Source organism: Camelus ferus, chromosome 29 (assembly GCF_009834535.1).
Source record: "Camelus ferus isolate YT-003-E chromosome 29, BCGSAC_Cfer_1.0, whole genome shotgun sequence".
NCBI lineage: Eukaryota > Metazoa > Chordata > Mammalia > Artiodactyla > Camelidae > Camelus > Camelus ferus.
In genome coordinates, this window is record NC_045724.1 from 14,221,053 (window position 1) to 14,364,775 (window position 143,723).

General features: G+C 50.0%; 1 protein-coding gene across 1 annotated transcript; it reads right to left on the reverse strand.

The window, feature by feature from the left end:
• Window positions 1–1,159: 1,159 nt before the first annotated feature.
• On the reverse strand, window positions 1,160–85,274 carry UNC5B (unc-5 netrin receptor B). The gene is given in 18 exon segments (XM_032470170.1): window positions 1,160–4,825; window positions 5,705–5,886; window positions 6,720–6,884; window positions 7,435–7,584; window positions 9,507–9,740; window positions 9,897–10,065; window positions 10,949–11,036; window positions 11,653–11,719; window positions 11,721–12,043; window positions 12,382–12,576; window positions 14,554–14,586; window positions 14,792–14,956; window positions 15,704–15,871; window positions 16,608–16,788; window positions 18,594–18,697; window positions 19,148–19,291; window positions 23,225–23,449; window positions 84,725–85,274. Coding segments are annotated over 18 exon segments (2,838 nt in total). The 5' UTR covers window positions 84,804–85,274; the 3' UTR covers window positions 1,160–4,659.
• Between the last annotated feature and the right edge of the window lie 58,449 nt (window positions 85,275–143,723).

Genomic DNA, 143,723 nt, shown 5'->3' on the forward strand with positions numbered 1-143,723 from the left:
TGCCAATTCCACCTCCCCCTAGACCATAAGCTCCCAGGGGACCCAGCCGGCAGGTGCTCCCTACTCCCAGTGGACAGCCAGGCCATACGTGGCACACACCCTAGAGCCACGGATCCCTGAAAGTCAGAGCTGGCAGAGCCCTTCAGGGCAAGATTACAAAAGGGTTCCCTGGCCAAAAACATCTGGGACACCCTGTATTATTAGGAGGAAACCAGCTTCTTCACACAGGCCTTCTCAGAGCCTTTAATGTGCTGTGACTCTCTGCTATGGAGCCAGAGGGTGCCCTCACCCCAAACTTCAGAGATCACAGAATCCACCCATGGAGCAGGTAATGCATGCTGGAAAATGCTGGGACCAGACTCCTCTCACACAGGGAGCCTGAAGTCCGCTGGGCAGAGATCAGATCTGCTGCCAGTTATCTGACACCTTTGTGCAAATTAGAAGAAGAAAAAAAAAAAAAAAAGACTCCCTCAAGGGACTTCCATCTATAGGAAAATTAACACTAATATGTTGATGTTATTAGAGTAAATTCCTTTACTGCCATCTGCTGGAAACATGTCATAGTAAATACAGAAATCTACAATCTATGTGGGAACAGCACCACCTTTCCTGTTAGAGATGATATTCTTGTCCAGTGTGTACCCTGCCCAACAGTGCAGGGAAGCCTAGGTCCAAAGCCACACAATTTCAGCCCACCCATCATTCCCTTTCTAGCTGCATGATTTCCTTATGTCTCAGGCGAGTGCTCTCAACTGATGTCTCAGCCTCACCCCAGCTGGGCAACACCCTTCTGAACTTCTCACAGGCAGACAGGGATGCCTGGGGGCTTCATCTCTGTCGTCTGTCCCGCCCATCTCCTAGCCCATGGCAGGTTCAAATGACTGACCCCTGAACACATTCCGCAAATGCTCACACACTGAGATGCTGGCTGGGAACAGGGACTGGGATCCAGAGCCAACTTGCTGTGTGACCACGAGGAAGTTCTTATTCCTCTCTGGGCCAGTTTCCACCCTCTGTACAATCAGGCAGTTGAATGTGATCATTTTCAGGAGCTGAGAGCTCTGGTAATGACTCTCTGCCCCAAACTCGTGGATCTTTGAGAAAAGCAGGAAGGTCATTCCCAATTGCTGATAGAGAGACAGTCATGAAGACAGCAGAATACAACCTGGATTTCTTTTATTAGACTAGGAAATATAATTTATTTCATAAAAATTAATTTTGTTACAATAGGAATGCTAAACGTTATTTACAGGTTGTAGTTTACAGAATAAACAGAGGTGGGATTAGGGCCATCCCTGCAGCCCTGCAGCCCTGGGCATATTACCATGTCGATGGCCCAGGCAGGTGGTCCAGCCCTTTGCCCCCAGGAGAGCTGCTCCTTGCACTCAGGCTCCTGGTCACCTCTCCTCAGAGGACCTGCTAAGGGACCTGGCTCAGCTGTCTGGTTGCTGGGGGATGGGGACCAGAGGGCCCTGGATCATCCAGGAGATGGGGAGGGTCCCTCTGGAGCCCCTCCGGAGCCTGGGGCACTGCGAGAGAAGGCAGAGGGAGAGGCACGTAGAAGATACACCGACTGACCCTGTGGACTCAGAGAGGGCAAAAACAGGCATGCCAACCTCCAGATGTCCCAGCATGGACGCGAGGAGGACACACACACACACACACACACACACACACACGTGGGGACATATTCCTGGAGGGGCATGCTGATGTGCCCGATCAAAGCACACACACACACGCATGCGCGTGCAAGCACACGGAGAGGAGAGAGACTTAAACACTGTGCACTTAATCTGCTGCTCTCAGGGTACTGGGCCGCATGGGGCTGCTTCTCAGGTCTGAATAAGCAGAGAAATCACCATCCTACCCCAAGGCAGGCAGTGTGCAGATGTAGTCACAGCAGCCTCAGTAGATTGATGGGGCCAGCAAATCCGTTCTAGGCTTTTCTTATAAAGCTGGACAGTTTGAACCCTCCCAGGAGGCTGCAGCCAACTGGTTCTGTGCTCCAGGCCCTGGTACACAATTTCGGGAAATCAGATTAGAAATGGCACCTGGGTGGCTGGCCTGGCCTCATCCACCAAGGACTTCCGTCCTGGGATCTGAGGAAGCTGGCTTCTGAGGGTGGGGCGGGGAGGAAGGGCATAGCACACCGCAGTCAACCTTCTACCCACTAGGGTTCCCATCAAAAGCCTACAATGATGACGTGTCAAGGCTCAAAGGGTCTCTGACAGCAGCTGTGGGGACTTCTAGGTATAAAAAGGAAAAGAGGCCCCGAGAAGGCCATCATGTGCCCGAGGTCACACAGCAGTTTAATGGCAAAGCGGAGCTTGAGCACAGGTCTTTGGACTGCAGGCTGCCTGTGGGCATCGTACAGCTGGGGAACAGCACCAGTAAAGCCCTTCGCAGCACTGGTGAGGCTGCCCTCAAGCTAGCACATGGGCTCCCACAGCTCAGACTTGGAGCAAGCAGGGAGGCTGAGCCCACTGAGGCCAGGCACCTTGGCAGAGAAGGCTCACTGCCTTTGTCTGAGGCAACGTCCACATGGGCGCTGGGGTAAAGAGCCGTGGTCTCAGCCTCAGGGGCCCAAGTCCGATGCAGGCCTGGCCCCTTTGGCAGCCCTGATAAAAAGGAACCCTGTCTCAAACCCAGAGCCTGTGAATGCCCACAGCCAACCCATTCCCTAGCAGGGCTGATGGCTGGTGAGAACCCCCATCCAATAAATCCCCGAGTGCACGGCAGGCCAGGGTGGGAACACTGGCTGGGACTACAGCCCCGAAACCTGCTTTCCTCCCAGGAGACCAGACTTGCAAAGGCAAGATACGCCCAAGCTGGTCCCAGCAGCTGCTCACAGACCTGTGTGGCAAGCCCAGGGGTCAGTGCCCAGCACTAGCATTTGCTTTGCCCTGGGTACCAAGGAGGAGAGGCTTTTGATGAGGTCTCTGCACCTGCTCAAGATTCTGGTCCCAGCCACTGCCAGATGGCCAAAAGGGACCCTGATGGCCTCTCAGAACATTCTGGAACCCTCCACTCTGGCAACCCTGCCGGTCAAAGCTTATTCAAGCTCTCCCAGACTGCCCCGGGAGGGCGAGGAGAGGGTGGAAGGGAGGTGCCTGCAGAGATGGGAGCTGGAAAAAAAGCCTCCCACCCTTCCTCCTCCACTCTGGGCGGCGTGTAAAGCAGAGCCAGGCCACCCACCTCCCAGCCTTCCAGGCCACAGGGCTGATGCTCACATGCTCCTCAAAACCACCCTGAAGCCCAGAAGTTCATGCAGCTAGAGAGGCCCTCTCATCCATCCCTTCTGTTTTACAGAAGGAGAAACCAAGGCTGGGAAGGGCAGCTCCTGGACTCCCTGGCATTAAGAGAACGCCACCCTGCTCCAGCCACCTGGTCTAGAGGCTGAGGGTCGGGGTGCCCCGGCTGGCCCCATCCTGGGGTCAGGGGAGAGGTGTTCATAGGGGATTATCCCCAACTTCTTTCTCTGCTAGGGCCCCACTTCTGGGCTGCACCCCCTCTCCATGAGCCACCTAAGACAACAGTACTGGAAATTCTCCCTGGCTCACAGCTGGGCTGGCCCATCCACATTGTCCAACCCAGGGCCTCTTAATCTAGATTCCTAGGAGCCCAGAGGAGCCTTGGGGCATCCGCCCGGGCTGTGAGAGGGAGTGGGGACCTCACTCCACACCAGACCTCAGGCTTCTGGCTTTATGGATTAAGTGTCTGCTTAGAATTTTAGAGGAAAACATGGGACCATGGCTCAAACCTCATCTGATCCCGTAGAACTGGGGAAGCTGAGGCTTTGTAAGAATGTAGTCTAAGGTAGAATCATTAGCAGGAAAATGTTTCCTGTTCAGTCTCTCTCCCTGAGTCTCTCTCTCACACGCTCACACACACACACACACACACACACACACACGCTCCTGGCCAGAGCCAATGAGCATGCCCACACTCATCCACTCAAGAAAAGTGTTTTCTATTTTTTTGTGTGTTGTTTTTTCATTTTCTTTTCTTTTTTTTTTTCTTAAAAAGGACTTATCCAAATATCTGGATAATAAATTATTTGCGTTTCCTAAGAAACTGGGTTTTTCTTTTCCCTTGTGGTTCTGGTGTTTTTCTTCTATTTTGAGCCTTACTAGCAGTCTGAAGCTTGCTTTCTTTCCTTCTTTCTTTCCTCTTCCTTTTCACTTGTGGACAGGAGAAAGTAGTTTGTCTGAATTGTACTTGACTCTTCAAAGACGAAAATGGTGTGAAAGGAGGAAGGGGCTTCAGGAGGAGGGAGAAATCAGTAACTGAGGAAGAAAATGAAGAACACAACTAAAACAGATGTCCCCGGGGCCCCGGGGCTGAGGGTGGGAGGGCCACCTCCTTGCTCCCCTCCAGAGGCCCCAGCCTCATCCTGGTTCCTGCACAAAGGTCTGAGGTCAGGAGAGTCAGCAGGGGATGGGGAAGGAATGCTGGGTCCTCCCAGCCACAAAGTCCATGGATTTCCTAAGGCTGGTCGTGGTCTGTGGGGGCAGGCAAGGGGAGGAGGAGGAGGAGGAGGGGCGATTCTGGCTGTGAGCTCGGGGGCAGAGGAGGCCCAAATGCCCCACAGGAGGCTGCCCCGGGCCCGCCTGTGCCGGCCTCCTGCTGGTCCCTCCCAGCCTGCGGGTCTGGGGCGGCTCAGCAATCCCCGTCAGTGGCCATGGCCACCAGCATCTCGCTCTTGCCCATCTCCTCCAAGGCACTCGCCAGACTGTTGAGGTCCCCGTCGTCCTGCTGCAGGGCTTCCCAGAGGTCCAGGATCACACCTGTGGGGCTTGCTTTGGTGGCAAAGTAGTTCAGGTACCTGATAGAGGGAAGGAGAAGGTCCCTGGGCTCCCAAAATGCTCAGCCCCTCCCAGGAGCCTGGGGTGGAGGGAGCACTGGGAGTACCTCCCAGGAGTATTGGGACCATGGGTTCTGGGCTCCCATAATCCTGAGTCTGATTCCCAGCCCCTCTGCTTGCAGGCTGTGTGGCCCTGGGCAAGTCACTGCTCCTCTCTGAGCCTCAGTTTCCTCATCTCTAAAATGGAAACTGTCTTGTTCATCATCAGCACCAGCATCATTATTATTATCACTGAAAGATAGTGACCCCAGGGGAGACTGTCCAAACCTAGTGCTCTGTTCTCTCGCTCCCTCCCACATCTGCTCCCTGCCTGGTCTCCCCTGCCACACGCACTCCCCTGAAAGCAGGAGCAAAGCCTTAGACATCTTTGTAAATCCCTCCCATTTCTAGTAAGATGTCTTCTACATGGCATCTGCTCAGTGCAGTTTTATTAAACGTCTTCTCATCAAGTATACCGTAATAGTAATGATGACTATCACCAGTATATCTATCCAGCATTTTAAGTTCTCCAGAAGAGTCCTGACATCAAGATGTACTGTGTCACACTCAGCAAGCATTTCCAGAATGTCTGTTCTGTCCTGGGCACAGGGCTGCTGACGGTGATCACACCTGGCTGGTATCCTGGTTTAACCTGGCTCTCGTGGGCCAGTGCTCTGAACACGACACTGCTCAAGGAACTGGCTTCTCAGGCTTAGCACACCCAGACTCGAGCCCCCGATGTACTGCCAAAGGTAGATCCAAGCCTGGACTGTCAGACTGCCTGCCCGGCCTGCCCCCTGAGGACGAAGGGAGGGAGAGGGTGGCTGTGGTCCAGGTGGGACAGGCCGTCCCGACACTTACCGGTCCATGGAGAACTTCTGTGCCAACAGCCGCCAGTCGTTGCCACGCGAGCTGGGGGCGTCCAGGCTGTTGCATATCTTCTGACGGATGGACAGTGGGATCTTGAAGGCATAGGGTCCCAGCTGGGTGGTGACCGCACTGCTGGGGGCGGAGCAGAGGGCATCCAGGGAGCCAGCAGGCGTCTGGAAGGGCAGGGGGCAAAGGTTAGAGGGGCAGAGAATTCCCTGTGTGCAATGCCACTGGGCACCTGCCCATCCAGGCTCCCTGCCTGGGGACTGTGAGCTCATGGAGGCTCCAGCCACTCCGCACCCTCTGGGCAGGCGCCAGCTGCTGGGTCAAAGGCCTCCTCCCCTGGAAGGTCAGCTCTCCAGGGCCAGGGCTGCCTGCCCCACCCCTGGCCTTTAGGGTGCACAAACTAACGCACTCCCCAGGCTAGTGCTGATGCCGTCTGGTGATTACAGAGTCACGAGGGGCCTCAGCCACAGTCTAATGCACTTGGATCCATTTTTACATAAATGAAAATGAAGTCTGGAAAGGGGAAGTGACTTATCCACAGTCACATGCCAAGTTAGTGGCAGAGCTGGGTCTAGACCTACATTCAGTGCTCTTTATTCTGCACTGCAAGAGGGCTTAGCATTGTCCCCCCGGGTGGCTGAGGTTTTGGAAACTCACTTGATTGTAGTGGTAGAAAGCCACAGACTTGGGCCAAGCATTGGTCTAATGTAAGGTCCGTAATACCTGCCCTCCCTAAAAACCGACTTTCTCATCTCCCAGGTGGGGATCCTCGTATCTGTCTCCCTGGTGGTTGTGAAGATTTGGTGAGATATTTTATGACACCTGGGACAGGCCAGGCACAGGCTCAGCACTCACTAAGTCACAGCTGTGAGCAGAGAGTGACCACATCCTAGCTCACACACATCTTGATGGGAGATGGCATTTCCCCCAGATGAGGGGGAGCATGGGATCTGCAGGCTGCGCCCCCAGCCCCCTGGGGTGTCCATGCTCTGGCCCTCACCTCTGCCAGTGTGGTGTGCAGCTGGAATATCTGGCCCTCCCCTTCCACCTGCCGCACGCAGATCTTGCAGGTGAGCTCCGTGGAGGCCAGGCTGTGCCTCTCCAGGGTGAAGGTGCAGTGCAGGGCCTTCTGGCTGCCACTCCAAATATGACAGAAGGGGATCTCCTGGGGGAGGGGGTGCAGGGTCAAGGAGGCGAAGCCAGCCTGCCCTGCCTTTGGGGAATGGAGGAGGAGGAAGGTAATGGGACCAGCCTCAGGGAGGGGGGAACCTCTCCATCCAGATGGGCAGAGGGAGAAGAGCTGGGCAGGGGCCCTTCAGCCGAGAAAGGGAGTGTATGGGGGAAAAGGCACAAGTGTGAGTATATGACTGTGTGCATGTATGTGGCTGGGGCTGGGAAGCCCTGTGGGATCAATGGCGTCACACAGATGGGCACGGGCAGAGGGATGTGACCATCAGAGATTAGTCTGGACAATCTGCTAGGCGTGAATGGTTTTAAAGATGGTAAGGCCTCTTTGAAGATGATGTGTACAGACATTCGTATTGGGAGTGTGTGATGGGGTAGGGGTGGGAGGGGGACAGAGAGAGACATGGGGGTGGGGGTGGGGACCAAGGCTGCAGGACCCAGGGAGGAGGAAGGGAGGGGGAATTGGTCTTCTCTCTGCAATCCCCCAAGGTGTGCCCCTCCCCAGTCCGGTCCTTTGGCCCAGTCCTCACCTGGTACTTGGCCAGCAGCTTGCTCCTCCAGTGAGCATGGGGGATGTCATGAAGGGAGAGGCGCAGGTTATGGTAACTGTCCTTAAACAGCAGGGGTTTTGGCTCCTCTACTAGGTAGCCTCCCAAGGTCCGCTCCAGCTCCAGCACCTCCTGTGGGCCGGGCAGCAATGAGAAGGGGAAGCCCATCATATTTGGCTTATGGGCCCTTTCCTGCTGTAAATTTGGGGGCTGGGGACACATGTGGGCAGGCTGTAGCCACAGGGCTGGGCATCTGGTAAGTGCTCATAGAAGATTTATAGTGTGGATGGATGGATGGATGGATGGGGAAATGAACAGATGAATGGACAGACAGTGGGACAGAGAGATGGAAGAATAGATTTGTAGATGACTGAATAGATAGATGAACTAATAGACGGATGGGTAAACAGATGGACTGATAGATGGATAGATAAAGACAGACAGACAAAGTGGTGTGCAGGTGAATATACAAATGACTGGCTATATAAATAGAAGGACAGATGGAAAGAAAGATAAATGGATGGATGAGTGATGGCCGCGTGGACAGATGGACTGAATGAGTATATAGACAGATGCAGAAAGTTGGATGGATGAATGAATGGATGGATGGACAGATGGACAGGTGGACAGATGGGGAATGAATAAACAGAATGCCAACCAGCCGAATGTGCCAGTTTCCCTCTTGATCTCCATTTCATTCTCTGACCATAGCTGGACACTAGCCATGCCCTAGTACCAAGAGATCCAGGCTGCAGGAGCATTTCCGAGGCACCTCCAAGCCATTATGGGCCTCCTGGAATTTCAGGTCAGCCTGGTCCCAGCAGGAGACACTCACACTCCCATGAGGCCTTTTCACCTGTGTTGCATCAGTCAGCAAGCTGGAGTTTGAGACAAGTCTCATGAGACTAGGAGGCAAAGGAGTACAGACCACAGTCCACGGGTAGGAAGGGGCCTGGAGCTACAGGAAAAGAGGACTTCACAGAGGGATGGACGGAAGGCTGGAGAAGGGAAAGGGGTTTACACAGGGCCAAGGGGCTGTGTTCTTCCAGTGTTTGTCAGGATGAGACTGAGGTCCTGGGAATCCGTGGGAGGGCTGGGCAGAGAATGGACGGGGACTTAGAGGCTGGTGGGGACAGGGTGGTACTAACACCTGCCGTCATCAGGTTCTGGGTGCTAAAATCCGACCCGTTCACCTTCTCTCTCCCTGCTCCAAGCCCCTCCTCATCTACCATGGCCCCCTCACTGTCCGTTCTGTCCACACACTAGGAACTTAGCTGTCAGCCCTGACTGCTCCCCTCTCCCCCTGCTCCTCCCATCAGTCACTGCTTCTGTCCGTTCTACTGACTGACACAGGGGCCAGCTCCCTCTCCTCATTGCCTGTCGCCACAGTCCAGCTGCAGCCTCCCAGTTGGCTTCCCTGCCTCTTGCCTACCCGTCCCCATAGTGTAGCTTTCAAAAGAGCGCCTGTGAACCAATGTCTACCAGCTCTCTGCCCCCACCCACTGGATAGGTTCCAAATTCCTTGGCATGGCCCCAAGACTGTTGGGAGGCTGAGCCCTGCCTGTCTCTCCAGCCCCATCTCTCCGCCCACCACACTCACACCCACTGCATGCTTTGGCACACAGAACAACACCACACCTGCCTTTGCGTAAGCTGCTCTGTCTCCTGGATTGCCCTTCTCCCTTCTCTGCCTGGGACTCCTACCTGTCCTTTGGGGCTTAGGTCTAAGGTCAGCTCTGTTGTGATGCCTTCTCTGATCGTCTCCCCAACAACCCAAGGCCTCCCAGCCTGGTGCTCCTGCAGCCCTCTGTCAGAGATCTCTCGCCTGCAGCTCAGTGAGGGCAGAACTGTACCTGACTCATCTCTATATCTTGAGGGTCTGATGCCATTTCAATGTTTCAGGAATGAATGAATGAATGAGGCTGATGGTGGCAGAAGGGTGCCTGGAAGGTACCATGATCCCAGGGAGGGGGATACTGGAAGGTACTGGCTGGCTCGGGGTGAGGCACCTGCAGTGCACCAGGCCTCTGTAGGTGCCCCTGTCCTGGCCTTACCTTCAGTGCTACAGGCGTGTCCTCCAGGCAGTAGACCCTGAGGCTGTACTCCAGGGAGGTGCAGAGGGCGGGGGCGAAGATAGCCAGCTGGAGCCGCTTGACAGCCGAGCGGGAATAGGACTCACCAGTGAACACGTAGGTGCCCAGCTGGTCTAACAGGATGTGGCAGGACCTGGCCTCCAGCTGGCAGTAGCAGGGGGTATTCAGGGTCTCCTCATCCAGGGTCACCACCTCCTGCAGGAAGACAGTGGGGGTGAGGTGGATGGGTCAGCCAAGGGCCTGAAGGGGGTCCGTCAGGTTGGGCCAGGAGGAAAGGGGCTTTCTCTTAGCTCCAGAGGCCTCCTGGGGCAGATTGGGATAGCGGCTCTGGCCCCAGCCTTGGCTCCTCACCTCCCAGTGGCCCTGGTGGGCCTGGGTCTTGAGCTGGAAGATCCAGTCGCCGGCACTGACTTCGGCACAGTGGGGCACTGTGAGGATGACGGGGCGGCACAGCAGGAGGCCCGTGGGCCCGCAGGTCACCGAGGGGCTCAATACTGTCTGGGTCCCTTCCAAAAGCGGGCTGGGGGTGGGGTGGAGGGCAGGAGGGAGACAGTGAGGGAGCGGTGCCGGACTTCCTGCTCTGCACCCCTGGGGCTCCCAGAAGTCAGGGGTTAAGGAAAAATGGCACAGGTCTTGAGATTGTTTCTAGATTTTTGCTGTTATTACACCACGACATCCTCATGGCCAACCCTGCTCCCATCTTCAAAGGCTCTGCACTCTTAAGATGTTTCTGATAGGTGTTGCTAACATGCCCTCCCTAAAGCTGGTGGTACCCATCTGTGTTCCGATTAACACGCCAGGGGAAGGCCGTGTTCCCTTACTCTCGACAGGATAAAGGTATTATGACATCTTTGCAAGTTCATGAAGCAAAGAAACTTCCAGTATCTCATGGCTGTTTGAATTACTATTTCTTTGACTACAGTTAGGTTGAACGTTTTCTCATAACCTATTGGGCCACTGTGTATGTGTATGTGTGTGTAAGAGAGAGACTGTATGTGAATTATTGGTTCATATCCTTTGTCCATTTTTGTACTGAGATGTTCAGTTTTTCTTACTCGTCTCTAAAACCTCTTTATGTAGTAAGGATATTAGCCCTTTGTCATATTACAGCCAGCTGGTCAACTGGCCTTCAGTTTTATGACTTGTGCTGGTTTTGCACGGTTTAAATGTGGACATAAAAAGATCTATCAATGTCTTCCTTGGATACACCTGAAACATTGTAAATCAACTATACTTCAATTTTTAAAAAATGAAAAAGACTCCATGTCTTCCTTGGAGAACTCCCTCTGGCCTTAGGATCAGGCTTAGAAGGGAAGATGGTGATATTTGAGCCCCATGTGGGCAAGCAGCAGGGAGAGAGAGGCAGATGAGGGGGCAGCCGGGGCTGGGGTCTCGCTACTCACAGGGTGTTTTCTGCCTTGTTGATGAGGAGGTACATCTCGTAGAACTTGCCCTGGGGGATGGCTCCATTAGGCACCAGCAGGCTGACCCCTAGGGGGAGAGGGAGGAATCAGCCGGGAGGGGCTGGAGGGAGTCCAGGAGCTTAGAAAAGGGGATGAGGGGGTTGGCTCCAGCTTGGAGCAGGGAGAGAAAGACATCTGAGTTCCCGGTGGTCACCAGCAGTGGTGGGGAGAGGGGACTGGGTGCAAGGAAAGGCCAGGTCACCAACAGCAGAGGGGTCGTCCAGTAACACGGGGGCCTCTGGCATTGCAATGGGGTGTAGGGATGAGGCAAAGACCTTGAGTCTGAAAGCACCAGTGCTAGCTCCAGCCCTAGCTCAGTGGGACACTGGGAAACTGTCAACGGCTGCCTTTGCAACCTGAGATGGGCAGCCCTGTCTTTTCAACAGTACTCTGTAGGTTTGTTGAACTACATACATTCTTTCCCACTTAACAGATGGTGAAACTGAGGTTCAGAGAGTTCCCCTGCCCTAGTAAGGTAAAAGCAGGTCTGGACCCCAGGTCTTCTATTTTATAATCACTTGTCCTCGCTGGGTCTCACTCTTCCCATCTGTGAAGTGAGATCAGAGAAGCCCTGTCTTCAGCTGGGGCTGTCTAGAGGGGACATGCTGAGGCCAGGCTGATGGGCAAGCAGAGCAGAGACCCACCTGTGCCTGGGATGCTGAGCCTCCCGCCCAGGCAGCCAAAGGTGCCGCTGACACTGCTGCCCGGGTCACAGGGGCAGGCCCAGGAGCTGCTGGGAGCCGAGGCTGGCACTGCGCAGGTGCAGGAAGTGGGCGTCCCGGGCAAAATCACCAGGGTATGTGCCTGGTGGCAGGACTCCCAGCAGGTCAGCCCCATCCGCCAGGACAGGCCCAGAGCCAGTGGTGCTGGAGTTGTAGACCTTGATCTTGAGGCTGGGCAGGGGGTCCAGCAGGGGTGAGTTGGTCATGGGGATCTTGTCGGCTGAGTCCTGCAGGGCATACATGGGCCCTCGGTAGATGCCAGCACTGGCTGTGAGGTCCGGAGGCACAGAAGGGTGTAGCAGCTGTGGGTTGTCTGCAGGGGTGGGAGCTATAGTCAGACCCAGCCATGCCTCACTGGCCCGGGCCCACCCTCTGCTCCTGCTGGGGGCCCTTCTCTTGCAAAATCCCACCCAAATAATCAGCTATGTAAGGTTCCATTGCCACCCACAGCAGGAAGCCTGGGGACTTGCCACCTGGGTTACTTCTTTCCTTCCTGCATCTCTCGAAACCATACTCCTTCAGTGATTATTAGAGCAAATTCTAGAAAAACCTCAGGAGGGAGTCAGGAGCCCCTGCTCTGGTCTGGCTGGCTGCCACGCCCCCTGGGTACTCTGCCTGCATCCACCACCCTAGGTGTTCCCAGGTCCTTACTGGGCCTTGCCGTCTTGAAGTTGACTGGGTGGAAGCCGCCAGTGAGGGCGGCAGATGAGTCAGTGATGTCGGTTTCAAAATCTCGGCAGTTGCGACGGTACACCACCACCCCCACCACCATGAGGACAGCCACGACCACGAAGATGGACACCACGAGGCCCACGTACAGCGCCACATCCCCCGAGGACTCCAGGACTGTGGGGACAGGAGGGCTGTGTGAGGAGCAGAGACCCAGGCCCTGGGGGAGCCAGAGAGGCCCATGGTCCCTGGGGAGAGGCAGGGCCTGGGACAGACTGGTGCTGTGCTAGGTTCTAGTCTGAGCCCTGCCAGACAGGCTGGTGACCTCAGGCAAGCCTTGAACTTCTCTGAGCATCCGTCTCTATAAGTAAAATGGTCTAAGCCCCCCTGCCTCGCTGCCCTGCTTCCCTCTTGGTGTGGCAAGGAGAGGCAAAGGGACTCCTGGTCACTCCCAAGAGTTAACCCATTGCTCTCTACCCAGGAGGTGACAGGATCTGTGGCTCAGAGTCACTGGGGCCACAAAGTGTCCTGTCCGAGCTGGCATTTAAACCTAGGGCCTCACGTAGAGCCTGCAGCAACCTCCACAGGACCCAAGGTCCCGGCAAGTAGCTGCTCTGAGCTCACCTTTCATTCTGTGCTGAGGGTGGGAGGCAGAGGTGGAGGTGGAGAATAAGATGCATGGCAATGGGATGGAGAGGAGGGGAGCAGGTGGAGGGGAAGGAAGGGGCTCAGGGAGGCAACCCATGGCTGCTTGCCCCACCACCCCCCTCAACAGGCTGCTGGGCTGGAGGACACCCCTTTCTGCGTGGGGGGCAGGCCAGGCCCCTGCAGGGCCAGAAATAACTCTATACAGCCAGGCAGGAAGGTGTCCGGGTCAAGAGGCAGGGCCTAAAGTAGGGCTGTCTAACAGGACTTTCGATGGTGATGGCGTCTCCCATGCCTGTGCTGTTCCCCCGTGACAGCCACTAGCCATGCCAGGTTAGTAAATAACTAAAACTGCAGCTGGTGTCACTAAGGAAATGAGTTTTTAAGTATGTTTCTTTTTAGCTAAGGTAAATGCGTTTGAAGCCACATGTGGCTTAGTGGCTACCACACTGGACAGCATAGGCAGAGCCAAGATGGCTGCCCTTCCCCCTCGTTTCTTTTAGGAGCTCCAGGAAGCACCTGTCCACTCTCTCCCCTCCCTGGGGGCCCTCGGAGAGGTTTCCCTGCCTGGATTCCCCCAAGCCCCACTCCCCTGGTAGAGGCCTAAGCCTTCAGCAAGGTAGGGCATGGCTCTCAGCCCTGATGTCTGCTTGCTTCCACCTCCTGGCCCCATAGCTTCTCAGCAGCCCTCATTCTTGGGCTGCCCAGGAGAGTTGCCAGAGGAGGTCCCTGGGGCTGGGCTCCCACCTCCCTGGGGGCTCTGGCTCCCCAGGTTTGACTCTGGTCTCCTGACGGCCTTGCTAATCCTGGGGCGGGGGGGGGGGTGTCACTTGCCTGGGGACTTATATCTAATCAGTCACCAGCCTGGCCTCCCTGTGAGACGCACTGAGGGCTTCACTGATGATTTTATAATTCTGGAATGATTTGGAAATTGTGGTCTCATTACCACAGGCCAATCTGCCCAAGTGACTTCCCTGCTCTGGTGCTACTGCAGGGCGGAGCAGCCCCCAGGGGCTGGGCAACAACCCTTCGGGGCTGAGCAGGCCAGTGGTCATCCCAGGGAACCTAGGAGGCCTCAGTTGGCTGCTTGGGGTACAGTAAGGGCATCGGAGGGGACAGGTGTGAGCCTGCCCGCTGGCCCCACCCCAGAGAGGAAAATTGAGGGGGTGAGGCCAAGAGCATCAGCTATGGCCAAATATTTAGGTTCGAATCCTGGCTGGATCCTTGGGTAAGTCCCTTCTCTCTGAGTTCAGTTTCTTCTATAATGAGAGGGTCAGGACAGTGTCTTAGGGCCTTTCTCTCAGCTGAGGGTCTGCCTCTCTGACTGTGATGGAGATCATGCCACGTGCAACTTAAGGTGCTGGGGACCCCATTAAAGGTTGGTGGGGGGCACTTTCAACTCTCTCTGCCCCTTGCCCAGCCCTGCATCCCACCCCCTGGAAAAGCCAGCCAAGGAGAACCAGGGATCCACCCCCAGAGGAAAGAGGACAGCCATGAAATGGGACTTACGGTGGCTTTTGGGGTCACTTAGAGTTTTCTTATCTGTCGAGGGAAATAAAGGGAAAGACAATGACACAGGTGGCAGGGAAAGGGGATAGAGAGGGCGACAGGGAGATGCGCGGATGAGATGACCGTGTGGATGTGGTGGGTGAGCAGGGGCCCTGAGGGGCTACTCCACTGTAGGCTGGGCAGTGGGGGCTGTGGGGGGCCCTTATCCAGCTCCCGGCCCTGCCTTCAGAGGACTCACTCTGCACACACAGCCCGTCAGTGCAGTTCTTGGAGTCGAGCAGGGTCCCGCTGCAGTCTCGGCCCCCGTTCTGGGGCGGGGGCGCCATGCACTCGCGGCTGCGCCAGTGGGCACACTCAGTGCTACAGGCTGACCACTTGCTCCACTCTGTCCAGGCACCATCGACTGTGGGGGCACAGCACAGTTACGCGTGCACAGCAGCGCGCACACACGTGCACGCACACACACACAGCATGGCAGGGAAAGAGGAACCCAAGACACACATGGGCTATCCAAAGAAATCCAGATCGAGTGCCAGTGCAGTCAGGTGCACCAGGTGGGCCAAGAGAGCACGAATAGAAACCTAAGGTCACTCACACAGATACAACCCAGTGCACAAGTGTACACACACAGACCCAAACCCAGGGTGAAAAACACCACATTGTTCACACAGACATGCCTCCAAAGAGGGATAACACAGCCAGACTTGCAAGGACAGACCAACCAATGGGGACACAGAGAGTAAGACATAAGGAGAAAGGACTGTGGCAGGATGGGGGTCCCCAGCCAGGGTGTATCTAGTGGTCAAGGGCAGAGACAAAGGCTCTCTGATCCTGAGTGGCTCTGAGACCCTGGCCTGGGGGCTGACGCTGAGAATGCTCGGCTTGGAGGGCTGAGAGTCCACCCCTCAGACCACAGCTCGGAGCCTCTGCTTCCATCTCTCCCAAAGCCCAGTGCAGAACAAAAAGTCAGAGGTTGGAGCATTCAGACCAGCCTGGTCAGCCAGCTGTGGGCCCCAGGACAAGCACCTTCAGCTTCCCCGATGGGGAGACTGGCTGTCCTGACTCTGGCAGACACCACAGCACAGAAGGTGGGGCTGGGGCTGGCACGGGGCTGGGCATGGGCAGGGTGCCACCCGGCCAGTGGCCCTACCTGGGCACACGGTGGTGCAGGCAGTCTTCTGGAAGGCCTGGCCCTCGCAGAAGGCGCCTCCATTGAGTGGGGCGGGGTTGGTGCAGGTCCGTGTGCGCTTCTGCCAGCCACGGCCACAGCGGTTGGAGCAGGGTGACCACTCTGCCCAGCTGGACCAGCCACCGTTCACTGCAGGGATAATAAGTGTCACCTAGTGGCCTGGATCTTCGCCCCTTGGGACCTCCAAGCCCTATCCCCCAGCCCTGATGAGGCCCCTCTGCTGAGGCTCGGCCCTTCCTAGCTGGGCCCCTCCTACCTGCAGGGCTAGAGACTCACATACCAGTGGGCAGGGCTAGGCTGCATCTATCAGCACCAGAGGGAATTCAGGGGGTTACTGTCTATTCCCCGCCCCATTGTACATGGCAAACGGAGGTCCAGAGAGGGTTGATACTTACCTAGGGTCTCCCGTGAGTGATGGGGGACCCGGAACTGGAACCCAGCACAGGAATCTTTCTAAACCCTCATCCCAGCCATGGCCCTGGCCTGCCCACCCAAGGAGACAGCAGAGAACAGCTCACAGGCCTGGGCAGTGGTTTCTAACTCTGCTAGAACAATAGGTTTGGCCATGGAGATATCGACTAGGCCCTGGCCCAGCCCCGACTCCCAGAGAACTGGGTCTTCCCCTTCAGGGTTAAGCAAGGGCCCTGAGAAGGGGAAGTGCTCCTGGCTGGGGACCCAGGAGTACCTGACTTCACCACGAGCTTTGCTGTGTGACTTTGGTGAAGTCATCTCCCCTCTCTGGGCCTTCTCCTCCTGGTCTGTTCACCAGGGTCCTGCTGTCCTCCCAGGTAGGGCAGGGTCAGGTGGGCTGTATAGCCCCTGGCTCTCCTCCCTCAGCCATGTCCCCCCCAACTCTGGGCCGCACCATAGACGATGATGGTGGCAGTGGTGCTGCGACGTTTGGCCACGATGTTCTTGGCCACGCAGGTGTAGTTGGCTGTATCTGACAGGCGGGCCTGGCGGATGATGAGGTTGTGGTCGATGGTGAGCAGGAAGTTGGTGTCCTGGCTGGGGTCGATGACATCCTCGTTCTTAAGCCATTCCACCTGCAGGAGTGGAGTTGGGAGTTTGAGGGCCCAATGCCTGCTCACCTACACCCCGGGGAGTGGACCCTCTCTGGAGGGGAAGGGAGGCCTGACCATTAACAGGACAGCAGTTCTAGCCATGTCCACCCATGGTGGTGACACGGAGGCAGACATGTGCTGGACACTACAGAACACAGTGGTTAAGGGGACCACCCACCAGCTGGGGGGCCTTGGGAAGGGACTTACACACGGCATTAATTTCATCAACTGTAAGATGGAACCTAATAGCACTGTCCATAAGGCTGTTGTGAGGATGAAGTGAGTTAGTACACGGAAAGTGCGGAGGACGTGCCTGGCTCACCTAAGTACTAACTATGCACATGCCTTCATCATTAACTCTGCAAACCGACTCTCAGCCAGAGTGAGAGGACTGGCAGGTAATTAAGAACATGATCTTAGTTGTGGTATTTATATATATACTACTCAGCCATAAAAAAGAGTAAAATAATGCCATTTGCTGCAACTTGGATGGACCTGGAGATTGTCATTCTAAGTGAAATAAGCCAAAAAAGAAAGAAAAATACCATATGATATCATTTATATGTGGAATCTAAAAAAAAAAAAAGCACAAATGAACTTATTTACAAAACAGAAGCAGACTACAGACATAGAAAACAAACTTATGGTTACTTGGGGGAAGGAGGTGGGAAGGGATAAATTGGGAGTTGGAGATTTGCAGATACTAACTACTATACATAAAATAGATAAACAACAAATTTCTACTGTATAGCACAGGGAACTATATTCAATATCTTGTAGTAACCTATAATAAAAAAATATGAAAAGGAATATATGTATGTATACATATGACTGAAACATTATGCTGTATGCCAGAAACTGACACAACACTTGTAAACTGACTACAAAAAAGAAAAAAAGAACATGCTCCCTAGTCTGGCAGACCTGGGGATACAAATCTCAGCTCCACCACTCACTAGCTGGGTCACCCTGGTGACCGCTTTACCCATCCCAGTGCTGTGTTCCCAGCCGTAGGATGGGATGACAACATCCACCTTGCAGGGTCGCTATGAGGACCAGCACATTGAGTGCTGGGCACACATGGGAGACCCACGAGTGGTAGATAGTACAGAGGGTGTCTGTCAGAACCCATTTCCAGATGGGGGCCTGGGCTGGGGTGGGGGCTAAGTGATTAGAGCAAGGTTCTGAGGTCTGATCCTGAGCTGGAAGCACAGCATCCCATCTTCCCCAATCCCTGATCTACTGGGGTCCTTGGCAGCAAAGCTGAGATGTCTCCCCAGTGCCCTGCCCTGACTCCTGGACCACCAGTGCCAGGAGTCGGAGAGAGGGAGCAGGTCTGGAACACAAGCAGGGCAGTGAGGGGACAGGCGGGCATTGCTCAAGGATGCACAGGCCATGTGGTATGGGAAGGCGTGATCAGCTCATATACACACATTATGAGACATTTTGGTGTCCATAAAACCGGGGCCTTGGGTTCTAGGGTGGGGGAGATAGTGTGTACAGCCACTTCCCTTGCAGGAGACTGAGCCTGGGGCCAGCCCAAGAAACCCAGGGGGTTCCTGCCCCAGCTCTGCCCCATCCCATGGGGTTATGCCTATGGAGGGCACAGCTGGCATCTGGCGTGCACTGAGTTCTATAGAGGTGGTAGTTCCTATCTCTGTCTCTAGCCTCGATATCCCCATCTGTGAAATGGGGAGGGCTCTGGGAGGCTGAGATATCATGGCTGGTGGTATATTCGATGCCTGGCTGGTCTCTGCCATTCCAGCATTCTCCATGTCCTCACTCACCTCAGCCACAGGCACCCCCTCTGGTGGGCGACATTGCAGGAGAACCTCATGGTCCAGGGGCACTTCCTTGCCCAGAGGCTCCTGATCGAAGTTCTTGCGCAGGTCTGGGAAGAAAGAGGGGGGTCCCAAGGCACAGTCAGGGAGGAGGCCAAGTCAGGCAGAGCTGCAGCCTGAAGTGCCCCATTCTAGCCACTGGGTGGCAGTGCACACCGAGGAACAGTTCACAGGGACACCTGGCCTTTACCTGGGGAATTTCTTCTCCAAAGTGGGGTCCTCACCAGGTGGACTTGGGGGACCTGGGTTCCCTCCCTGACTCTGGGATCCTAAACATGTGGCCTGGGATGTGAGGAAGCTAGTACTTCTTTATACAAAGGCAACTGGAAAAGGGCTGTTAGAAATCCTAGGGCCAAAGGTGGCACACGTTCTGGGTCTCCGAGCCTTCTGAGCTGGCATCCCATACTTTGATGTCTGTGTGTGTGCAGTTCTCTCTCCAGGATCCACAGGGAAGGGGAGAGGGCACAGGGGAATGGGGTGGGAGTGTCAGGGTGGCATACATGCAATGCGGACATAGGCCCGGCGACTCTTGGTGGTGCCCGCAGAGCTCCAGGCCACGCACTGGCACCAGTAATCCTCCAGGCCGAACAGTTCTTCCACCTGCTGCCGTGACACCTCGATCTGCACCTCTCGCACCTGCAGGCCTGAGAGGAGAGAGATGCCGTCAGGGGCAGGTCTGAGGATAGGAGACACAGGACACAGCACCATGATCTCTCTCTCCTTTCCAACCACCAAGTCCTGTTGGCTCTTCTCCTAAGTGCCTCTCATTTCCATCTCTTCTGCCTCGAGCCTGGCCCGGGCCACAACTGCAGTTCACCTGGAAATTGCAATGGGAAAAGCTAACCCAAGACCTCTCCTCCATCCAATCCACTTTCCACCCTGCAGCCAGTGTGCTCTTCAAAATGCACAAATAGTATGTCTCCAGTCATCTCAGGGTAGACTGAGATCCTCCACATGGCCTCCAGGTCCTGGACGATCTACCCACTGCATGCTCACTGGGCATCTTCTAGTCCCTCAAGTTCCCCTGGCCTCTTTAGCCACAAGGCCTTTGCACATCCAGCCCCCTGCCTGGAACTCCCTTCTGTCCTTTCTGTGTACAGTGAACTCCCAGTCACCATCAGCTTTGGGCTGGGCCTCACTTCCGGAGGGAAGCCCCCTGATGCTGGCCTACCCCTACCTGCTCTCAAAGTACTGCTCAGCACTCCCACCGCAGCACTGGACACTGATCTGTGCAGTTATCATTCCCTGCCTGGCCTGATTTCCTCATGGCACTGACCATTACCTGGAAATGTATTATTTATTGATGTGTTCATGTGTTAACTGATAGATCTCTTGTAGGAGAATGAGGTGGGGCTTTGCCTGGCACAGACAATGGGCTCAACAAATATGAGGTGAGCATGTGTCCTCTCTCTGCTCTTGGCTCAGGAGCCTGTGGAGCTGGAGCTGGGGGGAGGCACCTCTTCCTGGGAACTCTCAACTCTCAATGGCTCCCTGTCAGGGCCTGAGGGCCTCCCTGGATGACAGGATCCACCAGCCCACAGAGAGGGAATCACTCACTCATCTGCCAATCTTCCCCTGACAAAGTCCTCTATGCAGGAAAGGGACGAACCCTCCTAGATGAGGATGCCCGTCTGAAATTCTTCCCCAAAGCTTGTGGGAGGACTGTGAGGGCTCTTCCTCCGGGAAGCCCTCCCTGACTGCTCCTCAGTCTCAGAATTCCTAAGGCCACTCCCCGTTGCCATTATGTGTCTCAGATCATCCTCTCATGGATGTAGGTGGGTTCTGATAAGCCCCTCGAGGGTGGCATTGTTGTTGAGTGTACAGACTGGGGTACTGTGGCATGGTGACTAAGTGGAGCGCTGGACAGCTAGACAGGTTTGAATCCTTGCCCCACCCTCCCTCCCCAGCTGTGTGATCTTGGCTAAGTTGTTTAGCCTCTCTGAATCTTGGTTCCCTCATTAGAGTAAAACACTCAGGGTAAACTCTCAGTGAGTCATGGCAATTACAGTGCTCAGCCAGGCTGGACACAGAACTACTCTGGTAGCTCCTCTGGATCTCACTCAGCCCCTTCCTTTTACATTTGGAGAAACTGAGGCTCAGAGAGGGTAGGTGGCAGACCCAAAGTCCCACAGCAAGTTGCCAACAGAACCGAGATCAGCTGTCTGGAGTCTTGCGCCAGTTAGAGCTCTGTCCCATAATGTGTGACACCTCTCTGGACCTCTCCCAATGAAGTCATTGCCTTAACTTTCTTGCATCCTGGGGGATGCACTCCCTTATACTAGGAGTCCAGACAGTGAGGAAACCCCTCCTGATGGCCAGGGATCTAAACGGGAAGGGGCAGGGTTTTGCCTTGGGGGAGTACCAGGAGGGAAAAGGCTTCCTGGGAAAGGGGGTGGTGGGCAAGCTCTGCCCACCAGCAGTGGCTGCCTGGAGAGCTTGCTCCACAAGCAATGCTGCACAACCTGGGCAGGAGAGCAGGGACCATCTCAGGGGGTCATCCATTCAGAAGGTTTCAGGAATACCCACAGTTGGACAGATAAACCACCCAGCAGAGAGGAGGACATGGGCCTTTGGTCTCCCAGACTTGAGCCCCAGACTAGGTGTCCCCTCAGCATGACGGCCAAGTGGCAGGCCATGCCTGGACCAGGACACCCAGGGCTGGGCTGCCTGCTTCGACCTGGCATGAGCTAGTGGATAGGCTCGTCCTGCCTCTCCTGGCTCACAGCTGTCATCCTGTGTTTTCTGGGCTTCAGAGAGTGCCAGGAAGGTCTGGGGATGGGGAGCAGGAGGAACCAATCACACTGGTGCCAAGGGTGTGGCCCACTGGACCACTGTCCATTCTTTGTAGCCAATGGGGACAACAGTGCCTGATTTCTAGGGCTGGCAGGGCTTGTGTGACTGGTGGCAGAGAAGTAAGAGCCATGTTGTTACTAATAATTGTAGGGTCTGTGAGGGGCCCAAGCAAGATATACTATCCCCTTTCTCCACAGGGTCAGAGGGGTGCAGGGGGACAGAGAAGTAAGAACAGGTTTCGAGAAAAAAGAGGCCAACAAAAACCCAGAAAGAAGATGGAGAAAATGGGAGTTTACTGAGCATCTGCTGGGTCCTGGCTGTGTTCAATGCTGTGCAGGCACCACATTGTTCCATCTTTACCAAGACCTTTGGTTAACATTCCAGTTTTCAAAGAGAGGAAATGGGGCTCAGAGAAGTTGAGTGACTTCCTCAGGGTCACACAGCCAGAGTTAATGGGGATTTTTTTTTTTCCTTTTAAAAATTCTTTAAAAAAATTTTTTTTTTTAGATTTTGGTTGAGAATGAGACTCCAGATCTAACCTTTTAAATTCTTTAAAAATTTTAGTAAAATATATATAACCTAGAACTTACCATTTTAACCAATTTTTAAGTATACAGCTGAGTGGCATTAAGTATATTCTGGAGTATGGTTCTAAGCCTGAGTGGTTCTGAAATCTGTCAGGTTTCACAGGAAAATAGGAGTTGAAGGTGGAAGAAAGGAGAGTGAGAGAGAGTATGTCAGAGGAGAGACACAGAGAGATAAAGACAGAAGGAAAAAAAGAGACACAAAAAGAGACAGGGATGAGAAGAGAGAGGCAGGAGAGACAAGGAAAGAAGAGAGGGCTGAAAAAAGAGAAAGAAAAGATCAGGGAAGAGAGGGCAAATATGAAGGCAAAGCCAAGGCAGGCTCTGGTGCAAGGGAGCCACCCGGAGCCTGGGGTTGGCTGGGGCTGCCCAACACCGGCCACCCCCGGGCAACCAGCAGTGGGCGGCCCCCTCCCTAGCCTTGGTCTGGGAAAGGCTTTCCACCCTTGCAGGTCCTGTACTGTAAACAGGAGCCGAGCTCTGGGACATGTGAGGAGCCCAGGGCTCTGCCTCCTGCCTAAGGTAGGGGGTGGGGTGGGCCAGGGCCCTGCATTCGTTTCAGAAGGAAGGGGCCTAAAGCTTCCCCCTAGTTTCCCACCTTTCTGCCACTCTCCTCTGTCCCGTGGGACGCGGGCTGCATCCTAGCACCACCTCTATGATTATTTACTGAATATCATTAACCTTTTTTTTAAACCTAAAATGATTGATTACGATGAAGGGAGCATTGCGTCATGATTGTGAACAGAAACAGTATCACTTCCCACAGAGAGGACCTGTGAAACTTAGGATGGTCTAGAATTCTGGTTGGGTGCTGGGGGCAGGGCTGCAAACCGGAGCCAAGACAGAGCCGGCTCCTCTTCCTTAAACAGGGAACACAGCAGGTGCTCGGGGAGTTGGGGTGGAAGAACCCTAGTCCCTGCCTGGACTTGCTCCCTGTTACAATCAAAGGACGGAAGGAAACTGGAAAAGGGAGCGAGTGCTCAGCAAGGAATTCAGCGCTGTTTCACCTGGTCACCCAAAGTCAGGGCACATGGCCAACCCAAGGGGGAATACTGACCCAGGGTCAACTGCAGAGGGGAAACTGAGTCCCAGGGGTCTCGTGGCTATGTGAGGTCTCACACAGAGCCAGGGTGGAGCCAGGCCCAGGATCCTCTGGGCCCAGAGTGACCCGGGGATGCCAGGCGAGTGGGGCGGGCTCACCGGTGGCCTCGTCCAGGCCCTCCTGCATGACATGGTCATTCTGGCTGACCCACTCGCCGTTGCACTTGAAGTAGATCTGGGTGGCGGGGAAGGCACGGCAGCGCAGCTCCACTGGCTTATTCTTCACGATGTAGGCGTCCTGTGGCTCCTGCAGGAAGTGGGGCAGCGGCTCTGCTGGCGCTGACGGGAAGGAGTCCGGGAGCACCTCGCTGCCAGAATCAGAGCCTGCGGAGGGTGGAGGGGTGGGAAGGCTCTGTGAGGCCACAGGCTGGGAGGCCCTGGGTCCCCCTTGGTCCCCTAGAGGCCATGGCAGAGACAGGAGGTGGGGGAGGAGGGAGAACTGCTGGGACACTCGCTGCGACCCAAGCAAGGTCTGGTACTCCCAGGACCTCAGTTTCCTTACTCCACTCTGCTTTTAAAAGGCCGTGTTTTGGAGCCAGTCCCAGCTCTATGATGTTGTGTGATTCTACTTCTTTACAGATGGAGGAGTCAGGGTGGTCCAGGGAGGTGAGGCCATCCATCAGGGCAAAGACACCCCTCCCCAGTGTCCCCTGCACTGGCCCTCTGGGCCTCCCTCCAGTTTCTCATGGTGATGCCACGGTATGTGAAGAGCTGGAAATGGGTCTGAGGCTGGAGCTCAAACCAGGCCAACTCTGCCCCAAAGCCATAGCTGCCCTTTGCAGCCCCAGCTAGCCAGGCTGATGGAAGTGGGGAGACGAGCCAGGACCCACAGGGGCGAGGGGTGGGCTGACGCGGGGTGGCAGCACCAGGCTTGGGCTCCCTGGTGCTCGGTCTCAGTGTGCCTCGTCCTCCGGGAAGCAAGCCCAAGGCAGGTGGCAGCGTGCAAGGCGAGACCACCTTCTCTGCAGACTCCACGCACAGCCTCCCTGCCTCTGGTCTGTGGCTCTGATCCATCTCTTAGCCTTTCTTTTTTCAGCCAAATCCACACCCTCAGCCCTAACGATGAGGACACTTGGGAGGCTGGGAACCCAGGGAGCACTGTGCCCATGGCAATCTCCTCCCTCTAAGGGGCCAAATGGAAACCCTGGCCCCACCCGCCTCCCTGGAAAGAACAGCACCTCAGGAGGTGAGACAAACAGGAAGGGAGAGGGGCCTGGCCACCGCCAGCGCGAGGAGGGAGGGAAACCAGGCCGGGCCAGGATAGTGGTTTACAATCCACTTAGGAAAATTGACTTTCCAATGCCAAGCGCCAAACAATCAGGTGGCTGGGAACAAGCGGTGGGGGGCTTGTCCTCCTCTGCTAACAGCTCTGGGGGAAACAATGAATTAAGCCACAGGGGTGCGCATGTCTGCCCAACCCCTTGCCAGCCTGCCATAGCCCTGTCACTTTCTCAGCGCTCCAGTCCCTCAAGCACAGCTGGGGTCCCCGCAGAGGCCAAGGGTGCAATGTGCTCAGCCCCAGGGAGACCCCTGTGGGCAGAGGGGCCAAGGGGACACCCAGCTCTTCAAGAGCAGAATGAACAAAACGTGCCTGACATGATCAGGCTGCGTCGTCTCCTTGTAAACCAGGAGCTCCTGCTAAGGCTTGGGAGCTCTGAGAAAATGCATGGGTTGTCACTGGCTCCAGGCTCTGGGCCCTGGGTGGGGTGTATATGTGTGACCTGGGGGGAGCTAAGGGGAAGCCAGCAAGAATGGGGAGGGGGTGAATCCAGCTCCATCCAGCATGTTCTGTGTGACCCACGGAGAGCGCTTAACTCTGACCTTGTTACTTCATCTCCGAAGAGGGCAGGGAAGTGAACATTTGTCTCTCTGGGATCTTTTGAGGACAGTATGAGATAAACATGCCTTAGTACCTAGGAGAGGCCTAGGGGGCAGTAGAACAAGTTGCTGCAACAAAATAGCAACTAATGCTTCCCTTGAATTGGCTGCTATGTTTCAGTTACCTAGTTAACTTCCCTAATGCTTGCAACAACTTTGTAAGGTATATTATATTAGTCCCCAGTTTACTGATGGGGAAACAGGCTCAGAGAGGTTAAGCAACTTGCCCAAGGTCACACAGCTAGCAAGAGGCAGGGCCAAGATTTGAACTCAAAAAACCAGACTTATTTGTTTGGGATGTTACCCAGGGCTCCACACTGCCTATCACTGGAGTAGCTTCATAACATTGGGCGTCTCCAGACCTGAGAACCCTAATAAACCCTGACACTGCCTGGATCTCTACAATTGTGGGGGCTCTCTCATCAAAGGGCCAGCAAGGCCGGGACCGTTTTTCTTGTTTCAAAGGTGGGGAAATTGAAGTCCATCCAAATAGGGCAAGTGACTGATGCAAGGTCACCTGGTTAGTGGGCATCTAAACTGAGAACAGCACTGAGGATTCCTGAGGCCAGGCCAGGGCTCCTCCGCACCCACTTCCCTCTGCCAGGCAGGCAGATGCCTTCTCCGTAGGAAAGTTGGCAGCCCCTAGGGTCTGGGAGCGTGGCAGCTGATGGCAAGATGACACAGTGCCCAGAGAGCTGGACATTGGTCTCCCAGTGGCCTGAGAGCTGCTGACTGTGGCCTTCCAACCAGGCAGTTCTAGGGAGAGAAAATTGAGCCCACCTCCCACCACAGCATCCTGTTTCAGTCTCAGGCTTGAGGGATGTAAGGCTTCAGACTCAGACATGCCTGGGTCTGAACCAGCCCTTACTGGCCTCAGACACCTCATCTGTGAAATGGGGGAACTGGGCCTCCTTCTGGGGATGGCGGCCACAAGAGAAGGTGTGCAGGAGCCCGCGGTGCAGCTGCCTGCTTGCTTTACCTTCTAACCACGGCCCCCAGCCTCCAGGTGACGGCCGCCCTGGCTCTCTGTGGCACTGCCGGCTGTATTTATGACTTTGTTTTATAACCCTAATGTGGTGCATTTATAAAGCAGGCGCAGACTCAACTGAGGAAAGTAAACATGGGACATCCATTAGTGCAGGAGGCCCGAGTCTGGAGGGCCCTGGGGCCCCGCCGTCCCTGCCCCACCCCTCCTCTCAGCCCCTGCACCAAGGCTCCCCACCATTCACAGCAGTGCTGGGTGGCTCTCCATAAGATACTGCCCACTTGCCAACATCCCTACCCCTTGGCATCTGAAGGCAGATGGTGACAGGAGACGAGGAAGAAGAATGGAGGGCTGTCCCGAGATTCCTTCCCAGAGGGACCATCGGCAGACTATGTGCTGGTCGGCACAGAGTAGGTGCTCAGGGAGCATAAGTTAAAGGTGTGTGTGCTGGCGGGGGGGAGGGGTCCTACCAGGACCCAGGTAGCAGCTGAGTTGGGCCCCTGCCCTGACCAGGAGACACATCCCCTCCTCCTTGGCTCTGGCTCAGACTTTGGTGGCTGACAAGGCTCTACAGGTGTCCTGGTGAAGGACCACCTGAGTCTGCCTGCCCCTGTGGGGGCCAGCTTGCAGGGAGAAGAATATGAAGTCTTGGGGTTCCTCTGTGCTTTCTCTGCTGGATGCTTTCAGAGGACATTTTATATTAACTCACTGAGCCCTGCAACAATCCTAGACAGAGGTTCCCAAACTTTTTTGGTCTTTAGTGTCTCGGGATTTTTACCAGGTAATTTTTTCTTGGTAATTTTACCCCAGGGCCAAAAGAAATTCCTGGTGATTCTGTTTATTAAGGATTTAGATCTAACCAGCTTACGTACGTGTGTGTGTGTGTGTGTGTGTGTGTGTGTGTGTATCCTAACAACTTGGTAGCCATTTGAAACAATAATACACATAAATTAAAGGAAAAAATAATATTTGTATTCCATTCCTAAATGGCCACAATGAGTTACAATGGGGATGGATGTGCCTGTTGGGCACTGCACAAATTCTCAAATCTTGGAATCACAGTGGACACTGCCACTCCCATTGTTTTGTCTCAAGGTACTCCCAAATGCCAAAATCCCAGCTTTGCTAAGGCATGGTGCCATCTAAAGGAAAGAAGTGTGATCTAATGCTGAAATTGTAAGCTATCTTGAGCTAGTAGTGGTCTCGGTATCTGGTAGCTACCCACTATTGCTGTGTTTCCTTGAAGACTGAAAATATCCCACAGCAGCCCTCTGAAGTTCCTGCAGCACCTGGGGGTGCCTTGGCACACAGTTTGGGAACCACATCCTTGAGTCAGGTACCACTATTATCCTCATACTATTGATGAGGCAACTGAGACCAAGAGAGTTTAAGTAGCGGCCACAGGGCTGTAAAGCGAATACGGAGCAGACCTGGGGGGCACATACAGGCAGCTGGATACTGAGTCTGCCTTCTGAACTGGGAATTGGTGTTTATGTCCACTATTTGCGAGGCGCTTCAAGTATTTCGCCTAATTTACTCCTCGCAAGCCCCAAGGTGGGGGTTATCTTCCCATGGTACAGATGACAACACGGGATATGAAGGGCCCTGCCTGAGGGCACAGGGTCAGTGGGAGGAAGCCAGGCTTGGAGCCATACCTCATGGTCACCTGTCCCCCTGGCTTCACTCCCACTCTCCCCTCTGCTCCATCCTCACAGAGGAGAATAAAACACCTAAGAAGAGGTCCCCTAGGAGGAGAATGCCTCTGCCAGGCAAGATCCGGGTTTCCTGCTGGTGGGAAATGGCCCACATAAAGTGTATTTTTCCAACAGCAGAATTTATTGGAACCTATAGTTGCACAAAAGCAACCTGCCTTTACAGCCACATCCACGAGTGGCCCAGCTGTCCCACGAGGAAGGTCTGAAAGAGGACACATCCCTGCACAGGCCAAACACAGGAAGAGAACCACCGTGGAAGTCCGGAGCCCTGGGCCCACACCCCAGCCGGGGACAGGCATTTCTGTGTGGCCTTGCTCTCTGGCCTCGGGGGTGGGGAAGCCATCTGCAAAATCAGGAAGTTGATGGAGTCAGTCTCGAGCCCTACTCTGATTCTCGCACTTTGAGATTTGAAGATGCCTGATGGGGAATCTGTTCATGTAGGACAGGGCCCTGTTGGGGAGTTTTTGTTTTTTTTTTTTAAACCAAGTGAATTTGCTTAAAGTGGAGTCACATTTCTTGCCATTGTTAGTCCTGGCTCAAAGACCCAGCACCTACTGGTGTCCTGAGGCAAAGTGTGGGGGGAAGCCAGGGAGGGAGGAGGTGGAACTATTTGCTGTTGGGCTCTCCTAACCATGCTCACTCCAGCCTCAGATCAAAAGGACAATCAGTGTCTCTGGTGGGCCCCATTCAAACCCTCACTTTAACTATACCTGCCTATATGAGGTCCCTTGTTAGCCAGTCTCACTTGGATACACTGATATACAGGGATAGAGGTTATTTACTCAAGGGCCATCTCCTACAACATCCCCCATCAACTCCTTATCCAATCTTGACTCACATACCTCCAGGGACAGGGAGCTCACCACTGCCTTCCTCAGCCAGGTTTTCCCTTAGAGCTAACAGAAAAGTCTTCCTTATTTTCAGCTGAAATTTGCTGTCTGAGGTTCCAGCCATCGCTATAATTTTAACCTCTGAGGTTATGCAAAACAGCATGCTTCCTCTTCCCCAAGACAGCGTCCCAGCCTCTGGAGGTTGTGGCCCGTCCTCCCTGGCCTTCTTCTGCATAGCTTTCTCTCAAATATTCTTTCTTTTCAATTTCGAATTTCTACTCTGTCTTTCTTTGAATATTCACGAGACACAGTTTCACACCCCTTTAATACCAAGCTGGCTTCCTCATGGGCAAGTTCCATTTTGCTCCCAGCCCCCTTAAAATGTGGGGAGGGGAGGTGACCAGGGTGGGGTTTGGGGGGTACCTCCCTGCTTCTGGCAGGTCAGAAGCTTCTTGGCAGTTGTGGGCAGCTGCTTCTGGAAAGCAGGGCGTACCCCACAGTGTTCTTGGTGCCCCTCACGGTATCCAGGACAGGGTACTTGTCCCCTGGGAGGGGAATAGAGCTTGCAGGACAGAGCAGGGAGCCTGAGCCCCATTTTTACCCGACAGCGGTACCTGCGCTAGGCCGCATGCTCCTTCCTGGGGCTGGGCCTGGGCAGTGGGGAGGTTCTGAAGGGGAGGATGTCAAGGCCATGGGCTTGTTTAAGAGGTACCAGAATCTAAGCCACTAGAATAAGCAGAAGCCAGGGGCCTTGGAGGTGAAGGAAGTGGCTTCAGGACAAAGGTAAAGAAACTTTATTTCTCAGAGTTACCCTGGGGGTTGGGGAGGGTAGCTAAAACTACAGCATTCAGACATCCCTGAATGGGATACTGTCACAGTTGCTAGGGGAGGCCACCGGGGCTCTGCTTCCCTTGCGGTGACCCTGGGCATGGGGTCCAGACTGGACAGGCACACGGTGGAAAGGGCTGGTCTGAGAGCCAGCAGACCCCGTTCAATCGTCACTCTGCCACTTGGGAAGGTCGTTTTACCTCTCAGGGCCTCAGTTTCCCCATCTATGAAAAAGGGGCTAACAGGTACCGTATTGCCCTGTCAATTTTGAGGCACTGTTGTGAAGGTCAGCTGAGAAGACAGATTCAAAAGTACTCTGTTAACTGGGTAGAGTCCGTGCACCAGGGAGAGGCACCAGGCAGGAAATGTTCTCTGGCTGGACTGTGTGGGGAGTCCTGAAACCCCACACTGGCAGATTCCTGGCCTGTTGACACCTGTACCCCTGCAGGCCAGAAGCACAGCACATCGATCTGCAGAGGGGCCTGGAGCCCTGCAATCTATCAGCTCAGAGAGGGGAAGTGACCAATGCAACATCACACAGCAAGTTCACAGCCAACCTGGATTGGAGCCCCGTTTCTGATTTGGGGCTGAGGAGGGAGACAGCACAGCATGGCAGGGCTCTGGATAACAGTCTGGGCTCTGTATTTCCGTGCCTGGGATGGAAACTCACTACCAATCAACCTCAGCCAGGTCCACTTCTGGCCAGCCCTGCTGCCCAGGGCAGAGACCTCAGAGGCTACAGGGGTTTAGTAGGAGGGCCTTGATACCCTTGCCCCCTGGTTTTTGTCCCCTGCTTGGAGACAAGGCCAGGCCTGGGACCCCCAGGCTCAACAGCAGGGGGTGGGCCTCTGTAGCTGAGCAGGGCTGGCTGGTCTGTGGCGGGCAGGATGGGGAGGGGAGAAGCGGGGCAGGCGGGAGGCGAGGGAGAGAGAGACGCCCCACGCTGGGCACATTTATCATCAGCAATCACAGTCTTTCTCTAGCTCCTGGACACCGGCTAATTCTCACCATACTTGACCTCCCACTGCATGGAAAATCTCTTCCATTCACTTTGAGGTAGATGTGCTCAGTGGGGAGTGGGGAGAGTTGGGGGGAGATGAGCCCGCTTATTATTATGTTTTAAAAATACACTAACTCCACATGGAAGGACCCTTCCCTGGACACAAAGCCCTACTTCCATCTGGCCCTGGCTTCTGGCGGCTGTGGGGTTCAGGCTGGGGCCCCCCTCAGAGGTGGTTACAATGGCTGTTATTGATGACAAATGGGAGCTGACGGGCTTACGGGGCGCCAAGTTCTTCCTAACAAAGGAGGTCCCTTGCATAGCTCTTTTCTCAAACCCTCTGCAGACCTGTCTGTGCCCATGACATCACTTCCTGTGTTGGCCACAGGATGTGGCCTCACCAAGATGGCCAGCTGTGGCAGGAGCTGAAGAGGCATCTGGCTGATCCTGAGAAATCTTTCCCCTGGAAGGACTTAGGAGGAAGCTAATGATCTGACAGGAGATTGGGGATGAGGCCCCAGGTTAGGCACAGAGCCCTGGCATGAAGCCTGGGTTCCATTTTGTCGGGGCTGCATTGTTTACAAAGCAGAGAGGGGACACTATGGTTTCTGGGTCACTGGTCTACTCCCAGACCCTCAGGGGTACCTGGGAGGCTATATTCCACACCCACAGGCCCAGACCCTCCCTTTGGTCACTGGGCTCTCTTGGCCTGGGACTGGGTCTCTCTAGGGCTAACTTTTAGTTTCCCTTCTAAGTTTCAGTCACTGTGCCTGGAGGCTTGGGCCCTGAGCAGGGGGCATTCTGCTTCCCCTTCCTCTTCCAGACAAGGAGCACAAAGCCCTCTCATCCATCACCCTCCAGATGATCACCATTGATACAGCACGCAATGTGACAATCGACATCACCATCAATACAATAATCCTGTGAAGTAGGTGTTGCATTTTACAGATGAGGAAACTGAGGTTCAAAGAAATGAAAAGACATGCTCTGGTTGTCAGCTACCAAGAAACCCAAAGCTCTTCCTGTTAAACCACAAGGTCTCCTTTAGTCCATTATGGCCCTCGGGGGTCAGCAGGGGCAGCTATTTTCCTGCCTACTTTGCAGATGAGCAAATTAAGTCTCTAGAGTTCACTAACTTGCTGGAGGGGAAGAGGGACTCAGCTTTCTAAGCCCAGCACTTGGCCCCCCTTCCTCTGTGGGTCTGACAAGTGCCAGACCACCCCCCAGCCAATTAGAGATCCATCCTAGCCTGGGAGGGGCCTGCTGGTAGCCTGGTGCACCCCCAAGACATCAGACACCCAGGCTCACATCATGAGACCCACCCATGCCCTGCCCCAGGTCACAATCCACAATCATCTCCCCTGGACACCAAGAGAGCCCCAACCAGGATGGGACAGTGGATCCTTTCTTAGAGCTGCTGATGTCAACTCTAAGGCAATGGCAGTGACTTAGGCCTGTGCAGGACCTGCTATTTTATTTGGTCATCTCTCCCCTATCCAGAGTTGGGATGGGATAAGTTTGAGTTGCAGTATCAGACTCCACCAAACACCCAACAGCTTGGGCCTTACCTGTGGAAGCCCCCCTTTCCCTCGCCCCAATCCAACCCATGATGCTGATGAGCCTGGATGCTGCCAGGTAAACCTTCAAGACGTGCCTCAAACCACAAGACCACCCACCATCACCTCCTACCATCTACAAGCCGTGTCCTCCAGCCCAGACCCCTCCTATGCTCCCTTTCTTCCGCTCTTGCCCCCTCAAATTCACTCTCCTTACAGCAGCTGGGGCGATCTTGCAAAATACAAATAAGTCACTCCCCTGCTGACACTGTCCAAGGGCTTCCATTTGCATCTGGAATGAAGTCTGAACCCCCACCAAACCTCCAGACTTCAGAGGTTCACCCATCACTGTGCTCCAGGCCACCCAGGCATGTTTCTTGCCCTTGAACATGACTTGCTTATTTCCACCTCAGGGCCTTTGCTGTTCTCTCCTGCCGGAACGCACCCGTCCCCACCATCTCCTGGTATTCTTGTAGCTGACTCTCTGTCACAGATCTCAGCTCAAGTGCCACCTGCCACCTGCCCAGTGAGGCCTTCCCTGACCACGCAATGTCAATTCATCATCCTCTACCCTCTCCAATTCTATCTCCACGTTGTCCTGTTTTTTTTTGTTGTTGTTGTTGTTGTTGTTGTCCTTTTTCCTTACAGTGCTCATCTCTCCCTGGAATTACCTTCTCCATGTATTCATTCGATTATCTGATGTCTGTCTGGACAGGTCTACTCTCTGGAAGGCAAGTTCCTTAAGAGCAAGGAAAGCCCATTTGTTTGTTTAGTTGGGCCCAGTGAAGACACAAGACTTTCTCCAGCTGTGCTGCCCAGCCTCTCCAGAAACACTTGGGGTGGCAAATGAGGGTGGCAGGGAGCAGCCAGAAGAGGTGGGCACAGGTTGGGTCATGGGAGCCAGTCCCTTTGGAAACCCCATCCTGTATGATGCTGCCAACATGAAACTTCAGAGACCATCTAATTACTGTCTTTTAGAATGGAGACCAGAGAGGGTGTGGTCTGCCTTAGATCACACAGCACCTGAGCAGCAGGACCAATAAAAGAAACTGGGCTCTAGACTTTCAGGGGAGTGGGGACTTTATTTTTAAAATATTCCTTTCCTTCTAATGAAAATACATTTTTTCTTGGGATTTTCTGATTATAATTTAGAAAAAAATAAGGATGAAGATAAAAATCACCCATTCCTACCCCCAGCTGACCAGAATTAACACTGGACATTGGTCTTGACTTTTTTAGATGCACCCACATTTTGTTACTTAACAAGGTCTTGCCATGTACAGTGTGTATATCCTACATTTTCTTTCAAGGTTGTTAAAAGAGGACTTTTAAACCACAAGCAAAATGCACCAGGCATCTCCCTCTCTCTCTCTCACAGTCACACACGTTAGACGGCTGCATGCCAGTTGGGCTGAGAGCCCCTGCATGGCATTCCGGGTCACTGGAGGAGCTGCAGGATGCAGAGCTGATGAGGAAGCCACAGGCAATGAATCAGGATCTCTGCACTTTTGGGTGCTTGGGAGAAAGACACCAGTGTCCTGTCCCTGTCTCCCAGAAAAGTAAAAATGCCCATGGGGACAGCTTTTGGCCCAGGGGCTGCCTGACGGGTTATGTCTCTGCTGCCCTTCCAGGCGAGGTGTCCCCATGCAGCCCTGAGGCACGAACTTCCCCTGCCTTCCCAGCGTCATGCTGTACCACCCCTTGTTGCAAAGGCAGCAGACTGCCAACACATTGCAAAGTGGAAAAACCATGCAATCCTTGCCCGCTGCCATCAGCACCATCAACATGCCTGGCCACACCCCACCCCAGCGCTGGCTGTGGGCTCCCTGGCAGGCACCAGGTGGGGGCTCAGATCCTGGGCTGCGGGGCACTTAGAACTAAGTCCAAGTCCTTCACTTCCAGAGGGGGCCCCTGAGGCCAGAGAGGAGCAATGGCTTGTCCAGGTGCAAACAGCTGGTCAGTGGCTGCAGCACCCCTGGTATCTCGGAATCACGCTGGCATATAGAGAATCAGAGCAGGGAGAGAGGAAAAGGGGTGCCTGGACTCTAGCCTTTGCCAGTCTGTGAGATGGGGCATGACAGACCGGGAGAGGTGAATAGAAGGGGTGGAGATGGAGTTGCAGGAGGACAGAGAAAGAGAAATCTGAGTGTGTCTGGCAGTCGGTGGGTGACTGGGGCTGTGTGGGACTTCTTGTAGTTTTCTCAATCTGGAATCGGCCTGGGTTCCTGCTCAGGCCCTAGGGGTAAGGGAAGAAAGTGGCCATCCATCTCTGGCCTTCCCCCACACTTCTGCTGTCTCTTCCACAAGGCCAGCACCAGGCTAAGGCTCCATAGGCCCCGGGGAAGGCAGACCTTGTAGACTCGGCTCCCAGGAATACCCTGTGGGCCAGAAATGAGGAGCAACTGGTCTCAGGTCACACAGCAGGTTAGAAGCAAAGCCAGGACTGGAATGTGTGCATCCAGGCACTTAAGCCCAGTGCTCTCACCCTTGCCTCTCTCTGGGTCCAGCAGTGGGGAAGACCCTAGCCCTGAGCCTGGGTGAGCAGCTGAGCTGTCAGGGATGGAGATATGGGGAGACAGGTGGCATTGGCCAAAGGTAGTCCTAGATGGCCGTGCAGGTGCACCTCAAGGGAGGCAGGGTGGTGGGCAGGGACTCATCTTCATTCTTTCATTCATTCATCAAACATTTCCTGAGTGATCCCCCTCGATCATGCCTATGGTAGGGCCTGGAGAGCAACAACCAAGCTTCAGTTCCATCCACGGGAAGCTACAACAAAGGTTATGGTTAAGGATCCAGATATTCTGACCCTCAGACTTGTGCTCAGTCTACCTCCAGCCTAGTCCCACAGTCATGTGATGATCCCTCTGCCTGCTGACCCACCGTCAGTACAGAAATAAATCTACAGCATTGTCAGTAGCTCCCTCCTTCTCAGTCAAGGAGTCAGCCCACCTCCTCCAGGAAGTAGGCTTTGACTGCTTCTGCCTTGATGACTGTAGGGATTTCTCATTCTCCAGGCTCTTAAAAATCTCTCATATTTCTTGGGCTGAAGCACACTAGTGCTGTCATTGGCTTATGAGGTGACCCTGAGTAAGCCACTTCCTTCTGAACCTTAATCTTCCCTTGCGGGAAATGGGGCTGCTTTGACTTGCTTCCTCTTCCACCCACCGCCCCAAGGTTGTTGGGAACATCAAGGTCAGAAGTGTGAAACTGTTTTGCCAGCTGGGCCGCCCTGTGCACTTACTAATTTTCAGTATTACTTTTTGCAGTAAGAATAGTGGGCGTGCCTTCCCGGGCTGCCAGGGGTACTGGCTGACACCTCAACCAACAGCTCCAGGGTCTTTCTCCGGGTTTGAGGTGTTGGCCAGGTGCTCTACTCCCCACCCTCTGTCCAGCCCTGGCCTCCAAGCTGCCGCCCAGCCCACCCCATGATGACATGGAGATGCAAAAGGCTGATGCAAGCTGGAAGGAGGGAATGAAACAGACATGAGTGGGGCGGATAGAGCTCCACCCTCAGCCCCGTGGGGCGCCCAGCTCGGCCCCTGCCTGCTTGTTTGCACCTGCTGATGTAATCACCAGGCCTCCTTGGCTCACAGCTCGGCCTGCTCACCTTGGCTTTTGAGCTAGAGCCAGAGGAAGGGTGTGAGGTCGTGGCTGCATCCATCATGAAAGGGCTCTTCTCCAGGGAGGGGTGGTTGGGCCCCAGCGAGGGAAGAGGGGAGGAAAGAGCTTGAAAAACGGTATGAGGAAGAGCACGGGCTCTGAGGTACGCAAGACCTGAGTCAACTCCAGCTTTGCCACTGTGTCACTTCAGGGGAGCGGTCCCATGTCTCTGAGCCTGGACATAACAGGTAATCAACTTGTCACTCTCTTCCAGGGCTGTCTCAAGGGGGATAAGGATGTCTGAGAGGGCAAAAGAGAAAGGATGGAGGCTCCATGGAAGGAAAACACCAGAACAGTCCGGGGCTGGCCACCAGCTCACTTCCTGGGGCCTCAAGCTTATTTGTAAAATGGGCACAACCATCAGTGTGGCCACTTCACAGAGACAGCTGGGGCTGGAGCTGGAAAAGTGTGATGTGGAACTAAAGTGTATGAGAGCTCCTTACCAAGAGCCTGGGGCCCCCAGAGGCTAGGTAAGGGAGGTGGGGCTGTCAGCTGTGCCCTCTGCCTGGCCTGGCCCGGGAGCCTCCCCTCAGGGAGAAAGGCCCAGGAGACCAGCGTACGCCTCCCCAGAGGCGTCCGAGGAGCCGTCAAAAACACGCAGGTGACGAGCACCAGAGTCAAGACCCACTCCTGGAAACTGCAAGGCCACCTGAATACAGCCGAGGGCCCGACCCCACGAGCCCGGAGCCTGGGGCACCCTGTCTCCAGCCTGTAATCCTCAGAGCTGGTTTCCCTGGAGACGGCTTTGCTCTTTTCCTGAGAAAGGCAGGGAGGAAAGGGCCCCACGTAGTTCAAGTGTCTCTTTGGTTGACATTGAAGGCAAAACGACAGGAACCAGCCAGGTGAAGAGAAGACATCCATCTTAGCCCCCGACCCCTCAGCCTGGGAGAGAGGTTACCTTCCTAACCGGGCCCTCAGTTCTGCTATGGAGGGGGAGCTGCACTCCAGCCGGGATTCACCAGCTTCCCTGGCCACAGAGACACATCCTTCTCTTTAGCATGGCCTCAAGTCCAACAACAGCTACTGTTTACAGGCTAAACAATTCCCAGGCATTGCACAGACCACAATCACCTAATCAAATCCTCTCAACAACCTTTGGGACAAGTACTCTTATTACAATCCCAAGTTTGCAGGTAAGGAAACTGAGAAACAGAGATGTTAAGTAACTTGCATAAGGTCACAGAACATGGTTGTCAGCACTTTAATCTGGATCCCCCTGACTCCACTAAGACCACTCTTGTTAACCTCTAAGCCAGTGGTTGTCAAACTGCAGTGTGTCCCAGGGTCAGCTGGAGGCTTGGTAAAACCCAGTGAGCTCTAGCCTCCTGCCTCCACCTGGAGGTTCCCACTTAGCAGGTCTGTGGCGGGGCTTGAGAATGCACAGGGCTAACAGGTTCCCAGGTGCTGCCGCTGGGCCACCGCTTGATGCTCTCTTGCCTCCCAGCAGAAATATAAAACACTCAGCACACATAATGGTGCTTAATGCAGGTCAGCTCCCTTTCCCTGAGCACTTCCATGATTCAGCTAGGGACCTTTTAAGAGGCACTAAAGGAATTACATGGCTGTAAGGTGCTGGCTGCTTTAGCTTGAATAGACCCCCAGCAAGTGGTAATCAAGATTATGATAGTCATCACTTGCACCTGCCTTCTTGCAAATTAGCCTCTCTGGACCTCAGTTTCCTTATCTGCAAAATGGGAGTAATATTTCCAGGAAACACACTATACACACAAATTGCTTAGAGCAGTGCCTGGCACATCAAAAGGGCTTACTGGGTATAAAGTGCATTATTACTTTTTATTATTGCCATTGTTACTCTCTACTTTATCTATATTATCTTTCCGACAACCCTGTGAGGTTGGTATCAACATCCACCCCCACTGTGTACCTACAGTCGCTGAGGGGATAACTGGCCCAAGTCATACAGTTGCTAAGTGGCAGAGGAAAGAGTCGAAGCTAGATTTGGGACTCCAGTGGTAGAAACTGTCCACTCTGAGTAAAGAGAGATGCCCACTCCTGCCCGCTTCCTATGGAAAATATGAAGTTATTTTTTTTATGTATGTTTCCTGTGCTACCTTCTAGACCCCCAAGCTTAGCCCAGGGTTCCATCAGTGTCGCTGGTGAAGGGAGAACATCTCCAGTAGGGAACCAGAGGCTGTGTCAACCATTGCACTCGGTGGCCATGGGCAGTCAGATCCCTCCCCTCCCTGTCTGCCCATATGTCCCCTGCCTGCTCCTCTTTACTGGGTACCCTTGAGGTGTGAGGGCTGGCTTGGCAGTGGCTGGTCCAGGTCCTGAGAGAGGGGACAGTCACTGCTTCTCCTGAGATCCCTGCCCCCATGCCCCCTGGGATCCCAGTTCAAAACAATGGAGGCTTCAGGTCATCCTTCTTGTAAAGGTTTTGTAGGTGGCTAATTTTAGCTGAGACACACTTGGCATTTTCCCAGCCGCCGTCACTGCCACACTCTGTGCTGGACAAATAGCCTAGGTTTTTCCTCCCTGATTGTTCTCAGCTGGGGGGCTAGGGCTGACTCCAGCTCAGGACAATTCCCTTTGTGTCTGCTTCCGGATGGCTCTTAGTAACTCGGAGGGGACAGCCTGGAGCTCTGAGCCTGAGCTCTCAGGCCCCCACCCCCACCCTGGCTGCAGGACCCCTCTTTTCACAGTCAGGGCATTCCCAAATGTGATATTTAAATAGGACTTGCTGGTCATAGTCTCCTCATTTCCTCAAGGGTGGGGGCAGAAAGAGAGGGCTTGTGGCCTGAAGGGGCATCCTATGGACAGACGGGGAGGCCAAGGCCCAGAGAGGGTGTGATTGGCCTAAGGTCACTCAGCACTCTGGCAGAACTGGACTGGGATTGCAAGTCTACAGACACACGGTCTAGTGCTTTTTGCATCACGTGCAGGAGAAATCCCTCTGCTGCAGAGGCTTCCACTCAGAGTGTAAGATCCCAGACTGCAGGCCTCCCATTCTCATGGCCTCCAGTTGAGACACCTGGAATGCTGCCCTGCTGCCCTTCCACCACTCCCCACCACCCGCCCCAGGGCTGAATCCCTCCGTCTTCAGGTCTCACCTTGAAGGTCACCTCCTCAGGGAGCCCAGCTGACTGTGCCAGGGCCTTGCTTCTTCCTCTCGTATTTCTTTTGCTTATTGCCCTCATCACCTTTTTTAGTTATATGCACATTTGTGTATTTCCTTATTTAGTGCCAAGTCCCCACCCGACCCTGGGGTCCCAGGGGAGAACGCAACATTTAACCACCTGTGTGGACCCTGGGGCCGGGTCCTGGAGTTCCTGCTCTGCCAAGAGAGGCTGGAGGTCCCAGGGGAGTGACTGGGGGCACTCAAGACTTGGGACAGTAGATGTATCCAACTGTTTTCAGCAGCAGGATGGCCTCGTTGGCAATTTCTGTCTGAACACCATCCCTGGCTGGACAGCACGTGTGTGCCCACTGCTAACTACCAATGCCAGCCTGATACATGGCAGATGCTCAATAAATGCTTCTTGCATGAATGAGTGAAACTTCTGGGCTCCTCTGGTTCCTTTTCTCCCTGAGGGAAGAGCCCTGATTCGACCTATGCCCCACCTTTCCCATTGACAGCTCTGGAAGCAAGAGAAATGAAGAATCTTGGGGATGGCATCCACGGGCCAGGGTGGCCCCATCCGGGAGGGCTGTTTGCTGGCCTCACAGCCCCCACCTCTGCCCGGCCCCCCACTGCCCCAGCCAGGGACCCAGTACGCTATAATTAGAGTCCTCCTTCCAGGCTCCAGTAATGAGGGGTGTCGGGTGCCAGCCGTAATTACAGCCTGGTTAAAACGAACAGGAGCCGCCTCCAAGCCAAATTACAAAGTCTGCAGCCGGACTCCCTCCTGCCCCGCTCCCTTTTTATGGGGCTGGTTAAGAAGGAGGGAGCGGGGAGTTGCTGGAGAAGCCAGCTCAGGCTGGAGCTGCGGTTTCAGGAGAGTGGAGAGCAGAGGAGAGCCCAAAGTCTGGCCCGTTTTGCTTTAAACCTGTCCTCACACCTCCCCTGGCTCCACTCTCCCCAAAATTCCCATCCAAAGCCGAGGTCAGGAATGGGCAAAGAAACAGCTGAAGCTGCTCTCCCAATCCTTTCATAGGCGCCCCCGTCTCAAGGCTGAGTGCTCTGGGCCAGGCCAGCCTGGCTAATGGCTCGGCACAGTCGTATTTCATGGGCACAGCCACAATGGCCCGTGTTTACTAACTGAGTTTCAGCACTTAACTAACTTGCCCCAAATCACACAGCCAGTAAGAGGCAGACCCAGGGCTCGAGCCAAGCCCACACAGGGAGAAAGTTCTGGAGTGTGGGTACATTCCCTTCTTGTACCCACTCACTGTGCTCGGCACAGGGTGGGGCAGAAGGCAGGGCTCAGTGAATCCTGAGAATGATGTGTCTTGCAAGTCCAGGCCTGAGAGGTCCAGCTGAGTTCCTCTCTCCCTTTTAGGGATGGAGAGATTGAGACTGATTTCCACTGGCATCTCAGAATCCAGAGGTAGAGCTGGGATGAGGGAGGCCCTGTTGGTCTCAGAATTTCAGGATGTTAGTATGTAAGGGCTACAGAGAAAATCTAGTTCAGGGGCAAATACACAACAGCCTGGCCCATCCCAAGGCTGTGGCAGACATCACAAACTGATCATCAATCATGGCATGTCTGAACAGGGCCTCAGCTTCCTTCCCAGCGTAGGACCACACTCAGCCACACCAATCAAGCAATGAAGAAATAATTCCACCATCCTTGATCTGATTAGTTCCCATTCACCCTCACTGACCCAAGGGGAAAACAGCCCACAGAGTTGGGGTAACTTGCCCCAATAATGGAGTAGCTCTAATTCCTTAATGAGCCTCCATGGATGCCAACCCGCTACTCCCACTGCACCCTCAGCCCAGCCCTGCCAACTCTGGGCTTCCTGTGTGGGACATACTCAGGAGACTTAAGGCTCCCCCAGGCACTACAGTATTGACCCAGCCAGCCTGTGTACTGCCCTGACCAGGGACTGTGGGGGAACAGGCTTGCTCACTGGTGGAGGTGTCCCAGATGCAGCAGCGGCAACCTCTCCATACTGCCCCCGGCTGCCCACATGCCCCTTCCTGGGCCTCTTGGCTGGGCTCTCCTCCCAGCCCAAAAAAGCTGGCTCCAGCCACCCACTGCCCACTCACCACAATTGGCCTGTGGTGACTCAGTCTCCTTGTTACCTCCCCCTCCTCCTCCTCCCCATGTCTTCTGCCCCCGGCGTCCCCCGCTCTGACAAGCCTCTTCAATAGCGCCTTTGATCCAGGCTCTCCAGCCTCTTAAACAAGGACGGCCTCCTGCCTTCAGCAAAGGGTGTTAGAAACAGGTGGGACTGGGAAGATGGTGACCAGGACAGGACAGACACAACCCTGAGGTCCTCACTTTCATGTGACACCCCCCCCCCCCCCGGCTCACCAGTTTGACCAAAGGTCCTGAGCTCAGAGGCCCTCCAGGCAAGGTGTGAGAGCCGCTGAGATTTCTGGGAGGTGGCTCTGCCTCACCTGGCAGTGCTGGGCCTGGACCGGAGGGCATTTTCAAAAGGACACTTTAATTAGGGAATAGGGCGACCAGCCAGCGGGATTACAGGCCACACCCAGAGCCATCAGAGGCCTCAACTCCCAGGCCCAGCCTTCCTCTCTTGCCTCCACCTACTGCCACCTCCTCCCTGGAGCTGTGGGGAGGGGAGATCCCTGAACACCCCTGTTTGCTGCCCCCATAGTGGGGCCCCTAGAAAAGCACACTGGATGTCTCAGGTGTCGTTTCTTGAGCTGAGGTGTGGATCTCAGGCATGAAAACAGGGGTGCTGGTGATGGTTGGCAAGATTGGAGTAGCCACCCTCAGGCAGGAGGCAGGGAGCAGTGGCCAGCCTTATGCTCAGCCACAAAAGGGACTGCACACCACAGCCTCCACCCCTGAGCCTGTGTGTGTCTCTCACCTCTCTTCACCAGTAGGGACAATGACAAAGGTTTGTTTGACTCCTAGAGGCCCTGGCTTAAGCCCAAACCATGCTGTGCCAGGCATCCTCCTCAGAAGACAGTGTTCTCCCACATGTAGGATGGGCAGAGTTGGAGCTGGCCCTCAATGTCAGGAATGAGGCAGGGGCCCAGGCCCACCGACCTGGCTGCGTTTGGCTGTGGCTGAGGCCCCGTGCCCACAGATCTTTTCTGTGCCCTGAGTTTCTTCACTATAAAATGGGGAGACTCACATGAATCTCTCAGGCCTGAAGTTCAGGTAAAGAGTCACAAATGTGAAAGTAATCAGCCCAGGGTCTGGCTGGGGTGTCAGAAAACTCATGCAGGACTTGTTTAGGTTCAAGTCCTGCCGACATGCTAACTTCACCTCTCTGGGCCTCAGTCCCTTAATCTTCAGATGTACATTCTTTTTAGAGATGTGAAAGTGCTTTATAACCTATAAAGGGCCGTCCAAGTCTAAGATTAGTCACTGTGATTTTTCTAATGAACAGCTATACTCACCCTCCCTCCACCCTGCCCATGAGGTGAGGGTGGCCTGCTTCTAACCCAGCTCACCTGTGTGAATGTGGTGACATCTGGCTCACCTGGCCCCACATGGCCACCTACCATGAGGCTCAGCCAGTCTTTGTTATCTGCCAGTTGCCTCTTGGTCAGGGAGGTAACTGGAAGGTCCCTGGGCAGGGAGAAGAAAGAGGGGCTTCGATTCGTAGGTCTCTGGGGAAGAAGTCTTTACCCATCAGGTGACTCCTCTGTGCAACTGGGCATCAACCCCAAGAGAAAAGGCAATGTTGGGGTGGGGACAGTGGTGGGGACCCAGGGGGCCCTGGGGGCAGACAGGCATGGGTGGGAGCTGGCTGGGCAAAGCCTATCCTTGGTTTCACCTGCCCTTTCTCTGAGGGAAGTCCAGAAAGGTTCCCTGGGAGTCCCCAAGCAGCGTAACCTTGGAGAAGTCCCTTCCTCTCTTTGGAACTTCTTCCTCTAAAAGGATACTCTCCAAGAACATGGCTTGTCCTGCTCCTCTTGGGTTCTCGGGAGCAGAGAGTTCTGGGAAAGGCACAAGGGAAGCTAACCCCTCTACATAGCTCAGTGAGCGAGTGGCCAGGTGTCCTGGAGGGGCCGCAGGACTGGTGTGTGGACACTCCAGAAGCAAGAATGATTGAAATCACCAGGGCTGGGGTGCAAGCAGCCAGAGATCAGCACAAGGCAATGCAGATTCCTCCAGTCTCGATGGAGAGGGGGCAGTCCTGCTTGGAGCTGACACGTCAGGAGGGTGAGGCCCTCATTCTCCATGGAAAGAACCCAACACCCCCAGGAGTGACTTGGCATCAACAGCTGTGGGATTGTAAGCACGAGACTTTACCTGAATCAGCCCCTAGCCTACAGGATAACTGGGAGGAATAAGTGGGATCATGTGGGGAGTACTCAGTACGACAGTTCGTCCAGCAAAGCAGTGCTGTCCTTGGATGTGTCACCTCAAGTCCCCAGGCCTCGGTTTTCTTGTCTGTAAAGTGCGTATCAGGACCTCGTTTACCTCCGACAGATCCCACTTAGAAGAGGCCTCGGCATAGGCGTGGTGCGCAGCAGGCTTGCTAGGTGTCTGTGGAAGCCGCTGTGGCCAGGTCACCTGGCAGCCTCCCCACACACCTGGCCACTGCCGCCCTGGTTCCAGGAAGGGGACCAAGCCTCCTCTTAGCCCTGCAAAAGGCGCAGGTTGTTTTCTCATCCTGGCTGTCAGGCCCCAGACGGCTGCTGGGCCCCCAGCCAGGGCCAACACCTTCCAAACCCACGCGGCACCTCTGTGTAGCACCTGGCATGAGGAGGTGGGAGCTCACTGCCCAGCTGGGGATGCTTTCCCACCAGGGGCTGGAGGGGAGCCAGGAGGTGGGGAAGTGGCCTGATTCTGCCCATTTCACAGACAGGACCCATCATGGAGGCACTAGCCATCTATATGACGGATCTGGGTAAGCTCGGAGGAGGGAAGGGACCCAAGAGGGGCACCAGGGGTCCTTGACCCCTGACCTGAGGTCAGCGCCTTCTCTTCACTTAGACTTCCTCTCAGCTCAACTTTCCTGATTTGCTATCTCTTTGGTAGATGGGCAGAATGGTCCCATTTAACAGATAAGGAAACAGAGGCTCAGGAGAGGTGAATAGCGGGCCTGGCTCACAGGCTGAGCTGGTGACAAAGCTGGGGTTCAACCCCAAGACTTTTCTATTCCCACCGTGAGGCCAGGCACACCAGCTGGCAGGTGCAAGTGAGGAGCAAGGTGAGATCTAGGGGTGCTGGTGCCTCTCCCCTGGCTCACCCTTCAGTGCTAGACAGGGAGCACCTGCTAATTAACAGAGGGCTCCAGCAGGGTGCAGTTTTTCAGGGTTCCCCCTTAACCTGCCCCTGCCAAATGGAGAACACTAGAACCTCTTCCCCTCCCGCTCCTGGGACTATCCCAATTCTCCTTCATAGTAAACTTCCTTAATCCCAGTGCCCCTCCTTCTCCCTGGATCCTGATGGCCTCCCACCACCAACTCCACATTCTCTGCTTTGCCTCAACTTCTCTGCCTTCTGCATGGTCTTTCTTTCCACCCTACTAGGCTCCACCCCGGCTGGAGTGTTCGTGTGACACCCCAAGGAGGCAGAGAACCTGGGCTCTTGTTTCAGCTCAGCAATCAACTGCTGTGTGACCTTAGACAAGTCCCTGACCCTCCCTGGGCCCCTGCTTGCTCATCTGTCATTAAGGGGTTAGGTGAGAAGTTCTGACATTCTATGAATATCAAAAACAACCAAATGTTCACACCAGTGTGCTAGTGGGCATCTAGGACTTTGGGCTCCTGGCTCACCTCTTGGCTCCACACTGGGGCTCTGGAGAGAAGCTGGTCCAGGGACTGGGCTGCCAGGCGGTACCACCCTCTGCACCCCTGAGTCCCTGATTGGGCTCCATCTGTTTTCTCAGAGCCTTCAACGTGCCTCTGTCTCTGGCCTCTGCCCGAGTTCCCTCTGTTCCCTATCCTGTCCTCGCCCCGTGGCAATGGTGGTTGCCCCTGTCATTGGAGCCAGCTCCTGGCAGAATTATTTCCCTCTGTGCTGGGCTTCCATTAGTCAGTAAGTACACCGGGCTCAGGCAGGGCACTGGGGGATGAGGCAGCCATAAATCACCGTGACTTTCTCTCTCTCCCAGTCTGGCTGCTGACAGCCTGGAAGCTATGCTGGCTCAGCTGAGTCTCCCTTCCTAGAGGAGCTGGGGCCAGGCCTGGAGTGGCTGTGTGAGGAGCAGTGGCACAACGGTGTGGCAGGCACACAGTCACTCACCCCATCACCGCTGGGATATGACACTGTGATAGCAGCACTCCAGGTCCCTATGGAGTGCCACCTGGTGATCACTCAAGGAAGGGGGCATGGTAGGGACCTCGGCAAGTCACTGTGACCCCGAGCCTCAGTTTCCTGGTCTGTAAAATGGGGTGATCAAACATCAACCCCATAGAGTTCAGGGGAGAATTACTGAGACCCGCCCACACACACACAAAATGCCAGAGAGGATGACTCAGTAAATAATTACTTGCCTTCCCCTCTTGGGGCTCAGAGCTAGGAGCGGTGGCCCATATGCCTAGGTTTAAAGTCATATCTTTTACACTAGAGTCTTCCCTTTCATAGCTGGACAGGAACAGCTCTTTCACTTTGAATCCAAACTGCCAGAGGTGCCACAATTCTCAGCAGAGCTTCCAGAGTCAGACCCACTGTCTGAAAAGGATGAGACCTCAGCTGGGGCTGGGAAAGCACAGGAGCCTTTGGCATCCTCAGTGAACAAAGTTTGGTTGAGAAAATTAAATGAGATCACAGGGGTGATATTAAAAGAACAAATTGCTTTAAAGGGCTTCCACACATGGCAGATCTCACTACAGATGGATGGCACTAATTACCAACAAGGAGTGGCCGTCTCAGTAAGACAGGGCCCTGGGGGCCCTGTGTTTCTAATTTAGGGACTCTGGAAGGGAGAGTCCTGAGTTCCTTTTGTCTCCAATTCACATTCCCTTCCCCCATAGTTACGAGGCACCCAGTGAAGTCTGGAGCCTGTGCTGTCTCAGAAACACTTTTTTACCATCTCCCATGCCCATGCACATCTGCTGGGACTTAAGAGAAGGATGAATTGAGCATAACTCTTGCTCCAAATCCACAGAGTACAACAGACACATGTGTCAAGGGGGACGTGTCTTCTCATCTAGAATTCCACTGCTAGGATGCTCTCCTGAGGAGCTCAACCAAGCTGTGTACATGGAGATGTTCGCTGTGTTGTTATTTACCAGGGGGAACAGGCTGAATATATTAAAGTATATCCCCAGTGTAGATGATTCTCAGGTAGTAACAGTGCCATGATAAAGTCTGTGTAATCACACGAGAAAGACTCATGGAACCACGTTAAGTGAGGAGACCAGAGTGTGATGTAAAGCATTAACGTGGAGTACATCATGAGACGAGCCCGGGCCTTAGCCTGAAAGGAACCATACTACTATGCAGGTAGCGGCTGGGTCTGGGTGGCACGATTATGGCTGATTATTTTTCAGACCTTTATTTGGGCAGTAAGGCAATATTATTTGGACTTTATAAACAAACAAATGCTTCTCAGGCCCAGCAGGGCTGAGGAGAGGGCCAGAGCCTGGTGTTCTTTCAAAGGGGATTCTAACAAGTGAACTTCAGGCTGCAGTCTGGAAGTAGAGCAAATGGTCTAGGTTCATCAAATGCCTAACAGCCTCAGGGCTGAGAGCTGTGGGGGCCAGTGGCCATCCACCCTGCTCTGCGCACCTGTCGCCCCAGGAAGGCTTCTCTGGGGATGCCCCATTGTTCTCTGGCCAGGAAGAAGGTGGGGGTGGGGAGAATGGCTGGTTCCAAAGCCAGGAAATAAATCTTCTTCCCCAACCCGGCCTCTCCATTCAGGCCGGCTTATTGATGGGGACCCAAGGGGCCTGGGGAGAGCGAGCCGCCTTCCCAGGACGCGTGAGAAAACTTCCCTGTGCTGAGCCCATGGCGTCTTGCAGACTCTGGGGGCCCATCCTGGAGGCTTCCTCTGGCTGTTTCCTGGTGTTGTTGGCCCCACAGCAGGATAATCTCAGGCGCCCACCGTCCCAGAGCCAACTGGCACTCCTCCCCTGTCACCACAGCTGGACAGGACCCAGGTCCTGGGGTGGGTAAGATGATCTTCATGGGCCTTATTACATCTGATAGTCCGTAAAGGGAGAAGCTCCCTATCAGCTCCTTTAGTATATGCACCCCCAATGCTACAAGGTGTAGAGAGCCATGGACATTTGCATATAATTTACATTAATTTGCATAACCACCTGCTATAGTAGAAACAGCATTGAACCAAGAGTCAGAAACTGTGGAACCTAGTCCCAACACTACTACGGACTCAATGTGACCTTGAGCAAACTCCTGAACTCTCTAGACATCAGTCTCCCATCTGCTGAATTGGGAACTACACTGCTTGTCTGTAAGTTGACGTGACATGGCGGGCAGGAGACACATGGGGAGCAGGGAGGAGGCCCCTGGGACTTACCCCTCCCAACCAGGGATGTCTACGTGGGACAGGTGCTCATGAAACACCTCCTGACAGACATCCCTGAGCCAGCTACTGTGGCCTCCTAGGCCACCCCTGGACCATCCGCAGGCTGATGGGTCCCTGCGGAGGGGAAGTGCTGGTGGCCCTGCCCAGCTCTCCTGCCCCTCCTCCCCTTGGCAGCCTTTGGGAAGCCAACAGCTTCTGACACCCTGGAAATGCTTTGAGCCAGGTGCCAGGAGAAGGAGGCAAAGCGCCAGGCTGTCCAGGGATTGAGAGGACCCAGGATGCGAGTGCGCACACACACACATGTGCACACACCCCCACCCACCACTGTAGCCTGTAAGAAAACAGTGCTACTCTCGACATCTGCCACCCTGGCCTTCCCCGAGAGCTTGCCCACCTGTGGCAGGTATTTCCTGGGTAATAGAAAAGGAGGTGGTGGAAAGAAAATCTCATTCCTGGGAAGCTCAGCCGTTGCTTCTCCTTGTGTCAGGATCTCTGGAGCATGGTGTCAGGGGAAGGGCAGGACGCCCAAACTCAGGGACCTGTCTATTCTGGCGCCTGGGCCTTGCACGGTGGGGTGCCTCATATGGCCAAACTAGGGGGCGTGGCCCTTCTGATACTCAGTGCTGGGGCGGGCTGGGCCTCTGAGGGGCCCCCAAGGCTGGAGTCTACAGTTAGCAAGTGTAGGGGGTGGAGGGCACAGGCCCAGAGCCCACGGTTGATGAAGGCTGGGTTGGGGGAAGGAGTTAAGAGGTCTGAGCTGCAAAGAGGCAAAGAGCTAAGAGGGACAGGGTGGGAAGCCCTTAGACCCTGGGGCCCTGGAGCTTGTACCTTGCCAACCTCACAATCTCTGACTTCTCCAGAAAAACCCTCTCTGCTCCCCTGACCACCCCCACTTCCCTGCCTACCCTCTACTCCCTTGTGGGGAACAGATCACCAGGGTCTGACTCAGGCCCTGGTTGTCTCTGGAGTCCTCAGTCACTTCTCCCCTCTCTGGGTGTACTTTCAGGCCTCTAGTGCCTTCACACAACACTTCGCTCATAGATGCTGTCTATCGAGGCAAGTCCCCATGAAGGGGTCCGGCCTTGGGCAAGTCACTTCACCACTCTGAGCCTGTTTCCCCCACTGCAAAATGGGAAAGATGACACCTACCTCTTGCATTGTTCTGAGGATTAAATGGAGGCAATTTAATACAAGCTTAGCATAGTGCCTGGCACATAATAAAAGCAGGAAAACTGCTAGTGGCTGTTATTTGCAACCTCTTGGAGACTTGGTTTGCTCTTCTGGACAATATGATACTAGTTCCACCTCCACAGGGTGATTGTGAGATTAGAAAGAGATGAGAGACATGAATACACTAGGTAAACAGCAGTGGGCGAGGCCGTAGGCGTGAGGCTGCTGTTATCAGTGCTCTGGGACTGATGCTGGCCCCGCCCAGGTACAGAGCCAAGAAAGAGAGCTGCCTGCTGTAGCCTGATGCTCTCTCACCGTTTCTGCTACCCTGGGCCCCAAGTCATTCCATTTGATGGATGAAAAAACTGAGGCCCAGAGAGGGCAACAGACCAGCCTATAGTCAGTCACACAGCACAGTGAGTAAGCAACTCTAAAGGAACTAGACTCAGAGAAATAAAACTCAAGATTCAGATACCACTGAAGAGAGCATTAGCTGTTTCCCTTCTTTCTTTTAAAGTACAGACGTTGGGAAAATAGTGTAGTATATATAATACCCATTTTTACCCAGATCTCAAGTCACTTTTTTGTTGAGGGGGGAAGAAAAGCACTACATATTACTTGATTTACTTATAAAACTGGACACCTGGTACACTTAACGATGCAAACTCCCAGAAAAGTAAGGTCAATTTGAGAGCAAATGAAATGGCTGGCTTGAGATATACATCCCCAGGCTGTGGATATTTTTAGAAAAGAAAAGAAAAAATACTTAAGAGAAAAATAAATAATCCCCACTTCATCTCTGCCTGTGCGCCAGCATGCAGGCTGTGAGACTCTCCCAGAACAGGAGTTTCTTCTTGGTTGATTCATCCCCTTATCTGCCCAGGACTGACTGTGGGGCAGAGGATTCAGACGGGGATGGAGCTGACGTAGGGACCATGTACACTCTGTGACTTTCATCGCTTTGTCTTTGGGAACGAACAAAACAGGCTGGAGAGACAGACAGCATTTAAAAGCAAACATTTAAGTACAGGTCACCCTCATGACACACTGGGTGCAGGATGGATTCTCGTTTCCCATCTCAGGGCAAATGGAAAATCGCTCTTGCACATGGGGAGGGGCTCAGCGGCCTGCCTGCAAGTCTGAAGTCCAGGGCAGCTGTCAGAGGAAAATCCAATTCGCCTTTAAATGCTGTTTACAGAGTGTTTCTACCACACCAACCACCTACAATATTAAAGGGGAAAAGGTAAAAGTTTAAAACTTCCATGAAGACTTAATGCAGACTGCAGCTGAAGGGACCAGCCTCAGACAGACACATCATCAGTGTGTCTATGCAGGCTTCCTTGAGCTGTCGCTGTTCCCACTCACCAGCTGACAAAGGATGAGGTTGGCCAGGGGAGAAGGCAGAGTATGTGAGTGTTTGTCTGTGTTTATGTATATGTGTGCGTGTATATGTTTGGGAGTATATGCACACGTGAATGTATGTGTTTCAGGGAGACTGTCGGTATGTAAGCACAAGTGAAAATTTATGAGCACATGCTAGAAAAGCTCTTGCTTTCCTTACCTTGACTCCCTTAGCAGGAGCCAGCATTCTCTAATCATTCAACCAAGCAATGAAATGACCACTGACACATTGCTTCTCCCTGGGCCCTCCCTAGTTTCCACATCAGTGTATTTGGAATATTGAAATAAAACAGAGACAGCAACACAGTGGTACGACTGCTGCCATGGCTGAGCCCATAACAGACATCACTAATCGATTCTGGCACTCTTTCCAATGGAACCTGATCTTAATCTCAGAACCAGCACAGCTCCTGGAAATCATTATTGCTTGTTCAAACCTGATAGACAGGTGGAAACCTATTTGCCATCTTTGAACTCAATGGTCTCTAAAGTTCCTTTCACATCCAGAATGCTATCAGCATTCCCCGCTTCAGTTTCTACATGTATCCGGACCTATGTCAGGACCTATGGGAAATAGAGACATATGTTTTGCTCAGATGAAAAGTTATAATGTACATTGGGGTGCTGGGAGTCAGGAGGGCAATCGCCATTCATGAAACCACTAGAGAGCAACAATGAGACTTTGGGATTTAGCCTTGGGTCAGTGATGACAAATACCTGGCATTGGTGCCATCACATTCCAATCCTGTGCCCATGGCAGACATTACCAACTGATGCTGAGCTTTACAAATGAGTCCAGATGTGGCCCTAGAATTCTCAATATAACACACCAGGTAGGCTTAGGGATATGTGGCCATTATCTGACAAGGGACCTTTCTAGATGTCTAAGTACTCTGTCCTATGGCCTAACCTCCTGCAGCCTTGGGTTTTGCCTCTGTATAATGGGTTACTCCACTAACTAGATGTATAGCTGCTTAATGGGCTACCCACCTCCCAGCCATCTTGTGCTTTGGGGGCCACAGGGAAGACAGAGGGGTGATGGGAGGCAGGGGTCAGGAACCATGCCAGGGGGCTCTCCAGGAGTTAGGGATGACAGCTGGGAAGCCACATCTTTGAGGGTAGCTCAGAATCCTAAGAGCCTTGTCTGGAAAACATGGTCTCAGCAGAGCTACAAGGTGCCTTCCCACAGGGCAAGGGGCCATCTCAGCTGTCAGTGAGCTAGGACACATACACTCACACATAGGAACATCACTCTCTGTCACTACTGTCCTCCCTCCCTGGGAAGCCCCCAGCCCTTGCAAGCTGGTACAGGGGCAGCTGGGCCAGGATTTGTGGGCAGCCGGGAGCTGGCAATCCCAAATGGGCTCCTCTTGGCAGCCTGGCTTCGTCAGGGCAAGAGCTCAAGCTGCCAGTGCCCAGGCTGCAAGGCTCTGGTGCCAAGGCCGGGTGGGCAGCACGACTCAGATGCCCAGGAGTCTAGAGTTGGTGCCAGCCTGTAGCATGTGAATGGGCCGGAGACAAAGGCGAAGATCATGTTCTCACGTGTGTGTCCCACCCTGGGGTCAGTCAGGCACCTGTGTGGGGCTACACAAGGAGGGATGGAAAACCAGGACGCAGAATGGCCCACCTGAATGCCATCTGGGGCCCCTGCCTCTTTGCCAGAAGGAGCTATGTTTGGGACCACCTGGCCAATCAGTGCCTATAGAGGCCTATGTGTACACCACTGCCCGGAGGAGTAAGGAAGGAAGGAAGGGTGTACAGGTGGGAGTGGAGATGGCAGGTCAATGGAGCATGCGTTTTATATCTTTGTGTGTGTGTGTATAAATCCTTTGTCCTCTGTGCGTGTGTCTAAGTGGGTGCATGTCCACGTTCGCTGTGAGTTCAGGCATCCTCCCGTGTGCACACATGAACATGTGCACGGGTCTGTGTAAAGGTGCACATATAGGAGCCGCTTTTACAACAAAGGCCTTCGGCTGCAAAGGAAAATGATGAGATTCTAAAGAATATCGAGTGTAGCAGATACTAGCCGGTATACTGGGGGCTGTTACACTAACCATGTGTCCATTCTGCCTAATACATAAATTACTAATGTAAATTAAAGGATAATTGAAGCCCTTTAGGCCCAAATATTTAAATTATTTAACAGGCAGTCAGGAATGGGAGAAATACGGAGGAAGAGCTGAGTTTAACAACACCAGGAGGAAAAAGTGCCAACTCAGAGGAAGAAGAGGAGGGCGGGTCTCCCACCCTTTCAACCCTCCTGGATGGGGTGAGGATGTGTCAACCCCAGGAGGAGCCGAAGGAGGGGTGGGCCCCTCCTGCTCCAGGACTCCTCCCTCTGAGCTCTGTCTGTACTGTCTGCCTCCCTCTCTTACTTCCTCCACTCTGGTGCAGCCTCGCAGGGCATTCCTGCCTGGGTAAGCACTGGTGAGGCCAGAGGCAAGGCTGCCTACCTGGGCGGGGTGGTTGGGGGAGCCTAACTGTCTTCTGCTTCTCAAAGGCTCTGCCACCAGGAGATGTGAGCTGGTCCATGAGCTTAGGGCGCTTGGACAGGTCCCCAGGGTGAAGCCGTCATCTCCATCCCTGGGATATCACACTCGTGGGAAGGCAGTACTAGAAGAGGGGCTCTGGGGCTATGGGGGGGGGGTCACTGAGCCTACCTCTCATCTCACAGAGGAGGGAAATAAAGACACGTAGGAGGGCAATCGTAGCTAGCCAATGGCACATGTGGTGTTCCCTGTCCTCTCTTCTCTTCCCTGAGGTCTCAAGAGGGGTCCTCCCAGACGCAAGTCAGCTCCCAAGTGACTAGGGAGCCTTACTTCCCTTAGCACTGGACCCCAGGGCAAACCAAAGGAAGCATGTCTTTGCTCAGGCCCTCTGACGTCCATAGAACTTGCCACCTGGCTTCCCATTAACCTCTGTGGCACAGAACTCCCAACCATCACTGGTTCCAGTTGGGGGAACATGGGCATTGCTCACATTTGCCAGGCCCTGGGAGCTGGGGGTGCGGAAGTGAGGAATGTCAGGGTTCAGGTCCCTGAAACAGTTCCACTGGGCTGGGGAGTGTGGTATCAGGTTAGAAGTGCAGAGGGTCGGGTCTGGGAGCTCATCCAAGAGCGGAGCCCTCAGTGGGTGAGAGAGAAACAAGCCAGGCCTGTTCACTCACCCCTCTTCTCTGGCGTGATACCCAGCTGGGGTGGTGGAGAACCACTGGATGGGCTAGCCAGATGGGAGAGTGCCTTCTCCATGGGTCCCAACCCTCCCTCAGGCTCCAATGGCACCTGCTCCCGAGAGCATTTCAAATGTGCCAGGGATGTTCACGCCACAGCCTGAGCTGCTGCCACCTCTGGGTGGTCTCTCTGTTCACAGACACTGTGCATACCTTTGCAGCAAGAACAGGCCTTTACTGTCCTTACTGTCTCAAAGGACAAGTGCCAAACAGCTGGTGCTCAATAAATGTTCAGTGACAAGCTTCCTGGACAGCCCAGCTAGGCCCAGACATGCCTCTGGTGGACCATCAGGGCCACTGACTTTCCCATTTGGTTTGCGATGGTACCTGGGGGAAGGCTGGCGCCGGTGTGCTCCAGCAGTAGGGGCATGATCAGACAAGTCCTGGACAGCCTGCAGGGTGGGTCTCTGGTCACACAGGGAACGGGCAAAGGGGAGTGGATGGGTCAGTGCCAAGCCTGCCCGGTCTTGTGGAGCACAAGGAAATGGGAATGGGAAAGAGGTGCACTCTTCACAGGAGGCTGCTGCTGGTCAGCTGGCTGCCGGCTTCCCCTCTCTGGGTCTGGGTACCAGTCTTATCCATCCTTATCTAAGGAGAAATACTCATGGCCTTTTCTCCCTCAGAGAGCAAGTGTGGGATCAAAAGGATGGTCGATGTGAAAGGGTTTTTGACAAACGCAAAATATTAGGATGACTGTTCACCCTCCCTCCCTTCCTTTCATCCACACATCCACTTGTCCCTCCTCCCTCCCTTCCTTCTCTCCACCCCGTCACTCACCTAATCATTCATCCACTGATTACTGATAAAGAAGTATTTACTGTGTACCTGCTGACATGTGACTTGCACCTTCTGTAGCGAAGGAGCTGAGAGTGCCCACAAGGGCATTTCCTGTCTGGGCCCCACTTCCCTCAGGGAGGACTCCTCTACCATCCCGACCTTTGCCCCATGGGGACCTCACCTTCCCTGGGCTTGGAGAGCCACAGAGCCATCCCTTTGGAAGGTGCTTCTGGGATCCTCTCCCCGTGGGGTCTCCCCCTTGCTGGGACCTCTCCACGTCCCTTCACACCTCCCAGCCTGCAGCATCCCCTCCCCACCTTATCCACGAAGGAGATCCTGTCAGCTCTACCCCTTGCTTGAGAGAGAGCCTTTGCCAGCTAGTGGTCTCCTGCACTGGGGTCTGATTTTTCCTCCACCTTCCAAAGGTGGGAGTCTTGTTTTCCCAGTTAAGCCACCAGCTTAACCAGCTTAACCAGCTGAGGTCCAGCCCAAGCCTGGGTCTCAGGCTTCTCTGGGCACCTACAGCGCCCACCCTGAGCCAAGCGTGCCTTGATTTCTGCCAACCCTTGCTGAGAGACGTAGTGGAGGGGAGACACCAACATGAGGCATGTGTCGGGTCTGACAGTTTACGTGGTAGCAGCAGCCCTGGGCTCCTCATGTCCCTGTGAGGCAAGCAGAGCTGACCTTATCCACTCTATTTTCACAGGAGGCAGGACCATAAGCTGAGTCACACAGGGACAGGAGAACACCAACTCTATGGCACCCCACCTGAGAGCCCAGACCACATGGGGACAGAGCAGGGACTAACAGGAGCCCGAGAAGCAGAAGGGAGGGCTGGCTGGGAACTGCTTTACCATGCCGTATGGCCAGGCCGGTGCAGCACCGAGCCTGCTGCCCTACTGGCTGCCAGGGCTGGGGTGACATTTGGAGGATGAATCCATCCCTCTGGCTCCCCCTGACCAGGGGCTCAATGGGCTGCCCCTTCCCCCAGCCCACCTAGGCTCCAATCACTGAGGGCTTGAGGCCTCTTAGTCTGTACCATCAGACCCTACCTGGGTTCTGCTAAGGCTTGATGGCAGGGCCCTCCACATCCCGAGTCAGCCCCAACTCCTCATCAACAAGGCCGACCTGCACCCAGATCAGCCCTTCTCAAACTCAAAGTAGGTATGAATCACCTACGATCTTGTGGAAATGTAGACTCTGATGCATGAGGCTGGGGTAGGGCTGAGACTTCAGTTTTCTAACAGGCTTCTGGGGATGCTGGTCCGGGGACCACACTTTGAGTAGCAGAGCTCTAACAGGCACCCTGCTCTGCTCTAGCTTCAACCCACTCTTCAAAAACACCCAGCCCCAGCTTCCCAGAGAGCCAACATCACAGAGAGAGACACGTCATGCAAAAGAAAAAGAAAAGAAACCTTTTTTCAAAAGTGGTCCCCGAGGGTGGGGGGAGTAGAGGTTAAAGAGAAGAGAGCCTGGGGACAATAGTGAATAGAGTTGGGATTATTTCCTGAACTCTGACTCCTCGTGGGAACGGGGTTATGAAAAGCTTTTCTTAAAATGGTTATTATTTAGTGGGCTGTCCAAAATAAACACACACACGCACTGCACGGAGCCAGGCAGGAAGTGAGAAACATCTGGGAGACATCTGGCTGCCGGAGAATGGGGAAGCGGGTTGGGGAGGGCCAGAGAGATCTGGAGACGGTCTCTGTGCTGTGGTCACCCACAGATGCACGCTGCCACGGCAGCAAGCCCCACGTCCGCCCCAGCACGAAACGGGCATGCACATGCACACATGCACACACATACACTCAGGGCATCCCAGTGACCTGGCAGGATTCTTGCTCACAGAGGGGCCGGGGGGACACACATTCTCGGAAGCGGACATCCTTGCTCTCAGCATCCGCCTACCCTCCTCCCTCGTCTCCTCCTCTTGGATGTTATTATATTTATGACTTGCCCCTCTGAGTACGCAAGCTGAGTATTTTCCTTCCACCTGCTCCCTGGTTATACTAGAAGAGCAGCCGTGGGAGGCAGAGAGCCCTGGAGCAGGTGTCAGCAGAGCAGGGGCCACCCTGCTCTGCCCTGAGCAGGGGTGTCACCCAGGGCGAGTCTTGAGGTTCCTCCAGGTCTCAGTTTCCTCCTCTGAGTAATGAGATGTAATGCTCCTGCCTGGCTCATCAGACAGAGAACGCCAGAGAATATCCACCCAGCTGATACTTACTGCAAGCCTCTGCAGGGCCAGAAAACTGCTGGGTGGTAGGTGTCGTTTTAAAGAGGTTATGTATGATTCAGACCTCAGCATGCAGGTTTAGGGTGTAGCCATAATGCCTGAGTGGTCCAGGGCAAGAAGCCAGGGCTTCCAGGGCCGGACCTGCTGCACCTTGGAAGGCTAGGGCTCAGAGACTCCTGCTGATGGAACACTGGGGCCTCCTTTACCATTTCTGTATGGGGAGTGATGTGTGAAGGAGACTTGGTGGGCAGGGCCCTTGCCTGTGCTCTGTGTCCTCAAAGATGCCTAGCCCAGTACTGGCTGCAGCAGAATAGGTGGAAGGTAAATAAACAGGAGGTTGTGAAAAGGGCACAGACTCTGGTGACAGACACACCAGGGTGCAGATCCTAGTCACACTATCTATGTGACCTTGGGCAAGTTGCTTCACCTCTCTTGGCCTTTGTGTCCTCAACTACAAACCGGGGAGAACAATGCTTAGCTCCAAGGGTTATGCAGCATGACATGTCAGGCTCTTCACAGTGCCTGGTGCTTGGTTAGCACTCAACAAATGTTATTATTCCAAGGCACAGCACAGGAGAGATTTTAAAAACAGCTGCCATTGTGTGTGATCAGCAATGCTGTGGTTGTCATCTTGCTCTATGTTGCAGAAGGCCTTTTTGAGACAAGTGGAGAGCCTTCCGGTCCACCCTGGACTCTCTAGTCCTCTTGCCTTGGCCATTCAGGTGAGGTGGCCTTGGGGGGGAGCTGTCTGTGAAGAGCCCCCCTGGGGAGCAGAGAATGGGACTCACCCTGGCTGAGTGCCTACTGCTGTACTAGCCCCATGATGATGGCATCTTCCCAGAACCTTCAGAGCTCTGCCATCCAACACGGCTGCCACTAGCCACATGTAGCTGTTTAATCTTTAATTAATTAAAATGAAAGCTTCAGTTCCTCAGATGCATAGCTCTATTTCCAGTGCTTAATAGCCACGTGCAGCTCGTGCTTCCATACTGGACAGCATGGGTAGAGAAGATCCCATCCCTGCAGGAAGGTCACCTGGACAGTGTTGCTCTAGAGGAGAGAGACGGCCCCCTGCACAGATGGGGAAACCGAGCCTGAAACCCAGGCTCCTTCTGCTTGGTCCCAAAGCTGCCCCACCCTCTGCCGGCTCCTCAGTGGAAGGCCTAGGTCCTCATCAGTGTTCCACAGTCTCACTTGTTGCTCTGCTGCTGTCAGGGCCAAGCCCAGGACACAGTGGGTGGAACCCAAGCCCCACTCTGTCCCCCAGGTCTCATCAAGGTGCCTCCTGTGCGTGTGTGTGAGATTCTGGGACCCCCTGACTAAGAGCTCAGACCCAGCGGTCTGTGGGTAACAGACATGTCATGAGGGGGCAGTGGGCACTCTTGGCCTGTAGGCTAGAGCCCCAACCCTCTGCAGGGGGCAGCTGGGTCTCACAGAGGACAATGGCTACACGAGGGCCGGAGAGGCAGGCTCACCACATTCCAGCTGCCAAGCATTCCTCCTAGATATGTGGCATCTGTCACTCTCAAAGGGCTAGACAGGCAGAAAATAGCCTCTCTGCACTCACCACCCCTCCAGGCAGAAGAGGGGAGTCCTGACCAGAAGCTGCAGGAGCCAGCTGCCCATCAGGAGCTCCAAGGCAGTCTCCCCTCTCCTTCAGTGGGCTCCTCCTTCTGGTTGAACTGGCTCGGGGATCTCACAGCATCTCACCATCAATTTCACTACTGTCTGGCCTTGTTTTGGGCACACTGAGCCTCTGCTTCCTCATCGCACAAAGGGGATCATCTCATCCAAGGCAGGATTAGGTAAGCTCAAGTGTGGGAGCACCAAGCACAGGGCCTGGCACACAGTCAGGGAGATGGAGGGAGGGCCAACAGCAAACTGGCCCCCTGAATCCCCACTCCCACCCTGCTCCTCACTCCCACCCTGCTTCTCTCTGTGGTGACTATAGAAAGCCCAGAAGACAGGCCCCAGGCCTCAGCAAAGCAGATCAGTATGAAGGGCCTCTCTGTAGCCTCTTGGAGCACCAGGCCATGTGGGAGCGTGGGAGCACTTCGCTAACGCCAGGGACTCCCGGGCAATCCTCACCTCCTCACTCTGTGACTCCAGGCCGACCCCACATCCTCTCTGGGCTGGAACCTCATCCAAGGTGATGTACACGATAGTAGGGCAGCGGCCTGGGCTGTGATTATCCCCATGTTAGAAGTCTATCATTAAGATTAACCTGGTCTTAACCCACGCTAATGGCCCAGGAGCACTATGATGGTCTTGCATCCTTGGGTGGCATTTAGAGGCTCTGGGCCTCGACTTGGGTAGTGGTAATGGGAGGCTCATTCCAGCTCAGAGAGCCTATGATTTAAAGATAGAGATCTCCTGGGGAGGTGCCAGACCAGGAAGACTGGCCTTCTCTCTTGGTGCCAGTTACTACAGTTAATGTTAAAGTCCAGCCCATGTTCCCAGGGACAAAGCTAGCTCTATCCGACAAGCATACCTCCCCTCCCTTCCAGGCCTCCCCTCATTCAGATGATATGGGGCCACCTGGGCAGTGCTCAGCAGGGGGCGGCGGGGATAGGGGAGGACAGCAAGGCCATTCCCAAGGGCAGCTCTTGAAATCAGGGCTTACATGCTCAGGCTGGCCTCTGGCTCATTCTCTGAGCAGACCAGGACCCCTGGGGCCAGTGCTAACTTTGCACATGGTCAGCCACCAGGTTCCATGATGTAAGCTGCTTCTCTGACTCCAGAGGGCTGAGCTGCAGTACAGACATGGAGTGTTTGCGGAAGCCTTCAAATGCCTTTGCAACGAGCCAAGGCAATGTCTAGGATATGTGTGTGGGGAGCTCTGGCTGCAGCCACGTAGTTATTAGTCTCTCTAGGAGGCCCCCTGGGCATCTGTGGCCTCCCCCGCACAGGCTTCTCAGGGATGCTTGGGCAACCTCTCCCCTAAGCCTCAAGATACAGGCTTGGACAGCAGTAGAAGGCAACCAGGTACCATGGAGGAAACGGTAGTAGTGCGGTGCTTATGGGAGTAGGGTCTGGAGGTGTGCTGCCAGTGTGAAAATCCAGCTGCTTGGCTTCTTTGGAAGGTGGGCTTAGAGTTCCTGCCTAAGGAGGCTTTCAGGATAAATGGGGTCAATATCAACAGAGTGCACTGAATAGCTCCTGGCGTGCATGGAGGCTACCATGATGATGGACTTTTAGGAACAGCAAGCCCTAAAGCAAAAAAAATAAAAAATAAAAAAAAAAAATCACAGTATCCTGGACTCTTAGGCTGTTAAGTAAAAAGAAGCTTAGCAGCCATCCAGGCAGAATTCCCACCAAAGTCTTCTTTGGTCCTTGGGGACTGCTATCAAGGAGCCTGTCTCCTCTTCTAAGGGCTGTCACGAACCTTCAGATTCCTCAGCCACAGGTGTCCTCAGGCTAGAAGAATGGCCAGAAATATAAAATACGCCTTCTGCTTTCCCCTGCTCCTGGAGAGGCAGTGGGGGATGGAAGGCGGGGGGAGAAGGGGTGAGGGGTCTCTGTCTTGATCAGAGAGGAGGCAGGCATCTACCCGGCAGGAAGGAAATCATCACTGCTGGCCTCTGCTTAGCCGTGACCCTAACAGGAAGTGATTGCATAGGCCCCTTGGAAGGCTGGAGTCTGGGACAGCAGAAGGCAGGACGAGGGATGGAGACCAGACCTTCCAGGCCTAGCCACCCACGCCCACCCTAAGGGCCCTGTGCCCGCACTGGAGCCTACCAGAGGCAGGCTGCACGCGTCAGCATCACCTCCACGGCTGAGACCGCTGGTTTGTGTGGGCACTGCCCATGCCCTGAGAGCCTTCATTCCTTTCTGGGGTTACTGGGGTCCTGGGGCAAGGTAAAATGAAGACTCAGGAGGTTAAGTCAGCTGAGAAATTGTTGTTTCCTTAGTGGCAAGTGGCTGGCTCGGGGCCAGTGGATGGAAGCCAGAGGAGGCAGATTTAGGCTTGATATCAACAGCTGTCCAAGTCATCCAAAAATGGAGCAGGCTGCATGGCAGGAGAGTGACAATGCCACTCAGGGTGAGGAGAGAGGCTGGCACGTGAGAAGCATGGCTCACAAGCTCTGGGGTTCTTTTGGGGGCAGAGTTTTTGGGAGGGTAAGGAGAGACCATGGGGTAGGAGATGGGGGCAGGGAGGGAAGGGAGGCAGGTTCAGCAGGAGCCATCTCTAATGTCCACCTTCTCACCCTATCTGGAGCCACTGGAGCCCAGCTGTTCCCACCTCCAAGCACCCCACATAGGACACCTGTTTATTTCTCCAGGAGCCCAAGGCCAGTCTCCCCAACAGAACAGGCAGCTCCCAAGGGCAAACCCATTGATTTCTATGTACAGAGTGCATGCAGAAATAGGATGGAACTCTGTGAGGCTGATTCAAGAAATCAGGGCTTCAGGCTCACCAGGAACCCTCTGGCACTGGGTATCACTCATGGCCCAGGAGTCTGCTGCACACCTGGGGACGACGCCCTGCTCTTGCACTGCTGAACAGAGAGAATGGGGTGGGGGTGGGAGTGGGGGTAGACCAGTTTAACACCAAATACTAACAGCAGAGCACTAACAATTTACCAGCCCTGAGCTGGATCCTTCTCAGGGATTCTTATCAGGCCCTCCTAGCCTCCTATGAGGTAGGAACTGCAGGTGAGAGGGAAATGCGGTGCAGGAGAAGTGATAAGGCAGCCAGGTGACTCAAGGAGGGGAGCTCCTAACTGCTCAGCAGGGTGAGGAACCACCCTGCTGTCCCTTGTCCCACCCACCCCGCTAATGAGATGGCTACTGCCAGCCTCCTTCATTCCCTGCACCGGCTGCTACTTCAGCACCCCTTCCCGGTGACTAGGCTCTCTTGGGGGAGGGGGGGTCTCTGGTGACCTTACACTGTGGAAGACGGTTCCCCTTCCCAGGCTGCTGCTAAAACTCACCCCACTACCCACAAAGTCATTGCTGCCATGTGAACCCTGGACTGCTAGGTGTCTCTGAGGTGAGAGGAGGTGCTAAGTCAGCCTCTCCTGGGTCACAGGCACCCCAGGGATGGGTGTGGGGTGGGGTGGATTTGGGGTGGCTGGAGGACACGCCACTCAAATCTGACCCCACCCTCTTCACCATCCAGAATGGCTCTAGGGCACGGAAATAAGTTATCAGTCCTCAGTTTCTAAGGCTGAGCCTTAAGAGGCCCAGCAGGAGACTGAAGATGCAGCGGGGAGGGGTATGCAAAACATGGAGGTGGGGCCTCATGTGCCTGGCAAGGTCAAGGCAGGCGGGGAGGACAGAGGACAAGAGTGAGTGGAGCCACAAAGCCTGGGGCTCACCAGAAGCCTGGGAGAGACGGCAGCAGCCCTGCACTCCCTCCTCCCTGGGGAGGGACCAAGCCTGCTGGTGGGTGCCCCCCCCTTCAGAAGTACTCAGAACTCTCCACAACAGTCTACCTCTCAGTTCCATGAGCAGTCCCTTCCCAGGGCTCTGTGTGGCCTGGAGACCGGTGTTTCCAACAGGAAGCAGGCTTTCCACCTGGGGTGGGGGCCACCAGCACCACCTTATGTTTAATGATCACACTCCTATTTGTTTAGTTTCTGAACAGCCCCTGATTTCTGCCTGAGGGAGTTCCAGGCAGTCAGGCTATTTGTGGGGAGGTTAATGAGGCGACACAGTGGAAGCCAGCGTCTCTCCCACCCCTCTGTGGGAAGACAGAGGAGGCCCCTCCATCCCCAGTTACCTGCCTGGTGGGGCCTCTCCCCACCTTCCTCATCCTTCCCCGCTCAGGTTACCACCCCTCCTCCCCCACCTACCCGCTCACCACAAAGGAGGAAAACGGACTGCCTGGCGTTTTACTGTTTTTACTAGCCTTAGGGTAAGCATTAAATGTTTCTTAAGACAGAAAAGGACTTATGAAGACCTGCTAAAGATCACTCCTGCTCCCAATAAAGCTGTCCCTCCTGGAACCTAGAGAAGCTGCAGGCTCAGTGAGGACAGAGGCAGGAGGCTCCCAAGACACACTTGACCCTGCACCTACTCTGTGCTAACCACCTTAGAGGCACTCCACATGCTAACACTGGATCCTCACTATTCTCACCTCCATTTTACAGGTGGGAGAACTGGGGCCTTGAGAGGTGAAATAACCATCCAAGGTCACATGGTTGGTAAGAGGTAAAACTCAGTTTGGGATCCAGGCTACCAGACTCCAAAGACCCCTGACCACTGAGCTCTATATAATTTCATTTAAACTTCATGACAAAAGGGTATTATGGGGTGGATTGCTATTAATTCCATTTCGAGGTTGCAGATGAGTCTCATATAGGCTAACTTGTCCCAGGACACATGGCTAAGGAGTGGGGAAGGTGGCATTTGAACCTGGTCTTTTACCAGAGCTTGTCCATATTAGGGCAAGTCTTAGTGACCAAGAGACAGGGGTCCTCGGAGGATGTGTTCATAAAGCTCCGTGGTTCTCACAGCCCCTAAGTTCAGCTCCTGGCTCCTTGGCCTCTGCCACTCTACACCCACCCTAAGTTCTGAGCTGTCCTCCACCCCAGGCTGGCCTGTTTGCCTCCACATTCCGGTCCCCACATTCCCATCTCCTCCAGAAAGCCTTCCTCCATCCCAGTCATGGAGATCCCTCCTCCTCTAAGCTAGAGAAGATAGAAAAATCTATCTTCTCCCCCATCTGCAATTTTTTGAGCTCCTTGGGGCAGGTTCTGAGTCCTCTTACGCTAGGAACAGAGACAGGAACTAGAAAAAAATGGTTTCTAGTTCTAACCCTAACCCTAATCCTTAGGAGGAAAGGGTTCACTGTTTTGAGGAGGAGAAATCCAGGAGCAGGCCCCTCTGTGGCCTCTTAAAATTGCCACTGGCCTTCAAAGAGCTCCAGGGATCCCTAAGCCTGGGCCACCCCAACCAACCCCCCAGAGAAGGGCAGCAGATTTCCTCTGCACGGAGGACACACCAAGGCATATGTGAATGAGGGGGTCACTGTTCATCAGGGTGGGATGGAAGAGCCCTGGGCCCAGCTGAGGAGCTCTGAGAAAAGCTTTATGACTTTCTAAGTGGGCGCTCTGCTGACAGCTTAACGGCCAGCTCCTCTCAGCCCCGGGCTTCATATTTACGAGCTGGCTCCGAGGGGGAGGCTCAGGAATCCAGCCCACACCACCCGATCCTCAGCCCTCTGGCTCCGGGGCCAGGAAGCCATAAAAAATGAGCTTGCATCGCTTCCCTTCCCCCAAATGGTTTTAGGGGGATGGGGGAAGGAATGGTGAGCAGAGGGAAGGTGTAGGGCCTTTTCCAAAGCCTTGCACAAGCACACTCAGTGAGAGAGACGGTTGGCCCCTCAGTCTCCCTGACACTCCACTGCCCAGGCTCCTTCAGCAGCATTGCCGGACTGGTCTGGACTGGCATCCCTAGCCTGTGCCGCTAACAGCTGGACATAGTTGTATTCATAGAGAACCTACTCCAGGCCAGGGTATCACTTCCAACATCTCATTTAATCTTTACAACAACCCTGGGAAGTCTGACAAGGTTTAGAGTGGTGGTGTCTGTGGGCTCAGATCTTCAGAGTCCCCTCCTGCCCCCATTGAAAGAAGACTGTGTGTCCTCATTCCACACAGGCTGCCTCCTCAGTTTATAGAGGAAGCGTGTAAGGCACAGAGAGGGAAAGGAACTTGCCCAAGGTCACACAGTACGTTAGTGGTAAAGCGTGGACCTGAATCTAGGGCTCCCAACTCCCAGGACGGGAGCATGATGCAGACTCCTGACTCCTGGAAGATGAAAAAGCATCTGACCTGCCAGTGGGTGAGATGGGCACGATCCCTTCTCATTCTGAATGGGTCTCCTTGTCTGCACATTGCCTGAATGGGACCAGGCGTTCTCCAGGGGTCGCCCTGGAATGCTAAGGCTGGGGTTTGACAATGGTGCCTAGTCCTAGGCCTAAGGTGGTGGGGAAGCCCCTCCTTTTCAGGCTGAGGCCAGGAGGCCACACCAGCCCTGGCTGCCCTAAGAACAGTCCCCAGAGCTGGAGGCCGGGCTCGGGGAGCCCTTGAGCACCCTCCCTCCCCTGTCCCTAAGTGTCCTCAGCCCCTGTCTGGCCTGGGAAGGGCCAGCATCTCCCACAGGATGTGGCCGTCTGGCTGGCTGCAGCCTCCACCACATCCCCTCTGGGCACTGTCCAGGCCCAATGCTGAGGAACACTGACCACGGAAGTGACCCCACCCTCTGTCCCCATCCTGGCCCACTCTGGCACAGCCCCCAGTCCACACACCCCTTCTTTCCACTGAAGTGGGTCAGTCCACCCAGGGAAATCAGTCCTCAGCTCTCTGCTGAGCTGGGGGCTCAGGCTGCAGTGGAGGCTTAGTAAATGGCCATCGAGACCCCAGATGGATGGAGGCAGGCCTCCCAGTAACCACCCCCAACCTCATGCCTTTCTCTGTGCTCTGAGCCCCCTCCCTGGTGGCCCCCCTAGTGAGGGGCTGTCTGCAGATAATCAGGGAACAGATTCAGAAAGTAGGAAGAAAAAAAGCACTCAGGCGCCAGACAGGATCCTTATCTTCTGGGGCGGAATGTCAGAGGCAGCGGCAGCAGGGCAGGAGTCCTGCAGGGGAGGCCCTGCATCTGCAGCTGGGGAGGGGAGGAGGGGAAGAGGGGAGGAGGGGAGGAGGGAACCCACCCTGGGTGCCGGGGAGGGAGGGACTTCGATGGTCTGTTCTGGGCCAGCAGAGCCTGAGGACCAATGGAATGTCGTCTTGCCTAGGAAGAGGTCTAGACACCAAATCTTCCCCTCTCTGGCCCAGCTCTCAGGCCTCACTTGTTCAGACTGACCCTAGGACCTCCCCAAGGAAACGGGGTGGGGGTGGGGGTCAAGGTAAGTCCCAGACCCGGCAGCCCTGAATTAGCTGGGCCATAAGACTCTGGCCAAGTTCCTGACAGACTGTGCCTCGATGCTCTCACCTGTAGAGTGCGGATTAAATCCCCCACTGCCTCTTGCACTGAACCACTGGGATCCTCCATGAAGACATTTGTGGAACCCAGCAAGGACCATCAAAAGAGGCTGTGTTCTGCCTGGCACTCTGAGTCTTCCACACCTCCCCTACCCCCAGAGGCCTCCCTGCGGGTTCTCACACAACTTGGGAACCTAAAGGAAGGCCGTGCCAGGGGTTTTGCTTCTTGGTCCTGGCCGCCCACATGCAGTGGCACCTCTCACAAAGTGGAAGCAGGTTTTCTGATGGCACGCTGTTTTCTCACGGTGGTCCATAAACCAAGAATAGGACCAATGAACTTTGGTTCCCCTGGACTGGACTTCTCCTCTGGGGCTGCACTAAATCCCAAGAATAAGGGGTTATCTTTGTGGGGCCCCAATAAAGACCCCTGGAAGAGGGTAAAGGGCACAGGCCCCACATGTGGGTTCAAATCCAGCCCTGTCACTTTCTGACTACGTGACTCTGGACAGGTGTCCTCACCCCCCAGTCCCTACCCTGGGGCCTTAGTTTCCTTATCTGTAAAATGAGGGAGATGTCTCCTCCACTGTAACATTCTATGACTTAACACTTGACCTAACAGTTGGGGGACAGGAAACATACCCTCATACACATAACAGAGAAACTTCAAACTGAGTGTGAGCCAGGTATCTGGGAGTACCCTGTGGCCACCTATGGGCACCCTGGTCCTAATTTCCTGGTGGCCTCAGCCAGGAGCAGTCCGAGTGGGCCAGCCTCCTGTTGGACTTGGGCTAGTTCATCTGCCAGGGAGGGGGCCAGAAGTGCCAGCGAGTATCCACAAAGAGAGGCTTCAGGCTGGCACTGGGGATTAAAGGCATGTTCCCCTATGCCTCACCCACCTCCCCAGTCCCCTGAGGGCATGGCTGGCCTGTCCCCCAGCTGTCATCTGCAAGGGCTGGTCCTCATTAGCTGCTATGGCAGCCAGGGGTTGGGGGTGGAGGTGGCAGGCTGTGAACTAAAGCCAGTCTGGGACAGGACCCACCTTTGGGGCTGGAGTGAATGATGGACAGGGGACAGGAAGGGGTATGGGAGGGAGTAGGAAGAGGCGGCATGAAGGCATGGCCAGTGGGAGGGGGGAAGGTGAGAGGTGGCTGGAGCCCCAGCATTTTCCGGGCTGTTATTCTGGGCAACTTTTTATTTATTCAGAGGCTGGGGATGCGGCTTAGCATCTGTCAGCTCAATATTTATTACAAGCACATCGGCCGTGTACCACGGACCCTGGGATGGGGCCACCGCAGGACCCTCTTCCCCCTTCTCCTCCTTGCCAGGGCACTTGAACACCTACAGGGAAGAGCTGAAGGGCAGCACCTTTCTGAAAGACTGCCCAGTCCAACTCTTTGGTTCACCTTTGGGAAAACTGAGGCCCAGAGGGAGAAGCAGCCTTGCTCAAGGTCACGGGGCACTCTGGTACCTGGATCCCTGATCTTTCCATTTTTCAGGCCACCAGAACAGACAAACGCCGCTGGAGTAAAATACCTCAGACCATGTGGTGAGATGCGACAGTGCCCTGCCTGCCCTCCAGTCCCCCCCCCCCCCACCCAGGTGCAGGCAGCACAGAAAGGGACCTTGGCACAAGGTCGCAGCTTTGCCACATGAGTCTTTTACGAGGTGCTCAACCCCCTACTCCCCGGCCTCAGTTTCTTCCTCTGTACAAGCAAAGTGATCACACCCACCTAACAGAGCAGCTGAGAGAATTGCATGAAAAAACCCTGGAAATGGGCAAGCACCATACAACTGGAATTTGTTTATCGATTTAGATGCTGCATGGGCTGGGGTGGGAAGAAGTGAAGCAGGCAGGATGGCCACGGGGGAGGACTGGTGTCTGTCCATGGCCACCAAATCCCTTCTTTATCCCAGCCTCCAAGGCAAGGCAGGAGGCAACTGACAGATCAACAGCAATAGCACCCACTTAACCAACTGAAGACACATAAATGATCCAGAGCAGCACTGGGGGGCGCCAGCTGGCAGAGCTGATCTGGACATGCCCCCTACCTCCCCAGCTCTGAGCCTTCTAGCAGCCTGGCAGCCGTGAGGTCAGCTTGCAGAGCGGTGGAACCTCCCCCGCCCACCATGCGCGGAGCCAAGAGGAGCATGGCACTGCCAGGGCCCAGCTGGGGCGGGTGCCAGCTTGGATTCCGTGGGTTCCTCCTTCCTCCCGCACCCTCTCTGCAGTCGCTTCTCCTCCAGCTCCCTGATCACATCCCAGAGCATCTCCCCCATGAACACTCTAAGATTGCTGCTTCTCATATAACACATAAGCTGTGGTGTGAACTTCTGGTAAATGAAGATCTTATTTAAAACTGTGTGCTACCAGGGGAGAGGAAGAGACAGGTTCCAACACAGCTCAGCTGACTTGCCAGGAAAAGGAGGTGCTGGGACAGTGCAGGGAGCCACCAGCCGTTCCTAGGAAGTCACTGGAGAGGGGCTGCGGGGCCCCAGGCAACACTCCCAACTCCGAGGGTCACACAGAGTAGTACTTTCTCTAACTGTGCAGGAGGGGAGGGCAAAGAACCAACCCCCATTGGAGGTCTGGAACAAAGAGTGGCTTAGCCTTGCAGGGCTTTCCAAGAATGGCAGACCTTTGGACCAGAGAGGCTTCGGAGATGATCAGAAGCTGGGGCATCTATCTTAGCAGCATAACAGAACCACTTGAGTTACTCTGAAAGCTCCCGATGCCCAGACCAGACCCTAAGCCCAATTAAGTCAGAATCTCTGGGTGGGACCCAGGCAGAGGTGAAACTATTGACCAACCAAGGCTGAGAACCACCAAGTTCTCTTTCAAACAAGAAGTGTGCCTCTAAATCACCTGAGGTGCTCTGTCAAAATTCACTTGCCCAGACCAGAGCCTCTACGGGTGAAGGCCAGGCATGTGAATTTTTCAGGGGGAAAAAAAAACTCTAAGAGATTCTTATATACAACCCTGGTTATTCATCCATTGGGCACGAGGGCCCAGTCTATGCTGGTGCTGTTCTGGGCCTGGAGGGACAGTACTGAGTGACATGCCCTCATGGAGGAGTTGACATGCTAGAAGGGTGACAGATAATAAACCAGCAAGCTCATAAGTACATACACACATAATTCCAGATGGTAGTAAGTGCTAGAAGAGAAGTAACAAAGCATGGGGATCAGGGAAGGGCTCTCCGAGCAAGGGACATCTGAGCCAAGCTGGCACCCAGATGGCAGGAAGGAACCAGCCACGTCAAGTTCAGTGGTGAGAGTACTCCACACAGAGGCATGTTTACTGACGTGGGAACTGCGGCCTCCTGTCGGCTGCAGACCCACATTCTCATCAAAACCCCTGTTTACAGGTCCTGGCTAGACAGGAAATGCGGAGGAGAGGCCAGTGATGTCACAACTGGCCTCTTTTGGCCCCTCAGGAAATTCTACAGCGGCTCGACTACAGGGATTTTAGACAATGCACACCTGAAAGCCATCAGGGACCTCAGATTTCCCTGATCCAACCCCCTCAGTTAACAGATGGGGAAACTGAGGCTCAGACAGAGGCAGTGACTTGCTTTTGTGTGGCATCTCCCTTCTGAAAGGGTTAAACCCTTCTAAAGGGTTCTAAAGGGTTAACTCCAGTTAGACTCATACTGGAGTCACTGTCAGGCCCACTGTCCACCCATCCCCCAAATTCCCGGCTGTTCTTTCTCTCAGTACCAACAACCTATGTGTGCCAGCCACGGTGCAAGGCCAGGACCCACCGGGGGGCTGGGGTGGGAAAGTGGGGCCTCCCCATTGTCTCTCTGAGGGTGGGGAGGTCCTTTCTCCCACACCGGGAAGCCCATCAAAGGTCAGAAAGAACGGTGCCAGATAAGGCTGTGGAATTTGGAATTTAGTGGGGTCTGGAATTTCCCTATTGTGGAAGGCTGGTCTCTGCTGTCTACCCATGGTGAGGTTACATGGCACATTCTGGGGAGGGGGAGGTGGCCCAGGTCTCTGATGTGGAGAGGAGGGCGGAGTGGGCAGAGAGAAGCAGCTGGCTGTCTGTGGAACATCCCTGTCCAGGACAGGCAAGCTGGGTCCTCTGCGGACAGACCACTGAAAGCGGCCACTGCTTGCTCCTACCTTACTCCGCCCTGATTTCCACCTTTGGAGGTGATGCTGCAGCCAGAAGGGCTGGAGGCCGGGGGCTGTGTGTTCTGGGGTCAGCGGCTTCCCTTGCAGAACCCCAGGGTGAGGAGAGCTCCTGTGCCCTGAACAGGTGTACCCCTAGCCTCTCGGACCAATCAGCACGAAAGTTGTGATAGTTCCTTCTAATCTCCTGCTGAATTTCCTGGGATAAAACCTAGAGGTAAGACACGTGGTCCTGGAAGGACAATCTAGAAGAGTCTTGATTGCTTCTTAATCTTTCTCAGCCATGCAAGAGTGGAGGGGGCTGGTAAGAGCGGAAAATCAAGCAGCCACAAAGCAAGTCCGGGGATGACTTGGGCAAGTCAACTCCCTCTCTCTGCCTCAGGTCCCCCATCTTAAGGAAGGAGTGAAAGCACTCCCCCTGACAATGTCCTGGGGTTGCTGAGAAGCTCAGCTTCACTTGTGAAGGTGCTTTTCATACGAAGCGCTCCATGCCTGTGCGTGATGGGCACCACCCTGACGTGTGGTGGGCAGGAGCACCAGAAACAGCATGGGGCCGATTCTCACCACCAGTTTTCACTCAAGTGAAGGGGATATTGGGCCTTCGTGTGCTGCTTAAAAGGTCTTCCAGGCTGGGTTACTAAGGACTGCACCCTCCCCGGCATACATTACAATTCCCCGGAAGGAGGCTTGGAAAGGAAGTCCAGGCAGTGAGATGAAGATGCCCAAGCACCTGGGAACTTCCGTTTAGCCAGCTCTTTTCAGTGGCGATCAGGGCCCCTGGGGACTTGGGCTTGCTCTTTCGTCCAGTGGGCTGTAATGGGGAGGTGGGGAGGATGGCTTACTTCAGGCTTCCAGCAGCTCATGACCCTGCAGAGGCCAGACCCTCAACTGGCCCTGTCCTTTCCTCTGCAAGCTGCACAGGGCCCAGGGTAGGGCAGAGAAGGATGCTGTCAAGGATGTAATAAATGACTTATTGACTGGCAACCAGCGTTCTCAGGGGTCAGAGCAAGACCTTCCGGCAATTATGCCCTCCACTGCCTGCCCAAAGCCCCACGCGCTCTGTGTCCCGGCCCCTTCCCCCCTAGACCATCTGACTTGCAGCCGCTTGAGGGGTGCAGACAACCCCCTATGGCGGCTAACTTTCCTACCCATGTGCCCACATGAACACACACTCTCTCAGACCAATCCTTAAAAGGGCAGAGTCTGAGGAGAGGGTGACTGATGATGCTGGCTGTGACAGGCTTGTGGGAAAAGCCCAGTTCTGCCCAATAATCAACAGTACTTCATTGAGGCCAGGATCACATCACCGGGGCATTATGCATTTTACAAAGCAGCTCCAAGTTCTGTTCAGTCACCACACAATCACTCCACGAGTCATCACCAAGCAGCCAGTGCTCACCAGGACATCCAGGAAGGTACACAGTGGATAAGATCTGGTTCCAGGGAGTGAATGCAGAGTGGGCTCCTGGAAAGGGCACTGAATCTGGAGTCCAGAGGCTAGGGCTCTTCCCAGACTAGGCTCTGACCTAAAAGCTGGGAGATTAGGGTGGGTCACTTTACTTTCCCAAGCTTCATTCTGCTTCTCTGCTAGCACCTTCCTCCTAGAATCATTACAAGGACTAAATGAGACAATGCGTTCAAACTGGCCCATGTGGGCTGGAGAGCAGGTCCAGAGCAGGAGGGAGGCCAGGCTCAGAGGGCCTATACCACACCTGGCCTGCAGATGGAATGTATGTGGATGGGACCCTCACAGGTCAAGGAGACAACAAACGAAACAACCTCCTCAGCATCTTTTACAACTCTGTATAGAACAAAGTGTGTGTGTTTATATGTATGTGCACATATGTGTATGTCACAAGGGACTAGAAAAGGAGGATCCAAGACCCATCGAAGTCCCAAGGAGCAACTTACAGAGCCTGTAAATAAATAATAAAGAACATCATATCCCACATCTCACAAAGCTTTTTGCACACATGAACTAATTATGATATTGGTCCCACCTTCCATCTGTGGCCAGTGGTGTAGGATTCATTAACCCCCACTTAACAAAAAAGGAAAGCAGGTCCCAGGGGCTGCAGGGAGGTGTCAGGACCACACAGAGCCAGAAGTCACAACTCAAGCCAGGGTAGGGCCGACACTTGTGGGTCCTGCGCCTCTCCATGTTCCTTGGGGGCAGCATGGGGAACCTGTCCCCCAACACTGGGCTCACTGCTTATATCTATAAGCAGAGTGGGATGGGGCATCTGATGAGGAAGCCGAATGTATTCAGGAGGCCATGAAAGAATGAGAAGAGCGGTCTGGGTCTGGCCTGGTCTCACATGCATTCCTTTCTTACATGAAAGGTGGAATCCTACAGATACTCTGCTGTGCTTTGCTTCTTTTACTTGCCAGTAAGTCCTAGGAATCTCTCTGTATCAGCTCATGAAGAGTTCTAACATCTTTTTAAGGGCTGCATAGTACTCCCATGTATGTGTGGCTGTACCATAGTTTATTTAGCTACTCTGCCAGGTATTCGGGTATTTCCAATATTCTGTGATTACAAATAATGCTGTAATCAATCATTAGTCACATAGGCATTTTTGTATCAATAAAGGTATATCTTAAGGATTGATTTCTAGAATTAGGATTGTTCAGGCTAAAAATAAAGTGTAGATGCAGTTTTAAGTATTGCCACACCATCTCTCCGAAAGATTATACCAATTTGCATTCCCACTGGCAGCATCTGAAAGTGCCTGTTTCCCACAGCCTCCCCAATGGAAATGTATAGTCATAATTTTTAATTTTTCCAGTCTTGTGAGAAGTAATATCTCACAGTTATTTTAATTTGCATCTTTCTAACTATAAGTGAGTTTTAACATTTTTTCATGTTTGAGGGTCACTGTGAATTGTCTGTTCATGTCTTTTTCCCACTTTTTAATCATTTTTTTTGGTCCTTTGTCCCTCAGTACTTTGGAATGCTTTATGTACTAGAGACCTCGGTCTTTTGTGGTATATATTATGAACATTTCCTCCCAGTTTATCAAATATTTTTGTCTTTTGACTTTCTTTAGAACACTTTACTGTAAAAATTTTTTAAATTTTATGTAATAAAAATTATCAATTTTTAATTTGTCTCTGGATTTTGAGTCATAGTTAGAAAGCCTTTCCCTACCCCAACATTGAAGATAAATTCCCCCAGTTTCCATCTAGCACTACCTGTATGGTAACACTGTTTACATTTAGATCCCTAGTCCATTAAAAGTTTATTTTTCTGTTTGGTGTGAAATATGAATCAAAGTGTATCATTTTCTACATGGCTACTCAGTTCTCCCAGCACCATTTATTAAAAAGTCTGTCTTTATCCCAGTGATCTGAGATACCACATTTGCATACATGCCATTTCCATATACATTTGGGTCTAATTCTGGGCTTTATCTTATCTTCAATTGGCCTATCTGCCAATTCATGAACCAGCTCCACATTTTTTAAATTATAAGGCATTATGGTATGTTTTAATATCTGGTAGGGATAGTTTTACTTCTTCTTTACCCATTCTTGTGCCCCTAACTGAACCCTCTTAATTAATTACATTGGCTAATACTTCTAGCACAGTGTTGAATGGTAGGAGAGATGGAGGGCATCCATGCTTTCTTAGTGATCTTAATGGAAATGCTCTTAGTGTTCCCTCATTAAATAAGATACTGACTTCAGGGTTAAGGTGTGTGTGTGTGTATATATATATTATATATATATAATCATACTAAAAATTATCCTTTAATTCCTGTATTTTTGAATGTTTATACCAAGAATAGTTGTTGTGTTTTGTCCAAGACTTTTTCAGCACTTATAATCATATGATTTTGTCCCCTTAGATTTGTTAATATGCTCTCTGATATTAATTTGGCATGTGTTATTAATATTAGTGGATTAATTTTGAACCAATCTCACTTTTCTAGAATAAATAAGATTTAGTAATTATATATTATTTTCCTCAAAAAAAGAAAAGGAAATGGAATTGGATACCAATGATGACAGCTACCATTTATTGAACACTTTCTCTGTCCTCTATACATACTATTGTCTGATTCAAGCCTCAAGATAGCTATATGAATTCTCATTTAACAGATGAGGAAACTGAGACTAATGATGGTGAAGTAGTCTGGCCAACATCACATGGCTAGCAAATAAGAGACAGGACGGGATCTTGGGTCTCAGTGATTCGCAAGGCCTTAGTAATGCATAGGCAGCATTATTTAGCTGTTATTTAGATATATCAAAAATGTTTATTATTTGATAAGGTGTTGGAAGGGGAACATCTCTGTAGGAACTGGGAGGAGGGCCTGCCCCTACTTCCCAGAGCCCTGAACTGCCCTCCTCAGCCCACCTGCCCGAGCTCAGCAGACGAATGGTGTGAGGGGCTAGGGAGGGCTGCTGACCAAGTGTGCTGTCAGCAAGCAGCCCGCAGGATACCCCAAGGCTAGGCAGCAAGCAGTCCTCAAGGCCTGCTGCGTCCCCTTCCAACCTCAGCCCTGCTCTGTCTTGGCATTTATGTCTCAGGCTCCAGACAGAGTGGGAAGAGCTCAGAGACTGAAGACACGTCCAGGGAGATGGTGGACTGTGAGGGAACAAAGTGCAGGCAAGAAAACCTGAGCCTCTACTCCCTGCTGGTTCTGCCTGTCCCGTTTTCTAAGAACAGGCAGCCGGCCGAGGGATTATGTAACTTCTGGTGGGCACGGCAGATGGTGTGCTGGCTCGGACACATCAAACCCAGCACTGACACTAACCTTCCCTGACGTGGCCTCTGGCCTCCTCTGCTCCAGGCTATGGAGCAGAGAGAGTGGGAAGGGACCCAAACTCTTGTCATCGAGCTGCATAGCCATGGCCAGCCAGGCCACGGGGAGAAGCCAGGGCCCACCCACCAGCAGAAGGTTCCTGCCAGGGAAATGGAAACACAGGTCCTGTCCTCCCTGCCCCAAGGGGTGATGGAACCAGGACTTGAACCCAGTTTACTGATTCTAGGGCAGACCCTCTTCATTAGGACAAATGAGGACACTGAACCCAGAGATGGAAAGGAACTAGCTCAATGCCACACAGCAGATTAGCTGCACGGCTAGGATTAGAATCCAGGCTTCCTTATCCTCAACTCAGGGCTGTTTCTGCTGTTGTCTCCTATGTGTGTGCGTGTGTGTGTGTGTGTGTCTGTACTGAGTGGGGTGCACTGGCAGGAAAATGTGGGGCTAGATCAGATTTGCAGCAGGGGTTGCTGTGCCCATCAGCCCTGGCTGTCTTGGGCTGCCAGACAGGAGTTTCAGCTCAGCCTGTGTTAGGGGCTCCTGGCAAGGGCCAGCGGGTGCCCAGCTGTGAGGGTGGCAGTGGGGCCAGGACTACTGCTGCCTCAGATAAGGGCCTAGGGCTGTTTAATCTCCCAGGGATGCTCCCTGAATGTTAACACTGGACGCAGTGCCAGGGGGAGCCTGGCTTAGCCAGACTCTGTAGCCAAAACTGCTCCCCTGCATCAAACCCAGCTCCTGCCGACACTGGTGGCAGGTGCTCTGGAGGACTGAGGCCTCCGATCCGACTCTGTGCACGAGCCTTTGGATATTCCTTCTCAGCCCACACATGCTCCCAGGCCTCAGGGCCAGTGTCCCTGCAATGGACATTCTCTTGAGCCTCTAGAAGGCAAGATGGAGAGGAAAAATCAATGGGCTTGGGACTGCAAGGAGGAAACAAACATCTTTAAAGGGCCTGGACCAGCCGGGCTTTGTTAAGACTACCTTGCAGATAAGTACAAAGTTTACCAGCCCAGCAAATGGCCACCAGTCTGCCTTCTCCACACAAGGGGACTGAGGGCACTTGACTGTAGTACTTGATTAATTCTTTGTTGCTCCAACTGGATTTAGTGAATTTCTACCTGGGGGCTCTGACCACTTAAGACTTGGCTATGACTTCCATTGTAGCCGGTGCATAGTAAGAGACCCAAGTCAGCAAGCAGGAGAGAAAGAACAGAGAGAAGTAGGCAAAGGTGGGGAGGGGTGGGGGCTGTAAGCAAAGCAATGAGAATCTTCCAACTCTGTGGTTACATAACTATAGCAGCAAGTCCAAAGCACGGTGGGGACCGAGTCACAGCAAAGACTGACCACGAGTTGCTCATTCATCCGTTCTACATGTGTTTACCAAGCACCCTCTGTGTGCCAGGGACTGTGCTTGGCGCCAGAGACAGGCAAGTGAGCAAAATCAGACAAATCTGACCCAGTCTCCCTAGTCACTGAGTGTCACCGCTGCTCACCCATCACCTGGTTGTTTCAATCCCATCTTGCCCTCCTAATCCCCAGGGCCCCAGCTTGGGTAATAAGGAAAGAGAAGGGCAGGAAGAGGCCCCATAGGACATACTCCACCACACCCCAGGTCATTGCTCACTCGAAGTCTCATTCTGTCCTGCTGTGTCACAGAATGACCAAAGGAGGGATGGGGGAGGGGGCCAGGAACAACTACCTTTCCCAGAATTTCTGCCTTTACTTCTTGTAAGCTCTGCATCCTCCATGGGTGTCCAGGCCCCAGGCTGGGCAGGCGGGCACCTCTGATCACATTACAGAGCTGCTCTCCTTTGGCTCTGTCTCCTGACGCCAGTAAGGCCTCCAGACGCCGTTCAGGGCCTCTGGGGTTACAGGCTTCTGGGTGATCTCAGCAGGAGATGTTCCTCCCAGACCTTGGGGATGCCTCCTGATATCTATCAGGCCCGGGTGGGCATCAGGACCAGAAAAGGCACCCCCTCTCTTCCTGCCCCTCTTCCTGGCCCCCTGGTCAACCGGGCAGCGCCACTAGGAATTCTCTGTCCCCCTGTTTTCCTGCTCAGAGATGTACAGAAAAAGAAGCAGGGCCCAGCCCCAGTCAGGGGTCAGCCAGATTGAGGGTGGGGGGAGGCAGGAAGGAGGAAAGCCAGTGGGAATCAATGGAACCTACTCTGTGCCAGGACTCACATCATAGCACCACCCAGTATAGGTAGTGGGGTCACCCCCACCTCATCGATGGGGACACTGAGGTATAGAGAAGTTGAGCCACCTGGCCCAGGTACGCAGTGAGAGGCAAATCCTTTTAATTTCGAAGCCTTGGCTCTTTCCACCAAGAAGGGACCTCTGGCTCCAGAAATCTTGTTTCACCAGGTGATCAGATGGCTGAATTCAGAATCTGTTTCCTGGGTTGGGTGTGTCAGATGTTCCCACCCCACACCTTCACATGTATACCCTCTACCGGGAACACTCTTTCTGTTCACTCAAACTCTGCTCATCCTTCAAAGGCCAGTCAAGCACCATCCTTTTCTTCTCCAGGAAGCCTTCTCTGACCAACCACCCAGGCTCACAGGAGCCTTCTCTCAGTAGCTGAAGGATTTCCTATTGTACCACCCAATACTTGGCACCAATAACAATGAGGAGGAGGAGGACAGTGAGTGTTATCGAGCGCTTTAGAATATGCAAAGCACTTGTACACATTACTTCATTCATCCCCACAAGGATCTGATGAGTCTGGTGCTATTGCCGCTCCCACTCTACCAATGAAGAAACTAAAGCTCAGAGAGGGTAGGCAACTTGCTCCAGGACACATAGCCAGGTGCTGGCACAGCCTGGATTTGAACCCAAGCAGTCTGACTGCACAGCCCACCCTCTAAGAACCACGCCACATCCCTCCCAGTACATGCGCATCTTGGCTCATCAGAAGTGCTCCTCTCTGTTGCACCATTACACACTCCTGTTGCACCCCAGCATCACGGGCTTGGCACATCGCTCATGCTTCAAGAGGTGACACAACTCAGTTCAAGGATCAGGTTGGTGCTTTGCCTACATCTGGCCCCGGAACCTAGTACTTGCTCAAAATGAATGAATGTGCTTGTGCACCAAGGTTTAGGACTGGGCCTGTTCCAACACCCGATGTGGGGATGGGAGTTCTCATTCCCCCTCCCCCAAGCTTGGCCACCCTCCACCCCTGAGAAATAAACTGGAATGAGATGGTCAGGTCTGGGCAGTGTGTTCCTACCACACTCTCTGCAGGCCCCCGGAGGTGGCAGGGTAGGGGGAACAAGTGTCTTTCCTCACACACCCAGGCTGCCTTTGCCAATGGGGGCCTTCTCTGCCTCCTGGGCCCTGCTTGGCATCTGGGACTCTCTGTCTGTGGGGTAGGAGATGCTTACCAAACAGGAAAAAGGGACTGAGATCCCAGAGGGTGATTTATAGCTTTGGAGAGAGAGAGACCCAGGGCCGCATAATGCTCACAAGGGCATTCTAGTCGATATATTGACTTTCTGGAGGGGCCTCTGTAAACACAGTGGTTCTGGTCCTTGCTTACCTCTGTCTCTTGCTGGCTGCTGGGGCCTCTTCAGAGGGAACCAGAAAAACAAAAACAAAAACAAACAAACAAACAAACAAACAAACAAGAGCCCTTAAGGATCATCCTTTCACCTTTCCCCTACCCCAAATTTACAGATCAGACCCAGAGAGGGAAAGGCACTTGCCTAAGGTCACACAGCTGAGAAAGAGCAAAAACCAGAGTCTCCTAACTCCCAGGCCAGAAGCCTCCCTGCTTTCCCCTCCCCTATCCCCTGGTATCACTGGCTCCCTCCTGAGGAGGCTGTTCCTGAGCACTTCCTGAGCTCACTGTGTGCCAGGCTGGGCTAAGTGCTTCATCATATATCAGGTCATGTGAACCTCAAAACAACCCTGTGAGGACAATACTATTATATCCCCATGTGGAACCGCCACATCTGAGGCACAGCAGTTATGTGAGCTGCCCAGGGCCACAGTGTCAGTAAGTGACAACGCTGGGGGGCTATGTTAACCTCCTCAGGGTCCCAGGTGGCCATGCGGTGCACCCTCTGCACTGAAGCTGAGGCCCTGGGGAGGGGCCTCTGTGAGGAGGGGTGCGTAGAGGGGTTGGAGGTTCCTAGAGGTGATGACAAGTGAGCTTGCCCCCTCCAGCTAGGTCATGGGAGTAGCTGGGTTGAAGTTTCCATCCTCTCCTTATCTACTCTGAGTTCTCTGGTGGGGGTGTGGCAGAAGGCAAAGAAATATATCTCCCCATGTGTCCATCCCCAACATTATCCCTACCACTGCTTATAAAAAGTGTTTTCTGGGCTAACTCCATCTTCAAGAACCACAGAGAGCAAATCAAAGAATAAGAAATCTTTTCCTCTCAAGTGCCAGCCCCAGAAGTAGCTCAGAAGGGTGGGTCCCCAAGACACGCCCCATCAGTTGGGCCTGGGAGGGCCAGGAGTAGAAATATGGCCGAAGATTGGCTCACCAAGGACTGGTGTCCACACAGGACAGAGGCCATGCAGAGCTGACAAGGCCACTTTCTTGAGAGTGGGAGAAGTCTTGGGCCTGCCCCCATCCTGTCTCCTCTTCAGGAATGCCCTTAGAAAGACCTGAAAGGAGAGTCAAGGTCTGGCTCCCATCACCCTCTCCAGGAAGCCCCAAGGCTTAGAACTTGGTGCTCTTCCCTGCATAGACATTTGACCCTTGGACAACGTGGGTTTGGACTGTGTGGGTCCACTTACGTGCTGGATTTTTTTCAATAAATATAGTACCTGTATTCTCATGTTACAGATCTTTAAATTAATTAAGTGTGAGGACGAGTTTACTTTGGATTAGAGATCACAATACACGGAATCAAAAGAACGAGGGTTTGAGTCCTGATTCTACCCAAACCGTTTCAGCTTCCTGCCCTTGGGTGAGTTATTTATCAATTCCTTTGTTACTGAGGATGCAATAGCAGATAGAGGATTTTTGACTGCTGGGGAGTCGGCACCCCAACCCTCTCATTGTTCAAAGGTCAGCTCTAGTGTGGTTGCCCTCATTTAACACAGAGGCTCTTGGAATCTCACTTACCATATTTCAAGGGGTCTTACAAGGACAAAGTGAGGTCTTACAAGGACAAAGTGAGGTCTTACAAATATAAACTGTAAAACAATATGTACATCAGTGGGCCTGTGATTTTCCCATAGGTCTCTCTGCTCCACAGGAGCACACCTTATCCTAGAGTTAAGGATGGCAGGGGAACTGGGAAAGGAGGGGAGCCCTTTGTGATCAAGGAACATCAGAGTCCAGGGCTCGTGTGTGTGTCTGTGTGTGCATGTGTCCTCTTTAAATTGCATCCAGTGAGAGCCCCAGGCTCAGCCATGGCTGCCCACGTTGCTCTCCATGAGAGATGCCATTCACCCAAGCTCTGCTTGCCTCTTCTCCAGCAAATTCCAGAGACTCCACTCCCCCAAAGGGCTGAAGCATGAGCCTGACCTGGATCAAAGAGCAGATTTTCAAACCACAGGCCCTGCTACTGCTCTAGGTAAGCCAGGAGCTGATTGCAGGAGACCCCAAGTCTCAGACCCCTGTTCTCTGGGTGCAGTCACCCAAGCTCCTGGGCTGGCTAGAGGACCTGTCTATGGTCAAGCTTTCTCCTCTGGAGCACCAGGACCCACCCTCAGGTAGGCCTATTTCATCTGCCCTCAGTGGAAAGCCAGCCTCTGCCCTTCCAACTCCATGACTTGCACTTGGACCAAATCCTGCTCACCTGGTCCCATCTCAAACAGGCATCCCCAACAGAGTACAATGGATGAACTTCCCAGGCCTGCTGGTGACTCACCATCCCCACACTATACATACCTATTTATACACAAACACCACAGCTGAATTCATATGTACACTGCACACCCCCCATACACCCAAACACACACACAGCCACCTCCCTCACACATCCCGTATGCAAAAGACACACCTCAACACACACATCCATTCCTCCTGCGCACATCACCTCCACACACACCTAACAACCATCACAGTACCACAGCTACCCTCACCTCCCACTGCACACTCCCATCATTCCCCATCCCCTCCATACACATTCTCACCCCACCCCCACCTTAATGCCCACTCTCAAACCCACAACCTGCCCTCCTCGAGAAAACAGCCCCACGGTGGGGAAGCTGTGAGGCGCTGGGGGCAGCCTGTTCTAGGAGGTGAGAAGGAGGGAGGCTCGGCGTTCTCACTCCCTAACAGCGGCGTGAGAGCTCCTGGGCTCCTGCAGACTGATTTAGCTCCGCAGAGGAGGGGGTGAAGAGGGGCAGCAAGCGGGCAAGAGGGACCAGAGGGGCGCAGAAGAGGAAGGGAACGGGGAGCGGGTAGTGCCAAGGTGCGCGCTGAATCAGCCCCGCCAGCGGCGGAGATGCTAATCTGGCCGCTTCGTCCGCAAGGGTAATTCGGGAGCTTCCAGCAACTCGGGGCTTTCGAAGAGAAGGAAGAGGAAACAAAAGGGGTAGAGGGTTGGGGGGCGGGGGGAGCGGGGAGGCGGCTGATTTACGCCTGCTTTTCAGCGAATGTTTTCGCTGCCATTAGCCTTGCTGAAGCCAAGGATCGGAGAGAAAGGGGCGCCGCAGGGACCTGTGGTTTGGCCTCACCAGGGCTTGCCTGCCGGAGTTCGAATCCAGCGGGCAGGCCCAACTCCCAGCGAGGAGCCGTGGCTAGGCTTCTCCTAAAAAGCCCAGAGTCCGGCAGCACCCGGCTGAGCGGAGGCCTACAGAGGGGAGGAGGTGGCGCCCCCGCCCCAATTTCAGAAGCAAATCAAAAGAGTGGAAGGCGAGGCGGATTCCCTCCATTCTCCTGAAAATGCCCTTCCTCCTATTATTCTAATTACGGTACTTAAAATTTTCCTTAAAAAAAAGGAAAGAAACAGAAAAGCACAGAATGCACTTGTTTGGTTTCATTTTGCCTTCACAGCTTTAATGACTCCATTTGTAGAAGCTGTTAGGAAACTGGGGAGGAGGAGGAGGACGCCAGAAGCGCCAGGTCTGGCCTCTGCGGCTGCTTCCTCCTCTCTCCCCAGGGGGCCATCCTGCCAGGGAGCAGTTTCTCTCTACTCCCCAGTCCCACGGGAGCAACCCCTAAATTCCAGGCTATGACCCTGCCTCTCCTCCCTTTCCTCCAGGCCTCGATGGGCTCCAAGGTGCTTCCTTGCTACCCCAATCCCAGAGCTAAGGTTCAAAAGACTACATATTTGGCCCGTATGCCTGGGAGGAGGCTCCAGGATGGGCCATTCAGAATCACTAATCTTGCTTTCTAAGCACTTGGAATGTAAGAGGTCCACCTCCCCTCCAGCTTTGTCCCCAGAGTCCTAGGCAGCCCAGACCCTCCTTAGAAGACACTGCTGGTGAAAGGGAAAGAGAAGTAGGAGCAGACTTGAGGGCCTGGCCTGGCAGCCAGAAACAGGTCACAATACCTGAGCTCAGCAGAAACAAAGTGAATGCAGGAGATGAGCCCTCAAAGCTTCAAAATAAAAAAGTAAAAACCTATTCTGTCCCCAACTATACAAATGGGTACAGAGCTCTAAAATACTAATGTGTAGCCCTGCGGCCCAAGGGAGTGCGACCTGTGTTTCATCTGACCTGGGGAAGGTGGGGGCTTTTGCTGAGCGGATCAGTGTTGGAGGGTGAAGCTACCTTTGGGCACTTGCCTGGTCTCAGGGTCTCACCTTGACCTCTGGCCCAGCCCTGTTCCACCTCTCCTAGGTCCGTACTCCCAACTTCCTTCCCCTATCCTTTCTCCACTCCTGCTATGAGTCCCATTCAAACTCAGCTACCAAACCAACCTCATCTTTAGCTGCCTGCCTTTGGTGGGGCCCTGATTTCAGAATCTTAATCCCTGACCCATGCAGCCAGTCTGCAACCCAGAATGATGTTTATGAGGCCTGAGTTCAAATCCCAACTCTATACCCAAGTCCCAGTGTAGTCCTGGGCAAGTCAGAGCCTGTCCCAAAGCTTCAGCAGTTAAATATTCGGTTGGAAGAGAGGGGAATTGTTTTGTCCTACAGAATTCTCAGGTTGTCTGGTGGGGAGAGGAGGGAGGAGAGAAATTATGCACGAAATTCCTCTCCTGAAGTGGTACTTTCACTTTAATGAGAAAACCCATTAAGACACTCTTGATTTTCCATTTGTTGAAGTGAAATGGGCATTTGCTATATGAGACAGGAACAGACCACCACACACACACACAGCAGAGACACTAGGAAAACTCTGATTTTAATTGTGTCTTAAAAAGAAGTATTATCATGACACTTTGGTTCCTTCTCAACTATCCCAGCCAGAAGCCAACGAAAGGCTCATTAAAAGCTCCAGGAAAGGCTGAGGGATGGGTGGGAGGAGATTCCCAGGGCCAACCTGGGCTTTTGAAGTGGCTTCAACTGGCCAGTCACTGCTGACATCTCCTTCTAAGAGTCTTGGTTTTATGGATCCGGGTTTGAGTTCACCACCATCAAATTTTATGGCTTAAAAAAAAATTCTCAGTGCTGTAAAGGGAACTCATTCCCATATTCACCGGGGATAGGGGTGGGGGAAAGGAGAGAGAGGCGCCTGCGCCTTGAGGACAGCATGGACACAGCCAAGAAAGAGCCACCCCCCCCACACACTCTGTGGGGGTAGCCTTCTCTGTCTCAGCTTGATATGATGCTCATGGCAGGGGGGTGGATGGGATCCCTTACAAGGAGTAGTCCGAAGTGTCCTGAACTAGCCTGGCTATTGGATAGAAGTCCTGGATACAAATCTGCAATCTGTGGTCAAGTGAAGGCAAGATTTGAGGAAAGCCAACATTCTGGCTTTGGTTTTCCCCATCTGTGAAATGGAGCTTTTTATGAGGGATCCGTGGGGAAGACCCAAAGAACATTCTGAAAAATGCTCTGTGCCTGTGACATTCGAGTACAAGGGCTGTGTAGGAGGAAGGTGCATGTTCTCGCTCCTGAAGGCTGGTTTCTGAGGGCAAAGGGAAGACAGCAGGCAGATCCCACCAGTTGGCCCCTCTCCAGGCTGGTGGGCAGGCAACCCATGCTACGCTAAGTAATGAGCACAATTCCAATGCCAGTTCTGCTCGCTAGTGAGAAATCAAAGCCCGGTATTAGAGGCCATTTCTGGCTGCGCACAGGACGCACCCAAATCCATCAAAGCCCTGGGCCTGAGGTTTCTTCTGGGGAAGGTAGGGGCCGGATATTTTGTTAAGCAGGCAAGGCAGGCCACCCCCAGCCTCCCCAGCCAAGTACACCTTGTAGCTCTGGAAACTCTAGGCCAAGTGATCTCAGTCTTTCTTTTGCCTAGCCAGCACTCCACCCCAGTAACCTCAGCATTCATTCCTGATCCCCTTGCCCTCCTGGTCCAAAAGCAGCTTCCCAGGACTCAACCCTGCCCATGTGCCATTTACAGACACTTTACCCTTCTATCATCTCCCCTCAAACACCCACAAACCAGAAACCAACACCCCAGCTCAGCACCACCCACATCTAACTGCACTCTTTAAAACAAGGTTGGTCATTCAGCAGTCTGCCCCCTCCTCCATCATTACCTTCCAACTTCAAAACACTGCTTTAAATACCAGAGTCTGCCCAAATCATAATTAACTTGGATCAAATGATTGTGTTGTAACTTTACAGCACAGAGGTGGCAAAAAAAAAAAAAAAAGGTGGGGGATGTGCTAAAACCAAGCTCTCACTCCTGGGCCGTGGGAATTATTAATTCCAGAGTGAGAGATCTTTGACTATAGGTTGGGGGCCGGGATGTGGGAAGGGGCGGGGCGGGGGGTGGGGGAGGGCGGCGGACATCAACATCGCAGCGGAAGGTGGTGGAGGGGTTGGGGGAAGGAGGGCTGCGTCATCTTGTCCACTTTCTGCACCAGTTTTCCAGCCCCATTCTCAGCCACAACTCGGAGGACTCGGTGCAGGATGCGCCCCACCCCCACCCCCACCCCTCCTCGGAAGCCGGGCTGCCGGCGACCGGCCCACCTGCTTGGGTTCCGGCAGCAGAGAGAGGCTGGTTGGCTCCCGTGCGTCTACTAACTCCCCAGGAAGACGCAGCCCAGTCAGGGATGCCTGGTTTAGCTACCGACCAGCGAGACATGTACACATCCACAGCGGGAGAGGCGGAATAGGGACTTCATTTTGGGAGCCCAGCAACTCCCTTAAGGCATCTTGCTGGGTCCAAAGTAGGAGCATGACGAGCGCACCTTCTCGGCTCCCCAGACGGGGGTAATGTCAGTGACTCATTTAAAAGGAAACTCAGCAGGATCACTACGTACTCCCCGCCTCCCCTCAACACACAAAACCAACAACCATAAAGAAGTCCTTCCAGACCTGCGGGTCCCAAGATCTCGGGGCAAGCTGTACGTGGAAGACTCAGCCCAACCCCACTTCGATAGCCAAAATCCAGCAAGCTAGCCTCCTCCGGCTAGCGGCCCGGACCCGTGCTTCCCGTGCTCCCCAGGTCTCTTGCTCTCTCCCTCTCGTCTGCGGATTCAGGTCCGTGCCCCGTGTAGGAGCCTGGGCGAGCCGGGAAATGGACTAGGAAGTTGACGGCGAACCGCAAGCGAGCGCACACCTGGCTAGCGCAGCGACAGTATTTTTTCAGCACCGCCGCCCGGCGTGCGCAGAGCCAAGGGTCCCCTGGAAGCGGGTTCTACAGAAGGCGCACACCCAGACTGGGACACTGTTCCAGGGAAAAGAAGCGATTTCTTCCAGGTGGGAACAGGAGTGCCTGCGGACCGCCTCGCCCTCCCCCCGCGAGATGGCTGCGCCACCGCCCACTTTGGAGGGGCAGGGAAATCTACCTTCTAACTTGGGCGCCCTTGCCGCTTTCCCTGCGCACACCAACCGGGTGATGGACCGCTCAACTTCGGGTTAGAGTTAGGTATCAGAGTCCCCTCGTCCCCGCCTCCATACCCGATCACTCCCTACCTGCTTGGCTCAGACTCGGATCCCAGCAGAGCAGCAGCGCCAGCAGCAGAGCGCCCCGCGCTCCGCTCCGGGCCCACATGCTCCCGCGGCCCGGCTCGGGCGCCTCTCCCCCGGGGCTCTCTCCCTGGCCCCAGTCTCGCCGCCGCCGTCTCCGCCGCCGCCGCCTCCTCCTCGCCGTCCTCCCCGGCGCCGGGCCACGCCAGCCCGTGCCCTCCGTGGGGGCAGCGGCAGCCACGCTTCGCAGAGGGCTGCCTGGCGCTCGGAGCTCGATGGGTGTCTGCGCCCGCTCTTCAGCCAGGCTCTGCGCGCCCCTCTCTGCGCTCCTCAGGCTCCGGGGCTCGAGCGCTTCCCGGGCTCCGGCGTCCTGGCTCCGAAGTTAGGCGACCGAAGGAGAGAGCGCTCAGTCGCGCTCGCAGCGGCCGACGCCGCGCCGTCCAATTCCCCGTGCGCGCCTCCCTGCGCCCCGCCACTACCGGCGGCTCCGGCGCCCTCGCGGGCCTCCGCCGCCTGCCACAATGCTGAGCGCTGCCGCTCGCTCGCCCTACAGAGTCCGAGAGCGGAGAGGGACCGCGCGCCGCCGGGGCGGGGCCTGGGCGGGTGGGGGCGGAGCCGGCGGAGGGCCTTTCAAGGTGGGTCAAGGACGGCCAGCTAGGCGCGGCCTCGGCGGAGCTGGGGGCCCTTTGCGGGGGGTCCTCGCCAGCCGCTGGGCCCGGAGCTTTGAAAAACCCGGCCGCTGGATCGTAGCTGGAAGCGGAATCTGCCCAATTTTCACTTCCAGAAACTAGGGAAATGAATCTTTGTGCTTTCCTTTGGCTTGGCTGTGTCAGCTTTCTCCTCTAATTACACTCAGGACTCGTTTTGACTTCCTGGTTTGTATTACATTCTATGCTTTCTACATGTGGGGGTCTTTCCCCAAAAAGCTTCCTAAATGTGAGAAAGTCTCAAACACTTAAGTTCTGGTAAAGCAGAGGCTTACAGCTGTCTGAACTTGGGTATAGATTTAGATCATCTTGGCTGGCCCTACTTGTCGGTGTGACCTTAGGCAGAACTGTTTACCACACCCCTCTGAACCCCCTGCAGCACCCAGGTCCTGGGATGTTAAAACTGCCCCCCCTCAAACCATGACAGTGGGGCAGAAGGGAGAGGGCAGCCATTTTTGACTCAGTGTAAACTTGGGCTCCGTCTCTTACCTGCTCAATAACCTTGAACAAGTTACTTAACCATTCTGATTCCCTTCATCATCATCTGCAAAGTGGAAAAAAATGACAATAACAATTTCATAAGGGGGTGTAGAATTGAATTTAAAAAATGTGTGGAAACTGCAGCACAAATGTTAGTAATCTCTCTTTCTAAGATCTCCCCTCTCTGCCAATCTAATTCTGGGGAAAATCCTGACCACCCAAGGGTGAGCCAAGGGGCATGTGGAGCCAGGTGGAGTCGGGGGGTGGGGGAGAGCGGTGCGTATCTTGAGATTAAAACCGAGTGACATCAAAGGGGTGGATCAGCTAACATTGGCAGAATCCTTCTGTGTGCCAGGCACGGGGTTAAACACTTTATATGCATCACCTCAGTTAATCCTCACAACAACTCTCTGAAGTAAGTACCATTTGTATCCCCATTTTACAGATGAAGGAACTGAGGCACAGAGATGTAAAGTCATTTGCCCAGGATCACACAGCTTTGAGTGAGTGAAAGGAGCAGGAGAGATAAGATTGGAAAGAAACCCTCTGAGCTGGGGAGCCTCCACCCTCTCACCTCCTCAGGGGCTGGCAGGTGAGAAGGGACTGGCAGCCAGCAGGAATGCCTCTGTCCCCTAGGCCTGATCCAGTCATGACTCGAGATTTTTCTGGAACTGGGATCTGAAATCACTCCTCAAATACAGATACAATGGCTGCTTCAGAAAGGGGCAAAGGAAGGCAGAAAGAGGTCCAGCCAGGCCCAGGAGCTGGCAGGGGGTAGGCTGGAATAGGGTCAAATGTCCCCAGGGGTGCTTCCTCCATTGGAGGAGAAAGGACTTGGGGGCCAGACCTGCAGGTTGGAAGGAGAGCTGCAAGACAGAGAAAAGCAACAAGGACCTGCCCCAGCCATTTCTCTAGAGGAGAGAGAAAGGCAGGACTGCCCAGTACCCCCTCCACATACTCTGCCCCCACAGGTTGGGGTCTGGAACATGTTCGGGAGGGTATATGTAGTCAGTCGGCCTCCTCAGCCCTCTCTGCTGGGCAGCCAGAATCAGGAGGTTGGATATGGGTGAGTGGGACTCCCTGGGAAGAACTTAGGCTAATTGAGAAAGGTTCGCATGGGTAAAGATAGGTGGGTTATTTTTATCTTGGCCCAGCACAGCCCAGGCAAGGGCAGTGGGTGAGGGAGTCAATAGCTCCTCACACCCAGCCAGCCCCACCCATCCACAGAACTGCAAGCACACATACACACATACACACCCCTAGACAGTTACAGTCACACCTACAAAGGTACACACGAGCAAACATGCAACAAAAATATAAAGGTGTAAAATGACCCTCCCAGAAACATCACAGAGGCGGCACCCAGCTGCAGAGACACCCACATACTTAAGACACAGGATTTTTAAAAGCACACACATACACCTTGTCACAGACACAAACACACACACAGGCAGGCACACCCCAAACTGCCAATACACTCTTAGGTAGATGACGCTAAAGACAAATAAATATTTAGATACTTAACAACTACCAGGAAACTCATATAGGAACACACATGCCAAGGCCCAGCTTCTGACTGTCAACCCCTGGCCGCTGGTGTACTGTCCAGGGCATTATGCTGCTGCTTAACTCAGCAGGGACCTCAGTAGAGACTCAGCATGCAGGGATGGCAGGGCAGGCTCTTTCTCTCTCTCAACCAGAAGGCCAGTGGGATTTTGGAGATTTTTCAGAAAAGTTCCAGTCCTCAGGACTCTGCTGTTTAGGCAGTAATTGCACCAGGCAGGCCCTTCTAGTCCTAGTGTCAGGTTTCATGACTCTATTTAATCTCTGGCTGCAGGGTGAGGAGGACAGGCAAGCAAAAGGAGAATGGTCATTCCTCACTTCCCCCAACCTAAGAATGCTTTCAACTCTTGAAATACACCCATGGGAGGTCCTGGCCCTGCTTTCCCTCCAGGACTCTGGCATCATCGGGGTAGGGGACTTACCACATTGGGATTCCTCCATAACTCCGCTGCACCCCTCCCTGCCTTTCCAGGGTCAGGGAGAATGCCCCTTCCCCAGCCACCTGCAGCTAAGCAACCCCCTGCAGATGTGGTTGCTTCCTGGCTCAGGTATCTCCAAGTGCTAGCTGGCCCTCAGATGGGGCCAGTGGAAAAGCTTCAGAGGGAGTCACATTGCCCTGAGCCTACACCTTTTCCCAGAATGGGTGAAGAATGTGCAAGGACTGGCCCTAAAATGACACGTTGGAGTTGCTGGATTAAGACTTACCAGGGTGTTTCCAAACCCACAGCAAAGAGGTCCTGCTGTGAGTTAGAGAAAGAGGGTGAGGCGGTGAGCTGCTTGGAGGCCAGGCCCCCCTTTCCTGCTCACTGTGCCATATCCAGCACCTAAGACTGCCCTGCACATAGTAAGCATACATAAAGATTGGTTGAGTGGATGCATCAGTGAGGCTGAGGAAAGAGGGGTTACTAGTCAAAGGGCCTACAGCCTTGCCAAGTAAGCCCTAGCAGGACCCTCCCACCTCCCCTCCATTTCCTGGGGGTGTCCCTGGAGGTAGTGGGGAGGACTGAGGCTGGAAGTGAGGCAGACTTTGTGCAATATAGCTGCTTTGAAATCAGTCTCAGGGCCGGTTCTAACCCTTAGTGGGTGCTGTCGTGCTTCCATGGGCTACCCTCATTTACCCCAATCAGAAGAGTGCGTCGGAAACAGAATTCTGGAATCCGGAGTTGAACTGATAGATGACCAGATCTGGAACTGCTCTTACCTGCTGGGAGACCTTGGGCTGGCTGATAAGTCTTTCCAAGTATGTGTCCTCAGTTATAAAAGGGGCACAGTAACTAGCTCGTAGGATTAAAAAGGATATACAGAAAGCCCCTAATCTGGCGTAATACAAGCCACCTATTTTATAATAAGGAGCAGCAGCTGCAGGGGTTCCTTGCAGGTGTGGCTGGCGGCTTTGGTTGGAGCTTTTCCCTATGGCTGGTACTGATGTGCTCGAAGGTGCCACTAGGCGGCGCGCTGCATCTCACACCTACTCCACGGCCTCTTCAGCCAGCATCCTAAAGGCAGTGGGTCTGGAAGCGAGAAGTGTTCCCGGCTTCCACCTGGGGGCTGCCCGGGAGTGGGTCTCCACTCCGGGTTGTCAGGAGGAGGGGAGTCTCAGACAATTCGGTCTGCAGAATCTTGGATGGGAAGGTTTGGGAATGAGTTCGTAATCCCTTCCGTGACCCAGTCCAGGATGGACTCCAAACGCCTGGACCTTGCTGACAACAACCTTATGAGATGGATACTTTTACTACTATTTACCGCGATGAGGGAACTGAGACACAGAAAGGTAGCTTGCCCAAGGTCATATCCAGCTAGTAAACGGTGCCCTGGAGATTCAAATCTAGGCAGAATGGACCTCAAGCTTGTATTTTTTTTTTAACTGAGATAAAATCCACATGACATGAAATTTATAATTTTAACTATTTTAAAGTGTACAATTCAGTGTTTTTTTAAATGTCTTCACATTGTTGTGCGACCTCACCACTATCCAATTCAATAACATTTCATCAGCCCAAAAGAAGACCCCCTACAATTAAGCAGTCAGTCCCCATTCCTCTCTCCCCAAGGTCTTGGCAACCAGGAATCTACTTTTTGTCTCTATGGGTTTGCCTATTCTGGGAATTTCATATAAATGGAATCCCACACTATGTGGCCCCTCCTCCTCCACCCCATACACATCTTTTCTCTTCCCCCCAGGGGAGAGCTCTCCCACTGGAATTCAAGCAGCGCTTAGTCACTCACAAGAGCTTTGAGGTCAGGCAGATCTGGGTTCAAATTCTGGCTCTGTCTTGAACAATTTAGTCTGCTGTCACCTTCTCAGAATTCTTTGCTGTTGTTAATTTTAAAAAACCACAAGTTTTAATTTTAGAAGAGTTTTAGATTTACAGAAAAATTACAAATGTAGTACAGAAAGTTCCCATATACCCCTTATATCCCCGCCCCGTTTCCCCTATTATTAATGTCTTCCATTAGTATGGTGCATTTGCTACAATTAATGAAACAATATGGATATATTATTATGAACTAAAGGTCATTCAGATTTCCTTAGTTTTTAACCTAATGTCCTTTTTCTGTTCCAGGAGCCCATCAGGATCCCACATTACACATAGTTAGGACTCCAAGGGCTTCTCTTGGCTGTGGTTTTATTAGATTTTCTTTGTTTTTTGATGATCTTGACAATTCTGAGGATTATTCGTCAGGTATTTTGTAGAATGTCCCTCATCTGGGGTTTGTCTGTCTTGAAGTTCTTAATAATTTTTGAACAAGAAGCCCTGTTCAAAATAATTTTGCACTGGGTCTTGCTTGTGGATTATGGGACACAGAAAAGACAGGTGGAGACGGGGCTGGAACAGGCTGAAGAGTGATCACCATGCCTTGGCCCTGCCTGCATTGGTGGAGGGGGCTTACTTAATGCTTTGAAGGGGGGCCCTGGGGGCTAGACCCAGGGGTGAGAAGGAAATCATAAACATAAAAGAAGACTGTGTTCCAGGCAGAGGGAACATTGTGAGGAAGGCCTGGGGTCAGGAATGTGGATGGTGTGATTGGGGGTAGTCTGGTCCAGGTTCTGACGTGAGTCAGCGGTGCCTGTGCACTTCCCACCACACAGCTGTGAACGCAGCACTGACTAGCGCTTACAGGAGTGGTCACCCTCTTAAAAAAGTAAAGAAGCCAGCTAACTATACTAAGCAATGGCAGCAAGCCAGACACCGTCCAAGGGCTCTGCACGAATTAGCTCTTCAGTCTCCACGATAACCTGTGAGGTGGGTGCTATGATTATCCCCATTTTAAAGGAAAAACTGTGACTGAGGTTTTCCGCTTAGCCAGAGACAGAGGCCAGATTCAAAACTGCACAGCCTGGTTTTAGAGCCTGCAGGTCCCACAGATCTCCTGGGTGGGAAGGTTTGGGAATGAGTTCATTTAATTTTACTATTATTATTTTTAAAAATTTTTATTGAAGTGTAGTTGATTTACAATGTTTCAGGTGTACAGCAAAGTGATTCAGTTATACATATACATACATATGTAATTTTTCTTTTCAGATTCTTTTCCATTATATATTATTACAAGAAATTGAATATAGTTCCTAGTGCTATATGACAGGTTCTTGATGTTTATCTATTTTATATATAGTAATGTGTGTCTATTAATCCCCAACCCCTAATTTATCCCTGCCTGCCCTTTTTTAAATCTTAACAATGAGATTTCCTCTTGTTCATTTTCAATTTTTTGGAGGTAAGAGTTAATCATGGACCCACTAATATGTAAACTTCAGTCTCTGAGAGGGGATGGACATGCCTAAGGCCAACTGGTACGTACTGACTCTGAACTTTAAACCCATATTCTTATGTATGACCAGTCCACAATACCAGGCTCTTCCAGATCCTCTCTGGAATTGAAAAGGGGGAATTATCTATGTAGAGGTAAGAGGAAGAGGAGATGGTACAGTCTAACAGCAAGACTATAAAACAGCAAGATAGACGTTTTAAACTTTCTCATACTCTGTTGTTAAAAACATCCCAATTTAAATGTATTCAGGAAAACATCAAGTTACTTTGTCTAATAAAAACATCAAGGCACTTCACATTTGTCTTAAAACTGTAATAATACAGTGCTTGGCATATAAAAATGCCTTTTGCCATTTCAAATATGTCTAATTTCAGAATTGGCCATGTGACGTTTCCAATATTGTTCATGTAATAATAGCCTGTTAATCAAATTAAACACACTATTTAAACTATCCAGGGAGCACAAGATAATGTAAATAATTCACTCACTGAGATTAATATTTAAATCAGCTTTATTTACAAAACACTATCTTGATAATTATAATTCTGTAAAGCTTTCATTTGGGCAAAGGTATAATCACTTAAGTCATAGCATTCCTTAAACTAAAAAGAGAGATAATTCAAAATTAATTTGGAAGAGAGACAAAATTCCCGTATTTCTTGCTGTGGTTCTGGATTTCCAGGAGTGGGTTCTTTTGAAGCCCGAGTCCACACTGAAGATAACCCACTATTGTTTTCAGGATATATGCCAAAGAAAACCTTCAGTGGAAAGGATTCTTGAGGTTAACCATACAAGCTTTCTGCAGGAACAGGAGGAAGAAGAGGTCCCAGAGTTGTGAACTCTCTGTCCCCTTGGATGCATCGTCAAGGAAGATCTTAATGGGAGGAAGAGGCAAAGGAAAGAAACCTCATAGGAAAGGAGAGAGAGTGTGTGTGTGAGCAGAGGGATAGTGAAAACCTTTCTATATGGGGAGCACTCCTTGTGAGATGCTCTGATCCTCTGCTCTTTCTTGCAAAATCAGCAGTCAACTTGTCTGGTTCTCTTTGTTCTGCATTTTTGCTATAAAGTGTACTCCACTCAACTATGAAGTTGGACCTATTTAGCTTTTCATTGTTTGCTTCTAGAGCTGCTGTTCCTGATGACTCTTTATGATTCATCTGGCATCTTTCAAGCAGGAATTGAGGCTGTCAGTGTGAATATGTACACAGATATACGTATTCTTTCTTAACATGGCTAAGCTTTTTGAGAATTTTACCTTTTCTTTCAAGGAGTTTGGTAAGTTGTATGGTGAGAGATTTTTAAACAAGAGAAAACTTCTGCTCCAAATTAAGAGAACTATAAAAAAAACTACCATCATCACCCAAAGATGTGCAGAAATCACGTTTGGATTAAAGAATCATTGATTTTGCATATTGACCTTGTGACTTCCTAAATTCACTTGTTAGTACTGGTTGTCTTATTCTCAATTCCTTTGGGTTCTATACACACACAAACATTATCTATGAATAAAAAACATTTTACTCATTCCTTTCCAGTTGTTATGAATTGTATTTATTTCTCTTGCTTTATTGTACTGGCTAAAACCTACAGTACAGTGTTGAACAAAGTGGTGAGCTAGACCACTGGATCTTAGCAGGAAAGCATTCATATATCACCATTAAGCATGTTATTAACTGTTAGATTTTCATAGTTATCTACTATCATATTGAGGAAACTCTCTTCTATTCTATTCCTAATTTGCTGAGTGTTTTTAATATCATAAATGAGTATTGGATTTTGTCAAATGCTTTTTCTGCTTCTATGAAGATGATCGTACATTTCTTCTTTTTTCTCTTAATGTGGTGAACTATGTTGGTTTATTTTCAAGTGTGAAACCAGCTTTTATTCCTGGAATAAACATTTAGTCATGATGTATTATTTCTGGGTTTGATTTGCTAACATTTTGGTAAGGACGTTTACATTGATGTTCATGAAGGATGTTAGTTTATAATTTTAATTTTTGTAATATTTTTGTGAGGTTTGGATGTAGGGTCTTCCTGGTATTACAAAATGAATAGGGAAGTGTTACCCCCTTTTTTTGGTTTTGAAAAGAGTTTGTGTAAAATTGGTATAGTTTCTTTCTTACATATTTGATAGAATTTGCAAATGAAGCCACTTGGGACTAATGTATTCTCTGTTTTAAGGTTTTAATTATCACTTAGAGCTTTTAATATTTTCTACTTCTCTTTGGGCCGGTTTTGGTAAGTTGTACTTTGATGGGATTTATCCATTTTGTCTAAGTTATCATATTTATTTGTATATGGTTTTAATATGTCTGTGGAACCTATAGTAATAGCCTCTCCTTTGTTTTTGACATTGGTAATTTGAGTTTCCTCTTGCTCTCTCTTTCTTTTTATTCAGTCCAGCTAAATGTTTATCAATTTTATCAATCTTTCAAGCAACCAAATTTGTCTTTGATGAATTTTTCTATTATCTATTTCCTATATTATTGTTTTCTACTCTTTATTAATTTTCTTTCTACTTACTATGAAGTTAACTTACTCTTATTTTTCTTACTTTTTAATGTAGATGCTTGGGTCACTGATATTAAGTCTTTATTTCTATCTAATATAAGAATTTAAAATTGTAATTTCCTTTTAGTAGCACTTTAGTTGCACCCCATAAATTTGGACATGTTTTGTTTTCAATTTCATTTAGTTTGTTCAAGTAACCTGCATGAAGGCAAAAAAAAAAAAAAAAAGGAAATAAAGGAATAAGAAAAACAAATAAACAAATAATATAATGGCAGACTTAAGCTATAACACATCAATAATTACCTCAAATGTAAATAATCTGAATACCTCAATTAAAAGACAGAGATTGGCCCAGTGGATTAAAAAAATTAACTATATGCTGTCTACAGGAAAGTCATTTCACATATAGCAGTACAGGCAGATTGAAAGTAAAAAGAGGGGAAAATATACCATGCAAACACTAATTTTTAAAAAGGAGGAATGGCTATATTAATACCAGATAAAGTAGACTTCAGTGCAAGGAAAATTACCAGGAACAAAGAGGGACATTCAATATTGATAAAAGGGACAAAACACCAAGAAGACATAGAAATCCTAAATGTGTATACACCAAACAACAGAGCTTCAAAATATATGAAGCAAAAACTGATAAAACTGAAAGGAGAACTAGAAATAGACAAATCTGAAACTATAACTGAAGACTTTAACATCCCTTTCTCAGCAGCTGGTAGAACTACTAGACAGAAAATCAAGAAGGTTATGGAGGAACCGAGCAAATCCTTAGACCAACAATATCTGATAGATATTTATAATATGCCCCATCCCAAACAATAGAACACACGTTCTTTCAAGCGTTCATAAAACTCACAAAAATATACCATACCTGAGACTATAAAATGAATCTCAATTAAAAGAATTGAAATCAAGGGTCTATATGCTGACCACAATGGAATCAAACTGGAAATCAATAACAGAAAAATAGCAGGAAAATTTCCAACACTTGGAAATTAAGTAATTATATAATGTATGGATTGATCAGGAAGTTTCAAAAGAAATTTTTAAAATACTTAGTACTGAGTGATAATGAAAATACAACATACCAAAATTTGTGAAATGCAACTTGAACAGTGCTGAGAGGAAAATTTATAACACTGAATACTTACATTGGAAAAGAGAAAATGATCTCAAATCAATTTCATTTGGTTCAAAATATTGTCTAATTTCCCATAGGATTATTCCTTGACCCATGAATTATTTGTAAGTGTGCTGTTTGATTTCCAAATAGGTGGCATTTTCTAGATACCTTTTTGTCACTGATGTTTAATTTACCCGTGTGGTCACAGAGCAAACTTTTCATGACTTAAATCATTTAAAATGTATTAGAATTTGTTTTCTGGATGAACATATATGGTCTAACTTGATGAAATCTCTGTGTGCATATGTAAATAATGTGTATTCTGAAATTGTTAAATGTAATATTCTACAAATGTCAATTAGGTGGCTTGTTAGTTGAAAATGACTAACAAATTGATAGTTTTGTTTGAATCTATATCCTTACAAAATTTTTAATCCACTTATTCTATCAAATGCTGAAAGAATAGTGTTAAAATATTCTGGTATAATTTCTCTATTTCTCCCTTTAATTTTGTGAATATGTGCTTCATGTGTTTTGAAGCTCCATTATTAAGGACATAGACATTTAGGAACATCATGTCTTCTTGATGAATTGACCATTTATCATGGTGTAGGGTCGATCTTTATTGCTGATGATATGTTTTGTTTTGAAGGCTACTTTGTCTGATATTAATATAGCAACAATAAGTTTTTTCTTACATGGTAAGAAAAACTTGTTTTATATGTTATAGCACAAAATTGATGATAAAAATATAGTTACATTATAGCAATAAGATAAAAAGGCAAGCAAATCTATCAAATAAATCAGTATTAACTTATATTTATTGTACATTTGGACCATAGCATATACTTTAAAAAATTTAGACAGCTTTATTGAAATATACTAGACATATAATAAACTTCACATTAAAAAAGTCTATACATATTTAACATGCAAAACTTACAAATTTTGGAGATATATGTATATAAAACCTTCACCACAATCAAGATTGTGACCATTAACATCACTTCTAAAAATTTCTTGTGCAACTTTATCTCTCCCTCCCCTCCATCCCTGCCAAGCAAATACAGATCTGCTATCTGTCACTACATGTTTGAAGTTTCTACAGTTTTATAAACATGGACTTATACAATATGTACTCTTCTTTTGTCTGATTTCCTTCACTCTGCATATTTATTTTGAGATTCATCCATGTTGTAGAGTATAACAATAGCTTACTTCTTTTTTTGCTGATTAGTAAAATATTGTATGGATTTACCACAGTTTGCTTATCCAATCACCTGTTGATGGATATTTGGGTTGTTTCCAGTTTGGGGCTATTAGAAATAAAGTTGCTATGAACATTTGTGTCCAAGTCATTATATGGATATATGCTGTCATTCCTCTTGGGTAAATATCTAGGAATGGAACACCTGGATTATACCATAGGTGTATATTTAAACTTTTAAGATACTGACAAACTGTTAGTTTTCCAAAGTGGTTGTACCATTTTACATTCCCATCAGTGATAATGCGAGTTGCAGTTCCTCCATTTTTGCCAAAGTCTGGTATGGTTAGTCTTTTTGATTTTTAGCCATTCTAATAGGTACATAGTAATATGTAACTGTGATTGCATTTCTCTAATGACTAATGATGTTGATCATCTTTCCATGTCCTTTTTGTATATCTTCTTTGATGAAGCATCTGTTTAAACCTTTTGTCCATTTTTTCAGTTGGTTATTTCTTCTCATGAGCAGAGCTAGCTCCAGCACACCACTGCATGTCTTCCTACTTCTTCACATGTGCCAGTTTTTATTTTTTGTGAATACTATCAAGAAAAAAAAATGAGGACTGAAATGTAATTTTGCTTTATTTGCTTCTGTCTTTCATAGAGAGTATAAACACTTTCCTCTGCCTGTGGGAAGGAGCAGATCAATCAGATTCTTCCTGGGTTGAGTTGATGGTGTTGGACTTCAGCTTTAATTAGATCGGGTCACCTATGATTAGTCCTATCTGCAACCTCAAGTGCAACGAACAGCTTTTTGATCTTGTTATTGAGCTGGGGAAGGTTTTGGCTGCAGTTCCAGATAGTCTTTTGGTTTGCCTTTGGATTCGATTCTGGCAGGGCCTTGGATTCAAGGGCTGGAGGAAGGCATAGCACCACGTGATTCTCTCTCTCAAAGGCAACATAGCCTATCAGTGAGACCCACAGGAGGTAGAGTCAGACTGCTTGATTGGGATCTGAGCTCCTCTCTCTGACAGTTGTGTGTCTTTGAACACAACCCATCACCTGTCTCACCCTCAGTTTCCCACTTGGGAAATGGGCATGATTCCTACCTGGGAAAGAGCCTCATGGGGTTATTGGGAGGAGGAAATGAGATGAGCCAGGTGATATGACCAGTATGGTGCCTGACACACAGCACCTCCTTTGCAGTACTAGTCATTCCAGTCTGAGGTCACAGTACTCATTTCTCCTCTGGGGGCTACCTTAGCTCCATCTCTTACCACTGGCAACAACAAAGGGGGCCTTGTAGAGGCTTTAGTCCCCATGACTGCTATCTGTCCTTCCTCCAAGCCGTCACCAAAATATTATTGCTTGATATGGACAATTGACATTTTTCCTTAAGCTTATATATAAGTATGTCTAAGAGTACTGTTATGGATTGAATTGTGTTCCCCTGCCACTACCAAACAACAACAACAACAACAACAAAAGATATGTTGAAGTCCCAATCATCAGGACTTCAGAATGTAATCTTATTTGGAAATAGGGTCTTTGCAGATTAAACCAAGTTAAGATCAGGTCATTTGTGTGGGCCCTCCCAATCCAATAGGACTGATGTCTTTACAAGAAGGGGAAATTTGGACACAGACATACACAGAAGGAAGACAACGTGAGGACACACAGGGAAAAGGATGATTGGGGGCTGCAGCTGCCAGCAAAGAAATTCCAAGGACTACTGACCAAGAAGCTAAGAAGAGGAGAGGAGGGATTCCAGCCAGTCTCAGAGGGAGCATGGCCTTGCTGATACCTCATCTTAGGCTTCTAGCCTCCAGAACTGTGAGACAACAAATGTCTGTTGTTTTAAACCACCCAGTTTGTGGTACTTTGTTGTTGTAGCCCTAGTAAACTAACAAGCACCTTTGGAAAGTGTCATTTTATTGACCCTAACATACAATCAAGTATGTCCCCTGTCCCCTCTCTCTGTGCTCCCTCAATATCTGAGGCTCTTCCCTGAGTCCCTCCTAGTCGGGGCTCTGGAGAAGCCACCACCCCTGTCCCACCCAGAGAAGAAGCTACTGGCTCCTCCACTCTCTTCCTTTTGCCCCCATTCTCCCAGTCCCATCCTGCTCTCACCTTCCAGGAACTACCCCTCCCCTCACTCTCCGAAGCGGAGACCTGGACCCACAAGGAGGCAAACACATCTTGAGTCCCTCCTGTGCCCTGGGGCTCTGCAATGTGCGGTCCCATGGGATTCTTGCAGCCCTTCCCCAAGAGAAGGATGGTACTAACCCTATGTTGTAGGAAGACACTGAGGCTCACAAAGGTTGTGGAAAGGCCAGCTCAAGAGGGGAATATCAGGAAGCAGGCTCAGTGTTCACTCCAAAGCCTCCCTCTTTACACTGCCCGAGGCTAGCGCCAGTGCCGGGTGCTGGCCCCGTGCTGGGCCTCTGTTCTCCCAGAGGTCCTCCAGGCCTGGGCTCTACTCTTGTTTCCCTAAAAGTCCCTTCTCCATCTAGCGGTCAGTGACCTTTTAAAGCATAAACCAGATCATAACTTCTTGTGCAATCTGCTAGGGACTTTTTACTTGTTTATTGTGTGTCTTCCTCTGAGGGTAGGGACCTTGTCTGTCCTCTCACGGCTGAATCTTCGGGCACAGAGAGCAATGCCTGGTGCACAGTAGGCACTCAGGCAGTGGCTATTGATGGAGTTGAATCAGCACAGCATGGTGGCTGGGTTTGGAGGCAGGAATGGGGCTGAGTGGGAGGTGAGTTTGTAGGGAAGCTTGGCTGTACTGGGTTGGTCCTGCAGTCAATTAAAATCTCAAGCTTGTCTGCCCGAGTATCTACTGGTGAAATGATGATGTTGGGGAAGTTTGTCTTTGGTTCTTGGGCTGACCACCTTGACTATCATCCTAAGCCCACCTCTGCCAGATGTCAGCCCAAAGTCTTATCTGATGAGCTGTTTCTCTCTCATGCATAGCTCCCTGTATTTTCACGAGCTCTGAGTGGAACAAAAAGCACTGTGGATCCAAAGGGATGCAGTACTAATGGTGGAATTTTAGATGCTGTGAAAAGACTAGAGGAGACATACTTTGGGGCAGTTAGTGTCTTTGCAGGAACTCAAAGCCTCCCTAGTATGCAGTGACTCACTCCAAAGGGGGACTGCCACCTGAAGAGATGTGGCTGCTCCCAGGGTGCCTGTCTCAGGACAGGTGAAGCACTGTCTCATCTACAATCATGGTAATCTTCCCCTTTGTCCCCATGTAGGATTGTGGCCATCTTTTCAGACTCATCCATCCCACCCTTCTCATTCAACCAAAATGGACCTGAAGCCCAGAGAGGGTAGTAACTTGCCTGACATCACGCAGCAAGACAATGACCTGTGCATATAGCCCAGTTCTTCCGACTTCCAGTCTTTTCCTTACCTTGGTGATTTGCAATCTGTGTTTTAGGGAGTATTTTTTTATTTCTTTTTTAAATTTTTTGTTTTCTGTAGGATGGGTTCGAGATATAGTAATGGGCTAATAGACTTACAGAAAAGGGTAACCACAAGCCAAAAACTTAGAACGGAGTCACAAAAACTAAATAAAATCCACAATAATACAAAGGAAAATTACCAAACCACAAAAGGAAGAAGAAAGGAACAAAGAGGAAATACCAAATCAACTGCAAAGATAAGTTCAAAATGGCAATAAACACACATCTATCATTAATTACTGTAAATCTTAATGGACTAAATGCTCCAGTCAAAAGACATAGAGTGGCAGACTGGATAATAAAGCAAGAACCTTTAATATGCTGCATACAAGAGACCCACTTTAGGGAGAAGGACACATATAGATTGAGAGTGAAAGGATGGAAAAGGATATTCCATGCAAATGGAAAAGCCAAAAAAGCAGGTGTTGCAGTACTGATTTTAGACAAAATAGACTTTAAAACAAAGGCCATAAAGAAAGATAAAGAAGGACATTTTATAATGATTAAAGGAGTGATACAAGATGAGGATATTACACTTGTTAATATATATGAACCCAATATAGGAGCACCTAAATACATAAAACAACCTGGGGAGGATGTGGCCCTGGCCTCCCCTCTCTTTTGGCTGGGGAGTTTCTGGCAGGCTTGGGAGCCTGGGAGAGCCCTGCATGTTGGTGGCCCAAGCCTAGACAATGCAAGGCAGCAATTGGGGTCATATATCACTGGCCTGTGTATCTCTTCTATAGCATCAGAGCTGACAGGTCTGACATGTGTCACAATGTGTTCCCTCTGGGAGCCCCCTGCCAGCACCCGGCCATGGGAAGCCTGTGGAGGCCTGCGCCTGTCTGAGCTGTGATTAGGCCATGGGCAGGGAGGTGCAAGGGGTAGGCGATGCCTGCTTTTCATGCCTGGCTGGATTTAGGACACTGGGCACAGGCCTGCTGACAGCTCAGGGTGGCTTTAGGGAGGGCACCAGAGCCTAGGAGCAGAACCCTAACTCATACACCCCAGTCATAGACTCTGGGCAACTGGAATAAAATACACTTACAAGGCCTTAGAATCATAGCACTTTTTTATGCAGAGATGAATGCAGGATTCTCTGGAAGCACACAGAAGGGCCCTGCTCACTCTTGAGGAGCAAGGAGGACTTTCCAAGGCCAATCACATCTGAGCTGCTTAATGCATCATGCATATTCTAAAGCTAAATTTAGGCCAGTGTCCAAGACCTTAAGCTCTGTTTAGTTGAAATATAATTCAAGTCACAAATGTAATTTAAAATTTTCTAGTGGCTACAATAAAAAAGTTTTTAAAAAGGTGGAATTAATTTTGATATACTGTATTTAACTGAATATGCCCAAAATATTTCAACATGTAACCCTATAATCATATAAAATTTATTAATAGTTATTACTTTTTTTTTAATACTAAGTCTTCAAACTAGTGTGTATTTTACACTTAAAGCACATCTCAAACAATAAATGCTAGAGAGAGTGTGGAGAAAAGGGAACTCTCTTATTGGTAGGAATGTGGTTTGGTGCAGCTATTACGGAAATTCCTTAAAAAGCTAAAAATAGACTTAACAAATGATCCAACAATCCCACTCCTGGGCATATATCTGGAGGAAACTCTAATTTGAAAAGATACATGTACCCAATGTTCACAGCAGCATTATTTACAATAGTCAAGACATGGAAGCAACCTAAATGTCCATTGACAGATGACTGGATAAAGAAGTTATGGTGTGGAGACGAGGCCAAGATGGCGGAGTAGTAGGATGCTTGTGGCTCACCCTCTCCCACAGATACACCAAGACTCACATCCACGGACCCACTACTCAGCCAACCAGAGCATCTGCAGAACTAAATTGTAAAAGAAGACATCTAAATCATTAAGAGCAAAGATGGACAAGTTTCTGGAAACATACAGTCCACCAAGAATGAATCAAGAAGAAACTGACCACTTGAACAAACTGATCACTAGAAACGAAATCGAAATAGCAATAAAAAGCCTCCCTACAAATAAAAGTCCAGGACCGGACGGCTTCACTGGGGAATTCTACCAAACATACAAAGAAGAACCCATACCAGTCCTTCTCAGACTCTTCCAGAATATTGAAAAGGAGGGAATACTCTCAAACTCATTCTATGAAGCTACCATCACCCTGATACCAAAACCAGGCAAAGACACTACCAAAAAAGAGAATTATAGGCCAATGTCACTGATGAACATAGACGCCAAAATCCTCACCAAAATATTAGCAAATAGAATCCAACAACACATAAAAAAGATTATACATCATGACCAAGTGGGGTTCATCCCAGGGACACAAGGGTGGTTCAACATATGCAAATCAATCAATGTAATACACCACATCAACAAGAAAAAGGATAAAAATCACATGATCATCTCAATAGATGCAGAAAAAGCATTTGATAAAATTCAACACCCATTTATGATAAAAACTCTCACCAAAGTGGGTATAGCGGGAACATATCTCAACATCATAAAAGCTATAGATGACAAACCTACAGCCAGCATAGTATTCAACAGTGAAAAATTCAAAAGCTTCCCACCAAAATCTGGGACAAGACAAGGATGCCCACTATCACCACTCCTATTCAACATAGTCTTGGAAGTCCTAGCCACAGCAATCAGGCAAGAGAGAGAAATAAAAAGGATCCAAATTGGGAAAGAAGAGGTAAAAGTGTCACTATATGCAGATGACATGATACTATATATAGAAAACCCTAAAAAGTCCACACAAAAACTACTAGAGCTGATTGAAGAATTCAGCAAGGTAGCAGATTACAAGATTAACGTTCAAAAATCAGTTGCATTTCTTTACACTAACAATGAATCAACAGAAAAAGAAAATAAAGAAACAATCCCCTTTAAAATAGCACCCAAAGTAATAAAATACCTAGGAATAAATCTAACCAAGGAGGTGAAAGAATTATACACAGAAAACTATAAGCCATTGATGAAGGAAATTAAAGAAGACTTTAAAAAATGGGAAGATATCCCATGCTCTTGGATTGGAAGAATCAATATTGTTAAAATGGTCACACTGCCTAAGGCAATCTACAGATTTAATGCAATCCCTATCAAATTACCCAGGACATATTTCACAGAACTAGAACAAATCATAATAAAATTTATATGGAACCACAAAAGACCTAGAATTGCCAAAGCATTACTGAAGAGAAAGAAAGAGGCTGAAAGAATAACTCTCCCAGACTTCAGACAATACTACAGAGCTACAGTCATCAAGACAGCATGGTATTGGTACAAAAACAGACATATAGACCAATGGAACAGAATAGAGAGCCCAGAAATGAACCCACACACTTTTGGTCAACTAATCTTCAACAAAGGAGGCAGGAATATACAATGGAATAAAGACAGTCTCTTCAGCAAATGGTGTTGGGAAAATTGGACAGCAGCATGTAAAGCAATGAAGCTAGAACCCTCCCTTACACCATACACAAAAATAAACTCAAAATGGATCAAAGACTTAACACAAGACAAGATACAATAAACCTCCTAGAAGAAAATATAGGCAAAACATTATCTGACATACATCTCAAAAATGGTCTCCTAGAGCAGTCTACTAAAGCAATAGAAATAAAAGCAAAAATAAACAAATGCGACCTAATGAAACTTACAGGCTTCTGCACAGCAAAGGAAACCATAAGTAAAACAAAAAGACAACCTACGGAATGGGAGAAAATTTTTGCAAATGAAACCGACAAAGGCTTGATCTCCAGAACATATAAGCAGCTTATACGACTTAATAAGAAACAAACAACCTAATCCAAAAATGGGCAGAAGACCTAAACAAGCAATTCTCCAAGGAAGACATACAAATGATCAACAGGCACATGAAAAAATGCTCAATATCACTAATTATCAGAGAAATGCAAATCAAAACTACAATGAGGTATCACCTCACACCAGTCAGAATGGCCATCATTCAATAATCCACAAATGACAAATGGTGGAGAGGCTGTGGAGAAAAGGGAACCCTCCTACACTCCTGGTGGGAATGCAGTTTGGTGTAGCCACTGTGGAAAACAGTATGGAGATTCCTCAAAAGACTAGGAATAGACTTACAGTATGATCCAGGAATCCTGCTCCTAGGCATATATCCAGAAGGAACCCTACTTCAGGATGACACCTGCACCCCAATGTTCACAGGAGCACTATATACAATAGCTAAGACATGGAAACAGCCTAAATGTCCATCAACAGATGACTGGATAAAGAAGAAGTGCTATATTTATATAATGGAATACTACTCAGCCATAAAACCCGACAACATAATGCCATTTGCAGCAACATGGATGCTCCTGGAGAATGTCATTCTAAGTGAAGTAAGCCAGAAAGAGAAAGAAAAATACCATATGAGATCGCTCATATTTGGAATCTAAAAACAAACAAACAAACAAAGCATAAATACAAAACAGAAACAGACTCATAGACATAGAATACAAACTTGTGGTTGCCAAGGGGGTGGAGGGTGCGAAGGGATAGATGGGATTTTGAAATTGTAGAATAGATAAACAAGATTATACTGTATAGCACAGGGAAATACACACAAGATCTTATGGTAGCTCACAGAGAAAGAAATGTGACAATGAATATATATATGTTTGTGTATAACTGAAAAATTGTGCTCGACAATGGAACTTGACACAACATTGTAAAATGATTATAAATCAATAAAAAATGTTAAAAAAAGAAGTTATGGTGTGTGTGTATATATTTATGTATATATATATGTATGTATGTATGTGTGTATACATATAATGGAATATTATTCAACCATAGAAAAGAATAAAGAAATGCTATTTACAGAAACATGGATGGACCTGGAGACTATCATATTAAGAGAAGTAAGCCAGAAAGAGAAAGAAAAAAATACCTTATGATATCATGTATTTGTGGAATCTAAAAAAAATGACACAAATGAACTTATTTACAAAACAGAAGCTGACTCACAGACATAGAAAACAAACTTATGCTTACCAGGGGGAAAGGGAGAGGGTGGAGAAATAAACTGGGATTTTGGGATTTGTAGTTACTAACTACTATATATAAAATAGATACCCAAAAAGGTCCCATTGTATGGCACAGGAAACTATATTCAATACCTTGTAATAGCCTACAATGAAAAAGAATATGAAAAGGAATATATATATATATATAAATGAATCACCATGCTATACACCAAAATTAACACAACGTTGTAAACCGACTATAGTTTGGTAAAACATAAAAAATAAAACAAAGCACATCTCAATTTGGATGCTACATTTTCATCAGAGAAACGATCAGTTTTACATTTCATAAAATCTACATCAGAAAGGTACTCATGTTGTTCTAAACATACTAAAGTTTTCTAATAAGTGAATCAAATATCCATTTTAAAATTAAAATTTAATTTTAAATTTAAATGAATTAAAATTAAAACTGATTTTAACAAAATAAAATTTAAAAATTGACACTGAAATTTCAGTTTCTTAGTCACTCCAGCCCCACTTCAAGTGCTCAGTAGTCACTGTGGCCAGCGGCTGGCCTCTCCTGAATACACCGGTTACCTACCCTTCTGTCCCTTTACACAGGTGTCCTCTCCTCCCCTCCACACCTCTAAGCTCTGCCTCTTCCCCAGACCCCATCTCGTTCACCCTACCCTAACCGTCCCTGCCTCTCACTGTGGCCTGTCCTTTTCTGTTCCTATAGCCTGTGAGGGCTGTCTGTCACCACATGGAAAGCCAGCAGCAGAGTGGGACCAAGACCTGCTCTTCCCCTCCCCCAGATCTCTTCCTACGCCCCTTCTCCCTTCCTACGCCCCTTCTCCCTCTTGCTCCCAGAACTGGCCCAGGCCTGCAGGGAGGCAGACACAGCCAGCATGCTCTGTGCCCTCACTGACTTCCTTTTCTGAGGCTTTCCAGGACTTGCCCTTTTGGGGGTCGGTGGGGCATGCAGCCCTGCTCTCATTCTTCACAAGGCTGAACTCAGGAGCAGGGAGAGAGGCAGTTTAGGGTGGTGATGGAGGTCATAGGAGGCACTGATGCTCACCCACAGAGGGAGGGGTAGTTACCCCAGGATGGCCCCTTGCCTGGATTCTAACTCTAGGCCCACCAGCCTCTCTGAACCTCAGTTTTTCCCTCTGCCCAATGGGATCTCCTCATTCTCTGAAGATGGTGTCCTCTGAAGGGACAGCAGGGTGGGTTCCCCAAATCCAGAACACACCTGGGGCTGTTTCCATTAACACCTGAGGCTCTGCTCAGCCATGCCCTGGGCCTATTCCTATAGAAGCCACGTTCAATCCAGAGGGGATGTGAGGCCCCGTCACCATCAGCTCCTCTCCTGTCAATCCCCCATCCAAAGAAGAACCAGCTCTTTCTGTCCCTCAGTTACTTCCCCCTGGGGGGCCTTTTGTCCCATTCTGGCCAATGAGCTTGGATGCTGTCCTGTGAGCTCCAAACATTGAATGGATCAGGGTCTCCAACCCTTTCAAGTAAGTACTTACACTTTCCCTCTGTCTCCTGTGGCTCCTGCCAGTCAAAATAATTTCAAACCTAACTTTATGCAGTTGGTTTGCAAAAACAGTAAATGTGTTACATATGCATTTCTAAGTTGAACAGATCTACCTCATCTCTGGCTGTTCTTAGAGCTGTCCCATCCTTTCTCCCAGATATTAGTTACACAGCCATGTCAAGACAAGGACATGGAGGCACCTAGCATAATGCCTGGCACATCTCAGGGGCTTGATGAGTTGAAAGAACACATTGACTTAGTCCCCTATCAGTAAGTCAGAGTTCCTCCCATCAGCTGGATCCTTTAGGGCGCAGGGTGGAAATGTGAAAGAAGGATCCAGGATGGGCACATAGTGGGTGCCTGGCATAACTGTTAGATGAACTTTTAGATCTTCCCAGAGCCACGGCCCATCCTGCAAAGAAGCGTAGAGCCAACTGTCCATGGTGACCGCTGGCCAGCAGTTACCAAGATTGTGCCAACACAACACTCCCTGGAGACAGACCCTCTAAGGCAGGAACACCCAGGCACTCGCTCTCCAGCCACAGAATTGCTAGCTGTCATTAGAGCCTGGAGGCATGAATGTGCCCACCACGTTCAGTTCTTTTGAAAGTTGTACTTATTATGGGTAGGAAAAAATAACCCATTATGTCATCACTTCTTTTTTTTTGGACTGTATAAAACAAGATGTGTTAATTTCCTCCTGGCTGCCTTTACGCCAGTCACTGTAGACAACCAACCTTCTAACCTCTGTTAACAGCCTCAGGGTGCTGTCTTAATCAGGATCTAAGATTATATAGACATGTCAGTTTATATCAGCATGGCTATAATAGCTATTTTAAAAACAAAAAATGCTTTATACACTTTATACTGGGGTACAACTTGCTTTCCCAGTTAACATTATCATGTTATTAACACACAAAGATCTCCATCACTCTCTTCAGTGCTTATGTGGTGTTCCACAGAATGGATACATCATCATTTGGTGAGCCAGTCCATCAATGGACACTTGAGTTGTTTTCAGGTGTGTGTGTGTGTGTGTGTGTGCGCGCGCGCGTGCGTGAACACAAGCAATGCTTCAAGGCCACCTAGGCTAGTTGACCTTGCAAGACAGAAACTTCCATCTCTTGGCTGCACCTGATGTCCCTGCCACCAGCCTTGTCAATGGGTGTTGTAAGTCCTGGGGATGTTGGGGACCTGGGTGGGAGTGTGGATGGTGCAGCACACTCTGCCCACTGCTGGGAAGGTGGGCAGGCAGGGTATGCAGAATGGCAGCAGCCTCCAGGTCTCCTGAGATTCTGTCCATATCACAGGCTCTGACTCCCTCCCGGATGCACCCGGCATCCCAGTCTCTGCAGGGAAAGCCAGCAGTGGTGAGGCATAGGAGAAGCTCCTATCTAGAGCCATGAGGATGAAGTAAAGCAGTGTCCCTGAAGGCCCAGACTAGGAACACTAATTAATCCAGGATAACTTGGTACCAAGAGAGGGAGACCATGTTTCGGAAGGCACAGGAAGGTCTAGGAATGGCTTCCGAAGGGTCTCACAGTCCTGGCCTGGCCTTGGGTCCAGCTGCTGGCCCAGCTGCTGTGGGCAGATAGAGCTGAGGTTGGGGGTGGCTTGGCACTGACCCCCAGTCCCTGAGGAGCCAAAGGAGAAGCTGCCAGGCTTGGCAGAGCGGGTGGAGGGAGCCCCACACCCAGTGTCTGTGGTCACAGCTCTGGATGTGGATGAGGTAGGTAGGGGAGGCAGTACCATGTCAATACCCCCCACCTGCCTGCAGGAGGGAGTGTGTATGGGGTTGGCTGCCAGCTCCCTCCAGCTTGGAGGATGGCGCTGGGGCTGCCAAGGGGTCGAGGAGGGGATAGGTTAGAGGTATCTAGGGACTTGGGAGGAAGGGAAATGCTATTAAAAAAGTAATTTGTTGTGTGTATTTTTTCTGATTACAAAAGCAATGCATATTCATTGTAGAAAATTTGGAAAAGAGAGATAAGTACAAAAAGCAAATAAAACCCCTCTTAATCTCCCCATTCAGGGACAGTCACTTTCATACCCAGTGTGATGGTTAAGAGCCCAGGCTTGGGGCCTAAGTACCTGGGCTTGAATCCTGATTCTGCCACTAAAACGAGCTGTGTGACCTTGGACAAATGCCTTAACGCCTCTTTACTTCTCTCCCAGCATTGCTATGAGGACAATGTGAACATGCCTGAAGCTCTTGGCACACAGAGAGTGCCCACTAAGTGTTAGCTGTTGTTTTGATAACAAACCCCTCTCCACCTCCACCTGAATGACTGACAGTTTCCTCAAACTCACCCAGGCTAGAGCAGGACTGCTGGGTTCACCCCACTCATAAGTCTGTCCCTTAGCTTTCCCTGTCACAGGACACGGTGCCCCCAGCACTTGGGTGTTCAGCACTTGACTTGTCATTGATGCCTCTTTTGGATGTCAACCAGTCCACCAGAGGTCCCCTTCTGGGTCAGAGATCAGGAGGAGGAAGCAGAGGAGGAGGAAGGCGAAAGAGGGAAGAAACAGTGGCCCTTAGGAAAGGGGAAGTCAAGGAAAGACAGAGGAGTAAGGAGAGAAAGAAACGCTGTTATCACTCTCCTGCCTGGGTGAACACAGGCATACCCTTCCCCTCAGCTCAGGCCCTCCTGCCCAAACCTGCTGCACCTCTCTCTGGCAGGCACCCTGCACACTCGGGCCCCAGCCCCCTCCCCTTGGCCCAGGCCACAGCCCTGCCTCTCCATTCTCTGGGTCCTGTCAATAATTCATGGCTTGCAGGCTATGATAACTATCAATAATGCACAGGCAATAATGTTCTACAGCTCTCTGCACAACTGTGTTACTCCTTAATGTATGTGGGGCTGCGCCCAGGCCTGCTCACCGTTCCTCCCTCAACAGGACCCCCAGTGGCTCATGAGAAGAGCTGGGCTGGCCAAGGAGGAAAGGAGCTGGGTGTCAGGTTGGGAGGCCAGCTCTGCCCACCTCCCAGAGCTGCCTCTTCCTAGCCCATCCTCAGGCCATTCCTCAGGCTCCCTTCAACTCCAGGCAGGACCTGCCTCTCAGTTCTAATACTCAAACAGGCAGGGAGCACACCACAGCCCATTCCTGTGGTCAGATGTCAGTTTATTCAGTTCTAATCTCACAACCTCACTTGCTAATCTGTTTCCTCACCTGTAAAATGGGGCTGCTGATACCTCTCCCGACAACCCACCACACTTTGCAGTGGTTCAGGAAGCTGGTAGGATATCGCCTTGGAGAGCTGGGAAAGCACTTTCCAAGCCAGGACTGCCAGGTGGATGCCTTGCGTGGTCGTTACTGCCATGTAAGCAGCACCTGGGCCAGACACTTTGGGGAATGGATAGGATGGGGGTGAGGCAGAAATACACAGACCCTGTCCTCAGAGGGCTTCCTAGAGGGGCCAGGCAGGCAATGTACAGTGAATGAAGCTGGCTCGGTGTGAGGCTGTAGGGAGTGGTGAGGACTGTGGAGAATTGGAGATGCATGTTCTGCCTAAAATACATGTCTATTACTTGGCAACAGCAGACGGTGCCATGTAGGTACGTGGGTGTAGGGTTACCATGTTCATGTACATATCAAGGGGGAGTGGGAATGTGGGTTTTTATGAAAAATATCTCCTGATTTTTAAATGTGGGTTAAAAATTGGAAATGTGGGGCACTGGCAAAGCAAATCCATCAATGGACCAAATCTGGTCCTGGCTACTACTTTAGCCTACAAACTGGGTGCTTTCTCTGTGGTTTTCTACCCAAAGAACAAGCCCAGCCAGTTCAGAGCAACTGAAGGAGTTTATACTGGGAGTCAGGGAGCCTGGGACTAATCCAGGCACCACCAGCCATGTAGGTTATATGAGTTTTCTTCTCTGAGCCTCACCTTCTCCTCTATATAACTGGAGTGCTGGGCTTAGTGGTGGATGAGGCCCCTTGCAGCTTTAAGGCTACTGTGGAAATGTTCTGAACTTCCAGACAGGGGTGGCCAGAGTCTAGAAGCTTGGCTTTCATCAGGTGTCACGGGCCAGGTAGTGTGGGGTGGGGGAGGAAAGGGCTTGGGGGCACCCCCGGTAGGAGAGGAGGGGGTGGCACCACACACATTCAGGCTTCACCAGGGTCTGTAGGCCACAGCCCTTGGATCACTCTTTGGGAGCCCCTCACAGGTAAGACCACCTGAGTATGGGGCTTTCTTTGGTTTTTGGTAATTCGGCCCTCCAGGTAGGGTTTAAGTCAACCTCTCTACAGCTAACTTCTGTCTCTGACAAATTGTGCTGCTCACACTAACATGAGGGGTGGGCCCTCTCCTTGCTGAACTTGTTATTTCATTGTCATGTCAAAGCCTCACTACAACCCTATGAAGTAGCATAATCCCCATTTAAGACAGATTTTTAAAAACTCACATAAGCAAAAACCCCACTAAGGCTCAGAGAAGGTAAGCAATTTACCCAAGGTCACACAGTGAAAGACAGTGAATGTGAGAACCCTAAGTCACACCTAAGTGTGTCCAGTTCCAAATCTCAATCTCTTACCACATTCTTCTGCCCCAAGTAGGTGTGAGGTTCCTGGCATGTGGTTTCCTATGCTGCCTGGGGCAGGACTTGCTGGGAGTGAATGGGAGAGTCACGGAGAGAAGACTGCCCACCATGTGCAGAGTGAGGATGAAACCACAGGGAGGCCACAGGGAGCCACAGGAATGGGAGAGTCACGGAGAGAAGACTGCTCACCATGTGCAGAGTGAGGATGAAGCCATAGTGAGGATGAAGCCACAGGGAGCCACAGACATGGCCTCTTGAGTGCCTCACAACTGTCTGATGAGGGTGGAGGCAGAGCACATCACATCCATTGTCCAGAGGAGCAGGTTGAGGCCAGCATGGAGCTTAGCCCTAATAGTAGCAGAGCTCTGGGACAGCAGGGGAAGAGCACAGCTCTGGGGATAGTCTGTCTGGACTGGGATCCTGGCTCTGCCAGCTCCCTAACTCAGAGCCAGGGTCCCCTCCTCATTGGGGAGGCCTGTTGTGAGAATTCAGGCAGATGGCATACATGGAAGCGCCTGGCTCCTGTTAGGCCCTCAGTAAGCATTTGTGTATGAAAGGAAATAGGAAGAGAAGACAAACTTCTTAATTACCATTCCATTTCCCCTCGTATCTTGGCTGCAGAGAGGAACATGGTGGTCATTAAAATAAGGTGATTTGCATTGTATACTACTAGGTTGTTTGATGGGATGGACTGGTTTAAAAAACACAATTTTTAAAAAAAGAAAAGGAAAAGAGAAGAAAAAGAAAGCTAAGGTGAGGCTGTGGGTCCCAGACTTTCAGCAGAATTGAAGTGGGGAAATGCTGGTGGGTGGGGAGGGTTGCAGGAGATTGAGGCCTTACAGGGGAGGGACCTGCTAGTGGGGCTGCTGGCTTGCCCCCTGGCTGTAAAGTCACCTGTGAGCCCATCCTGGAGATAAGACTTCTATTTGAGGACAGCCAGTCCCTGGAGGTAGGGTTTGAAAGACCTACCCAGGACTGGAGCTAGAGTCAGGCAGGTCAGGCGGGTCAGGCAGCACAGGCAGCTAGCTGGGCTGTCCTGGGGCTGACTGCCTGCCTGGGGAGGGGCCCTTCTGGCTGAGTCTGAGGCCGAGGGGGACCTGAGAGTCAAAAGAATCACTCTGAAGGACTCTGGCTATTTAAATTGCTCTTTAAAAAAACCACAATAAGATATCACCTCACACCTGTTAAAATGGCAGTCATCGAAAAGAACACAAATAACAAATGTTGGTGAGGATGCGGAGAAAAGGGAACCTGTGTACATTGTTGATGGGATGTAAATTGGTGAAGCCACAGTGGAAAACAATATGGAGGTTTCTCAAAAACCTAAAAATGGAACTACCTTATTACCTAGCAATTCCACTCCTGGTTATATATCTGAAAAAAACCCGAAACCACTAATTCGAGAAGATACATGCATCCCAATGTTCCTAGCAGCATTATTTGCAATTGCCAAGATATGGAAGCAACTTAAGTGTCCATCAACAGATGAATGGATAAAGATGTGAGATATATATATATATATATATATATATATATATATATGGAGAGAGAGAGAGAGAGAGAGAGTGTACTACTCAGCCATAAAAAAGGACATTTTGTCATTTGTAACAACAGAGATGGACCTGGAGGGTATTATGCTAAGTGAAATAAGTCAAAGAAAGGCAAATACTGTATGGTATCACTTATTGTGAAATCTAAAAAATAAACGAGTGAATTTAACAAAGCAGAAACTGACTCTCATAAAAAGAACAAACTAGTAGTGACCAGTGGAAAGAGGAAAGGGGGGAGGGGCAAGATAAGGGCAGGGAATTAAGAGACACAAACTATTATGTGCAAACTAAATAAATTACTAGGATGTGTCGTACAACACAGGGAATATAGCCAATATTTTATAATAACTATAAATGGAATATAACCTTTAAAAATTGTGAATCACTATGTTGTACACCTGAAACACATAATATTGTACATTATCTATACCTCAATTAAAAAAAAGAAATAAGCAATGGAAAAATTGCTTTTATTTCTCATCACTCATTTTTAGACTCATCTTACTACTTTATACCACACAGTCTTATATCGATGCCAGCTTGATCAGAGCAATATGTTAATACCTCAAGCAAAGGTCCAAGTTCTAGCTTAATTAGGGGAGCAGGTAAAGTTGCTCTAATGAAGCCCAGAGAGGTGACACCATGTGTCCAGGTCACATAGCAAAACAGGCTTGAGTTCTGAAGAGGAAATTGCTCATCATAACCCCCTGTTCCAGCCCCAGTTCCCCTTAAGGCCACATGTGTAATTGTATTTTTCCAGGTAAGCTGCGTCTGGGAGGGGCACCCTGGGGTCCTGTCTCCACACCTGCAGCCTGGCCCTTCCTGCAATATTCATCTGGCTCTTATCAATGTTTCATCTGCTTTCTATCCCACATCACCCCTGCTACCGTATTCTCACATTTGAGCTTGGGATCATGAAAAATAGATGTGTTTACTCCACCCACCCTTTTCCAGGTTGGGGCCCTAACAGGAAGTGATCTTGTTCAAATGTTCTCCCAGTCACCTGATTCCCTGGCTCCCAACACCTCCTGCCCCAACAGGGCTCAGAAAAGGATACTAAACGTACCTTGCTTCTGGACTTGGCTTTCATCTTTTCAAAGTTCACTTCTGCATACCATCTGTATTTCTGGCAGGCAGGAGAGTTGTCATCTTTGACCACTGGGTTCAGAGGTCCAATGCCACACAGGAAATTTTTAATGGTGGTGAAGGGGCAGGAGACAGCTCTGACAGCTGTTATTCCTCTGATCTCTTAATTTGGGCTGTCCTTCTACTGATGTCCTCCCAAAGCTGCATCCTCTAACAGAATGGGCTCCTGAGGCCCGAGCTCTTTCCTTTTTATCACATGATAGAAAAAATAACATCTAGAAGGGAGAGAAGAGGCAGGAGGAAGCTGAGGCTGGTTACTCAGCTTTGGTCACATCATGCCCCTCCTCAGAGACCTACAGTGGCTCCCAGTATCCACGAGGAAATCTTAATCCCTCAGTTTTGCAAGGAAGGCCCTTTGCAAAACTGGGCCCAAACCACCTTTCCACTCTCTCTCACTTCTCCTCTCTCCAGTAGTCACACTGGGAGGTTCACCTTTCCAGGAACCCTGTCTGCACTGCCTCCCCTTTAGTGGAACTGCCCCATCCCTGCTGGTCTCTTTCTCCTCCTGATTTAGACCAGAGATTCTCCCACCTACCAATGGTTCTGTGCAGAGAACCCCCTGATGCCTGGGTCCTGCCCCAAGAGTCTGCTTAAATTGGTCTGGGATGGAGCCTGGGCATCAGTATCTTAACCTCCGAGACACTTGGTAAACTACAAGCTTGTCTAAACAATAAAACACACTGCCCACAATCCGCCTGAGAATGCACTTTACCAGGGCAAGAAGGAGAAGTTTTAAAAGCTTGATTTTGCATCTAATTTAGGTTTCACCCCTCCTCTTGAAAGCTGGTGGGCTTATTTTCCAGAACTGGGGAGATGGCTTGCCTAATGACTGGGCCAGCCTCCCCATCTGGCTGACATTCCTTCTCTTCAGGTCCGGGGGTGGAAGAACCTGCAAAAGGCAACAGGAGGGGCTCCCCACTGCTACCTGCATTCGCCCGTTTTCCTGTCACTTCCCCACCAGACTGTAAACTCCTCTCCACTAAGGGCCGTATCTTTTACCACCACCTCCCATTACTTAGTACGGTGCCTGCCACACCATAGGCACTCAATAAATGTTGGATAAACCAATAACAGATGTTGTCCAACCCCAGTAAGTGACTTACCAGTGTGCCTGAGGGAGCTGGTGGCACACCTGGGCCTGGGACCCATCTTCTCTGATGTCCAGGATGGGCTCTCCACTTTCCCTACACCCTCTTCTTCTGCCTGTCTTCTCCCATCAGCAGCGACTCCACTCGGGAAGCCCAGAAGTAGGAAAAATAGAGGTATATTCTCAAGAGACATCAGTACCCCCGGGGCTTGCTGACCTTACTGGCCCCAAAGACATTCAAGACCAAGGCAGGCCACTGTCCTCACCCAATCCCAAGGATCAACCCCCAAACACTAAAACTATTCCGATAAACCCAGCTCCAACTGTGCTGTTATTCAAGGGGAGGCAAAGGCCCTTTACATTTCTGAAAATTCTAGAATGGAGGTTCTCAATGTATGGGCCTCACGCTAGCATTATCGGTACCACGTGGAAACATGTTTGAAATGTAAATTATCCAATCTTACCCCAGACCTGCTGAATCAGAAACTCAGGGGATGGGGCCCAGCAATCGTGGTTTAATGAGACTCCCAGGTGATTCTAATGTATGTTAAAGGCTCAAGAACCACGGTTCCAGAACCACTAGCAGGATCACGGTCCTATAAAAACCTGCACGCAAAGCCTTGGCTGGACTGACAGATGGGTGTGCTGCGTGCTGCGTGCTGCGTGCGCTGCGTGCTGCGTGCTGCGTGCTGCGTGCTGCCGTGCTGCCTGCTGCCGTTCACCCTCAAGGCCTAAAAGAACTCTTGGGGAACACTTGTCTACCCACCCAATCCCAGACCATAGCAGCCTCCAGTGAGCGGCTGAAGTGACCTGTGTCTGCGTGAAGCCAGTAACCCCCTTGGGCCGTGTCTGGTTAAGGAGTGCTGACTGGACTGGAAAGTGGCCGTACCCGGCTGGGTCTGGAGAGGACTCCTCGGTTCTACGAGAGCTGTGACCTAGGGAACACAGTCACAGTGGTGACTGAAGATGAAGTTCTGATTGGAGGCTCAGACCCGCAGACTTGGGATCCTGACCACGGTGCTGATGGTTGCTTCTCCAGGTGATGTGCTTGCTCCGGGCTGGGTGAACACAACTGGCTTGTGACTAGCTACTTGAGTTTGGGTTAAGGACAATGTGGGAACTCGGAGAACCAGTCTGCCCTCAGCACAGTGTTACTTAGTGGCCAGTGCTCCCAGTGGGAGGCCACTGGCTTGGGCATAGGTCCTGAGGATGTGGGTCCTGCCTGTCAGCCTCCTGCCATCCCCTCTTCCTGTTCCCATTGGGTGGGGCCTGGTAGCCTCTCCTGGGGGAAGAAAGTCTTGGGCAGTTCTGATTGGAGGAGATAAGGTAGATCTGGTACTCAGCCCAGCAGCCTAGATAGGGGCTTCCCAGCCACTTAGGGGAAAGGACTGGTGGGATGAGAAATCCCCAGGCACAGCTGTGCAGGGTTCCCACCAGATGAAGGGTGGAGTAGGGAGAAAGGAAGCTGGAGCTTGGGCCAGCGTCTGTGGCCTGGACTGGAAGGGAACCTAATGTCAGCCTTGGAGTACAGCTGGAACAGACCCCTATGGTTGGAGGGGTTGGCTGCTGGGTGCAGTACCCGGTCAACCTTGGACTCCGGGTATGTGGGGCAGATATAGAGGCCTGGGCCTGAGTTCCTGAGCTGTGCAGACTTTGGGTAGTTGGCTGGGGACAGAGCCAGAGTCTTGGCCTTGATCTGTGAAATGAGACTGATGCCCCCTGGACCCTGCGTTTCTGTTCTGGGAAGGGGCTGCCATTAACTGCTGCTTCAGATGTCCAGGCAATGTCACAGGCAGGGTCCCCAGAGGGAGACAATGTTGCCCCTGAATCATATGCTTTGGGCCTGACTTTTAGAACAAAGGGGCTTCTCTGAGTGGGACTGGGTCTCAGAAAGGAGACCAGGGGCTCTAAACAGCTGCCTGGCTTGTTAGGGAGCCAATGGCCAAGTGTCCATGAAATTACCTAGCAGCCTCCATTTCACCTGAACCCCTGGGACCTGTCACGAGACTCTCAGTCTGGTATCAGCCTGGCTTGGTCTTCAGCTCACAATGGAGCTGATTCATAAAGGCTTAGTACCTGTGTGGCCACTACAAGCCTGGTGCCTGACACAAGGGGCCTGCAGAGGCCTAGGTCCTGTGTGCAGGTCTCCAGAATGGGAGCCTCAGTCTTGTACTACCTGCTGTCCCAACATCCAGGCTCAGCTACTGTTTTAGGATAGAACCTTCTTAGTCTGTCTTCAGGCTACCTGAGGGAAATGAGCTTGTGGCTAAGGAGGACTTGAAGCTTGGAAGTTTATACTAGTGGCCTGAGGATTTTCTTCTGTCTGGGCTGAGGCCAAGAAACATCACCTTCGGTGGACTTATTCAAGACCTGCTCAGCCAGGTTCCTGAGTCGTGGCTCCGGGTGAGGAATACATCTGGAGAACTAGTGCTGGAGGTCTTGGTAGAGAGGAGACCAGGCCACAGAATCCCTAGTGCAGATGCATTACTGTTGTCCTAGCAATGCTGCCACTGCCCCCAGGCCATGCTGTTCCTTGGCAGGAGAGCCCTCAAATGCTGGGTGGGGCTCTCTGTCCCCCAGCCAACTTGTCCCCAGCACAGAGCAGGCCCTCTGACTTCTGGGAAGTAGTAAATGGCTCTAATTGCTTGGGCGTGACACGTGAACCTGCTGTGGTGGGGTGGGCAATGACTTGGGAACGCACACACACTGGGCTCAGGATCTTAGGCAGAGCTCCTCACATGGCCTGGCCCCCTCCCTCCAGTGGACCATGTGGCAGGAGCACATCCTTCCCACCATGCCACTGGGCCTCTGAGGCTCCCTCATCCATGTAGTGGGATCCTGGCTCTGTGATGGGTGCCAGTGCCAAGGATGAATGGGATGGGCTCCACACTGCCTTGCAGCATTTAATCCAGCATGGGAGGCTCCTGTGAGACCAGACACGGCTGACCCCTGTGGGGAAGGAAGGCCAGAGTGGGCCCGCATCAGAGTGGGGAGGAGGTGGGTAGTAGCAGAAATACAGTCTGCAGGTGTGGAAAGCGTTTTCTCTCCTTCACAGCCATGGATGGTGTTAATGCCTCTTTCTTTGAAGAGGCCAGGCCATGGTAGAGACTGGAACAAGGCCTGAGGTCAAGCAGAGGAAGCTGGAGTCCTCCTAGAGGAAGAGCTAAGGGCTGGGAGAGTGGGCAGACCGTGAATGAAAGGACAAGTTCCATGAGGGGCTGGAGTGAGGAGTCCACCAAAGTGAAGTGGAAGTAACTGGTTAAATGGCATCAAATGTTTTGAAGGTGCCCCTCCCCTGGTGGCTATGGACCAGCCTCAGCTGGGCTGCCCCTGCCTCCCAGGCCTCTGGCCAGCAGCTAGAGCCCTAAGGGCTGGAATCTCTGCTGGCGTCACTGTCTCCTGCCGTCTCTGCTGCTGTGACAGGGAGTCGGGGTGCTCCTGTCTGACTCAGCACTAGCTCCTCTGACCACTATGTGGCTGTGATGGGACCTCACTCCAGTGTCTGGATGCTGTCCCACCTGCGGAAGCAGGGTCCCCAGACAGTGGCAGCTTTCCCTGTGTCCCTTGAGAGCCCCTGTCCCGACTGTTCTCAGGAAGGCCACCTCTTTAGAGAGCCTGGCCTCACTCCTCTACCCACAGCCACTGTGGAGTGTCTGACTCTGTGGTGCCGATATTACCTTCCTCCCGCTCCTGACTATAGTATAAGGAGACTTTAAAGTGTAAGGATGTCAGCGCTGACTGCTCTAAAGCTTAGGGTTTCCTTATCTCGACCCCTTTCTGTGGGTCTCTTCATTCTGTCCTTTCTCTAAACCTTGAGACACTCCTGTCTCCAGGATTCCTTTACCATGGCTGTTGGAATGCCTAACTTCCACACCTTGGCTTTTCTTCCCTCCTTTCACCCTTTCGTTTCGGGAGGCTTTTCAATCCAGACTCTCAAGTAAGTTTGCTTGTTCCTTAGCTAAGTCCAGTCTCAGACGTATTCTTTATTATAACATATTCTTTATTTTAAATATCTTCATGCCTAATCTAAGACAATATCCTTAAAGGCTTTGTTCTGTTCTTTGCTTTTTACCTCTGGAATCGGATGCAGTTAGATATCTTGAAATAGTTGCTTTTCTAATGTTTCACTTGGCTTGAGCTCTTTTCCTGGGAGTGTTGGCTATTTCCTGCGATGCCAATTCGAGGAGGCCAGACACCAGTCCTAAAAGGGCTTATTGAGCTCGGAGTGGGAGGGAAGATGCGCCTTAGGGTGAAGCACTCAGGTGCTAAGAAATCAGCTAATCACTTTTCACCACTCAAAAGGCCTTCTTAGGGTGGAGCCTGGCCTTGCCTGCTAGGCATACAGGGCAACAGAAGAATCAGACTGTAAACCCCCAGCCCTGGGCGAGACGGTGGTAGAGAGTGGGTGGTCCCTTGCCAGGCAATTCCCTACCTGTTGTTCCTTAGCTCATGGATTCTGCCAGGTCCTGATCTTCCTGAAGATACCTGATCTAGTAGGGAGTTGCTGCAGGTATGAGGGAGACCCCTTTTTAGAGTAACAGAGGAGAAGCAGGAGCAGAACTCAGATTACCTTGGTTCCTAACTCCTCCAGAGCCACCAGACTACCTCCTACCCTGGAAAAGCAACCCCCACACCAGGTCAAAACAGCCTCTACCCAGAGGCTGCCCATGTCTTCAGTCTCGCTATGCTTGACATCATCTCACAAGTCCCTGCTCTGTAGATTAAGTGACTTGAGTCATGAAGGCAGTTACTGACCCTGGGGCTTGCTGAACCTGTCACCCTGAGGAAGGGAGATGATCAGCTGTCTCCTGGGCTGGAGGGAGTGAAGGCTACAATGCTAGGGAGGACAGAAGGGAGGTCTGGCTTTGAGCTGGGAGAGCTGACTTGAGAACCAGAGAGGACTGTTACCCTCTGGTGTTTCTCACTGTGGGAGGGCATGGAGGAAAGAGGCAGAGTCCAGGCCAGGTGCCTCTGGGGGCTATGGAAGGATTGGTCCCTTACTTGCCTGTTTCTCTTCCTAACAACTCCTAGGGAACAGGTAGGACACACAGTGTGTACCAGGTGGGACTTGGTCTCGACCTGGAGAAAGAAGGTCAAGGCCGGGTCAGCTAGACTTTGTGTTCCCTCTCCTGGGTGCTGCTGGGGAAGGGGCCAGAGATAATCAGTGATGAAGATCAGAAAGACATCCTAGATCAAGTCAGGGTAGATGGATACTCGGAAAAACCGAAAGTTTGCAAGTTGTGTGAACGTCCCTAGTCCCCATTGGTAGGTATCTGTACCAGTCACAGAATATGTCCTTACTCCCAAGTCCCTCATGGGCTCATGTCTATATATATACCAGGCACTACCTGGGCCTCCTGGTCCTGTTCCCTCACCCCATATCACAGCAGCTTGATGCTCTTTCAAGAGACCTTGGTCACTTAGCTTTCTGCCTTTTGTCCTCAATTCCTGGAGGAGGAGAATCAGTTGTTCTTGTTAAAAACGGTGGGCTTTAACTTCTAATTGTGCTGAACAAATAACAAACGGTGCTTGTTCTAAGTCCCACCTGGTTTCTGTTGCCTCTTCAGAATCCCTAGCGTTTAAAGTCAGATCATAGGTGAGTCTAAGATGCTGTCCTACTGACAAGAAGGGCAGATTCCTGTTGCAGAGCACAAGTGTTTATTTGGGTAGGGAACCCAAAGTAAACTCGGCCAGCCTACACTTGGCAGCACTCTTGGTGACTCCTCTCTAACCTGCCTGCTCTTTGATGAGAGGAACCGCTTGACTGAGAACACTTGCTTCTGGATCTGTGGGGGAGAAGACTAGATGAACCCAAAACCTGCTGGGCAGGGGTCTGGGTCCATTTTCTTTTTCCTTACTGCATTCTGGAGAAGCTGATGCTGACTTATCTTCAAGTTTTCCATTCCTCTCCTCAGGACGATCTGACCCACTGATGAGCCCATCAAAGGCTCATCCTAACTTCTGTTAGTGTTTTTGATCTCTAGCATTTCCTCTTACACCTTCTTAGAATTTCCATCTTATTACCCCTCTGTTCTTGCTACTCCAGCTACTTGCTTGCCTTTTTCCATTTGAGCCCTTAACGTATTCATCAGTTATTTAAAACTCCCTACCTGATAATTCCAAAACCTGTACCGAATCTGATTCTAGTGCTTGCTTTTCTCTCTAGACTGCGTTGCATGCCTTTCAGCATGCCTTATAAATACTTGGTGAAAGCTAGACATGATATTGGGTGATAGGAGCTGATAATTGGGCTGGGTGGAGCAGAGAGTAGCTACTAGGGCCAGACAGGAATGCCTTCTTAAATAGATCTGGCCTGTGGCTCTTAGACGTAACCCACATTATATGGAGCCCTGGTGACATGGTGGCAAGGTGAGAGAAATCATCCTGTAGTGTTAGATTTTTAGTGGGCCTGAGGCCCTGGGCTGGGGCCTTCAGAAGTGCATGTAGGCCTCTCTCCTCAGCTCCTATGAGACAAAAGCTAGAGGGGCTAGATCTAGCTAAACATCCTTCTCCCGGGTCAGGTGAGACTAACGTAGTCGTCCTTGGAAGATAGGCCTCTGTTATGAATGATGCTGTGGGCATATTTCCAAGCGGTAACTTTTCCCTTCTGCCTGCAGGAAATAGGATTTTTCTGACCATCATGAGAACCTGTTGGGATTTCTGGAGGTAAGAAATCCACAGAAGTACAGGGCTTCATACTACTATAGCCCCTAGAATGTCTCACTCCCAGGTTAGTCCGGTAACCTGGCCTCTGGCTACCCGTCAAAGTGTTTCTACCAGTTACTGGTTCTAGTGGCTTCTGCTGCTGGGAAGCAGGTTTTGGCTCTGATTCTATATATTTGTCTATCTCTGAATTTTGGGGTGGTGGCTTGCCCTAGGGCCTCGGTTTTGTAAGGGACCCAAGAAATTGACTCTAGCTTGCTCAGTGTTTTCTCTTGTGGACAGCAATGACTTGGAAGCTCCTCACTTGCTAGAGGTGGTTTTCACCCAAATAATGTTCCCTATTCAACTGGTCATGGAATGTCCCTGTGTGCCATAGTTCTTACCTTGGATGGTGTGGACTTCAAGTAGCAAATGGGCCCTAAGCTCTCCAGGCTGCTTTTGGGCCTCTTTGGGCTGGAGCCTTCCTTTTGAGCCTGAGACAGCACCATAATTGCATATGTGATAGTCTCTGCACAAAGTCAGAAGGGTAGCCGAGAAGTGGGGCTCCCTCCTTCCCCAGCCTCAGTGAGACTGGGTCTCTACCTTGGGCACAGCATAACAAGGCTACTGAAGCCCCAGAAGTGCTTGGTTTGTTCCTAAGGTGGAGGCTTCACACTGGGGGAAGCAAGTTGTCAACTCCCTAACGCCTCTCCAACCCTGGCTCTACAGCATACCTGGCTCCTTAGTCCCCTTACCTTTTAAGAGGACTCTAGATATGTTTTCCTGTATGACCTTGTGTTTTGAGGTTAGAACCTCTTGGGTCAGTGTAGGGAAGATTGTATCTCTTGGATAGAGTTGGCCTCCTCAGGCTGGTTTCTTCAGAGGACCTGGTACTCCCTGTGGACCACATTTCCATGAGTTCTAGATAAGACACAAAGCAAGATAACAAATTAGTAACCCCAGGGACTCAGCGACTAGAGCTGAACTTAAAGACAAGTGAGTTCATAAAGATGTATAAGGCCAGTTCTTGCCCATGGTGCACATGAATTTGTTTTGGGGTCTTGTTACCATAAGCCCAAGTGGCCTGATCTGGATTAGTTGTGCTATATCAAAATTTTATGTCTGGCTCTTCCTAGACTCCCACAGAAGCTCCAGGAATGTGTAGTCATCATGGAAACATCAAGTGACAACTGATCTCAGACAAAATATAGCTTTGGAAAACTGGGTCTGGCTTTGCAGAGTATACTCTGAACCTGGAGGAACCCTGAGAGTTGATGAAGGAGGCTGGTGTGGGCCCTGGGCATGGCTGTCTGGCCTGTGTTCTGGGCTGCCCCAGCAGCACCACTTGATCCTTGCAGGGATGCTTGCCCCGATCTGGTGCTGGGGGGGCAGAGTGGGTCTAGAACTAGAAGCCCACATCTTGGGAAAATCCCTATGCTGGTGGGAGTGAGCTTACCCTGGAAAATAATGGTTAGTATGCTTATTTACATGAACAGTATTATGCTCCTGACTCTAGTCAAAGACTTCTGAGACTTAGCCACACTGCTGCTCTATGAGTCCAGGCAGTGCTAACAGTGTAGCCTGCTTTCAGTGCAGATCACATGTTTGTGTGTGTCTATGCTATTAAAAAAAAAAAAAAAGCTTCTCAATGTCATGTTGGAGGTCTAAGGTATCTCCTGATCCACAGGATTGCTGGGACACAGATATATTCCACATCACTAAGTATGACCACTCCTCAGAGCTGGCTATATTCCTACCTCCATATCTCCTTCAGAACCCAAACTTGACAGATGGAAGATCAACACTATAAACTTGTATTTCTGGTGAGTACAACTGTAAGTTATTTTCTCTCTTCTGAACAACCTAATGATGTGTTTAATTTCTACTGGCATTTCATCTGGTAGGGGTTCCCTGTGTCTTACAGGTAATTCTGGTCACTTCCTAGTGCTGCTGGTCTTTTCCAGTCACCAGTCTCATTTTGATACGGCTAATAAAGAACAAGCCTAAACATTCCTTCTCTGTCCTTCTCTAGTCTCAATCCCATTAGGACACATGATTTTGGTGTTAGGGAGAACTTCTTAGCCTCAGGGTCAAACGTGATCCCTCTTTCACTTGAACACTTAGTTTAGAAATTTAAACACAAAAGTAGGAAACTCTAACTTTTGCAGTTCTACTTGCTGAACCACTGCTGGTGGTACTACAACTTCCATCCTCTGACTGTAATCACTGCTGCAGTCAAATGCTGGGCTTCCAATCTTCTGGCCTGAGAGATTGGACATCAGTGATCGTGTAGACTTCCCAGAATTCACTTCAGTCTCGAGCATTTTAAATCCATGCTTCCATGACTTATTTGAAAGGTCATCTTTGGGCTACATAGTTGCTTCTGTTTCTGGACTTTTAAGAACTTACTGGGTATCCTAGATCTATAAGAATCAATGGGGTTTTATGAATATGGTGAGTAGGACTTAAACTAGACATGTAACCCATCTGTAATGAGGGACACATAAATCGGACTTCTCAAATTTAACTGGGGACAACTTGCTATGTCCACAGACCTAAAAATTACTGCTTGTTCTGTCAAGTGTCTATACCTTCTTAGAGAAGTTTTATGAACATACGAGGCTATAAACATCAATAATCTGCGGAGTAGAGTAAAAGGTGACAGGGGATAGAATCTACTTTTCTGCCAATACCATAGTGTCAAGACAGAACATTCCAGCCTCGTGGAGAAAGTCTGAGCCTTTGGTTTGAGATGTACTTAAGACTGAACGTGAAACTGGTGTTTTTTATGCAGCTCTGAACTGCCACCTGACCTGCCAGCTCTCAAATGAGCTGGTCTTATAACTAGGAGTAGCTAACTTTTGGAATTAACACATAAAGCTTAAAATACAGTTGTGCTAGTGAACAAGGCTGCAGGGCTGTGACATGACAACACCTCCCGTGCCCGTCTGCTCATTCACGTGTGATGTCTTCACAGCCTGTTCTAGTGGCTGTATCTTTACTTTGGAAATGCTTCATGATGAGAGGCTTAGGGAAACTGCAAGAGACCACTTCATGGCAAATGAAGGCAGACAAACTTAGCTAAGCATGTTGAGGTTTGGGCTTACAACTCCCTCTAGCCTAAACTGGCTAATGTCTGGTTGTTCCTGGTCAGTTAAGTCCAAATGGCCTTATTTTGGTTTTGGCTTCTGGTCACATTCTCAAAAGCAACACTCTGCCTGGGTTTGGGTGAGATTTTTGTACTACCTTGAAGAGGTGGAAATGAGATAATATATTAGTGAAATACATTGCTAATATCAGAGCAGGCTTAGAATTTGTTTCATGGATATTTCCTCTTAAAATAGATCAGCACACCTTTTTCTGTGAAGGTCCACAAAGTAAGTATTTTACATCTTTTGTGGGCTAAGAGGCAAAATTGAGGATATTACATAGGTACCAATGACAAAAAAACTTCAAGACTTGGCTATAAAATAAAAAATTGAATACAAGTAGTCATGCAAGTTTACTAGTAAGGAAACCAGAGCTTGCTTTTTAAGAAATATTTGTGTTTCAAAGTTAGTGCTCCCCATCAAAACTGACCACAAAAGTTTACGTAGTGCTGATCAATGAAATTTAAGTATCTAACTTTGGGAAGCCTTTAGGTAGAAAGCTGCTACCAAATACTATATTTGATAGTTGACCTGTATTACAAGATATTACTTGATTGAGCTTTAACTTTTACCAATAAAAGCATCAGCTAAACTCTCGAGGAGTAGGGTTCAGGGGCATGGTTGATAGGCAGTAAAGACAGGGGCAGAAATAAAGGGGTGCACATGTCATTGAAGGACCCAAATGAGTTGACATAGGCAACCTACAAATCACCTCACTTGTTAGATTGACTATAATGGACACAAGCAGAGAGACTGGACTTGCATAAACTGCTGGTGAGACTATAAAATAGTACACTGCTATTAGTCAGCTGGGCTGTTTCTTAATATTAACAGTTCCTATATGATTAGAAAGCATCCCTATGTCTGACCATGAGGGTGGGGTCTCTGGATAGCTCCTGTACCCTAAGGAGTAACAAAACCACAACAAACCACTACCCTGGGTCATAGAACAAACACTGGGGCTGCTAGAATGTAGAGAAGACTTACCTAGATATACTAGGACCTGTTGCTTAAACCTAGTGAGTTTGAGTCTCACAAGTGAGTCCCAAAGGATATTTGGGAAACCTTGGATACCTCTACCTCCAATATTCCAGGGTGGTCCAGTAATGGACTTCTAAAGCCAACCTGGGTATGAAGGTGGGAGGGTGGACGGCTGGTGGTATGAGGTAGTGTAACTAAGATCTTAGGTGAGAAGCACAAAACGAGGCTAAAAGGAAAGTAGTGACAAGGTTGGAGCAGTGAGTGTGGTGCATGCACCTTCTTTACTGACCATTCTGCCTTCTTCCTGTACCGCATAAAACAGAAAATTTATTTCCCATATTTCTTTCTCAGATTTCTCAGATTTCTTTCTCACATTCTTCTTAAGATTTCTTTCTCACATTCTTCTTAAGACTCTAGATAGAATTAGATTTTGCTAATTGGATGCAATTGAGGCGATCTTCTCTTGGCAAGCCAAAAACCTGGAGATATTCTTTAATGTTGCAGTGTTTGGCACGACCTTCGTAGATGTTGGGGAAACGAGGCAAACCAGGCAGTTCTCTAGTTCCTCACCTTCTAGGTCATAGCAAAGGTATTGGCTCTACTGGTTGGCAAGTTCTGTAGTGTTGCTCTGGCAACACTCGGAAGCTAATCTAAAGTCTGTTTTCAAAGATACTGTAAACGTCTGTGTCCCATTTATATGCATAAGGTAGCTAGAATAGTTGTTAATCCTTGATGCCTACCCAGAGTTGAAGGCCGTGTTAGCCTAGCCATAAATAGTTGCTATCAGTTTCCTGAAAGGTCACTCTGGCAGAAAAAGCACTATGGGGACAGAAGCCGGGAGGTCCAAGTTAGGAAGCCAATGTTAGCTAGAAGCGATGATATGGAGACAAGGGGACAGATGGGTTTAGTACATTTGAGTGATAGAGGTGACAGGACTTAGTGGCTAGGTGTAAGGAGAGAAGGGACAATTAAGAATGAATGTTCTCAGTTGACAAATTAGAAAATAGTACGAGCTGGAGGGTTCACAGGAAAGATAACTAATTCAGTCTTGGGCAGGCTTGGTTTGTACTGCCAATGGGACATCTGAGTATGAACATCAGTCAGGTAATTTGAAAACTGAACTTGGAGCTCCCAAAAGTCCAGGAAGGGAATTACTTGGAATTCATTGTCTAGAATATAATGACCAAACAACTTCAGAAACTGCCTGTGGGTCAAAGAGGGGTGCCCTGAGGATCCTTGACTTTAATGGTTGTGTGAGTATTCAGGCAGAGGAGGACTGAGAAGCAGGATACAAATACTGCTGAGCAAAAACAGTTTGTTACCTCAAAGCAAAGCAGAGTTTCAGGAAGTCAAGGTGGAAGGCTTAGTAAGATGAATGGGATGGCAGTATCTACTGGATTTGCAAAAACAGGAGTAACTTGGGATCTATAGATGCTTCTAATAGTGTAAATGGAAACTTGATGGGGATGGCATGGCATAGAGCCAAGTGTAACACTGGCAATAGAAGGAAGAAATAGGTTTTCTGTTGTCTTATCAAGGTAAGATAACCTCATTTTGATAAACAATGATGGGTAATCCAGTATTAAGACATAAGTCTACCTAAAACATGAGATAATAGAGAAAAGCAAAGGGTCCGTGACACAGGTTGACCACTAGCCTTTCTATGAGACCACTGCTTAAGGAGGTATAGATTACAGGTCAGCTCTAGGCTTGTGGTGAATTTCCTACTGCCACCTTAATGAGAGAACTAACAGTTCTCTGAGGGGAAGTAGATGTGCAATGTTCTCACACCTACCTGCCCATTAATCTGTTGACCACAGATGTGAAGGTGGTTGCTAAGGATGGGAGAAAATGATCAAGATGCACTAGCCTCTAATACTGCCCCATCTAGGAGTCTCTTGGCTGCATACTTCCTTGAGAACTAGGGCAATTGCCTTATACTCCTACATGTTTTGTTAGGTGCTCTTTTACCCTTCCGGTGGGGGAGAGTGGAAGCAGGATCTTACTGCTGGAGTTAGAGCAATAGGGTGCTTAGCTGAAAGAGCCTGACTTGAGCTCAGCCACTTTGGCCTGAGCTATGTTAATCTTCTGCTGGAGATCAGGGATGGGCTGTGACGTTCTAGATCCTGTTCCAGGAAGCCTTCCCACCCTATCAATAAGGGCCCTTAAAAGAACTTGGGAGGAAGTCTAATTGGCTATTATGTCCTAGTATCCTAGAAACAGACTGAATAGTCCTACTTATTAAAAAAAAAAAATCTGTACCTTAAACTTTCTATAAATACCTTAGTATTTCTCAGAAAGGGAGTTAGAGGGGGTACCTTAACAATACTACTCACACCTAAACAAAACAAACTTATTTATCAATTACACTTAGAGTTCACATTTTGCTCTTTCTAGTTCATTCTAGTTTTATGGGAACTAGGATCCAAAAAACTCTCTACATAATATAATGGTTGAAATACATTGAGACATAGGACTCGATCTTTCCTTGGAGTTCTTAACAGAGTCTTTAGTCCTACAGAATCACCCACATTTGGGACTCTAACTGCATCTCTGCTTTACATTCCCCTCTTTCCTGTGTTTCCTTTAAGTCTGGGGTTGGGTCCAAAAGATGAGATTGAAGTTCACTTCTTGGCAAGACTAAGGTAACTGTATAGTAATGTCAAGACTTATATCCCCTCTACTTTTGCTTGTTGAGGTTAACAGCCACTGACAATCACTTAGTTCTTAGGGATTCTAATTTAGTAGCATTCTACTATCATTTATCTCTAAAGAGCTATCCCTTAAAAAAAAAAGTGTAAATGGTTGATTCTTTCCCTCTACCTGCCAGTTCCATACCTTAACCATGAATGACTTGGTTTTATTAACAGTTAGCTAATACTAGAAACAGGTTGAAATAGCCTCATGGAGATCAGATTAAGTGCATAGCATAGTCTCTTGGTGACCACTGTTCTGCAGTAATTAGAATGCATGACATTACAGGTGTTCAAATGAGTTCAAGGAACACGGACTCTATAGAAATCTGCAAATCAGGTAAAGCAGTATTCGTCTGTGTAGGTCAAAGCTGCCTGGGAGCATAAGTGTTGGCCTTTGACAAAATAGGCAGGAGAGTGAAACCTGCCCAAAAGAATGCTGTCAGGTTAAAAGAAAACAAACTTAACACCAGCTTTCTAGGAAGATTTTTCAGATTATCGATGCTAAGAAAAAGCGGAGAACCAGTGGGCACCAGGGACTTTTTGGTACTGACTCCTAAAGTCACTTAATTTCATACTTGTACTGGTCATGCCAAACAAGCAGTCTCTTAAAAAGATCCTATAGATACATATCGGTACAACTCAAGTTTCTTAATAGCTTAAGTTTAATGGTTCAATAAAACCTGTTAAACAGGATTTACTATGGTATATTAAAGATAACTGGCTTTGGGAAGACATCAGACTTACTTTAAACATATCTTCAGAATAGACACTTGTGGTAGAGATTGCTAGTGTTTCCAGCATGTGAATTCCCTCCTGGGGACCAAGCTTAACTAGCTTCTAGCCTCCCTTGCATCTAGATACGGTCGTGTGGTGAATTCCAGCTAGTAGAACATGACCAGAAATATATGCTACTTATAAGTCTAGCCCATAATTGTCCCACTGTCTTCTTACCCACACCCACACCCACTAGTTTAATGGAAGACTCCAGGGAGGGTCAAGCCACAGTAGGGAAAAGCCGCGTTCCCTGAACAGGTACAAGGGAGGTCAACCAGGAAAACCTACGTTGAATAGTAATGTGAGAGACTTCCCAGCCTTTGAAGCTGAGGTCTGAAACGCATAGTGTTACTTACACATAACCTACTATACTATTAAACGTGAAATGCTGCCTTAAGTTTTTCTAACTTGCTAAGCTGACTATCTCTATCTTAAACCTCAGTGGTTAAGAGGAAGTCAGATATCTTCAATTCACCCTTGAAGTCACTAAAGGCTTTGAGACAAAATCCATGTGAAAGTATCTGAGTGGGTCCAGTACACTTGTGGGAGCAGGCTGGGTATGGAAGTGATGTGGCATTTGTTAGCTGCCTGGCTCCATCTAGAGCTCCCATCAGCCATTTTAAAGTCCTAGTGCACCTGGGTGCAAAGTGATTATGGAACTGCCCTGTGGCTTCCCAAGTTAGCTCTCTAGTAAGTAGAAAAGCAGCTATAACTTAAACTACTTGTGAAGAGTGACAGGAAACACTAAAACTTAACAAAGCTAATACCTCTATGACTATGTAGAATTGTCAGTACCCTGGACTTGTTGATTCTGGCTCCCTCTGTTAGTGGTAACACAGCCTTACTCTTAGGGAAACTCCCTTCTTTTTAAAAGTATGCATTGAACTGTAGTTTGCTCTTACTTTGGATATGGCTATGTGAACATCTTTATATGTAGGGAAAACATACGTGGAGAAATGTGCACAAATCAAATACACAGCTGGATACATTTCTAAGGTAAATATTTATGTAACTGGCATTCAGAGCAAAAAATCACTGTCAGCACCTCTCAAAGCCTTGTAAGATCCCCTCTCAATTAATATATATATAAAATATGTCCCTGGTGAATAACCAGGTAAAACATCCAGGGTAAAAACATCTGATTGCTAATAGGTATAGATTAGTCTTGACCATTCCTTTTCACAGTACCATGCTCAGATACTCATTTCATAGAACTCATACTGATGGAGCTCATGTGCCAGGTGTTAAATAGCATCTGAATGCAATTTATATGCTAGAGTGAATAGTAAGCAATTCACATGTCTAACGGCTTAGAGTATCTGCATTTAAAGGTGTAGAGAATAACTACTTCACACACAAGTTGAAGCAGTGTCTCAGATATTTGAGATTAACTGAATTAATCAGGGTTCCTGAACACATGTGCATGTATCACTTTTACAACTGAAAGAAACTGAAGTACAGAAGTTACTTACCCAAGGTCACTCCTTTTTCCCCAATCAAGGACCAAATCCTAGCGCTCCAGTGCCTGCTTTTGTCACAATTGTGCTATCTCTAGCATGGAAATCTGCAACTCTAGTTTTCACAGAACTGTGCTATTCTTCAGTGAAAAGATGTTCTTAATCACGAAATGACTAAGAACCTGCAAGGAAAAAGACAAACCAGGTGTCTTCTGGTTCCTCAGGACTAAGCAGGTATAAAACTAAGGAATCCTGCTTGATGACTTAGTCTTGCTCTAAATCGAGATGTAACCAAATGATGCCCTAATCATATGTACTTTTTAAGATAAATAATATCTTAATTCACTACCTTTACAGTTTTTATTTGTTATGGCTTAGGTTTAAGTACTGAAAACAAAACTGCTCTGTTCTAGTTAACTTTGGAATGGTCTCATGTCCTCACCCTGGAGCCAATCTTGCAGATTTCTCTGGTTTGGGAAACAAGAATGCTGGTTTGGGTATTACTAGCACTATCATATGTAGATATGGTTGTTCCTCTCCTAACATTTCTAAACCCAAGAGTTCAGTGACTCACAGTGTGCCAGTTAAGAAGGAACAGCTCCTGAGACAGGTTGTTTTCTGAATAGGAAAACTAAGAAGGAACCTCCTCCTCTTGCCTTAATTCAGTGATGATCAGCTGGAGATGTTCCCACTGAAGAGCTACTGAACTTGCCCCAACTTCAGAGGAGCAGTTAAGATACAGGATGTGCACCCAGCTTGAACCAGATTAAATGGCTAAGTGTACTTTGGAGAAAGTCTCCCATTAAGTGTCTCCTGTACACTGGCTCTTAAGGTGGTTGTCACCAACTGGGGAACTGCAAGTGCAGAGCCCAGAGAAAATGTCACCTGTTACCTGTCCATGGCCAGCAGGGTGGAGGGCTGGTGGAGGGCAGTGGTTCTAGGTGCGAGCCCAGAGGCTCTCAAGTTCCTTGGGATTCTTCACTTTCTTGAGCCAAGGAAGTGTCACTTTGTGGTGGTCTGTATCAACTGGAAGCTTCTCAAGATTGTACATACTGAATATGTTCAATGAACATCTTGCCTTCCATGTAACAGTGTTTGCACACAGGTCATGGATGTTTCACCTCCCATGATACCTTGGGTCTGTCCAGCAAGAAAGCACAGGTGACCACTGTCGTCAGGATATAGGGTTAACAGATGAAATGCAAGCACGTGCTCAAACAAGCTTTACTTGCTGCCTATCTGAAACTCAAACTTCAGCCATCTTTTCCCCTCTAAGTCTAACCCCAGCAGGGAGACTTCCCCCATGTCACTATTAGCAACCTGACCTTTAGGCTTCTGTATGGCCCTTGGGAAAGATAGAAAGCAGCGGCCTTGGCCTCTTCCACTTCCTATAATTCCTGCTCATGAGGGTCAAGTGGCACTTGAGGCTGAAGAAGGTACTACTAATGTATGGGCCCTTTAGTGGGTCTAGCTTCCTCAACTTGCCGCTTGAATCTGCTGGGTGTGCACTTGGTTTAACTGTATCTAGATCTTGACAGGAACACCTTGACTAGGGAAACACTGCAGGTGGAGGAGCTTAGACTGCTAACTTGATGCCATGGATGTTCAGTTCAGTTTGAGCCACCAGCACTAGAGTGTGGAATACCTGAAAAAACTGGCTGAGGGCAAAGATGTCCAGTAGTCCTTTCTCCTTTGCTTATCTGTGATTTTGTTTTCCACAGTTTCAGTTATCTGTGGTCTGAAAACCTTAAATAGAAAATTCTAGAAATAACTTGCATGCTGTTCCAAGTAGCATGATCCCATCCCAAATGTGAATCATCTTTGTCCAGCATATCCTGCCAATTAGTCACTCAGTGGCCTCTTGGTTATCAGATCAACTGTTGGGCTGTGTTGGCTGTGATCAACTGTTATGCTCTGTGGGACCATTAAGTAAAGGTTACTTCAATGGGGGGGTCACTTCAACACAAGTAGTGATGCTAGCATTTGGATTTGCAAAAGAAGCAATAAAGTGTTTCCTCTAAGTGAAAAGGTGAAAGTTCTTCACTTGGAAAAAATCCTATGCTGGTGCTGCTAAGATGTATGGTAAGAAGGAAACTCGAAATGGTGGTAGAGAGAAATTCATTCTAGTCTTGCTGTTGTACCTCAGACTGCAAAAGCTACAGTCATAGTGCATGATAAGCATCTAAGATGGAAAAAGCATTAAATTTGTGTAATTCTATTGGAGAACATACAGCTTTCTTATAGGATATTAAAACTCATCACTTTGCTTAATTGATCTTATGAGTAGATATAAGAAAAAACATAGCAAGTATACCTAGGATTCAATAATATTCTCAAGCATCCACTGGGGGACTTGGAATGTATACCCTGTGGATAAGGGGGGTACTGCTGTCTTGAGGCTTTGATCTTTGAACTGCACCCTATTCTGAGGACATGGAGCTTTTGCTTGCAGTGTACTGTTTGACCTTTCCCCTGCCCCGCCCCCAAACTCAGGGGCTCAGTGAAGCTGATAGACTTGAGTAGCTATAAGCCCACAAGTCCTTGAGGTTCTGTGACAGCTTGGGATCTGGTGGGGAATCCTTCCTGATTGTTCCAGAGTCCTGCTCTTTCTGAGCCCCTCATGCTCAGGAAGAAAAGATCAACATAGATTGTGTAAGTCTTGCCTCTGAATTTGGTAAGAACCTCATAGTACTTAAAGCCTCAAGTGTTAGAGGGTTATCTGTGGTACAAATAGCAGTAATTCATGTCTACTGCTAAAGACTACCCTGGTGTATGGATGTTAACTATTGTAATCTATTGCTGGACTCACGGCTTTCCTGTTTTGGGCTATTACAAAAAATGCTGGGGACTAGTTGAAGCTCGTTACATGGGTAGTGACACTCGACTGCCTGGGAGGGGCCTCACAAAGGGGTAGGCGTGCTCTCTGAGCAGCCTAGGGAAGAACAGGTATGAAGCAGATCCCTGAGATCAGAGGGAGCCTCTGCTGATGTCTATGGCTGTGGTCAGAGGTGTTTGGGGATAATCGCATTTGTTTGGAATTGGCACCTGGGAGTGCAGGGAGGTAGGTGGGATAAGGCTAGATCCTTTGCTACTGAGATCTACAGTGTACTCGGAATTGGATACAGGGAACTATTGGCTAAAGAATGCCTTGCCTCACCGATTATCATATGGTGTTTTTCTTTCTCTTTCTGGCTTACTTCACTTAGAATGACAATCTCCAGGTCCATCTATGTTGCTGCAAATGACATTATTTTATTCTCTATGTCTGAGTAGTATTCCATTGTATGTATATACCACATCTTTATCCAGTCATCTGTCAGTGGACATCTAGGTTGCTCATGGCTGGATTTGATGCCATGCAGTACTTGTCCTCAAATCATCCTAGAACCTTGGACTTAACAAGTACCATTCTACCCTGTGGCTGCAGAAGATGGATTCTGATACTCTTACTGATGACGTTATGATTCCTTGTCCTGATTCTGCTTAAAGCTTAGCCTCAGAAGGCCTTGCTGGTTGAAAATGTGTTATCTCTCCTTCCTACCTGGGATGGTTCTATCAACTAGAGAACAGCATTATTCCATGTAGCAATGGCCCATAGGCAAAGCAGCTTGTAGCTTCCTTGCTGTGTCTAGGATCTAGTCTTCCAGTGAGGTCTCATTTCTGATCTGATCTTTTTGACCTTTTGACATGAGGTTCTGATAGGGTCAGCTATATCTCACCATACATAAAGAATGGGCAAGAACACCTGGGTTTGGCCAGCATTGGCTGAGAACTCATGCCTGGCTTTCTTTGCATATGGCTAGGGTCTCGGTTTGGAATGGAGTCTCGGCTACTTCTGAGGCTGAAAAGTCACTCTGAAGGTTTCTGATGGCATCTGGTCCCAGATTACAGCCTGGTGGCCTCCCTATAAATAAAATGAACTCTTCTATAGGTATTGTTTCCCCTTATGGTTTTTCTCCTGATAGCCCTCAATGGTAAACAAGCAGCGTTACACGATTCTGAGGGCCTCCTTCACCCTAGATGATTGGAAAATTACTAGAACCCAGAAGCTGGAGAGTCTCCCTGAAGCTGGCTACCATTTTGGAGGTACCAGGCAGAGAAGTTAAGAAACTCAGGTCTGAGGTCATTGCTGTGGCTTGATGTTCTCTGGTACCAGTAGTCCTTGGTGTGAAGGCATGTGTCAACTTAGGGCCTTCTAGCTCATTGCTAGACCCAAGGCTGTGTATATGGAACTTGGTTACATCTAAGGCCTGACTGGACTGTATTTTTTTCTACTGAGGACGTTAACTGATTTGCTGGCCATTATCCTGGAAAGTCCTGGGTGTCTGCTTATGCCCCAGCTCCTGCTCTGCTCTACATTGTGTAAGGTTATATAGAGATGCTTCATCGCTGGTCTAAGTTCTGTTCTTTCTCCCAAAGACATCTGTCTCAGACCTTTGGAGAAACAGGACAAGGGCAGTTGTAGCCAGTGGCATCAGAATTGAACCTGGATCTGTTTCTTACTTGGCTGAGCACAGGACCTGTCTCTCCTCCAAGGAAGCCTTTCCTGGGTTCTGAAAAACTTCTGGACCTTTGGAATATAGTTTTTCTTAGGACCTACACCCCATTTAAACATGGCATAATACTTAAAGAATGGTCTCTTGGCATCTGTGGTCTGTCAGAAGAGTCAAGTTCAGGCCTGGCTTGTCCTTTACTCCATACCTAAGAGCGTGGCTGAGGAATAGGTATAGGCAGAGCTTGTATTTGCTACCCCAGTCTTTCCTGGCTGATTGTGGCAGGTTCTATCTTTTGTTTCTTTACTAGGGCTGCCGTAATAAAGTACCACGAGCTGGGCAGCTCGGACCATAGAAAATCCTCAGTTCTGGAGGCTGGAAGTTTGAGATCAGCGTGTCAGCAAGGTTGGTACCTTCTGATGGATGTGAGAATCTGTTCCAGGTCTCTCACCTAGCTTCAGGTGGCATGCGAACACCTTGATGTTCCTTAGCTTACATCTCTCTGATCTCTGGCTTCATCTTTACATGGCATTTCCCCCTATGTCTACATTACTCCTTTTCATAAGAATATCAGCCCTATTGTGTTGGGGCCTACCCTAATGACCTCCAGGTAAACCTATGTATGTAAAGAACCCCCCCCCCCCAATCTGCAAATACCTACATTCAGAGGTAGAACTCTAAATTAGGAATATAAAGGGGCCAAAGTTCAGTCCCTAGCACTGTAGTTGCCCTTAACCTGAGACCCAAGGGTCTGCAAATCTAACTCAAGCCTAGAGCTGAGCTTCCAGGTCCAGTGGTGAGTCTTGCAGCTCCCCTCATCTAGGGAATGTTGCACTAAGGGGTGGCCAGTTCAGTTGAACACTCAGTGTATGTTTAACTCTGGTCTGTGGTAGTTACTCTATGAGTTGTTGGGCTTGACATTCCTGGATGAGGTAGCATGTATCCTATGCCATCTTCTAGGATTGGGTTCAAAGGCATGCCTGGCAAAGCTTAAGGTCTGCCTGGCTGCAGAGCCTGGTGGTCGGGCAGGGCTCAGGTATTCTCAAGGAAGGTGGCTCACACCTCTCAGGCTGTGCTGTCAGGTCAGAGTTTGAGTTTGATTTGGAAGATACATGTCTGCCAAGCTACCCTGGTTTCTGGCAGGGTATCCAGAGGAATTTAAGAACTTCTCAAAGGACTAGCTGGAACTCAACTGCTTTGTAGTTCTTGTTTCTCAAAACTGAGGCAAGGCTGCAGGATACACTAGTAGTTGGAGGCAGAATTGGGATTCTGGGGGAGTGAGCCCCTTTAAGTTCGAAATTAAGGGAAATTAAAGGATCTTGATCTATATGTCCTTCCCAAGGGGCCAGATGAAGAGGGATTGCAGGAGAGGCACTGAAACTGGCCCTTAGAAGAGAGCCAATTATCTAGAGACCAGGGGTAAGATGTAGGTCTCTTGCCAAGCCTGCTTTGTAGCCAGGAAGAGAACTTTGAGCTGTCCCAGTAAGACAGGAACCCCTTGACAACCAGATAACTGAAAAGAAGCCAAATTCTAGACACCTTCCCTACACTTGGACTGGATCTGTTAATCAGTCTGATCATAGGCAGCTCTTAGGTGAGGTGCATGAGGAAAGATGTCGGTCTGGTTTTGGTGTTAGGGTAATACTTGCCTCAGAGTTAGGAACTATTCCTTCTGCTTCTATTGTCTGAAAGACAGGTTGAAACCATTTCCTTAAGTGTTCATTGTCTGTAGTGATACCCCGTCATTCATATTAATGTCTTCTCTTAGCCTGGCTAGAAATTTACCCATCTTCTTAAAGAATCAGCTCTTGGTTCCCTTAGGACTTTGCACCCCTTTCACTGACTTCCTGTTATTAATTTCATAGATGTACATTCTAATCCTTTACTAGCTATGCACTAAATCTGCTCTTTCTGGTTTCCCAAGGTAGGAATTTAAGTGACTTTTAGACCCTTTCTAATACATGCATTCAATGCTATAAATCTCCCTCTGAGTACTGCCTTCACTAACATTTTAATAGGTTATGTGTCATCTAAGTGAAAATAGTTCTTTGAGCTGTGTTTCTTAGGAGGATGTGCAATCCCTAGCATTTGAACCTCTTCCAGCTTTATTACTGACTTCCAGTTTAATTCCATTGTAGTATGAGAGCAGAAATTATGATTTCTATTTTTAAATTTGTTAAGTTATCTTATGGCCAAGAAGGTGGCCTATGCTGGTGACTGTTCCATGTAAGCTTGAGAAACAAATCTGTTACTGAACGAAGTAGCTTAGAGATGTCCTTTAGAGCCAGTTGATGGGTGTGGAGTTCAGTGATGTTCTTATTTTCTGCCTGCTGGATCTATTTTCTGACAGAAAGGTTTAGGTCTCCGACTATAATAGAAGACTCATCTATCAGTTTTTTTTTTTTTTTTTTTTTTGCCTCACTTAGTTTGACACTGTTAAAGTGTACACTTTAATTGTTAGGTCTTCTTGAAGAACTGACCCCTTTATGTAATGCCCTCCTTGATCCCTCATAACTTCACTTACTTTGGAGTCAGTTCTGTCTGAAAATTACTCTTGCTTGCTTCTGACTCCTGTTGGTGTGGTGTATCTTCATCCACTCGTATGTTGTCACATTGCTTACAGACGACATTTCGCTGGGTCATGTGTCTTGATCCACTGATCTGCAGTGCCTTTAGGCCACTGGCACTCAATGTAATTGAAGGGGTTGACATCTACTGCATTCATTACTGCTCGATATTTGTTGCCCTTTTTCTTCCAATTTTTGTCTTTATCTCTTACCTTCTGTAGTTTAAATTGAGCATTTTATGGTTCTAGTTGCTCTCCATAAAATACCAGTTAATCTTCTACTTGGTGATTGCCCTAGAGTATACGATTTACAAGTCTGCTTTGAAATAAGACTATACTGCTTCACGGGTAATGAGTACCTTAAAATTAACCCTAATTTTCCATCTTTTGTATCTGTCATGCTTATACGCTCATTCACGTGTAATATACATGTACGTAAGCATACATAAGCTTACATAATCAAACCATTACTCTAACATGACTGTTGATTCATAGCAAGAAACTGACTTTCACTTACACTTATTCTTCCCTTTTAGTGTAGATCTGAGTTTCTGACCTGTATCTCCTTTTGAAGGAACAAATCGCTTGCAAGACAAGTCTACTGGCAACAAACTCAATTTGTTTTGCGTCTTTGTCCTTCACTTCTGAGGGATAATTTTGTGAAATACAGCATTCTCTTAACACTTCAAATATTTCACTCTACTCTGCTTGCTTGCATAGTTGGGGAAGTAGGGTATGGTTCTTAACCTTGTTTCTCTGTGGTGCCTTTTCTTGGTGCTTGCAGGAATTTCTTTTGACTTTTCTGTAACTTAAACTTTGGCTTGTCATTTCTCCTGCTTGGTGTGCTAAGCTTCCTAGATGTGCGGTTTGGTGTCTAACATCAATTTGGAGACACTTTCAGTCACTATTGCCTGAAACTCCTTTTGTTCCTGGTAGTTCCATGATGTGTATGTTACACCTTGCCCTAGTCCTCACATGTTCTGAAAAAAGTCTTTGTTCTACTTGCTCTTTCAGTTTTTGAGGATTCTACTGATCCTGTAACTCACTTCATCCTCAAGCATGTCCAGTCTACTAAGCACATAAAAGGCCTTATTCTTTGCTGTTATTGTAGCTTTTTTTCTCTAGCATTGTTTCTTAGGATTTCCATCTGATTTCATGACCGTCTGTTCTTACATGTGGTCTACTCTATGTGTTACAGTCCTTAGACTGTGTGTTTAACTGTGATTTAATGTGCTAATTCCAAAACTCCTGCATGTCTGGTTCTGAGGTCTGCTTTCTCTTTAAGACATTTTTTGCCTTCCAGTATGCCTTGTAACTTTTCCTTGATAGCCAAACAGGATATACTAGGAAAACAGAACTGGTAACCAGGACCTCAGTAACGTGGTAGTGACGTGGGGAGGGGAGCATTCTGTAGTCTTGTAATCAAGTTTTAGTATCCTGGTGAAGTTGTCCAGAGGCATAGGGTCACAAGTATCTTGCTTTCCTCTCCGACTTAGGTGGGAAAGGCTGGCTGGAGTGAGCTGGAATTGAGTATTTCCCTTCCCCAGGTCAGTTAGGCTCTTATACTCCAGCAAGTTAAGGACTAGTTAACTAGTTTCCCCTGAGGGCAGGCCTTGTTAGGAACAATGCTCTGGCATATTTCACAATGGTTCCTTTTCCCTTCTTTCTGCCAGAGCCAGATGTTTTCCCTCTATTGACGATGGGAGCCCGGTCAAGTTCTTGGAGGAAAATGCCACAATCCATGGGTCACCACGTGACAGTGTCCTTCTGGAGTCTTTGAGTTGTCAGCACTAAGCCTCCAGCAACCTCACTTAAACTTGAGCTTCTCCCCTCACACGTCCTCATACCAGTTTCAGCTTCTGAACCTCTGCTTGGGTAACTTGTTGCTTCTTGTATTAGTCTGTTTCCCTAATCTTGACAATGTTACATCATATGTCCTCGTTTCTTATGAGTCCAGAAAACTTTATGGTCTGCTGAGCTTTTGAACCTGCCAGGACAGTGGCAACTTTCAAGCTTACTGCAGGTAGAACCATAAAACTAAAAGTCTAATATACTTAAACCTAGCTCTGTGGGATCAAATACTTTGGGGTCAGATCCCCCTGTTTTTTCCCATCACCTACATAGGACTGTTTGAGGAGAAAGTCTAATGCTTTCAGAGCTTCTGTTCTTCAGATACTGTCCCTGTTAAGAACATATGTAGAATCACCATGTGGCAGTGGCTGGCCAAGCATGTGGCTCACGGTGTCCAGTGGTACAGAGAATGCAAAGCATCACGTGGCCTAAAATCTCCTTGAGTCACGCCTTTCCCTCTCTCTCTGTCATGAGGGCTTCCTATGGACTTGTTTTTCGTGACACAATAACATCTACCTCTTTCCTAGAAGCTCAATCTTGAGGTAGAATGGACCAAATTGCAAAGGATACAACATGAAGTACACTGTTAATCATCACAATCAGCTTGCCACATCCATCGCCTCACATAGTTGCTGTCTTGGAGAACATACTGTTCTGCATACTGGAAATCTGATCCGCTGGGGAGCCCACCTTAAACTGATTCCTTACCTGCATTTCTCCCTGCCAGTCCTCTCCAGATTCTAGGGCCCATTCCACCAGACTCTTCTTCTGGACAGCAGCAGACTTCTGTACTCGCTATATTTTAGTTGTCTGAGATGTGCTACAAGTTCATATTTTCTTTACTTGGACTGGCCTCTAAGCTGCCCCATCCCAGGTCCTGCTATCCCATTGTCTCCAAAGCATCTGACCCTCACTACTCAGCTCTGCCTGGGTCAGTCTAGCTGTATCCCTTCTTGCTTAGGCTGGCATGTTTCCCAAGCTGTCTTGCCTTGTCTTGGCTGTGGGATCTACCCTCTTGGGATCTAGGATTTTGGGAAGACCTTTATCTGGTCTAGAGTCATTGTATCCGTAATTTCTTACTGGACAGTCTCTCTTCTTATGGCTGGCCTTCTCACAGAACGGTGTATTGGTATTGTAACCAGATTAATGACCACTGAGGACTATTGGCATTCCTCAGTATGACTTTAGCTTCCCACCATTTTAGTCCTTCCAACAGACATAACTTGGTGACATACTTCCTTCTTACCCTGGTCTCTAAGGTCTATGGCAACAAGTGGTTCTAAAGTGGAGCTGGGGACTTAGAGCAGCAGCTTCAGCAAATCAGTGAAACTCAGCAGTAGGGAGTGCTGCTAGGTGAGTGAAGGACACTTCTGCTACCGAGGACCTGAATGTACTGGCTGAATGGAGAGGGCCCCAGGAGCTCTATCAGTCCTCCAGGGCATCTCACTAACATAAAATAGGAAAGTCTTTCTGCAGTACTGGTGTAAAGTCCAGCAGGGTATGCTTGGGACTCTCACGTGCTTTTGAAATCCAAGTATATCTAGGACATGTAAATCTCTGAAAGTCTTCTAACTATCTTCATGAGGGCAGAAATATGGGAACTCCTAGATATGGAGCTCAACAAGGTGTCACACGTATATAGATAAAAACATCTTCCACCTCTAGGAGGAAGTGAAGTTTCAGGTTAGCATTCTGGTTTAGAGATGAGTTGGTATCCTGGGCCCAGATGGACTTGGCAGACTTGAATATAAGTCACTTACATCCCTGTGTCCCCTAAGATGACTTCCTCTGGCTTTCCTCAGATAGGAACCTGCCCAGGTCTAAGTGCTTTAAGTGCTCTGATGTCTTCATCATCCACATGTGTTCCCTAGGATATAGGTCCAGAAGTAAAACACAACCGCATGTTGGAACTTAGGACTTGAGGTATCAAACGGGGTGTTTTGCTTTTCTGGTTTGCTGAACATAGGTCTGATCCTTTTCTGTGGTCCAAGATCTCAGCTGCGGGATCCAAAAGCTGATTTTTTTGTAGAAGCTGGAATCTTGTCCCTGGGACTTAGGACTTCAGAATGGGGTGTAGCTTATATTCTCTGATTGGCTGAACCCTGTTCTGATCCTTCCCTGTGGTCCAAGATCTCAGCTGCGGGATCTAAAACCTGGTTTCTTTGATAAACAGGGGAACCCTGACCCTAGGGCTTAGGGCATCAGAATGGGGTATAGATTGAATTCCTTCCCTGGTCTGTGGAACACAGGTTTGATCCTTCCCTTGGTCCAGTTTCTCCTTTCAGACTAAAACTTTTTAATGTTTTTGTTTCTTTGAAATCTAGGACCTCTAAACCTGGGCCTTGGGCCTTCAGGATGGGGTGTAGCTTGTATTGTTTCTGAGCACAGGTCTGATCCTTTCTTATCTATGGGATCTAAAACCTGGTTTTTCTGGGATCCCTGCTGCTGGGATTGGGGCATAGGATGCAGTGTGGCTTGTACTGCTTCTCTGGTCTGTGGAGTACAGGTCTGATCCTTCCCTTGGTTCAGTTTCCTCTTTCAGACTAAAACCTGTTTTTGTTGTTTTTCTCCTAGAAATCCTCCCTCCCTGGGACTTCGGGCATCAAAATGCGTTGTAGCTTGTATGGCTCCTCTAGTCTGCTGAGCACAAGTCTGATGCTTTCCTGTAGGCCACCTTATCCATGGGATCTAAAACCTTGTTTCTTTAGTAGAAATGGGATCCCTTTCCCTGGGACTTGGACTTTAAGACAGGGTAGTGCTGAACACAGGTCTGACTTTTTTTTTCTTTTTTTCTTTTTTTTTTTCCCTCTGTGGGCCAACTTATCTGTGAGATTGAAAACTCTGGTTTCCTAGATGGAAACGGGATCTTTGTCCCTGGCACTTGGGTTCTAGGATGGAATGAAGCTTGTATTTCTCTGGTCTGCTGAGCACAGGCCTAATCCTTTCTTGTGGTCCAGCTTATCCACGGGCTTTAAAACCTGATTTTTCTGTACAGACTTGGGAACCTTGTTGCTGGGATTTGGGCATCAGAAAGGGGTATAGCTTGTATTGCTTCCTGGTTTGCTGAGCACAGTCTGATCCCTCCTGCTGGTCCAACTTATAGTCCAAATTATCTGCGGGATCTAAAACCTGGTTTCTTTTGTAGAAACCTGTATATCTGGAACCTCGTTGCTAGAACTGGGCTTTCAGGGTGGGGTGTAGCTTATATTGCTTCCAAGCACAGATCTGATCCTTCCCTTGGACCAGTTTCTTCTCTCAGAATAAAACCTGTTTTGTTTTTTCCTGGAAACCTAGGACCTCTGAACCTGGGACTTGGGCCTTCAGGATGGGGGTGTAGATTATATTGCTTCTCTGGTCTGCTGAGCACAGGTCTTCTCCTTTCCTGTGGTCCAACTTATCTGCGGGATCTAAAACCTGGTTTCTTTTGTAGAAACTGGAACCTTGTCCCTGGGACTTTGGGCTTCAGGATTTGGTGTAGCTTGTATTGCTTCTCTGGTTGGCTGAACACCAGTCTGACCCTTTCTTGTGGTCCAAGATCTCAGCAGGATCTAAAACCTGGTTTCTTAGTAGAAATGAGAACTCTATCCCTGGGGCTTGGGCTTCAGGATGGGGTGTAGCTTTTATCTCTTCTCTAGTCTACTGAACACGGGTCTTCTCTTTTCCTGTGGTCCAACTTATCCACAGGCTCTAAAACCTGGTTTCTTTTGTTGAAACGGACTCCTGTCCCTGGGACTTTGGGCTTCAGAATGGGATGCAGTTGTATTGTTTCTCTGGTCTGCTTAGCACAGATCTGTTCCCTCAGCGAGTCCTCTCTTTTTGGGTATTCTGTGATTCTGAATGTGGGATATTGTTCAAGAGTTACCTTTCCGTAGGTCATTTTGTCGTTTTGTTTTTGGTGGAGGGAGGTAATCAGGTTTATTTTTTAGAGGAGGTATTGGGGATTGAACATGGGACCTCATGCATGCTAAGCATGCACTCTACAACTTGCGCTATACCCTCCCCTCATCATTTTGTAATAGGTGTAGAATAGGCCCTTGCACAGTCTGTCAGGATAGACTGTTGAAAATGCGCTTGATTACTCTGCACCTACATACATGGCCAGTGTCTGTCAGGCAGGTGTTGGTATGAGTACAACTCTCACAACTTGGGCTAACCTCCAGGTTATGAATGAGATTCCTTAGTCATTAGATATTCAGGCTTTCATCAATTCTCTAACCTGAGAATGTGAGATTCAAATCAGAGGACAGGTATGCCCTTAGCTACTTCTCCCTGAAGTTGAACTCACAGATACGGAGGGTATATTATGTTGTAACTTTTCATCAGAAACGGCTGATACTGCAAGGCTAATGGCTAGAGATCTAAGTGTGTCACCATGTGGGTTTTTAGCCATCTCTGGTCTTTGGACAACTGACTTGGCCCCTTAGTCCTAGGGGTGAATGGCAAGGGATTTTTGGAAGCAGTATAAAAAGTTTTTTCCAATGGTATATATCTCTCTGACAGAAACTGGCCCAGGCAGCTCAGCCCCTGGGGGTCATACGGATGACTCAAATGATCTCATGTGAAGAGATTAGGGCCTCTTGGACTTTGGCAAGTCAGGGGTCTCAAGTTTAGGACGCTGAAGGACTGACTCAGCTGGGGTGGCTAGTTTCCTTGGATTCACCTTTGATGGTTTATAGTTACCAT